General features: G+C 45.7%; 3 protein-coding genes across 8 annotated transcripts; 1 reads left to right on the top strand and 2 right to left on the bottom strand.

The window, feature by feature from the left end:
- Positions 1 to 6290: 6290 nt before the first annotated feature.
- LOC133351648 (inositol hexakisphosphate kinase 2-like) lies at positions 6291 to 30030 on the top strand. Of its 3 annotated transcripts, XM_061567008.1 has the most exons (7): positions 6306 to 6373; positions 6503 to 6549; positions 10116 to 10314; positions 20491 to 20581; positions 22241 to 22395; positions 23130 to 23305; positions 25211 to 30030. In XM_061567008.1, the coding sequence occupies exons 3-7, from the start codon at positions 10125 to 10127 to the stop codon at positions 25730 to 25732; spliced, it is 1134 nt and encodes a 377-aa protein (XP_061422992.1). In that variant the 5' UTR covers positions 6306 to 6373; positions 6503 to 6549; positions 10116 to 10124; the 3' UTR covers positions 25733 to 30030. The 3 variants fall into 3 exon arrangements, with proteins under 3 accessions (XP_061422993.1, XP_061422992.1, XP_061422994.1); XM_061567009.1 differs by lacking the exon at positions 6503 to 6549 and having other exon boundaries at positions 6291 to 6373; XM_061567010.1 differs by lacking the exons at positions 6306 to 6373; positions 6503 to 6549 and adding an exon at positions 9694 to 9733.
- Positions 30031 to 47901: 17871 nt separating this feature from the next.
- IP6K2 (inositol hexakisphosphate kinase 2) lies at positions 47902 to 60131 on the bottom strand. Of its 4 annotated transcripts, none has more exons than XM_061567299.1 (6): positions 60050 to 60131; positions 53854 to 54135; positions 51910 to 52174; positions 50869 to 51038; positions 50294 to 50469; positions 47902 to 49499 (listed from the first exon to the last, which is right to left on the bottom strand). In XM_061567299.1, the coding sequence occupies exons 2-6, from the start codon at positions 54056 to 54058 to the stop codon at positions 48984 to 48986; spliced, it is 1332 nt and encodes a 443-aa protein (XP_061423283.1). In that variant the 5' UTR covers positions 54059 to 54135; positions 60050 to 60131; the 3' UTR covers positions 47902 to 48983. The 4 variants fall into 4 exon arrangements, with proteins under 4 accessions (XP_061423283.1, XP_061423281.1, XP_061423282.1 ...); XM_061567297.1 differs by lacking the exon at positions 60050 to 60131 and adding an exon at positions 55463 to 55490; XM_061567298.1 differs by lacking the exon at positions 60050 to 60131 and adding an exon at positions 54888 to 54981.
- A 20891-nt stretch (positions 60132 to 81022) lies between these two features.
- LOC133351772 (V-type proton ATPase subunit S1-like) lies at positions 81023 to 97856 on the bottom strand. Its single transcript, XM_061567275.1, has 10 exons — positions 97364 to 97856; positions 92108 to 92231; positions 90419 to 90496; positions 89336 to 89538; positions 88830 to 88870; positions 88502 to 88587; positions 87180 to 87454; positions 85694 to 85744; positions 84475 to 84712; positions 81023 to 83391 (listed from the first exon to the last, which is right to left on the bottom strand). Exons 1-10 carry the CDS (start codon positions 97453 to 97455, stop codon positions 83182 to 83184), a joined length of 1398 nt encoding a protein of 465 aa, XP_061423259.1. The 5' UTR covers positions 97456 to 97856; the 3' UTR covers positions 81023 to 83181.
- Between the last annotated feature and the right edge of the window lie 3712 nt (positions 97857 to 101568).

Here is a 101568-nt window from a genome sequence, read left to right as displayed (position 1 = left end):
AGAGTATGGATCCCACGAAAGCTTCAAATCAAGACTGAAATGTCTAGTTAAGTAAAAATCAAATTGAATATCATGGGGGTGAGTGGATGCTCGGATTCAAACCCTGGACCTCAGCTGGCCAGACTCGGCGCTTTAAAAACGAGAGAGGGTACGAAACTCAAATTCCTCAGTTGGGATTCTCGATGGCACAATCATCGCCCCTACTGACAGAACCTGGCAAGAGACCTTGCTTTGGTAAAACAAACATTAATAAACAAATAGAGTGGCGTAATCTCACCGAGTCACCCATATGTATTAACTCCAAATTACTGGGGGATGTTAATAATCTACGATAGCTGAGTGAAGGCCTCCCTGTCGTTATGTCAGTCACAGTAGGTTGTTTGTTCATACCTTGGACTACACAATAATCGTGGGGTACGTTGTGGAGAATATCAGCAATAAAAAAACACAATAAAGTATCTGTTTTTATTGATACTTGATGCTGGTCAGCGCAGGTTAATTGGAGAAGTGGGGAGAGGTAGGACCGGTTCGGATATCAATCGTCTGTTGGCATTATTTGCCGAAGTCCAAAGTCTGGAGATAAAAAAAACCTCAGGTCGACAGGGCTTATAGTTCTTCACTGCACTCCTGCTCCACTCAGATTACTCACGCATGCATACAGTGGTACTGACTCCATTGTCTATAGAGCTACTTTTGCATGGCCTGGCCATTACTCACCCGTCGTGTGTGCTGATCTTATCTGGATTCAAATTAACGACGTCAATTTCGCCGAGATGACGGTGGTATGCTTTGCAAAACAACGCGAACTCTTTTTCCACCTGAAGTCCTCTCGTCTTCGGCTCGCAGACCTCTGCAATGTATGCCATGTGGTGACGGGAGGATGAGGTGGCAGAGCCAGAGGAGAGAGTGGGATAGCAGAGCACAGGAAAGGTATACATCGTTGTTTGGAGCCAACGACACGTGATATGTGCCTTCATAACGCAAGCTACAACACCAATACGTTAAATGGTATCAGAAGTGGCCAACCTCTCTGCTCCAGACGTTGCCTGTGTGGTAAGGACAATCCACTAATGCAAGGCCGTAGCCATGGAGTCAATATTGGGGGGGGACCAAATCTTCCAGGGGGTCTGGGGTCCCCCCCCCCCCAGAAAAAAAAAATCTATATTTGAAAACGAATTTCCTGCCAAACATATTTTAAAAAATCACTAACACATAGGATGGACTTTTTATTTATTTTTTACAATAATGTCTAATAGTGTATTGTATTACATTGCTCTGTTTTTTCTTTTCTTGTTTCATTGTATGTAATGGCAGAGATTAGGGATTAATAAAGTACAACCATAACGACAATGATATAAACATAAATCTACTTTATAGCAATATATTTGGGGGCGGGGGACATTTTGAGCATATTTGAATATTGGGGGGGATGTGTCCCCCTCAATATATATTATAATTACGACCTTGCACTAATGTCCACACATATCTAGGCCAAACCTAGAATGTTCGACAGCCTGATACCTCGCCGCCATTCTGCAGTCTGTCTTGCCTGGCCAATGTGGACCATCATAAATAAATATCTGATGCTATCTTTTACTGGGATCACAAACAATTGGCCGGTGGGTGGAAACTTAAGAAAAGCCTTGAAAAAAGTAACGTGGTTTGACCAGAATTTGAACACGTGGAGACAGCACGCACATCATGTGAGCTGAGCACTTTACCACGTGCAGAATGGCTGACTGGGAGAAACCCAAGGTAAACTGGCAGGCATCATCTGACCTACCCAAAGAATGGACGAGAGTCCAACACCAGCAACTGTGGCTTCACGTTCAAGGGGCCGCTCAGCAGCAAGTCCAGAGGTCAAGAGGGTACATTTTTATGAAGGGCATTGGCGATAGAGGCTGGGAGATTTACAATAATTGTTTTCGGGGAAACCCTGCGACCGAAACAATAAACCCTTCCGAAAACAAAACTGTGGCAGCATGTGTAAAAAAAAAGGACACCAATTACGTAGGGCCAAAGAAGAATGAAATCAAAGCCACGCTTAACTTCGATCGCAAAAAACAGCGAGACCAAGGCGAAAGGTTTGACAACTTTGTGACACCGCTGCAGCTGCTTTGTGAAAGACTGTGGGTTTGGCGATCTCCAAGACCGGACACGATAGATCTGCGGTCCTCTGCACGCACAAGTTAGAGAGACATGTCTCGAGGCAGATGACCTGCCCACGCGAGACAAGGCCATCAGCATTGGTCGCGCGTTTCCAAGTGTCTTGAGAGATCGTGGAAGATGATAACGGCAGAGGAGGGTGCGAGTGTCAACGCGCTATGGTGGGATGGTGGAGGTGAAGATGGCAAGCCGCATGTCAATACGTGGCACCAGTGGCGTAGCTACGATATTTTGCGCCCGGGGACGAACTATAAAATTGGCGCCCCCCCCGTTGAATCACATACCAAAATGTAATTACATGACATGTAGGCTGTGTGTGGCGGGATATATAAACTTTTAGGTTGAGGTGTAGATTTGTGCAGTAGTTTCAGGCTGCCACGCCCGCCACAATAAGTTATAATGTCACGTTGTAAGCCTCATTTTGGCGCCCCTTTACCTTGGCGCCCGGGGACACATGTACCCCCCTGCCCCCCCCCCCCCCTAGCTACGCCTCTGCCTGGTGGCACTCAAGTCGTTTTCGACATGGGAAAGCTCCCAAGAGCCTCGCTGGGAAGAAGGGCCGGGCTTCCACCATTGATGACGTGCAACAGATGTGGTTGCTCTTCGTCATGTGACAAGTGTCCAGCCAACGAGGGCAAAAGGCAACATCTAACAGTGCAGTGTGCTAAACACAGCGCCACCGCTCCCCCCACAAACCGAATTCGCATGAAGCGAGGGAAAGCTGTATAAAATCAGTTTAAAGTTGTGACTACTGTAATTTTATTTAACCTTGTTTATTATAATTGTCTTATTAAACAAAAAAAACAGGAGAGACATAATAATATATGCTATGTAAACGAGGGGGCAGAGCCAGAGGAGAGAGAGTTTGTTGTCCTATCCCTCGCACCTCCGATTAGCACGGTTGGCTGCGTACGGTGCGAAAGAAGTTCAACATACATACAGAGCGGGAGAGGTGTCAATGCAAGTGTAGTGTCGTCTGTGCGTGCGGGTGGCGTGTGCGTCGCACACACAGCCGGAAACGAGGTGGTCGCAGGGAGCACCGCTCTGCCTTCTTTATTCGTTGTTGCTGAGCTCACGCCACCACTTGAGCCCCCTCTTTCGCCCACACGAGACCCCGTTGCGGTACGACCCGTCCCAGACACGACCCTGTCCGCGTTGCACCGACGGCGTCGACCGGGACAGCCAACTACTGTCCGGTCGCGTGATGATCGGGCGAAGGCGGCGGCGATGACGGCGGCGACGACGACAGCGACGACGAGACGAGTCCACTCCCAGAACCGGCAGCCCAGAGCTCTCGCTATCCGCTGCTTTTATTCCCCTCGGCGTGGCTTGGCTCTGCCCTAGCCGCGCCTCCCTTCTCGAACCCTCTAGAGCCGCGGTCCCTAACTTTTTTGGCACCAGGGACTGGTTTCGTGGAAGACAATTTTTTCACGGACCGGGGGGAGGGGGGGGGTCATCATTGGGTCTTTCCCCCGTTTTAAAGAAGCTCTCCAGCGACGTTTATTTTTTACTCATTTTGGCCAGGGTTAGCTTGTGGGCTTACCAAAATAATGGGCGGGCCACGCGCGGACAGAAATCTGAAAAAAAAGCTAAATAATAAATGCACTGAAATCAATAATGCACTTGTAGATGTACGGTATTATGTAAATAAGAAAACAAATTTGTTTCTTCACTGTTTCTTTTATTTTGTCAGTTTTCTTTCATTTTAATGTAAAATCTTTAACTTTGAATATAAATTGTCTTTTTTACGATATCAATGGTACGTTGTGAAGCATTTATAGTAAGAAATGGTCAGTTACGAAGGCTGTCGAACGCATCCTCACAGAACTAATGTTATAAGTGATTCGATATACAACGTTTCAATGTTACGAACGAAGCTCCATGGAAGTCGTCTACTTCATATGTCGAGCTATGACCAGACAGGCGTCCCTCGCAGTTACGCGCAAGAAAGACAAAAACAATTGTAAAATGTTATTTTTTCAAAATAAAAAAATATTTTCAATTATAGATTTTATTACAAATAACAATGATCAATCTGATACCGTCACCACGCCATGGCAACGCCCAGTGTCTATGTGGTGCCACAGCGACGGGGCCGCTCTGCCGAGCCAGGGAGCCGCCCGGCTTCCCCCACCGCACTGCCCCCCATCACCCGCCCCACATAAGCACACACCCGCACGCATCCCCCCCCCCCTCCCCCATAGAGCTGGAAGGGAAGGTTACCTGATCGACCGGTTTTTATCCGAGAGACCCTTATCGGGATTAATTCTCACGGTTTCCGGCGATCAGGGAATTGGATGACCTCCCCCGTGCTACGTGGTACCGCGGCGCTGCTGCCGGCCTTAATATGGTGTGGTCGCGGCGTGGGGCATTCGGCCACCGCGGTTGAGGCGCATTTCCCCCCACACACACCCCCACGAGTCGACGGGGCAAGCAGGGGAGGCACGAGACAGCATGAATAGCGGGGTCACAGGGGCTGTTGCGCATAGTCATGGGGGGTTGGGATAATTGCGCTTGAGCGCGCAGGCCCCATTGTTAGGAAGGGTAAGGGAGTAATTAGGATGTACGCCGCCAACGTCGCTCACTGATTAGCATATCAACAGCGCCTGGGGACTGCCGTGCGCGGGCTTGGGGTGCACGAGCCCATTGTTCAGCGCAGCATCCCCTTTGGAGGTAGGGAGGATAAATAGAGGAGCGCAGAGGGGAAATCGCTCTCTTACTCCAGCGCCAGGCGACCAGACGCAGCTCGAGCCAGCGACCCGGACGTCCGTGCGACGCACCGAGGCACGCGGTTAACACCGGGATCAGCGGACCGCCGTGGACACTTAACAGTGAGTAAGAAGGTGAATTAGAATCATAGCCGATAAATAGGGAATAGGTGCCGGTTTAGTGGAATAGGCCAGCCTCGTCGACTCACTGATTGAACATTAGTTACCAGGTAATAAATCATTAATAGCGAAGCGTGGTCTCGCGTGATCTTGTCGTGCAGTGTGAGCGTGTGGGAACGCGTGTGGTACTGTGTGTGCGTAAGCTCGCGGCGTGCGTAATAGGCGTACCCCAGGTGCGCGATCATAACGTAAGCGGCCAGCAGACGGCGAGCGCTGCGCAGAGCGGCGCAAGAGGGGTATCGCGTGTGGAGCTGTATGCGTGTGTGCGCGCACGTTCACTACGTGTATGATACAGGTGCGCGATCGTAACGCGAGTGGTCAGTGTTGAGTGAGTGCCGTGCAGAGCTGTGTGTGTGGGTGTGCGCGTACGTAATTAACCATGCCTGCTACGCGGACCCGCGGTGGAGGGGAATCCTCGGGCGACGGCTCCCACACCATGGGTGAGGAACTCAGCAGCGGTTCGCTTAGCAGCAGGGGGGCGATTGATGATGCTAGCCCGGCCGTTAGCATTATCGAGGGAGGGATTTCGGGGGCTAGCGACCCCCACATCTACAGTCTGGGCTTAGCCATCTTAATAAGTGATCTTTAATAGCAGTAATCTTTTTAACATGAATTGTTATTATTTGTTATTAAATTCCTTTTTTATGTTAACATCATGTTTTACTTTCTAATTATTCGTGATTAAACTTTCTTAAGTAGTTTCTTGTAACGTTAACATTATGACGTATTACATTTGAATTATTGTTATTGAACTCCTTATTAAGTATTTTCTTGGAACGTAAACATTATTACGTAATATATTTGAATCATGTTTTTTTTGTTTCAATAATGATTTTTTGTTATCAAACTCCTTAATGGCATTTTTTTTATAACGTTAACATTATTATGCATTACATTTTATAGTGTTTGATGAATGCAGGGCTAAAATAATAACATTTAATTCTACTTTTCTTTGGTAATGCCCTCCCCCCCCCCCCCGCGCCGTTTATAGTCGGCTTCGCACAACGCTGTAAGAGGGTACGAATATAGCGCCGTTCGATGTACGTGCTGTTCTTTGGGAACGCAACTTCCATCTCGCGCGCTAAGCGAAGAACGCCCAGGTGTGCGTGCGTGTGTGTACCTGTCGATAAACGGCCGCTTCCAGCATGAAACTCGTTGGACCAGTTCACTGTGTGTGTGTGTTGTGTTGCCAACGTGAGCTTTGGACGTGGTGCGTAGGTGAAAGCAGAGGCGGAGTCTTGGCCAGGAAATGCGTGCGAATCGACAAACTGCTCCTGGCGCATTTTGTGCGTGTACGTGGTTGTGTCACCACCCTCCCGGTAAGTGTCTCAACACCTACAACTTATCTGCTGCTGCTGCTGTTGTAAATTTCAAGTAGTCATGGTGGGGAGGGGGAGGGGAAGGAAGTGGTTTTGTGTGGTTAAAAGCAAAGGTTGTTTTTTTTTCAGACGTCTTCCGCGAAGCAGCCGGAGCCGGAATCGCATTCGTCGTGTCGGTTAGTCGCTTCGCACTTAAATCGCAGCCGCTTTGGAGCAGATCGTACGTTGCGTCTTCATTTTTTATGTTTTCACTTTGTGGTTTATGATGAGGACGATGGTCATCGTGGTTGGGATGCAGTCGTTTGAATTCATGCGCGCGCGTTTTCATTTAAGTGCATTTAAAACAACGCGCTATTCTGTACATTATATGGCGCGTGGCAGCGTGCATATGTTGGGGGAGCTAAGTGGCAATGTTTGAGAACCGCTTTTTGCGTTTAGTTTGTTGTTGTCCTTCCCCCCGCACCTCCGATTAGCACGGTTGACTGCGTCCGGTGGGAAATAAGTTCAACATGCAGAGAACACGCAGGCCGCCCAGGACGAGATGGCTTTGTGAGTTAAGAGTTCGTAGGAGTATTTTTGCTGCTTTTCCTTCGCCTTTGGAAGGAGCGTCATCGACAGCGGTTTACGATATGGGATGTAGTGTGTGGATTGCGTGGCCGCATTCGCATTTGAGGTTTGTGTTTAATGTGTATCTCGACGAGTCTATATGGATCCCCGTGTTTATCTATAATTGGCCTCTGAATCTCTGTCTAGTTTAGTTCATGACTGTGTTGGTTTATCTTCTTGGTTCTTTCGGTAAAGTCACGTAGAATGGAAATAATAAAATAATACAAATAAAACATAATAAAATAATTCTCACGACGTTTCGGCCACAACGCAAGCAGCCGTCCTCAGGTGAAGAACAGGTCTGTCGAGAAGACAGAGTCTGAATGACAACCCCAGGCTTGGAGCGTCTTTTTTAAGCTGGGTTATTGGTTTAGTTGGAATTAATTGTACCATTGATGATGGTCAATTAACAACGCACGGAGGGTAAAGTGGTGCAGCACTGACAATGCTTGTTCGTACCACCGCTGGTGGAAAGCCCTCCCAACTCTTACGCAGGGTTCGGCAAAACCAAAATAACAAGGAGAGGCATTTATCTTTTGAATTCGGTAACAAACAAAAAATCCACCAAAATTTTCAAGAGCCGCAATGCACTGTGTGGTCAACACGAGACGGGGTGGGTCCTTCATAAAGAACGTGTCACGAAGCAGGCAATTGAAGAGCTGCAGGTTGTCGACCCATGAACTCGAGAGGATGCTCTGGAGAAGGCCCCCTCTTCAGGGTTCATTCTGGCCTCCTTTGATGAATGCGTCTTTGAAAGAGATGATAGACCTCACATTTTACCCCACAACCATACTCGATGTGCCGACTGCTCAACCGTTGTTGTACCCATTTATACCGCTGGGTGATCACGGTTTGACCTGGGGCATTCAATAATATTTACCCATTATTTCAACTGCAACGCCGGGGAATTGAACTGGATTATTTTTGTAAGTCCAGCTTGCGAACCATTGCACCAACGTCCACAATATCGAAGTGTGCTTTGAATCAAATGCCTTTTTTAAGTCTGGCGTCTTTTTATACTCTTTTGGAATATACATATCAATCATCAACCACGCTGCTGCAAAAACTGCAGAACTCGTTTGAAAAAGAGCCATGAGACTCACTCAGGCTTTCATGGCTTAACAGGCGTAATAATAACGAACTGTAATACATAACATTTTTGAGCTTGGTCATGTGAATCATAACATACTCTGTGAAAACCTAAACCGCATTCTGCACTCCCGAGTGGCTGCATAGCTGCAAATTCTTTTGTGCGGTAAAAGCGAACGAGTCTGAAGTTCTGGGTTGTGCCTGTCTGCACAGGCAGTCAGTCCTCTGTCATTTCACGGCATGCCAATGTTGACGGTGCTTTTATACCGTGGGAATGCGATAAATATTAACCACATTACTTTGGCCATTCTCTTTTACAACCTCGTGAATGTATGCAGCTTGTAAGCGTAAATTGTGTAACCGTCTGTGCGGTCGTGGGGCATTTTCGTGACTGAAAGAAACTTCGGCATACGTGTACATTGATGGTAACAGTCTTCATGACTGGATGTCTGAAGCCACCGGTTGAGCTTTATTGGACTGCATTGGCTTTCGCGACCAATATCCATAATAGAGGGGTTTTTTTTGTTAGACCGCGTAAATATATAAATGTGTTGTTGAAACCAGCCAGATTTGTGATCTGTCTGTCGCCTGATGAAGCTAGTTGTAATTACTGGCGAAACCTCATGGGACCTCCTTTGCCAGTGTCAAAATATAAGAATAGGTTTTCCACTTTTTTCTGGCAACAAAACAGGTGTTAAGATGTTAAAACACCAAACTGAAACCTTTTGCAAAGAATCACGTCTGCATTAACCACAGATACTTGTGGTGAAAATACAAACAAAAAACATGCTCTGACAGTATGTGCATCGTCTTTGAAACTGATTGGTCCACACCAGAGACAGCTTTCTTTAGAGCCTCGTCTTAAACAGTGTTACGCCAGAGGACGCCTTCTTTGTCACTTGCAAAGGAGGTCCCATGATGTAGCTGCTCACCCCGAGCTCTCATTGTTCTAACAGTGGCGTTGTCTTTGTGCTGTTCGCCTTTTGGCGTCCTCTGGTCCAACACCGTTTGAGACGAGGCTCTAAAGAAAGCTGTCTCTGGTGTGGACCAATCAGTTTCAAAGACAATGCATATACTGTCAGAGCATGTTTTTTTTGTATTTTCACCACAAGCATCGTGGTTAATGCAGACATGATTCCTTGCAAAAGGTTTCAGTTTGGTGTTTTAACATTTTAACACCTGTTTTGTTGCCAGAAAAAAAGGGAAACTATATTCGTATACTGACGAAACGTTGTACTCGGAAAGTAAATGTTGTGGCTTGGCTCTCCAACACACAGGTGTGTTGTACTTGTGACGAATTGGCACGTTCTGTTTACGTGACAATCCTTACTAGTCGGCTGTGTCGTGTGGTGGCGGGTTTTAACGACACATTTATATATTTACGCGATCTAACCCAAAATAACTTCTTAAGGACTACATTGATCAGTACATTGGTACCTATACATTATATCTTTGTAAACGTGAAAATCTTGTGGGGGTGGTGGAGGGGTGGGGGGTGGTGAAGGGTTAAATTATAAACTAAAAAATTGTCATAAAACTACCACGTGGCCCAACGAATCAAGGTTCAAAGAGTTGGCTTGGGTGTTGCGGCCAGAACGACTTCGTCCATGCTGACACAGTCATCTTGATCCCCACACCTCCGTCTAGCGCGGCAGGCTACCTACGGTGCGAAAGAAGTTCAACGTCCTCATTTTTAAATCCTTTATATTAAGTTCGCTTGCTCGCTTAGGACCGTGCAAATCTTTCGGTCGTTTTTTAACCCACTTCTCCGTGATCCAATCGAGCTGACATTTTCCACACAGACTCGTTGTGCGTGACAATTAATGTTCGCGAACATTTTTTTCCAAAATTTTACACTTTTTAGGACAAAAATATTACATGTAATTGCCAATTGCTTAATGGTGGCAGGCAATCATCTGACCCATAGGTGGCAGCCATCTCAAGCCAGAGGACGAGAGCACTCTCGCCGCCATGCATATAAAGGATTTATAGTGAAAAACTTTGTTGTTACGGGTTAATTTTTATCTTCTCGACCTTCTCAATGCAGGGCGGCCCGATGGACCTTTCTCCGGAAACCGTCGGGGCGTCGGGGCGCGTCCTGCAGCCGTTCGCACACCTCGTGGGGGGCCACGCGTGCGTCCTCCGCTTCAACGACGCCACCATCTGCAAGCCGCTGCTCCAGCGCGAGCACCAGGTGTACGAGAGCCTGCCGCCCGACATCGCACGCTTTGCGCCGCAGTACAAAGGTGAGGCGTTGGGGGGGGGGCTACTGTGGTCGGGCTTTGCCTGTACTCGTCGGATTCACCGCACGACAAAAAGGGGCTCGGAGGCTTGACGTTCGTCGCGGGCTGGCGATGGCACTTGATGCGATGCGGCTCGGACGTGGTGCAGCCTATCCTCGAAATAACGTGGGGCAGATGTGCCCTTGTTCGGAATAGAACTGTGATGTTTTTTTTTTTTTTGGGGAGACCCGTGAGAATTTGGTTAAAGTTGGAAAACCACGGTGCCGAAGCTCGGACCGTTGTTGTTCGCTACGTCTCCCTCCACCTCTCAGCTGTAACGTCATTTGCCAAGCAGTCCCAAATGTAGAATTGTGAAGTTAACCGCTGTAGCATTGGAATAAATGTTTTAAAATTGGCTTATCATTTTCGGTGGTTTCAGTGGCATCTTCTATCTTTTGCATTTTATATATTTCTAATCTAATAAATTCTGGTGACAGGAAATTTGCAATTATAAGGGTAGAGGGCGTTCTTTATGTTGTAAAATAACGTTCTCCAAGATGACTGACTGTTTTGATTGTTATTGCAATGTCAACAGGGTTTGTAGCTCAACTGCCACCAATGGAATGTCAGCATTGTACACCCCAACACCGCTGGCACTTAATAACGGAGCAAAACATAGAGGCGATATCCAGTTGGACGTCTTTAACCATTGAACTCTTTTTATCAGTCACTTCCAGTTGCGATGTGCACCTGGTAATCGACTGAAATAATATAGGCAAACAGCTTCTAGGCACAAATATATGAGACGCGTGGCCGAGAACCCCCGCCCCTCCTCCCCGTGCGCTTCGGGAGGACACACCTCGCACGGAGCTTCTCGATTGAAAACTCATTTCATTCGATCTGCTCTTTGGATTTTAGTTTACTGTCCTTCCCTCGCACCTGAAATTAGCACGGGTGGCTACGTAGGGTGTGAAAGAAGTTCTAACGCGGTGCTTTTATAGCCCCGAGAACAAATGACTCGGTCCGGTCCGGCCGTTCGCGTAACTGGTGCCAAGCCACCCCCAGCTCCACTTGCTGCTACCCTGTTGTTGATGTAAGCCACTGAAGGTGAGTCATGCCGAACTGACAAGGTTTATGGAACTTTTTAGAAAACCAATTTCTTATCTCCGAGCTGATATCGCTTGTCTCCCAGCAAGCCCCGATCTCTCGCACCAACATCCCCAGGCAGCACAAAGCCCGCAAATGCCACTCCGGTGCCATGGGTGGCACAAGGGGAGTCACCATCTGCGACGTATTATGTTGGGAAGCCACTGGAGCCATGCACTTTTAAATATAGATTTAAAATATAGATTTAAAAGTGGAAAGTTCAGTTTGTTTTTCATCCCCCACACCTCGAGCTAACACGGTTGGCTACGTACCGTGCAAAAAAAGTTCAACATACGTCCACACGCGTGTTTTGCTTTGCGGATTGTTAAGCATTCTGCAGCGGCCACATGTACCCATTCCACACAACACGCAATATCGATGCGTGTATTGTGAGCTTTGAGAACTGATGTTTATTGATGCAACATGACACCTCGACAGCTGTAAATACCTTTCACCTTACCGTGCTCGTCTTGATTGCTTGTAGTGTGATGTGGATGTTCTGCCCTCGAATGGGGCCCGGTAATTAGTGTGGGGTGTACTTGCTGATAACGTCCGATAGTCCAGTCGCATATCGTTTTACGAGCCTGCCTCTGCTGACAATATCCTGAAGGTTGAAACGAATTCGGAGCTTTTGTGTGCTTTGACAAAATGCTGCTTGAAAATGTTGGTCTCCAAAACCATTAAGTTGACAAACTAAAGACACATTTTTAAATGCAGGGACACATAATGGAGTGCTGAGTATATTTGCTAGCACCCTCTATAAGAGGTCATTTCCTTCTTGCATGCTCGCTCTGTAAAGCAGCATCACCATCTGTGGCCAGTGGATACACATGTTTCAATTAAGGTGTCGTCCGTTTTTTGAATGATTAATGAACGGCAGTTTACGCGACCGCATACGCTTGAAATACTGGGGAAAAAATGTATGTAGCTGTATTTTTTGTTTCACTAATGAGCTTCGGTGATAATTATCAAGCACACGCAAACAGAAAGAAGCATTTGAACAAAAGTAGCAACGTTGGCCCCACATTGCATGACCAAACTGTTTGTAATACAGACCATTTACAGAAGTGGCTGCACATGAAGAGAAATGTAAATATTCGAGACACTCGATTCAGAACACCCTACACCTCAAGACATGGAATCCTACCTGCTGGAAATAGTCCTCCCCATCTCCCTCCTTCACTGAAGTCAGAATTAGATGGACTCGTCACTCTTCAAGATCTCATGGAAGCTCTTAAAGAGCTTACACCTGATAAAGCCCCAGGACCTGATGGTAGGACTATGGAATTATTCAAGAAGATTGGGACCCACATCCTGTCCCACCTACTAAACACTCTGAATGAGGCAGAACTGCAGGGAAAGTTGCCAGACTCCATGAGGGAAGCCAGAATTAGTGATCCACGAGCCAGGAGGATGTAGCCAGCTATAGACAAATCTCCCTATTCAATGCTGATTATAAAATATATGCAAAGGTGCTTGGAAAAGGCCCTGCCGAGCATCATTGGGGAAGCCCAGACTGGCTTTATCAGGGGGAACGATTCCGCAGATAACATCCGGACCCTCGTCAATGCTGTTGATATCGCCACAAAATAAAGAAAACGAGATTACTCCATTGCCCTGGATGGCGAAAAAGCATTCGACAGCGTAGAATGGAAGTTCCTGTTGAGCACCATGGAAGAAATAGGAATACACCGGCCCTTTTCCTCAAGTGGTGCCAGCTATTGTACTCGGACCCCCTGCGCAATGGTCTCCACCAACGGAATCGTTTCATGAAGGTTGACGCTCGCGCGTGGAACTCAGCGGGTCTGCCCCTTATCCCCGCTCCTGTTTGCGATATCCATAGAGGCCTAGAGAGCAAAGGGCTGCGCTACGGGGATCGAGAGAATAAGAGAAATCTCTATGCAGACGATGTACTATTAATCATCACCGAGCCCGAAACCTCAATCCCGGCCCTCCTGAAGGAGCTTAAGGAATATGGAGAAGTGGCAGGATGTAAGCTAAATGTAAACAAACCAGAAATAATGCCCATCTCCCCAGACTTCCCGGCCCTCCCAATTGCATTGACCCCCTTCAAATGGTGCCCTCAGAGGATTAAATATCTCGGAGTCTTCAATCCGAGTCGGCTGAGTGAGCTTTTTTAAGGTGAACTTCCCCAATCCACTCCAAGAGATCTAAACTTCCCTGGAAGTGTGCAATATCCCATTGTCTCTTCCTGACAGGGTGCACTCGATTAAAATGTTGATCCTCCCAAAGATGTTGTACCACCTGAGAATGATTCCAACCCGGATCCCACAAACCTTTCCCCCCAGAAATTACACTCCAACATTTCCTCTTTCATCTGAAATTGCAAAGCCGCGAGAATAAGTTAGACCCCTACCCAGACGAGGAGTGAGAGAGGACTTGCTCTATCCGCCTTGGGAAAATACTACTACCTCACAGCTGGCAGGTATGCCACGAAGCATTGGATCTCGGAGGAGAGGGACGGAGTGTGGAAATCTTGGGAAGAGGCCTCAGTCTCGTCATGGAATCTGGAAGGTCTCGCTCACTCGCGCACCCGCAGGATAAGCCCTTGAGCATAAAGCCGCTAGAGATGGTCAATACTACGCTGTGGATGTGCATAAACAGAATCACCCAAATCCTGAGGGGACTCCAATCCTACTTGCCACTTTGGAATAATCCGGCACTGCAAGTTGAAAACAAGAGAATCAGATGGTCTGATTGGAAAGTGGCCCAGATTCATATAGTCGGGGACCTTATGGCAGATAATGGCCACATTGACACATTACAATCTATTAGATAAATACCTCCAGGTTCGGGAAGTGATCACCAGCGCCAGAGGAAGAGATCTAATACCACCCCCTCCTGGGGTAATAAAATGGCTTCAGTCAGTGTGGCATACCGGCTTCTGCTCTCAGGGACGAACAGTGGATGACCTCAGACCCTAGCGCTATGGGAGCAAATAGTAAATCGGCCAATCTCCAACAAGACATGAACCCAGATTTGGAATTCCACTTCCCAAGGGGTCAGATCCCTCCCCCTGAGAACTATCCAATTCAAATTTCTACACGGAGCCTAAGCGACCAATCAGAGGAGGGCCAAGTTTGGTGTAGCCTCATCTCCGGAAGGCCCGAGGTGCCCCTTGGGTGTAACACGCGATTACAAACATGCTTTCTGGTCATATCCGACTATTGATGAGTTATATGAAAATATAATGGGGGTATTCAATACGATGAACAATACATCTGTAAAAAATAAGTGTAGAAACTACGCTGTGGGGCCTAAGAGAAGTGGGACTGACTCAATAGCAGAACATTTTGTTAAGGACTCTCAATGTAGCAGCCAGAAAAACCATATTGAGTACGTGGCAGAATCAGGGACCCCCCTCCCATACTCAATGGTTGTATTCATTAGGGCCCAATCTCAGCATTGGAGCATCTGACCTATAAGCTCAGAGACAAGGAAGAAGAATACACCACGTGCATGGGTTCCATTGCTAAACATTAGAACACTCTTACATACCCGACCTGGCACCCCCCCCTCTCCCCCAAAGAAAATATCTCCCCCACCTGCTCTGATGAGTCCGGATTGCCTAATACCGTCGATACAAACTGGTAATGCCATCCAGAATGTCAGGATGTTGCAATGTGTGATGTGGGGGAGTGTGTGGAATAAACAAATATTTGTCTTTATATACTAAACAAATAATTGAGACATTCACCCCCACCCTCTGATAGTGTTTTGTATTTTAAAAAAAAATTTGCTTTTGCTGCGGTCTGACGAAGCATTTGAACTCATAACGACCTACTGTACTAAACTATGGTGGTGGTGGTCGTGATGCCGTCATGTGGCCTTGCAATCCCAAAAAAATCCGCGGGCGCCACTGTTAAAACAACCTTGCAAGTTTCTGAATGCCCCCTCCACATCACCATCCGCCTCTGAATCAGCGTGCGTTTAGAGTGTTTGGCTGCGCTGCATAGCTCAGTGGGCCTTACCTGGAAAAATACAAAATAGTGTTTTTAGTTTCAGTAGAAGTGTGTACGTCACAGTTAGCGGATAGGCGGGTAGGTCAACTGCGGTGGGATGAAGTGTGGAGTGCTCTCCCACCCCGGCCAGTGCAGAAGAGTAGGCCAAATATCCTTGTCGAGAGGGGCTGGCGAGAGCTCCCTGTGGTGGAGGGACCTCCCTCCCGCCGGCAGTGGTGTGAGCAAGACATTTCAGGGCTGCACCTTTACCTTTGTACTTTATCTTCACCGCTGTAGATCTCTGACGAATATACATTCGCAGACCATACGCCTCCTTCACACAGCTGTCCCTGCACCTCAAAAAAACAACTGTTTTGTACACTTCCCATCAGCCACCTGCCCTCTGGGAATGCACAAATTCAGCGGCATTCGGTCAACACAAACTCTGCACCAATATTGTCATACAGCGTCTCCACGGCAGAGGGATGGGATGTTGAACTTCTTTCGCACCGTACGTAGCCAACCGTGCTAATCGGATGGTCGGTGATGTGCGAAGCAAAACAGATATTTTTCGACTTAAAGCTTTCGTGACTGCAGGGATTCATCTTCTTGGTTCTTTCGGTAAAGTCACATAGAAGGGAAGTAATACAATAATAAAAATAACTTGAGCCTGGTGGTGTTCATTCAGACGCTCTCTTTCCGACAGCCCTGTTCTTCACCTGAGGACGGCTGCTTGCGTTGTGGCCGAAACGTCGTGAGAATTGTATTTTATTATGTTTTATTTTTGTTATTTTATTATTTCCCTTCTACGTGACTTTACCGAAAGAACCAAGAAAACAGATATTGTACAAATGTGTGAAGGACGTGTATCGTCAGCCAATTTTACTCTGTTACTTATATTTCCCACAGCGACGACGATTATTACAGCAATTTTGCGTTTTCACATCTGTGGACGCGGATTGTCCGTCGTGGGCCGCCCCCGAGGGTGTTCCAACAATGTAAACGGCGATCGGTGCGTCACCAAACACCTGGTCAAGTGAAAATATAATTCGCCGACACCTGTATTTAAAACAGCGGCCAAGGATCACAATCACCGCTCCGCATTTGTCTTGCAGGGTCAAGGCAGTGCGGTAAGGCAGTGCCGGATTAAGCTAGTGCGGGGTCTGTCGCACCTGCTATAAAGGGGCCCTAAATAAAAAAAACACGTAAATATGAAAACACACATTTTTTACTTGCACAGTAAAGCAATTGAATTTTTCATTTGCTCTACAGCCAGATAATACGACAAATTGCTAACCCTTAACACCCAGTCGTTCGTAAAAGTTTAAGGCGCTATAGTACTCTAGTAATAGAGCAAGTGCAGAATCACTGAACCGGAATTGATAGCTTGAAAGCATTTAGCGCGGGGCCCTTGAGAGTGCGGGCCCGTAGCTACTCCATATGCAGCTACTTGTGCTACTAGGAGAATCCGGCACTGCAGTAAGGGCGCAGACCAGCGGTCCCCAACCTTTTTGGCACCAGGGACCGGTTTCGTGGAAGACAATTTTTTCACGGACCGGGGGGGGGGGCGGGGGTTCATCATTGGGTCTTTCCCCCTTTTCAAAGAAGCTCTCCAGCGACGTTTGTATTTTACTAATTTTGGCTACTAGGGGTTAGAGCTTGTGGGCTTACCAACACTGTGACTGAGACAAGTGTGCAGTGCGGGAAAGAGGCGCGGACGGAAGTGGTAAATAATAAAACAATGGGGGCGGGACACGCGCGGACTCACCGCTCACCACTATGCGGTGTGTAGAGTGTGTACACACACGGACTCACCGCTCACCACTATGCGGTGTGTAGAGTGTGTACACACACGGACTCACCGCTCACCACTATGCGGTGTGTAGAGTGTGTACACACACGGACTCACCGCTCACCACTATGTGGTGTGTAGAGTGTGTACACACACGGACTCACCGCTCACCACTATGCGGTGTGTAGAGTGTGTACACACACGGACTCACCGCTCACCACTATGCGGTGTGTAGAGTGTGTACACACACGGACTCACCGCTCACCACTATGCGGTGTGTGGAGTGTGTACACACACGGACTCACCGCTCACCACTATGTGGTGTGTAGAGTGTGTACACACACGGACTCACCGCTCACCACTATGTGGTGTGTGGAGTGTGTACACACACGGACTCACCGCTCACCACTATGTGGTGTGTGGAGTGTGTACACACACGGACTCACCGCTCACCACTATGCGGTGTGTGGAGTGTGTACACACACGGACTCACCGCTCACCACTATGTGGTGTGTGGAGTGTGTACACACACGGACTCACCGCTCACCACTATGTGGTGTGTGGAGTGTGTACACACACGGACTCACCGCTCACCACTATGTGGTGTGTGGAGTGTGTACACACACGGACTCACCGCTCACCACTATGTGGTGTGTGGAGTGTGTACACACACGGACTCACCGCTCACCACTATGTGGTGTGTGGAGTGTGTACACACACGGACTCACCGCTCACCACTATGTGGTGTGTGGAGTGTGTACACACACGGACTCACCGCTCACCACTATGTGGTGTGTGGAGTGTGTACACACACGGACTCACCGCTCACCACTATGTGGTGTGTGGAGTGTGTACACACACGGACTCACCGCTCTCACCTCCTGCTGCTGTGCGGCCCGGTTCCTAACAGGCCACGGACCGGTACCGGTCCACGGCCCGGGGGTTGGGGACCCCTGGCGTAGGCAATATGCGCAGGCATGGCCGCCCAACACTCGGCAACCGATATATATTTAGTCCGTAATAATAGTGGTCATTGGGTTAGATCGCGTAAATATAAATCTAGAAATATAAATGCGTCGTAAAACCCGCCTCCACCCGACACCGCCAGGTTAGTTGAGGGTTCGTCACGTAAACAAAACGTGCCAATTCGTTACGAGTACAGCACTAACCGGTGTGTTGGAGAATAAACCCACAACATTGTTTAAACAAAAACACATCCCATCTTATTTGCAGGAATATTTAGTATATGTTTCATAATAGATTTAAACGATAATTAAATACCGTACAGAACTGTGAAATCTATTCTGTAATGTCATGGGATATGAGGAGTGGTGCGCCATATGAACCCAGCTTTCCCCGAGTTAGATTCCTGTAAATTGGTAACATTAGTGCCGATTGACATCTGAATCGGTACTGTGTCTCCCCTGGTCGCACCCCCTTTACCAAATCGCACGTACTTCATAACCAGCGTGGTGAAGTATGTTCAAACGACCTCCATATCTGACACGGCAGCCGTCTGGAACGCTCTTCCTCTCCGATGCTAGGAAGCCACTGGAGCTATGCACTGGTAAATCTATATTGAGAACTCGTTTGTTTAGACCTACTTTTTTGCATTTTATTTGTCCTTCCCCCACACCTCCGATTACCTCGGTTGGTTACGTACGGTGCGAAAGAGGTTGATCATAGATACAGCGTATAAATACCTCGGTGTGGCTGTTCAAGTCTTGGCTCATTATGATTCTCTTCTCTGTAGTCTGAGACTAACCGAAGATCAAATGTAGACTTATCCCTCCGGTTGGTTACGTACGTTGGGAAAGACGTTGATCATAGATACAGCGTATAAATACCTCGGTGTGGCGGTTCAAGTCTTGGCTCATTATGATAATCTTCTCTGTAGTCTGAGACTAACCGAAAGATCAAATGTAGACTTATCCCTCCGTCGATCGGTATTTGCCGCCTCCCCTCGACGCACATGCCCTACTTTCTATATACAGGCTTGTTTTTACTTGGCTGCATTAATATAAATAAAATGGCCAGATATGATGTAGATTTAACAATTGACTCGTTTGATAAGACTTCCATTTTTATCAGTGTGTCAGGAAGCAATTCTGAGCTTTTTTTTTATCGCGCAACTCTCACGGGTCCAGTCCATCACGAATGTGCACTATAAGGGGCCATGCATTGAGTACGTACACATGGAGGGGGGGTTAACCCAAATGCGTAACTTGCGTATGGGGGAGTCTACTGACAATGTATGTACGCATAGGAAACGGGGGGGGGGTGGTGAAGCCTCAATAATAATTTGTCTACATTGGCCTTCAAATGAGTTATTCATCCGTGATCGTTTCTGCGTGGATTAAATATCGGCCGTTCTATAGGATTTTGGGGGGGGGGGGTGTAAAAAGTCCGCGTGCCTACAGGGAGGGGGGAGGGGTCAAGTTTTGACAGACTTTTGCGTGCCTACTAAAGGGATGGCCCCTAACCGCACGTAGTATGCTCTTTGGAACGACACCACTTTGAGTCTCTCTCGCAAAACTGGCTCAGGCTCGGGGATGGATCTCGAACTTGAGCTGGTACCTCGTTCCACGTCTTCGGGTCCGTAGACCCCGATAGCGCGCTGGTGTAATGCATTACCTATTACTTTACTTACCCTAACAATGTGCTGATGCAATGATGTTATAAATTGCACTGCACTGTATACCTCTGTGGTTACATACCCCCCCACCACCCCCCACCAAGCCTTCACCTTCTCTCTTCTCTCACGCTCATGCCATGCAACAATCCCCGCTGTGCATCTGCACACGGGAGCTGATTTAAATTGCTCGTCAAAACATTACCGCATTTATTGTCATGGCCAGTGGCACTCGGATTCCTCCAGTCAAAGTAAAGACTCTGAATAAAGATTCTTATGTAGGAGGGGCACCACGGTGGTGAGATGTTAACTCCCTCGCCCGATATGCAGGAGGTTAATGGGTTCGATCCCATCCCTGATGCCAGTGTATTTGGAGTTTGCATGTTCTCCCCGTGGTCGCGTGGATTTTTCTCCGTGTCCTCCGGTTTATCCCTCCACATTTTAGAAACAACACGCATTTAGAGTATTTGACTGCTGTAAATTTCCACATGATGATAAGCCACTTCCTTGAGCTATCATTTGTGGCCAGGTCACTTCTGAAAAAGAGCTACATAGTTCAGCGGGCCTTAGCTGGTAAACTAAAAATAGTTTCTAGACAGTGGGTCTTGTAAATCCAACCAACCGTGGTCAATCCTGACTGTTGCACCTCCTGTCTGCCCTCAAACCAGGCACTGTGTCCTTGAACATCGAGGAAAGGAATGGCGAGAGGTACTTTGTCAACTACCCTCAAGTGGACAACACGGAGGACACCAGGAGATGGTGAGTGGATATTCCATTGATGCATTTTAACATATGAATGCATATACAGTACTGCGAAGGGCTGTCCTCAATATACACGTTGCCCTGGTTACACAAAATTGTCTCGTCTTCATGGCTATCACTCATTTTCCCTATCTCCATATTTCTCTGTCTATCTCAGTATCTAAATCTAGCCAGTCACCTCGATCGCCCATCCCAAAGGCTGCGACTGATGCAATTTGTGTGTGTGTGTGCTAATGACCAGCTCTGGTTTGGCAGCGGAGGTCTCACTCCAAACCAGTGGAGCAGCATTATAATTTCAACAGCTGTGTAACGCTGTGTGGAAGCTACCCTTGGCCTGTCGCTCGGAACAAAGCTCTAGGTCTTCTCGGCCACAGTTATGGCTTCCCTTCTCTATGCTTGCGAAACGTAGAGCCCTCTAATGGAACATCTGTGCTGGTTTAGAACATTCGGGCTAGCCTGCCTACGATCCATCCTGGGTCGAACCAGACTGGATTGTGTGAGGAGTTCACAGATCCTTGAAATATCAGGACACGAAGCTGTGTTGGCTGGGTCATGGAGCCCGCATGTCCAGTTGTTCAAGGAGATTTTGTTCGGCCAGATAGATGGGGCTAAACAGGCGCGGCACGGGCTAGAGAAGAGATGGACTGAAATATTTGGAGCTGATTGGACTGCCGATGACTGGTGCCAGCAGTGTCGATATTGATTTCTGTGGAGGTGGTTCGTGAAGGATGCTGCAGTGGTTAGCGCGCTGTGCTAGAGCCCAGCAACCCAGTGACTATCATTTGAACCGGTCCTGGGCCTCCTCCAGGTACACTCAGCCTCCTCCAGGTACACTCAGCCTCACATGAGGACCTGGTGTAGTGTGTAAACATCAGCACTATGGAGACAAAGTTCAGTCGGGCGTGGTCCTGACTACCCACCCCCTCGTATGCCGTGCCGGCCTTCATAGGTGCTCGCTTACAGCACTTTCCCCAAATGTCGGTTTAGGCTATACGGGGGATCTTTGTCTTTGTATGTACATAATAACGTACAGCGCTTCACTGCCAGATAAAGGGCCTCCCACACTCTATTGGATATGTGGGTTGTTTGACTATACTTCACCATGCTAGTCACTGCAGGTAAGTGAAGGGCTGGCCTATGATAGGTTCTGATATCGTTCACCAAAAATAATGTTCGCTGAGCTTGAGAATCAAACTTAGATTCAGAGAGCATTGTACTCGCCACTACACTCCCACTCCACCCTTATATTTAGTATTTAATTAAAATGGCATTTTATTATTTATAGCGATCACTTACAATGTTTTTGTACAAAATAATGCATAATATAAATACTGTTCTTGTTTGTGCTTATCAGGTTAATTGAAGTTACAGTCAGTTATATTTTTGGCAAACAAATATAGTGTTTAAAACTCCTAAAACATTGAACTGAGCAAGTGAGGCAGGCGGTTCATAACAGCTGTTTCAGTGGACCCACGGCATTGCTGAGGCCCCGAGTTAGAATCGGGGGGGGGGGGGGGTGCTGCGCTTCTCCCAACACGACAACATTCTCCGTTGTCGCTTGAAGCGAATTCCTTTTCTTCGCCCCGTGACTGACACGGACAGCGCCGTGAGATTACGATCGGAGGCGATCAGCGTCTCGTCGTCGTTTGCGAGCAGCGAGCAGCAGAATGGACGTGAGGGCGGCACGAATGGCGGAATGGATTTCGGCCCGGACGCTCCTCCCGCTGAAAATGGCAGTGACGTCCGCAACAAAGACTTCTGCGCGCGGATAGAACGCCTGCAGACAAAGTTCAAGGACCAGAACCAACACAGTATCCTCCGTGCCGCACTGCACTCTCTCACACCTGCGCCGGCAAGAGTACGTGCGGTAAAGCGGTTTTGTCAATCTACCACTGGATGATGGCCTTCCCACACCGTACTGTCCGTCGTGGGTTTTTTTGACGTTGCTTCATTATGCTGGTCTCAGTGTGGGTTGGCGAATACGGAAAGTAAAGATGTGGGGGGGGGGCATAGAAGTACAGTCTAACGATGGATTTGGCTGTGCTCTCCTCCGCTGCCCGAAATGAAGCCTCGAGCTGAAAGACATTTGTAAAGGCATATTTCGGCTAAATTTCACATCAACTTTGAAAGAAAACCCAACGAGATGCAGGTGCAGCCCTGGAATTGTTTGCTCATGAATCAGAATCTGTATTTAGACTGGAGGAGGAATCCGATAAGCCATGAAGCTCTTTTTCACAGACGTCCAGTAAATTGGGACTACGCGACATAACATTCGTCACCCTCCTGAAAAATCGTCACGGAGCCTCGGCGAGGTTTTCCTGAGTAGACGAGCGTAACAACAATAACAATAAAACACGCCGCTGATGACGACGACGATGATGATGACGATGATGATGATGACGACGATGACGCCGACGATGACGACGACGACAATGACGACGCCGATGACGACGATGATGACGACGACGACGACGACGATGACGACGATGACGACGACGATGATGATGACGATGATACAATTGATTCCTTGACGAGCACCCCGCAGGGTTCATCCTGCTGGAGAACCTGGTGTCCGCGTACGTGGCGCCGTGCATCCTGGACCTCAAGATGGGCGTCCGGCAGTACGGAGACGACGCGCCCAAGGACAAGAAGGCCCTGCACACGCGCACGTGCCAACAGAGCACGTCGTCCGTGCTGGGCGTGCGCGTCAGCGGCATGCAGGTACAAACAAAAAGAACACCGGCCAAGAGAAACAACGATGGTAACACTCGAGTGAGGGGCACGCAACCGTGTTCCATTGATTTACGTGCATAGACACAGAGTGGCTTGCTAGCTTCCTTTTGTATTTCCACAACCCCCCAAGTTTATCCCAATTGCGACATCAACATCATGTCGCGAGACGAGAAATGTTCTCGGATCTAACATCACGTCGCCATGGGGGTGCCACGGTGGCGAGATGTTAACTACCTCGCCCGGTATACAGAAGGTCGTGGGTTTGATCCCGACCCTTACGCCTGCTGTATATTTGGAGTTTGCGTGTCTCTCTCCCTGTGGTCGCGTGGATATTTCTCCGGGTCCTACGGTTTGTCCCTCCACATTTAGAAGCATGCCTTTTAGAGTATTTGGCTGATATAAATGTCCACGTGAGAAACCACTTCGTTGGGTTATCATTTGTGGTCAGGCCACTTCTGAAAAAGAGCTGTATAGCTCAAGGCGGCCTTACCTGGTGAAAGAATAAATAGTTGAGAGCGTAGTTTTATCACCCAGAACAACGCAAGCCTTTGTGTTCGAGAACGGCCCACAGAAGCAGAAATTCCAGAGCTACCTCTGAGGTGCCTTTGATGACCTCTGGACCACACGTCATGGGGAGGGGGAGCACTTCCCCAATGGCTCTGCCATGTGAGGGCGAAGTTCGTCGCTTGACCATCAAACTGATATTTTAATTCTCAAAAACTGTAATTTAGCCAAATTTTAAATGTGGAACCAAATTTCAACATAATGGGTTTTTTTGTACAGTTATTGTGACCGGGCTGAAACGATCAACTCGCTACACTCGAGAACCGGTTGAATCACATACAGATGACTGAACGTAGAATGGCTTTTTAAGCGTCGTCATCTTTATCCTCTGCCGCCCCTCACAATCCCGCGATGTAATATTCCACCTAGCACCTGCATGCATTATTTATTTGTGGAAAATTGACATGACGGTCACACGGTGACATCCTCAGCATGGCTTGTAACACTGTGACATCAGTTGCTTCGGTTGAAATGCCATTGGCACTTAATCGTCCGAGTTAAACATTCTACTGCATTTTTTTTATTCCCTCCCAACAATGGTCTCTTTTGGTTCATAGAACAAATTGTCTGTGACTTTAGGCTTGCTTCGCAGTCTTTTTCGATAAATTTCGATTTAAAGCTTTCGTGACTGCAGGGATTCATCTTCTTGGTTCTTCTTTCGGTAAAGTCACCTGAAGACGGCTGCTTGCGTTGTAGCCGAAACATCGTGAGATTTATTTGATTTTATTATGTTTTATTTTTATTATTTTATTACTTCCCTTCTACGTGACTTTACCGAAAGAACCAAGAAGATGTGTGGAGTTAACTTACATCAGTTGTTATAATGGCTCCGCTCCGCCAATGAGATTCAGTCAACTTGATTCAGGGTTTGCCTGCTTGTACAAATGCTGCTGGAAATCATTGCTGTCGTAGAGCTGTGTCCTTCACTTATTTTCAGAGGGGGGGGGGGGGTACTTTCGCTGCTAAGACATCCGTGTAAGGAGCTCCTGGCCACCACACATGAAACCATTGGGTTTGACAGCACGATGATGGTGTTTTCACATTGTGTATTGTCAGGGGCCGCACGTCGTCAGGGGCTGCACTAAAGGCCACCAGGGGCCGCCAGTGGCCCGCGGGCCTTGCAACGAAGAACGCTGTCATAGAAGGCCCATAGACTGACTCGTGTTGTCAGGCGGCTCCCGGCACACGAAGCCAAACGTCAGACGTCGCACTCAACAGCGCTCCGTACAACCCGAAACGCATCGAACAGCGAGTAATACTTTGTGCACCGAGAGCCCACCTTCCTGAAACAACAACCGAAATCCTCGCCTGGGTCCCTCCCTCCTACAGGTGTACCACGTGGACACACGGCAGTACGTGCACATGGACAAGTACGTCGGGCGCAAGCTGTCGGTGAACGGCTTCAAGGAGACGCTGACCCAGTTCTTCCACAACGGACAGCGCCTGAGGAAGGACCTTTTGGAGCCCGTCCTGCGCAAGCTCTCGGAGCTCAGGGTGGCGCTGGAGCGCCAGGACTCGTACCGCTTCTACTCCAGCTCCCTGCTCATCATCTACGAGGGCCAGGAGGAGTGCCGAGTGGGCAACGGGCACGGCGATGGAGCGACGGGCGCGTTGGCGGCGAAAGTGGACGTGCGCATGATCGACTTTGCTCACACGACGTGCCGGACGTTTCTAGACGACCCAGTGGCTTACGATGGGCCGGATGAGAACTGCATCATCGGGCTGTGCAGCTTGATCCGCTTCCTCTGTCAGGTGAAGCAAGAGGCCGAGAACGTGGCCGTCAACGGCCACGCGCACGAGACGAGCTCGGCGCAGCTGGATCCGGCATCGCTGTGTACTCCAAGCCGGTGACCCGGCGAGGGTAGGGGAAACCGGTGCACGGCCAGTGCTGTCCGAATGAGTTCTCTTCACCGAGGAAAAAAAATAATACGGTGTTCTCAAGGATTAAAAGACACTCCTGAAAGCGAGACTTGGGCCCAGTGTCAGTAGAAGTACGCAAATCTGGTCACCCACACCCCCCCCCCCAACACATTAGTTTGTTGTCCTTCCGCCGCACCTCCGATTAGCGCGGTTGGCTACGTACGGTGCGAAAGAAGTTAAACAAACATCCACTGGATTTTGAGACTCGTCCCCAAACTTCAGATTTAAATTACAGGGGGGGGGCACAGTGTGACTTATGATCCATAGAATACGGCGATTGTAGCAAGTGTACAACTCATGTAATTTTAATATTTGCACGCCTCATAGAATAGCATTTTAACTCGAGGGCTGAAACGTTTAAGCTACCAAAAAAAGCAAGTCGGGGAAGTAAGCCATGGTTACGGTGTACATCGTTGTGGTTGTGCTGCATAGGGGGAGCGGTGGTGCAGCGGTTACGCCGCGCTACGAACCCGGCGACCCGAATTCGATTCCCGCTCACGGCCAACACCGGTGACGATTAACTGAACCGGTCCTGGGCCTCCCCTAGGTCGACTCGGCCTCAAGTGAGTACCTGATGTGATGTGTAAAAACATCGCCACTGGGGGGGGTGGGGGGGGGAGGAGACAAAGGCGGTCGGGCGTGGTGCTGGCCACCCACTCCCTACGTGTGCCGTGCCGTCCTTCGTATGTGCTCGCTTAACAGCACTGGACCCAACGGTCTGTTAGGGCTATACGGGGGGGGCGGCGGTCTTTGTCTTTAGCAGCGTAGTGCTCTGGTGTGGTGTGCGCTCGCGTTGTGGCGCGTGTTGTTCGTCGGGAACTGAACGCCCCGGAAACGCCTCCCGGCCGCGTGCAGCCACAATATGTTGGACATGGCGCCACCATTGCTCTCAAATTTTTCGCATCTTTTTGGACCTTGAACGATGCTTTTGCAACGAAAGGGCAATTGCACAAATCCTAACACACGTTAATGTATCCTGCAAATTGTACGGCTTTCTGTTCCAAGTGAGGGCGCTTAATGTTCTGCTCAAGTAGTCATAAGTTCTGCTCATCACCGAGGCTTACACCTGTGCGTGGCGTTTTTTGTAAATGTAAGTCGCGAAACATGTCCAGTGTCAACGTTAGTTAACATCACTGCTATTTATTACAGATTTAAATGTTTCACTCTGCAAAGCTTCATTGAGCCTCAGAATGAGTGTTTATTTCAGGATGACCTTGTTTGGAAGGTTTGGGCCAATTTAACTGCGAGTGTTGTTAAGCATGGGAGGGAACCCAATGTCTCAGGAAACCCTATAATTAGTTTTGTTTAAATACATTAATCTACGTTAATGTTACAAAACTGTGCTCGACAACCAAGCATCGTAATAGAAATGAACATGTGGACTAACGCCGAAATCGGGTCAAATATTTCCATAATTTCAACTTTTAACACTTGTATTTTCTTGTACTTCGAATAATACGAATCCTGTGAAGCTCTCGGTTCACGTAAACCTGAGCTGGATACAAACCTTGTGATTGAGAAACCTTCAACATCCCCCCCCTCCCACCATGTTTAACTTTGAATGCCCCTGAAACTGCAGGTGTGCAATATTTGATCTGGAATGGTCCATTTATTGCCAGGGGAGAGGGGGGGATGAGAAGGGAAATGGACTTCCGTGTACAGAGTGAACTAGTGAAATGTGCTACTTTAAGATATGAAAAAAACAAAGCAATGTCGACATCGGATGTAACTTTTAAGACTACCTGGTACTAACAGATATTTCTTTCAAACTGCTTTTCGTGTTTAGTTTGTTGTCTTTCCCCCGCACCTCCGATTAACACGGGTTGGCCACGTACGGTGTGAAAGAAGTTCTACATACATACGAATATAATTGGTAGAAAATTACCGAGTAGGTTTTTTGTCGTTGTGTTGTAAAAATGTCAAACGTATTTTTCGAGTCGTGCAGCCTGTTTGGCACAATGGCCGACGTTTCGCTCCACGTGTTCGGAGCTTCTTCAAACACCCGAAGCTCTCGGCACTTGGAGAGCATTGTCGCACATCGTGCTAAACGACGGATCCGAGGGCTGTCGAATTGCATACACAAGTTACATACGTTTCACATGAAAGTAAAAAGAGCGATCATAATATTTTTACCGATTTTTTTTTCCTATGCAAACCTCTCCGTTTACATGCACTGTCAACGTGTGAATTGCCATTTTTGATTAATGCGACTTGTTCGTTACTTTACTCGTTGAACCAATAATTGTTTTTTTGGGAGTGGACCTCGTGACACCGCACACAAACTCCTCAGTCACAACGGGAACACGTGCAGCGGTTATGACGTCATCCGACGGCATTTACAAAATGGCGGTATTTTCCTTTTGATTGCTAATCTCCCGGTGACGGCAGAAGACAATTGGCGCCCCAAGCGAGGCATTTAAGCCACCGATCCTCTACCCCCGTGCTCGTGTCCCGCCCTACCCTGGCCTGGCTATGACACGGCACCGACTGGTCATCCACCCTGGGCTATGATTCGAGGTTTTTGGAATGGCCGACCAGAGTGTGAAGATACGCATGAATGAACGTAAAGAGAGTGTAGATGGCTCACCGATGTGAAGACATGCCAAGACGGTCTTGGTTGTAGTCTGTGGAATGAATGTGCCTTCACAACGAACCGCTGCCGATCTTTAAATGAACAGGCAGCTCGTGTGCAATTTGTACAGTGGCCTATTCATCTGGCACGTCCACAGAAATGAAAGGATTGTTGACAGAGTTTCACACACAAAGCAGGTGGCTTCTACTCTTGATGCATCGCTTGAACGATTCACTTCATTGAATATCGTCTTACATTCAGGATGCACATGTTAAAGAGTGTGATCATTTGTTTTTTTTTGTTACGCTGCATGCAAATATTCACGGTATGCTGTTACAAATGAAGGTGCAGCGAGGGAAGAGGTCTGCACAAACAAGACGGTCAAACACGCGAAACAAATACCATCTGAGATGTTACAAACGATGTAAAATTAGAACCGATTCTTGAATGGAAAGACGACCCTGAATGACGACTATCCCATTCGCTGTCGGGGTGAATGATTCTATGCTTACTCTTTAACTCTTCTTGGTTCTTTCGGTAAAGTCACGTCGAATGTAAATAATAAAATAATAAAAATAAAACATAATAAAATATATATTATATTATTTTATATTATATTATTTTATTATGTTTTATGTTTATTATTTTATTATTTCCATTCTATGTGACTTTACCGAAAGAACCAAGAAGATGAATCCCTGCAGTCACGAAAGCTTTAAATCGAAATTTTACTCTTTAACTGTTTAGAGATGGTAAAGATAAGTAGACTAATCTTCAAAAAAAATATAAGAGTGGAATATTTTTAGCAAGTAATTGTTTTTATTTCATCTCGCGTCGTCTATTCCACGTGGTTAAAGGTTAATTAAGTTATCCATTTAATGCACCGTGTTGAATGTTAATGTTTGGTTGACATTTGTTAAATTCGTCCTCGGCTTAAGTACTCGCCTTGATTTCATTTTAAACGGTGACGGATACACTCCTATGTTCTCATTTCAGTGTTTTATAAAGTTAAATACCGACATGCGCTGCATTGCAGTTACATTGTCAGGGTGGTGGCCACCCATTATTGCCATGGGCTGTGTTTTACATACACATCGACTCGGCAACCTGTATGAAGTTGCCAAGACTATTGAATGAAAGTGGTTTAAAATGTGCAAATGTACAGTAATAAACATCTGTAATTATATTCTTGGTTCTTTCGGTAAAGTCACGTAGAAGGGAAATAATAAAATAATATATATTAAACAATAAAAATTCTCACGACATTTCGACTGCAACACAAGCAATCATCATTAGGTGTGAAATCCACAGCAAGAAAATTTGAAAAAAAAGTGGCGGTTTGTCCTAACGTCAGCACCACAGACAGCGATTTGGCAGTTGCTGTGGATTTCACACCTGATGATGATTGCTTGTGTTGCAGTCGAAACGTCGTGAGAAATTATTATTGTTTTATATTTGTATTTTATTATTTCCCTTCTACGTGACTTTACCGAAAGAACCAAGAATATAAATCCCTGCAGCCATGAAAGCTATAAATCAAAAATCTGTAATTCTGTTTAATGCGTAACGCTTGGTTTTAGACAAGTTAATGATTCATGCCAATTGGTCACGTTTGTATTTGCAATTATCATCCAAATAAATCAACATTTTCATTGAACATTGCCTTTTATGAACAATTTGGCCCATATTGGCCCTGAATGTGTTTTTCTGTCCTAAACAAGTTGAACAATCACCCTGCTCGAATGGCCATCGGAGGGTGCTCATCTCAGTTTATGATGACATTACTCTGGCGGGGAGGGGGAAGGGGGGGTTGGTCAGGGGCGTAATTCAACTCACTAGTACTGTATAAGATAAGCAATCCACATGCTCCCCAACTGTTGGGTCAAATAAACAAAAACGTGTGGTACTGCATTGGCAGTGGTGTACAAACAACACAAATTGCACAAGCGTTAACAGAACTGCCCTGAGAAGCAAACTCTATAACGGACGTTTTGGACAACGAGTGACTTCTCTCTGCCATAATCAACGTGTGGAGTTTTCATTACAAATAGACTTGGTGCCGTCAAACATGTATCTCTTCCAGTTCAGGTAGATAAACACATTCCTGCGGAGGGAGCTGGTAGGAACGTTGGGTTGCTCGGTCAATGGCCAGGGTCAACGGCGGCGTGGTGTCTTCCGCAAATATGCCCGACTGTGAGGGCGGGCACAAGCCGGCGTGAGTAGGTTAAACGTTGAGTTTTATAAGGGCACCACGGGGTGACCAGCCCCTCCCCAGTTTTGTTGCCAGATAAAAGGGTAAAAAAACAATTACTGTATCATGGTTGTTTTTATTTTGCAACGGCGAGCTTGGGTATGCAGGCTGCAGAGTTCACATTTGCAGTGACCTTCATATTTGTGTGTCTCTCCAGGAGTGCCGTGAGTTGTCGCCTCATTGCAAATCACTGGCAACGTCTCGTCCAGGAAGGAAGGGAAGTAGGTGGAATGGGGGGGGTATCCGCATAGGGGCTCAATGCGGTCAAATACATGACGATGAAATGTAATACGAGCAGGTAAATAAACAACGACGACTTCAATAGTACCATAGTAGTCGTCGTCGTGGCAACGCCGCTGCTGTAACACGATAGCCACTGCGGGCGAACCGAGCAGGTGGCTTTGATGTTTTAAAATATATATATAGATTTAGGGGCCGTCCATAAATGACGTCACGCACCTAGGGGGGAGTCAGATATTTGTGACGATGTGTGACGAGGGGTGGTTTGGTGTGACGTGACATGAAAATGCGCAACTTTAAATACGTATAGACAACACGTTCTACTTATTTAAATAGACTTTTTAATAAATGTTTTCTCCTACAACATCAGAGTGCAGCGCCACATTAAATACGCACTACAATGACAATAGTTTAAAGCGATTTGAAGCATGTTGAATTTTTTTGGGGGGGCAGAGCTTTGTGACGTCATATTTGAGGGGGGGGTCTGACTTTTTGTGACGCCGTGTGACGAAGGGGGGGGGGTGTCAAAAATCGTCCAAAATCGCGTGACGTCATTTATGGACGGCCCCTTACGCCGACTTACCGTCCGGACTTTGCGTTCTCAATTCACGGCAAAAAAAATCACCGTCGGGTACTTCCTTGGCAAAAGTTGCGCACAGTCGCAAAACAAAAAACAAAACATTTAAATAAATCTCGTTCGCAGATTCGGTTCGTCGTTCTTGAGCGCTGGGCACGAGAACTCGATTGACGGTGGCGGCGTTGCAGCGGCCGTGCAAGGGACCGTCCATAAATGACGTCACGCGATTTTGGACGATTTTTGACCCCCCACCCCTCCCTCGTCACACGGCGTCACAAAAAGTCTGACCCCCCCCTTTCAAATATGACGTCACAAAGCTCTGCCCCCCCCCCGTCCCCCAAAACCATATTTTCATTTTGAAAATAAAACATGCTTCAAATCGCATTAAACTATTGTCATTGTAGTGCGTATTTAATGTGGCGCTGCACTCTGATGTTGTAGGAGTGTTGTTATAACAATTAGTGTAGTTATAATAATTATATATTTATTTTTTCTTCTCCTTGGTTCTTTCGGTAAAGTCACGTAGAAGGGAAATAATAAAATAATACAAATAAAACATAATACAATAATTCTCACGACGTTTCGGCCACAACGCAAGCAGACGTCCTCAGGTGAAGAACAGGTCTGTCGGAAAGACAGAACAGGTCTGTCGGAAAGACAGCGTCTGAATGAAACACCACCAGGCTTGGAGCTTTATTATGTTTAATTTTAATTATTTTATTATTTCCCTTCTACGTGACTTTACCGAAAGAACCAAGAAGATGAATCCCTGCAGTCACGAAAGCTTTAAATCGAAAATTATATATTTATTGAAAGTTGCGCATTTTGATGTGACGTCACATTTCTCACCCCCCCCCCCTCCTCGTCACACATCGTCACAAATGTCCTACCCCCCCCACCCCCCTAGGTGCGTGACGTCATTTATGAACGGCCCCTAAGGGCAACTCAAACGCTGTGCTCTTATTTGTGAGCGGCCACCTGCAGAAGACTGCCGCGGGAGGGATGTGTGTGGTGTGAAAGCTGCGACGACGGAAGATGCGGGACACTTGCTCGGCTGCATTCCAGCCCCAACCTCTCACTTGCAGCGCCCTCGGCGGTGACTTCGTTTCATCCACGAACGGCTCCGCGAGCGACATCTTCGTCAAACGCACCCAAGGATTAGGGACCAATTTAGTGTTCCGTTCAGTTGCTGGTGTGTGCGGCGGTGGCGCTAGGCAATGCACCAAATATTCGCTCGATTTCACGTCTCAACATGAATGAGAAGAGACAATTAAGAGAAAGAAGCTACCATCATTGGAACCTCAGACTGACACCTTTTTTTTACAAGGAGTCATGTTTGCATTGACCACAATACTTGCGGTCGGAATGCAAAGAACACAACTCTGATAATGTATGCACTGTCCTTGAAATTGATTGGTCCACACTCGAGACAGCTTTTCTTAGAGCCTAGTCTCACATGGTGTTGGACCAGATGACGTCAAAAGGCACACAACTCAAAGACAATACATTATCAGAGTTGTGTTTTTTGTTTGCATTCCGACCGCAGGTATTGTGGTCAATGCAAACATGACTCCTTGTAAAAAAAACAGGTGTCAGTTTTGTTGGCAGATAAAAGGGAAAAAAAGCAATTATCATATTTTGCTACTGGCAAAGGAGGTTCTAATGAAATAAAAACCTGCCCCATTGTTTCAACTGCCGCGCCTGGAGGTCAAATCGAACCGGCGACCTCTGGATTGCATGTTCAGTGTGCGAACCATTGCACCACAGCAGCATCCCAACTACTACAGTTTATTGATTACAAACAATATATTTATATATATATAGAATAATGAGCCTCATCACATCAAGACCACCACCACAGCATGAGAACCTGTGTCTACATGGCGTAAGTGCTGCGAGAGAAAGTTCAATGACAGCACGAGCTACCTGCAATGCAACAGCCGGAAACCCCGGTGTTGGTGGCGGTGACGTCATGTTAACGACCTCGCCATGTATGCAGCAAGGGTTCGTCCGTCTAAATGACGTCACGCACCTGGGGGGTGGGGGGTCAGACATTTGTGACGATGTGTGACGAGAGGAAGGGGGGTGAGAAATGTGACGTCACATCAAAATGCACAACTTTAAATAAATACAGACAACACATTCTACTTAATTAAATATACTTTTTAATACATGTTTTCTCCTACAACATCAGAGTGCAGCGCCAAATAAAATTCGCAATACAATGACAATAGTTGAAAGCGATTTGAAGCATGTTTTATTTTCAAAATGTAAATACGGTTTAGGAGGGAGGGGGGGCAGAGCTTTGTGACGTCATATTTGAGGGGGGGGGGGTCTGACTTTCTGTGACGCCGTGTGACGAGGGGGGGGGGGGTCAAAAATCGACCAAAATTGCGTGATGTCATTTATGGACGGCCCCCAAGTCGTTAATTCGAGCCCGAACCTGTCGTCTGGATATGTAGAATTTGCGTGTCTCTCTCCCCGTGGTCGCGTGGATTTCTCTCCGGGTCCTCCGGTTTTTCCCTCCACATTTTAGCAACACGCGCTCCGAGTAGCTGGCTGCTGTACATTCCCACACGACGAAGAGCCGCTTCGTTGAGCTCTCATTTGTGGCTAGTCAGCTTCCGAAAAAAAAGATCGAAATAGCTCAAGTGGGCCTTACATGGAAAATCGAAATAAATAACAAAACCGAGCGGCATTTATTTTAAACACATTCCTGCGGAGGGAGCTGGTAGGAACGTTGGGTTGCTCGGTCAATGGCCAGGGTCAACGGCGGCGTGGTGTATTCCGCAAATATGCCCGACTGTGAGGGCGGGCACAAGCCGGCGTGAGTAGGTTAAACGTTGAGTTTTATAAGGACACCACGGGGTGACCAGCCCCTCCCCACCCAGCCCCTCCCCACCCCTCCCACCCCCCACCCAGCCCCTCCCTCCCCACCCAGCCCCTCCCTGCACGACGGACGGACACAATAATCCCCTGTGGGCTGGTGTAACCAGGAGGTTCCTACCAGTACAAGGCCACAACACACTCAGCCGACGAGACACACGAAGTCAGTGCCGGTGCGTCCCATGCGAAACGCACGCGGCTCAAGGGCTCAAAGGCGCACAGAGGGGGTTGACAGACGGCCGCGAAAGGTGACAGCTTGCCGAGAAAGTCGACCGCAGTGTGGACATTCGTTGAGTTTTCATTTGTTCAGCTGATGCCGTGGGTGTCTGTGGGCGCCGCGCGTCCACGGTGACATTGTGGCGCCCACGTGGGCGTCATAGAAGGGTCTCAACTTCTCGTTTGTGCATCGCCATCTAGTGGGCGTGCTGGACGATGTCTATTTTACTGGAAGGAACCGCTAGGTTACACCAGCCCACAGGGGATTATTGTGTCCGTCCGTCGTGCAAGGAGGGGCTGGGTGGGGAGGGAGAGGCTGGGTGGGGAGGGGGGGGTGGGGAGGGGCTGGGTGGGGATTTTGGGGCTGGGTGGGGAGGGCGGGGAGGGGCTGGGTGGGGAGGGTGGGGCTGGGTGGGGGGTGGGAGGGGTGGGGCTGGGTAGGGAGGGGCTGGTCACCCCGTGGTGCCCTTATAAAACCCAACGTTTAACCTACTCACGCCGGCTTGTGCCCGCCCTCACAGTCGGCCATATTTGCGGAATACACCACGCCGCCGTTGACCCTGGCCATTGACCGAGCAACCCAACGTTCCTACCAGCTCCCTCCGCAGGAATGTGTTTTTTCGCAGAGAATGGCCATAGCAGCTATTTGTACGCTGCTGCACAGTCAATTGGAGGACATTATTGGTGATATTTCTCGCGCGACTGGATAGGAATGGCTCAGGGGTCGGAGGGCTGAAGCGTCAGCACTGAGTACATGGGTTCGAATCCAGTTCTCCGCCTGTTATTGACCACCCCACGATCGTTTTACTCACCGCGTGCCAAATCGTCTTTAATGGCGTCGGTCAAACATCTTGACACAGGACCCTCATGCGAAGTAGTCTTGGAACTCGGTGAGGTGGATTTGCAATGGAGCATGTGAACACTTTGGATAGGTTTCTTTTCTAACCAAGTCGTATGTTTTCACGAGAAAAACATCGTATATACGTTGCGAATTGTACTGAATACGAAAAAAAACAGCTGTCCTTATAAATGTTAATTCTGTATTGAAATGTAGGATTGTGAAAGTATAAAAAAAACTTTCTATCCATTGATCCATGGGTTTTTATTTGTACTTCTAGACAAGTTTCTAGACTGCAAATAATGACCTCATTCCGTGATGTGATTATAAAACAAATAAATACGAATAACACCCAAAATTAATACGCTATAACACCAATGCATAAGAATGGCAACAATTCCAACTAGATTCTAGATTTTAAGTTTTCGTGACTGCAAGGATCCATACTCTTTGGTTCTTTCGGTAAAGTCACGTAGGTGAAAATTAAAAATACATCAATCACGACGTTTCGATTGCAACACAAGCAATCGAAACGTCGTAATTTATTTCTATTTTTTTTTCACCTACGTGATTTTACCGAAAGAACCAAAGAGTCTGGACTCAAACCTGAGCATAGGATTCAATCGAAATCTGGTGTTGTACCGCCATCTGCTGACCACTTTACAGATGACAACATCTCAGATCGTTGTGAGTCAGTGCTCAACATTCCACGTTACTGGTCAAAGCCAGTAAACCGACAGGACATAGAAAACATTTTAGTCTGTTATATTATTTGGTTCTTTCGGTAAAGTCACTTAGATGTAAAATTATAAAAAAAAATTAAAATAAAATTAAACACTTATTTTTCATTGTATTATTTTGATTTGATTATTTTATATCTACATGACTTTACCGAAAGAACCAAAGAATATGAATTCCTGCACTCACGAAAGTTTTAAGTCAAAAATTATTTCAGTATATTATTACAGTTTGTGATTTTTTTTAAAGCATATTCTGTAATTATATTACGTTGATAGTTTTAACATTAATTAATCAGTCCTTTATGAATCCACTGCTGAATGAAAGCCTCCCACATACCATGTCAGGTTTGGACCAGGCCTGGTTCAGATATCACTGATACAGTATTTGCCATGGCTGAGAATCGAATTTCGGTCCTCATGTTCATAGCGCAGTTGTGCTAACCACTGCACCACCGCTCCGCCCAAATATTGTTGTAACGTCCATTATTCATCGAGGAAAGTCCCACTGAGTCTCACGTTTTTTCCAGGAGGGTCCTGCACTGTGGTATTTGGGAGAAAGCTAGATGAGAGCACCTGGAGAAATAAAAGCAAAGATGCCCCGTATAGCCTTAACAGACTGTTGGGGCAAGTGCTGTTAGCGAGCACCTATTAAGGCCGGCACGGCACACGAGGTGGTTGGGTGGTCAGCAACACGCCCGACCGCCTTTGTCTCCCCAGTGGCGATGTTTACACACCGCACAAGGTACTCATTTGAGGCTGAGTCGGCCTAGGGAAGGCCCAGGACCAGTTCAGATAATCGTAACTGGTTTTGGCCGTGAGCTGGAATCAAACTCGGTTCGCCAGGTTGAAAGTGCAGCACGTTAACCGCTACACTACCGCTCTCCACCTGTAGAAACACACACACAACCCATAGGATAACACTCAAAAATACTGCACAAATAGATTAACTCCATTGCTGTGTTGCTATCCCCTGGCCACCTCGCATCCCAAACCTACAATGCGTGCTTTATTATCAAATGTCTAAATGATGATACAAACCCATCATAATAGAAATAACCCGCTGTTATGCAACGCAAGTTAAAATTAGATCGCGTCTAAATGGAACCTCATTTCAGGACTTAACATAGGACGTCGTACAAACGCAGCGAGCATGTTTATTTTATACAGAGCCATCAGCCAAAGTGATTGCTTACTCAAGTGACCATTGAGACGGTGCTCATCTCCTGTTCACTGAGCCAGTGGTGGAAATTCGGGGTCGTCGAGTCTACACAAAGGACAATCACAAACATTTACCAGCCCCAGACGGACGATGGGCTGAGTCAACCACCAATCAGGATTTGAATTCGCAAACCTTCCCATTTCTCGCTGCTCGCTCGGCCACTGAGCCACCTGGCTGGTTCAGTGAGCCAGTGGCCGAGGGGGCATTGGATTTAAGGAAGGGTTATGTTAGTGCCCTGGCAGTAGGGCACGCAAGAGTGTTGCCCCGCGCTCTCTGCAGGAGTGAATGCCGCCGAGAGCTGGGACCTACACCACGATGAACTCACTATGAGACATCTCCTTTACCAGTGGCAAAATATAGTAATAGGTTTTTACCCTTTCAACTGGTACAAAAACTGACACCTTTATACAAGGCATCATTTTTGCAATAACCACAACACACGCAGTCAAAATGCAAACAAAAAGAAACAACTCTGATAATGATAATGATATGCACTGTCCTTGAAGTTGATTGGTCCACACCCGAGACAGCTTTTCCTAGAGCCTAGTCTCCATTGGTGTTGACTGCTTGTGTTGTGGTTATTGCAAACATGATGCCTTGTATAAAGGTGTCAGTTTTTGTACCAGTTGAAAGGGTAGAATCCTGATAATTGTTTTTTTTACCCTTCCATCTGACAACAAAACTGACACATTTTTACAAGGAGTCATGTTTGCATAGACCACAATACCTGCAGCCATAATGCAAACAAAAAACATAACTCTGATAATATATGCACTGTTTTTTTTGCATTATAGAAGGGTAAAAAAACTATTATCAAATTTTTTTCTGGCAAATGAGGTTCCAAGGGTAAACACCTATTACTACGATGAACTCAGTCACCTACATTAATGGGTAACCTTGCGTGTTTGGTGTCTCCTTGACCTCCTGGTCACGCACATCCCTGACCCACTTGGCCACGCACTCTGTGGAATCTAACTGCCAAGTCTGGTTACTCACTGAGACGGGACGAAATCAGAGGAAGCCGACATTTTCATAACGTGCTTCACCAGATTCAATGTCCAACACTCCTTCATCGTATTTCGCGGTTGTGCTGTTTCGCTCCAGTGTTTTTTAAAGTTGTAATCTTTTAATAGTTTATGACAATGTATCTCATTATTGGCCCTACACCCAACACGTGTCTTTAGCTCACAGTTACAAGGAAATGGGTTTATATTTTAGTAAAGGTGCTGACGTTTCTTCAGTTTGTGTTACTTTACCTGGCCACGTCTAAGTTTTTTGCAAAAAGTGACCGTTTATTATGAAAACAATTATCTATTTTTATATATACATATTAAGTATCTACTGGTACCTTTTTACCAATATCAAAGTATGAAAAATAAGAATAGGTTTTATTCTTTCGAGAAGAAGGCTGTCTCTGGTATATTATCAGAACATGTTTGTTTGCATGTTCACCACAAGTACTTGATTCCTTTAACAAAATGTATCTATTCGGTGTTAGAAAATCTTACTACCTGTTGTATTGCCAGAAAGGGTAAAACCAACTCTTGTTTTTCATATACAACATCTAAAAGCAGGGACTGCGAGATAGTCAGAAGATGGCAACGACATCAAATGATGATTGAATCTGAATGGACAGAGTGTTGTCAACTTCCCTCTTGTATGCGTGGTTTTTTTCTCTGCCTTCTCCAGTTTTCCACCATACGAAGCCAAACACCCATTAAATGGATTTGGCCAATTATTCCAATCCGGGATGCCTCCTAAAAAGGTAAAGAGATTCAGTGAGGCCTTTTGGGTGATATAAAGGATGTTATTGTGATCATCATTAAACCGTATTAAGCGTCCTAGTATTAATAGTAACATCATGTGAATGGCAGTGTGCGATGCATTTGGTTGGCCAGAAATGAATAAAGGTGCGTTATCTGAAATCAAAAGCAACGGACTGTATTTTAAAATAAAGTGTTCGAGAAATGACAAAGTAAATAAATACAGGACTGCGTGAGCCAGTAGAAACGTGGTTCCGTGGGTTTCCTTTTGCGAGTTGTGATTATAATTATCGCCAACGACGCGAACTCTCTCGGTGTTCTATTTTATGGTGAATAAGCAGCCAGCAAATACGGAATGATTTACCCAGACAGGTTAATCATCTCACTCGTTCATTACTTCCAACATCTTCAGCACAATTTCGAGTTCATGGCTGATCGATTACCGCGACGCACTGGTCCGCTCACACGAGGCATGTTTAAACGTTCCTAAAAGACACAAGTTAAACAATTGCTTCTCCTCTATGTTGATGCAATGCCCCCCATGCAAAAACATGACAAAAAAAAGACAACTTAATTTTTTATTTATTTCTCATCACCAGCAGCCATGATCTATCCGCTGCTTAATACTGGTAGGAACCTCCTAGTTACACCAGCCCACAGGGGATTATTGTGTCCGTCGTGCAGGGAGGGGCTGGGTGGGGAGGGAGGGGCTGGGTGGGGAGGGGAGGGTGGGGAGGGGCTGGGTGGGGAGGGGCTGGGTGGGGAGGGGTGGGACTGGGTGGGGAGTGGCTGGTCACCCCGTGGTGCCCTTATACAAATCAACGTTTAACCTACTCACGCCGGCTTGTGCCCGCCCTCACAGTCGGGAATATTTGCGGAATACACCACGCCGCCGTTGACCCTGGCCATTGACCAAGCAACCCAATGTTCCTACCAGCTCCCTCCGCAGGAATGTGTTAAAGGCCCTCCGCCATTGCCATCGCCATCCCATCACACGCTCTGTGATGCGAACATCCGTATCAATCCCGCACGCGATTTGATTTCATCGCTCCATCTTCGATGCGGTCCTCTCAGTAAAGTTTTATCCATTGGCCTGGCCGTTGTTTGACCAGGCTCAATCCGTCAGCCAAGAATTCCCTTCAACCAACGTACCCTGCCCAAGCCCACTCGCTTCCCTGAACAATAAATACGGTTATCTCTGAATTGCGTGGTTCCACATGTCCCTCTGTATGTCTCTTTGTTTATCCGAGCACACGTCCACTCATCATTTTTCATTGTTCATGTATCACGCCAAGCAAATATACGGTGACCTGACGGCAATTGTAAATAAATTTAGTCCGACGATTTTACAATTTAGGCTCCGAGGTAACTTAACATTCCTTTCCATAACGACGGCAAAATCGATACTAAATCAAAATGCACGTGGATCCACACTGTGAAATATTAATAATCGCCCAACTTAGACACGATTATATTTAGGTGCAGTGCATTCTGGGATACAAATCAATCTGAACATCAACTTCAGGGGGGCTGAGGAGGACTGACCCCCCCCCAACTTAAGGCTCAGCCCCCCCCCCCCCCAACTAACATGCTATAACGACCTCTTAAAAAGTTGATTCAATATTTAAGGCCAGTGGCAGTTGTTAACATTGACTCTGTCGTGCCCCTTCTGAGTGTGTACACACAAGGCCACGCCGCAGGTGAAGCACTCGGTGAGATCAGCTTGTGTGCATATCTCACGTGGTCGTGAGAGACAGCCACAGCTTAGCAAAGTCATTCATCGATCGTGGCCGATGCTAATGATGATGAGGACGATGGGAAATTTGGAATAATGCCCAGGGGCACGAGCCGAAGCAAACTAAACTCAAGTCGACTTCGAAGCGCCTTACCGATTTACTTTCCACATGTTTTTTTGCGAGTCTACATTTGCAGTTTTTTGTTTGTTTGCAAGTCCACGGTTTCCTACAGCTGGCACAATTCCAGCGTAACGCTGCGGGAGCCAAAATAAACAATTCCTCAAATGTAAACACTGACTAGGACATTATGTTCCGTGACCGCTGGCTGTACGGGGGCTGCGGTTTGTTGTTAATACATGGGGAACGCCTTACGAAGCCTCATTTTTTCCATGCACCGCCGCCCCCCCGACCCCACCACCACCACTGCATATCCCCGCAAAGAATGCATCTATTTTTGGAGACTATCGCACAGAGGCAATGTTTTCTATAGCAGGGCGAGATCAGGCGGGCCCGGCTTCCTCCAGAAATATCCGGCCATTTTCGCAGAGCGAAATGTGGGGTTATTGCCCATTCTTTTTCTGTCGACGAGGGCAGTCTCAGGCGGTGGCTAGGAGATGTTAACTGTCGCGCCTTGTATGCAGGAGGTCGTGGGTTAGATCCCGAGCCCCGACGCATATATATTTGGAGTTTGCATTGTCTCTCTTTCTCTCTCTCCCAGTAGTAACGTGGGTTTTGCTCCGGGTCCTCCGGTTTTTTCCCCTCCACATTTAGAAGCATGCTGTTTAGAGTATTTGGCCGCTATACATTTCCACATGAACAGCCACGTCTTTGAGCTATAATTATAAATAACTATTTAGCTCAGTGGGCCTTAGCTGGAAAATTTAAATAAATACACATTTGGCGGTGGCATGCCAACGTCAGACCCACAATCCTTAACCCACACAACCCCCATGGAAGGTGGTGTTGCTATTGCGTTAATCAGGGTCCCAGAGAGAGAGAGGAGTTGAGATGGAGTGCTCTTGCCAATGACATCTGATAACCAAGCAGCAGCAATTTTTGTTACCAGGCCTGACTGCTGATGCGATCCAGAAGGTTGAATCCGGTCCAGAATTTGCTTCGATTAATTTAGAAAGTGCCATTTGATCATGTTCGTCCGGAAGCCAGCAAGCGTCATGGACTAAAATAGTTTGTTTATTTTTTGTGGAGGCACAAAGCGGAGATCTGCTTATATGTACATTGACTTTATTTTACAAGAGGCTATAATCTGCATGCTGGAATTGTGTAGGAATAGTGGGTATGTTTGTCTGGAGAACTACTCTCAGACTGATTTCGATTTAAAGCTTTCGTGACTGCAGGGATTCATCTTCTTGGTTCTTTCGGTAAAATCGTGAGAATTATTTTATTATGTTTTATTTTTATTATTTTACTTTTTGACTTTACCGAAAGAACCAAGAAGATACTCTCAGATTGCTGCACCAATTTCAAAGACTGAGGAATAATTTAAAAACATGAGCTTGTGGTCCAATATTTCTGAAAAACCTCTACTTTTTTTTACCGGATAATTCTCATTTTAGGCTCCAGTGCTGCTTATCAAGCCAAGCGTCAACATGGTACAACCGGTCACAAGAACCGATAGGCGTGTGCCATACCATTGATGTGTGGGGGGGGGGGGTATGTGAGGTGGTATGGCGATCTCGTGGGTGCGGATAGAATGGGAGGGGGGGGGCTGTGAGAGGGGGGGAGGGATGGTGGGGGGGGAGGTGCTGAAAAACACATTGAGCCCTCGGGGTACTTTATTACCATTGACTCCCAAGCAGCCTCTGCCCTGGTGGTAATATTACAACGTCCCGGACAAAATGTGATCTTGGTGTTTCGGGGAGGAAAACAAATGCCAGAGGGGGCATTCTTATGAGGCGGGACCGCTTGCAAGGTCGGTGAACGAAGTTGCAGCTTTCGCTGCAGGGCTATTGGTGCGTCCATTTTGATACACGGAATTGGGTTGCATATGCTTGGAATAGTGCAAGTAAGAGATGATGATGATGCACGTGCATGGTACTGTATACGCATGTTGCATTTCGGTAAACTGAGCAAACCCAATTATCAAAATTAGTCAGCTACCAAAAGTTACAGACTCTTGAATACAAATCTTGATTCCCGAATCGTGACAATTCAAGCGTTTCAATGGAGTAAGAGCAAAGCCACACGATTAGGTGGATCGACAAATACCTGTTTATGAATGTATTATTAATTAAATAATTCGCCTGCATAGTTGTTTGAGACAGAACATCGCGTTAGCAAGGGTGTCAAGTGACACATACAGTACATAGCATGACCAAGACAAACATCCCCCGTGTAGCCTTAACAGACTGTGGGGGCAAGTGTTGTTAGCGAGCACCTATGAAGGCCGGCACGGCACACGAAGGGGTGGGTGGCCAGCACCACGCTCGGCCACCTTTGTTCCCAAATAGCGATGTTTACACACCGCTTCGGATACTCATTCGAGGCTGAGCCGACCTAGGGGACGCACATGACCGGTTCAGATAATCGACACAAGTGTGTGGCCGTGAGCGCAGAATCGAACTCGGGTCGCCGAGTTTGTGGCGCAGCGTAGCGCTGAGTACACAGCAACCACGGAATGACTGACGCACATACACACATTCTAAAATCTACGATAATTTATACGGTACAATTTTACAATGTTGAGTTGCACGGGGAGGCTGCACCAAACGTCGCACTGCAAGTCACGCCGCACAACGGAAGCCTGGTCAGGTGACATCCCAGTAGGCACGGAGAGTCCGACAAATCACGTGGACCTTACTGGAATGGTTAATCTCACGTCTTGGGTTCTCAATTTGAGGCCTGGAATTTTTTTTCCCTGACCGAGGAATGTGTTGACGTGAATTCCAACGCGACGTTGTCGCGTCAAACAGGTGTTGCTGCATCTTGTTGCGACAATTTGTTCTTCAACTTTGCCGCCGAGCGAGCTGAAAGGAGCAAAGTTTGGCTTGTTAAAACGCCTCTTACGCTGCAAGTTACGCGCAACAGTTTCATTTGTTTGGCTGCGTTGGATCCGTGGCTGGGGGCAGGATCTTCACAATACAATATCTGGCCGAATCATTACGTAGGGCCTAACCACCCCCCCCCCCCCCCAAAAAAAATATACATATTAAATGTGGTTGAATCCACAATGGTTCATATATATATATATGAAATGTTCCCTGGCTGTAACAGTTGTGAATTCTTGCGGAAGCGTTTAAAGATTTTGATAAGTTGAGACCGGCCGTGCATCTCGGTGTGTGCCTGAGTGATTGTTCCATTTTTCAAGCAGCTCTCTCTATGTATACAAATAAGACTGCGTCTCTTCGGGGTTTTACTTGCTTGAGGGGCCCACAAACCAAGGCCCTAGCCATGGAGTCAACATTGGGGGGGACCAAATCTTCCAGGGTGTCTGGGGGTCCCAACCCAGAAAAATATCTAAATTTGAAAACTAATTTCCTGCCTAAAATATATTTTTAAAAAATTAACACATGGGATGGACTTTTTTTTTTTTACAATGTCTAATAGTGTATTGTATTACATTGCTCTGTTTTTTCTTTTCACCATTTCTTGTTTCATTGTATGTAATGGCAGAGATTAGGGATTAATAAAGTACAACCATAACCACAATCATATAAACATAAATTTATGCATTCATTTATATGAAGACAAGTCCAGATATTGTGGCCAAGGTTTAACAAATTGTTGTTTTAATCTACATAGCATAGCAATTTTTTTTATATATAGCAATATATGGGGGGGGGGGGGGGACATTTTGAATATATATTATAATTATGGCCTTGCCACAAACCGTGACGATTTTGTGGACCCATAGACCGTCGAGCTAAGTAGGGTTAACGGATGTTCTCACGAGCATTACGCCAAACCCCCCACCTCCCCCACCTCTGTGTGATATTTCGGTGCAAAAAGTCGAACAGATTGTAGGAACATCATCACGGTCACCTTTCCAGAGGTAAAAATAGATCGATTGATTTAGAACAGGCTTCTAGAATTACGACGCGCCTTGTCCACGCGCGGCGTCAGTCGATGCGATCTGGAAAATTCAAGGCACGGTTCCACATCTGGGTCGCTCCCGTAAAGAACCGTCAACATTTTCCGGAGTGGAACAACACCCGCAGTATACACACTCAATGGTGGGCACCGCCTTTACTGCTGTGACGTTTTGCAGATATTTTGTGGCCATTCAATTATTTATTATTAAGTTTATAATTGCATTGACGATGTTTAACACGTAGGCTTTCATCCATAATAGAGATGTTTTGGGTTAGATCGCGTAAATATATAAATGTGTCGTCAAAACCCGCCACCACCCGTCACAGCCAACTAGTAAGGGTTGTCACGTAAACAAAACATGGACAATTCGTCACTAGTACAGCAACACCGGTGTGTGTTGGAGAGCCAAGCCACAACATTTACAATCTGAGTACGACGTTTCACCAGTAATTACAACTAGCTTCATCAGGCGACAGCCAGATTTGTAGAGAAACAGTGGTTGTATTGCAGTAAATCTGAAACTTGCAAGCAAAAAGCAGACCACGACGTGATAGTCATTGCATCAATGCGTGTGCAATTTGTAAGGCCGCGGTGACACAGACTTATTTCATTTAAAGGTTATAATCCCTTGTTCATCGTGACGTCCTTTTTACTTTGATGTTTCAACAGCGTTACGGAGACCGCGTGACGTGAGGGTTCTGCCTTTGTAGTGAGGGCTGTGAGTTGACGCCGAGGAAGGGGGGAGGAGGCGCCTCGCCCCCCCCATGTGGAGTAACGTCACCCGCTAATTATTGTGCATGGGGGGGGGGGTGTCCATTTGGAAGACGTCACCTCTTCATGATTATTAATGAGGGGGGCTGGTCGACGTGGGGTGACGTCACGCGCGGGACACATAGACATTCTTGGCTCATTGTAGTCGTAAATGCAAGCGAGATGTTGAAGATATGCATAAAAATCATAACAACCCATCCAATCGCTTTGGTGTGAGTTATTCACATGCCTCGTCAGACCCGAGTTGGTGAAACCTGACCGTTATGAGCCACCAATCGAGGCATCCCACAGAAAGGGCCTTAAAGCAGGTTACATTTAAAGTGGTTAATAGCACTGTCAGAACTGCATCTGCGTCTCAATTCCCAGATCCAGTGTCATCGGTCACTCTGCGCGTGGCAGCGAAGACACGGCACATGTTTTGTGCCAGTGATACCCTAGGAATGTGTTTACCAGGGCCGCCACGCTGCGCCCGACATTCATTCGATGTTGCAAATTGTTGTAGGCACCCGGTAAGGACCAGGCAGACGGATAGGCCCTCTCTGAAATGAATTTAGTTCCCCACAGCCACCTCTGGAAAATAGTTCTCAGCATGCGTTACCGAGTGACTGGATGTTTACCCGCGACCTCATGCAGCCTTTGGACTCGTGTATGACTCAGTAAGATTCGATCAATTAAAAACTTAACATTCGAAATACCTTTTTTTTTAAACATCATTCACTTCTCTATTTACGCCTATAATAGGAGTGGTTAAAATCATCGCTGGAACATTTAACTTTCACGCAATGTGAGAACGGGCAGCAATGGAACGGAAGACTTCCGACACCAGATGAAGCGATGAAATCAACTCCTGTGCAGGTGCTAGGAGATTGTTGCAGCACAGGTCGTGAGAGATGCCAACAGCTCGAGGTCTTCATCGAGCAGTGGATTAATCATGGCTCATGATGATGTTAGAAGTGGTCAGGAGTGCAATGGGTAATACTAATCGGAATGGATCCGGTCTCTTCCTTTAAAAATAACCTAAACATACCCGTCTCTTTCAAGCTTCTATGATACACCATCATTTTTAATGCGTTGAGATATTATGAACACAAATCATACTGCATGCATGATGGTGGTGTGCATGATCAGTAATTGATGTCGTGGTCTTTTGGTTATTATTTCAACAAGTCAAGCATGTGTTACTCGTTCAATATATATAAGACGTGCTGTATACACTATATCATATATATTGGCATATATATCTCGGAAGATAGAAAATTCATCTCGGGGTCGATGATACTCATTTCCACAGCTGGTCTTAGTTCTGCCCACGTGACCGAGCCACGGAGAGATTCTGAACACCACCACCACCACGAAGCAGTTTGCACGCGACGGCTTTCACCAGGAGAAATGTATTGGCCCTTTCTTCTCTCCTTTTATTTTCTCCAGGTTGTGATGTTGCTACGAGCAGCAACATCCTTAATACGATCTTCCCTTGGTAAACATTGAAAACAATAGCTGGCCAGGAGCTACGTTTTTTAATTGTCCCGAACAAGAAATCAACCACTTGACAATGGGTGTCTCCCCAATCCAGGTAGGAATGGTACAACATTCTCCTGAGCCCCAACACCATTGCAGGCTTCCCATAAACCTGTGCGACACACAGCCATGACTCAATGACACTTCCCAGAAAACCCTGCGACAAGTGTGGCCATCCTCCCAGAAGCCCTTGCACTATATAGATGTCAAAGGCGACGAGGGCATGCCCCCATATCAAAGTAACCTTGGCACTTCATGGTTCTTGAACATCCATCTACTGTGAAGGGGAAATGGCACGTTGCTGCATCTTTGTGGAAAACAAATGAGGAATTGTAAAAGATCATTACTGTCCTGATGTCGTGTTCAAGGTCTTGGTTGCAAGGATTATTAATGGGCCTCGCCTGGTTACGTAAAAGGCAATTTCATATCATTGAGGCCCTTTGTACAATATACAGTAGTACAACAGATGCATAAATGCCCACAAGCAAAATTGCATTTGTATCGACTTGAAAATACCAAAAAAAAATCAAGTTTGCCTTTGTGACCTAGCTTTTTATCGGCCACGGCTCTGCTCCATGGAGATGAATAATTTTTATATTGCCTTAATCTCATTTCGTTCAATGACGAATTTTCCGCACATTTTTTCAAACCAATTCTAATAAAACCACAGAAAACGGATTACCACATGCGACGGGTTGCTGAAAAGACACGCGCAACAAAACGTACTGCGGTTTTCTTTATTATATAGAGAACTTCAATATATACGATCACGATCACTCCAAATTTTCACGGAAGGTCAGACACCTGTGTCTTAGCCCCCCCCCCCCCCATTCCTCAATAAACATCACCCTTTTACACGATATAAATAAATATGCAAATGGAATATATATCGGCTTATATTCCACGTTTACAACGGGTGTGCGAGAAAACAGGGAAGTGCAAACATTTGCGATGCAACGACAAAAAAAAATGCTGGAGACTGCCCGCTCCATCGAAAACATCATTGTAAACACAACATCGCTTCGTTTGAATAACATTTAACTTTTGGTCCCTCTTTTTAGTGTCCTCACTTCCAAGACCGGAAAAGTCTCCTTAATTTAAGTAACACTCTATATAAGACGAACATGCCTCTCAGGCTGAGAGATATATATAGGAAGAATAAACTGCAATATACATTCTCAGAATGCCATTGTAATCTCGCAGAGTTCAACCTCTCAGGATAAAAATGTAACCCTTTAAAGCTCAAGTTTTCATTGTGAAATGCGAAAAAATAATCCAATTCGTGACCGTTTCATCAACTTGTTCATCAGAAATGAACCAGCAGGAACAGTATGCATCTTGCAGCCCGCAGTCAACCTTCATGTCAAGTGTTTCTTCTGATAACACGTATAAAATGCATTCATCCGAGTCCATGCCTTTCTGAAACAATTCTGAAATTAAGAACCAACAATGTCAACAGTTTATAAGAGCCATTTACTAAGTGTTCTCAAACGTCATCTGCACATCTTCTTCGCACGCGATCCCAAAGTTGTTGTTTTTTTGCTTTAACTCCTTTACGTTGTCCAAATAAATATACCGCTGGTGACAGCTCTGAAAATTGTACGAGTCTATCCGGAAAGCAAAGGGTCCGACATCCAACAAGGTTTTAAAGAACAACTCCCCGCTACTTTGCTGGTGGAGCGACTCAACACCAGAGTCAACGGCGCCGTCTGCGCCAACGCTTTTTTTTCTTCCTCTCCTGTGCGTCAGGATCAACGACAATTCACGCTTCAAAAACCACGCACGGTGGCGAAAGAGCGCCTTCTTCAATCGCCACTCTCCTCCTCGTGCACAGAGCTGCTGGGGCCCACGTTCTCGTGCTCGTGCTTGATTTGTTTGAGGATGTGGATGAGGTTGCGCAGCCCGAAGATGTAATCGGAGTCCGGCCCCTCGTAGGCCACGGAGTCGTCCGTGAACTGCTGGCACGTCGTGTGCGCGAAGTCGATCATGCGCACGTCCACCTTCACCGCCTCGTTCACGCCGGCGCCGTCGCAACCGGGTTCCTCCCCTGCGCTATCGTTGGCCTCAGAGTTCGACGTCCAGCACTCCTGGCCCTCGTAGATGATGAGCAGGGAGCTGGAGTAGAAGCGGTACGAGTCCTGGCGCTCCAGCGCCACCCTGAGCTCCGAGAGCTTGCGCAGGACGGGCTCCAAAAGGTCCTTCCTCAGGCGCTGTCCGTTGTGGAAGAACTGGGTCAGCGTCTCCTTGAAGCCGTTCACCGACAGCTTGCGCCCGATGTACTTGTTCATGAACATGTGTTGAGCAGCGTCTACCCTGTACACCTGTTGTGCAAAGGAAACGCATTTATCCACGGATGTGTCAGATCCAGCCAAAACAACCGTACGTGCTTATCTACGATTATGGTGAAAACTACAGAACTACCATTGTGAAGTAATAAATCTGACAATATATCAGAAAAGAACAGCGATTGCTACTGTTATCACGGGTACAGACTGTATTCAAACAATGACCTTTGCACGGGTTCGTTCCAGTAAACGTTCACCAATAAAAGACCTCTCAGCTACGCTTTACGCCCACACCAATAAACCACAAACGCACCCGTAACCAAAGTTCAGTTAATCCGTGAAAGATCACATGACTGGCTCACAAAACCGCAGTTTTGAGAATGAGGCTCGTGAGAACCTACGGAGACGTCATCACCCCACCCTTGTAAAATCGTCCCTTGCAAGATTTTACGTGCCTACGTGCCATTTTGAGTGGCTAGCCAACCTGACACATTTATGACCCAAGTCCAATTGAACAAATACAACTTTTTCAGAGAATGCTTTTAGAGGCAAGTACAATTTCAAGGGGAAACAGATGTGTAGTGGTTAGCATACTGTGCCGCTAGGAACCCAGTCACAGCTCGCATCCGCTGCAAGCGATATCTGACCCAGGCTGTGTTACCCCTACCGTGCCCTTTCACCAACCTGCAACGATCACCATGGTGAAATATGTTCAAACAAACCTCCACAACCAACAGGGCACTGGGAGCTTTTCATCCAGCAATATTTATTGATAGAAAGCTGAACAGGACTGTGAACGATTCTGAGAGTGCGAGCGGTTTGCAACGGACCTGCATGCCACACACGCGCACGCCCAGGACGGCCGATGTGCTCTGCTGACACTTGTGCGTCTGCCGCGCCTGCTTCTCCTCGGATGCGTCATCACCGTGCTGCCGCGTGCCCATCTTGAGGTCCAGGATGCACGGCCACTTGTACGCAGACACCAGGTTCTCCAGCAGAAGGAATCCTTCGAGTGCTGGTTAAGGTCAAATGCTTAATTTAAAAAAAACTATTGTTTTAATGAAAATCAACCAGGGTTGAATGCCTTTACACATGAGCTCATCCACCGCACCACCGAGCTGGACTTTGAGAAGCAGCAGGGTACTGGGGACCTATGGGGAGCCACGGTTGTGAGATGTTAACTATCTTGCCTGGTATATAGGTCGTGGGTTTGATCCCGACGCCTGTATATTTAGACTTTGCATGTTCTCCCCGTGCGAGAAGTCACGTGACCTCCACATTTAGACTCAACATGCGTTTAGAGTATTTGGCTGCAAGGCCGCTTTTGAAAAAAAGCGCCAAATAATAGCTCAGTGGGGGCCTTAGCTGGTAAAATAACAACATAGTTTAGTGTTATGAAGGATACTGTATTGGTTCTTGTGCTTTGAATTGTCCTTCATGCGCTGCAGCTGCTGCTGGTGGCACTCCATGCTCCAGGGGTTCCCGCGCGTCTCCGCTGGCAGGTTCTCCGAGCTGGAGTCCCGCTTGTAGTACGCCACCTCCGACTTCACACCAACCTCACAAGACTTCTCCTGCCTGCGTGCCCACAGCAACATCAAAAAACAGGTAAATTTTTTAATAGGCCACATTCTGCATGAAATTTTGGTTTGCAAGTTTAAAAACATTATTTACAGCCCTTTTGTCAATCGCCTGTTGGATCAAGCCCCCCACTCGCATGTCAATCGTAAGGGGTTGTTTGACCATTCTTCACCAGGCTAGCCAGTGTGGGTTAGTAAAACGGAGCCCAATGATCAGTTCAAATACCATTTGCCATTGGTGTCAGCTAAGGCCTGAAATTTTATTCGGATCATACGTTTCCGTTGCAGTGAGTTGGCCCACCGTACCACTGCTACACCTTTTTTGAAAGTGTATCTGGAACCAAGGTATTCTCTAAAATTAAAATCATGGTAAACGGCTACTTTTGCAATTGCTGGTGTGGCAATTTAAATTTCATGGGTATTGCAATAAAACTACACATTAGCCCAAACCACACAACGCCCATATCAAACAATACTCTATCCTTAAGTTTCAACTAACCCACGCAAAACACACCGTGTCTGTTCAATGGCTGGCTTGGAACACGATGTTTGAAACCCTGAGAGAAAGGGAGCTGTACCCATGAATTTGTAAAAAAAAAAAAAATCACCGCTTGCAGATGCAAACGTAGGATTACGGCCAGATTTAATTAAAAATTAACTAAACGGATATTAAAATAATTCCAGAAAATCCTCTTTCATGTAATTACCTTGGCAATTACACAAAACATTCCTTGTGACTACAATAATTAAACTGCAGTGTAACACATTAGTCCCAAAGTTCTTGTTCAGGTTGCCCCCACCACTAACGCGTGCACCAGCGGCTACCACAACTTGAGCGAAGATCAATAGGATTTCGTCGCCACACGTACCTCCTTTTCTCCACCGAGGAGGACTTCTGCTTGCCGGCGTCGGTGTGCGGCTGCTGTTCGGAGTTGCCAGACGGCGAGGGCACGGCGCCGCCACCATTGCAATTGTTGTTGTCCCAGCGCGGCTGCTTGCGCTTGGGCTGCCCGCACTCGAGCGAGTACTTGCGCTCGTAGCGACCGCCCGCGGCCTCCTCTCCCTCAGTCTGCGGGTAGGCGATGAGGCTCGTCTTTCCTTCCTCGTCCTCCTCGAAACTGACCGAGACGATGCCTGTTCACGAGCGCCCGGGTTATGGGGGGGGGCGGGGGGAATTGAAGAGGGCACAAATTTAGCGACACATTGCCGTGGAGCGAGAAAAATGCCGGAAGCTCGAATGAGATCTCGGCAAACAAAACAAAAATTTGTTTTCTTACCGTTTAACGTCACATCTTGGAGAACAAATGTAAAGGGCGGGTTTTTTTGATCCGCCCTCACATCCCGATGAAGCTATAACCTAATTTGAAGAGTGACACATGGGAACACAGGCAGCAAATCTGCACATTGCAAAAAAATATAGGCAATATTTTCATGTAATGTGTTCCGTTAGTCTAACGAACTGATGTGCCATTCAAAGAACGACAAAGACGTTTGATCAACATATTGCTTTATTGACCACATTTGAAAAAAAAAAAATTCCGTTTTCAAGTGCAAAGTGCTAGCCACAACCAAAAGAATCCGTTGATGCAAATGAGAAAATTGCACAGCAGAGCATACACAGGCATCGTTTGCAAAAAACAAATCGCAAGTTACAGTATGTTACAACATAGCAACAAGTCGTAAAATACTGTAGAGTTCAAACCCAGATAAAGTGCATTTTTACAGCAATTTGTCAATTACAAACGTGAACACAAAACAAATAAAACTGCCAGTGGCATGTGCATGTGCAAACAATCAAGTAACTGGACATTAAGATAGCAATCAGCCTCATATCCCAGTCACTTTGAGATATTTTCTTTGGTCCAAACACAAAAAGAGTTTTTTCACGGCATTTATTCACAAAACCACCGAGAAATATTCCAAGCAAACATCGTCACCATCATATTTACAATCCATATAACATCACAAGTATTTTTGGGGCGGGGGGGGGGAATTAAAAAAAAAAAATCGCAAAAATAATCAGCGTCGACCGCAAACGAAAATCAAAATCAACGCGAAAGTCCTTCGTTCTCGTACCATCGATTCGGCGCTCTATCTGTACCACCCCGATGGTCGCTTGCGATCGCGACGGAATATTACTGGAGCAGCAGCAGCATCAGCATCAGCCATGGCAAGACTCCAGCTAAAGTGGCAGGGCACCGTGCTGCCGCGGGCGACGCGAGCGTGAGCAGACGCGTGGCCATGCCATGTCACCACCACCCCCAGGCGCTGTTGTGTCGTCTAACGAGCGAGAAAAGCCACTCGGGGTGGGGGGGGCCGGCCACCTATAAGCCTTACAAAGCGTTGGGGGGGGGGGGTCACCTAAGCCTGGGAAAGACACATCGCGCGCGGGAGACTCAAGCATATTACGGGGATCTTGCGAGCAGGGCGAGTGTGGTGGGTGAGTAGAGAGACACACAGAGGGCTTTCGGGAAGGGGCCCGGTGCTCGAGTGACGAATGTTAAGAGACATTTAAAACAAACAAAAAATACTCAACCAAGGAACGCCTCTCGCCAGTATAACTTAAGCAAAACCGGTTCGGCAAAGGTGGTCTTGGTATTTTCTTAGCGCACATGACCAGCAGGTACGAGGTCACTGGGAAAACCCATGACGTCAAAACAACAGCATCAGCATCATCATCGCCACGACTAAGACGACATCAAGAAATCCGTACGGAGCGGCGGCGAGGATAGGGAGAGGAGGGTATGACAAGCAAGTTGTTGCGGACGACGAAAACTGCGTTAATAGTCAGGATGGGAAATCGACAACCTCACCTTTGTACTGTGGCACGAAGCCCGCGATGTCGAGCGGCAGGCTCTCGTAGACCTGATGCTCGCGTTTGATGAGCGGCTTGCAGATGGTGGCGTCGTTGAAGCGGAGGACGCACGTGTGGCCCCCCACTTGGTGCACGAACGGCTCCAGCAGGACCCCCCCCTTGTTGATGTTGTAATTGTCCATTTCGGATAGGATCGGGCTCATTCTGGCCTCCCGAAAAGCGCGGGTCGTTATCCTGAGAAGGGCTTCGGCTCTGTCGGTCACTTGGGGTTTGGAGAGGCCTGACCAGAAACAAACAGCGTGATGTTAATTGTTAAATTGGGCGCGTGGCATTGTTTACAAAAAAATAATTGATGATTGTGCGAGTAAAAAAATGAGATTATATCGTATTCTTGGTTCTTTCGGTAAAGTCACGTAGAAGGGAAATACTAAAATAATATAAAACAATTAAAATTCTCACGTTTCGACTGCAACACAAGCAAACGTCATCAGGTGTGAAATTGTGTTGCAGTCGAAACGTCGTGAGAATTTTTGTTTAATATTTTTATTATATTATTATTTCCCTTCTACGTGACTTTACCGAAAAAACCAAGAATATAAATCCCTGCAGTCACGAAAGCTTTAAATCAAAATGTAACATTATATCGGTGATAGAAACCAAATGTCCAGCACGAAGGCAAATTTACGTCGGAAACATGTTTTTATACCACGCGATTCCTTAATGGTTAAAGTGTGCTCATAATCGATTCGCGTAACACAATTACTGCGTTACGTACGCCTCGTAACAGGAAATCCAGACACGACACGACAGCAACAACAACAAAAAAACCTTGCAGCGATCACAAAAAATTCAAGGCACGTCCCCTCCATCGTCTAGAACGTTCATCAAACGCTGTCTACGTGCGCACCACAGCGATCCACATCGTGCTCGCACACAAAACGTGTACCTCTAACAAAACACAACAGCAAAGCAATGGCATGAGATGGGGACGGACGGCCTAGTGAGAACCCCCGAACAACAACAACAACGTACGGCGGGAGGAGGAAATCTTCTCTCCTCGCCCGCTCGCTTCAGTGGCGTTATGTAAGCGCTGGGCAACAGCGCAGTCAAATAAAGCGGAGCTCTGCCTTCGCCCCCTGTCAATCATCCGCGTGACGTCACAGACGACGCCCCGCCCCCGCCCGTCGACCAATGGAAACGCCCAACACGGCCTCGCGCCACTCCCTCCTCGCCTTCCTATTGGGCGGCGTTCGAAGTGGGCGGCACCGCGTTCGAACGAGAGCCCTGGCAACAGCGGGAGCAGCCAATAGGAATGTGGCACAGATGTGGGGGGTGAGGGGGGTGGTACCAAGACACCCCCGCCCCCCTCTGCACCGTTTTACACGACTTGTTGTTGATTTCGGCACGCTTAGTTTGTTCTCACAAAAACACCAAAAACCCCATACGTGCCATTACATAAACCCACATTTAAAACATTTTTACGCATTTTTTATTCGAGCACCAGGATTTGGCGAGAGAGGAAAAAAAATACACCATAACGCCTTGTTGTTTTTGGCAACGTAATTAAATGATAGATTAAAACCGAATCAAGCAAAAAAAAACCAAACCTTCCAAGTCCATCCACTACGACAGAGAGAACATCGACAATTCACGAAGCCACTGAACTTGCACATTCCCTACTTGAGCAGGCCTCGTCGAGAGAGAAAAAGAATGCGGCAAAGGCCACGTGACACCTTTACCCCAAGCATCCCACCCCTACAAACCCCCTATTGGATGACCTCACTTGTGTTTTTTAGCCCTTAAAGGAGAACTGAAAAACAACCCCGAGTTACCAAAAAAAAACACAAGGAGATCCCTCTCCACAAAAAAAAACCCGACGCTAAGCGTGAAACATCGATTTCATGTCATGCTGGTAAATACATGTTTTTGGCAATATTTGTGTTGTTATTATGTTATTGCCAAGCTCATGGGCCCATTGCAAAGGGTGTAATAATGTGCACATAAAAAAGCCCCTCGAAATAAAAGTGTTGAAATAATGACTCATTTTTATCACGCGTTACCATTACAGATTGCCTTACATAACTGGGATGTTGTAAATACGTGTAAATCTACAATGTACATAAAACGTCAAGACAATGCTTGTTTTTAGTCACCTACGTAAATGTTTCATCAAATGTATTTGCATAAACACACTTGCAAATGTATTATGCTTGCCAAAATTAAGATTGTTTTTACAGGGTAATTCCCTTTGACATTCAAAGCCATTCCTATCACCCCTTGTTTGAAGCCGTTGCTAAGGATTATACTGCAAACATGCCATTAAAAGTAAATTTTTTTACCCGAAAAAAGGGGATTAGTGGATTGGGGTTTAACATGAACGGAAACCTAATGACAAAACCCCATTAGTATTAGTCTTCCCTTTGTTAACGACCACAACATTTTAATCGAAAAATAGAATTAGATTCGTTTGCAAACAAAAACAGGCTTCAGCGGGCTATGTTTTTGCAATAGCGAAGCTATTATTGACATGGGTGCATAACTAAATGCCATAACAAAGCGATTGCAGTTCGCAAAGATAATATCCTTGTGGAAAACCTATTGAAGCTATTTAAATTTTCAAAAAATTAGGCGATTGCGCGATTAACTTTTAAATACCATAGTGTAGCAACTATTTAATATAAAGACTGTGGAATTTAAATAATTGTAAAATGCAACATATACATGGATAAACATGGGATTAGACAAGTGTATCATAAATATACACAAAAAGAAAGCCTCAACAGAACGGTATTTTCTGCACAAAATCTGACAATGGCCCTCTACTTACTACGCAGAGATATTTAGTGGCGTATAGGTACAGTGCAGCATTTAGTAGTCTAATAAACATGTGTGTTGTCCGTGGTAGGAGATGGTGATATAAATGCTGAAATCCCTTGGGGGAAAATATGGAGTACATTCTGTCCTCAACAATCCATTGTATCCCTTGGCAACACTAATGAGGGTTTTGCAGTCACAGAAGGGGTTCAACAAAATGCCGTGCATCCTACAGCTGCTACCCACAAAACAGCAACCACGTGCTGGCATAGCGATAACCCCTGTAACGGGAAATTCGAAAATAAAACGTACAGAATTGTACGATGCATTGCTGCAAAATTACCCAAAAAAATGCAACGCCTAGTTTGGTAATTCAGCGAAAATAAAATGCTTTGTTATAACTCACCATTGAATTTTGCACAATGCTGGTTTAATTTGTAACAATTGTCTTAGAAAACAATGCAAAATAATTAGGATGTTATATGCATACAAATGCACTGTTTACTTTTGTTCCTTATTACGGAATTTGGCAACACTACATGAGATAATAAATCGTACCAAATGCCACGTAAATCTACAAGGCCAATACACAAAGGAAAATGTGGTAAATATAGTATTGGGTAAATACAGTCTAGAATAACAGAGGTAGTGGTGCCATCTCAAAACTGAACCTTTCAAATAACAAATTCGTACTCTTTGGAATAAAAAAAAATATCAGCAAACATTGCACCGTGATAATTATCTCACAAACGTGTTTTAATCTGCCAATCCCATACACCAAAAACCGTACAAAAAACATGCGTGTACATGGCCCGGCTATGTCTATATGACGATACGTATTAATTACCGTGCATTTCGACGTCTGGGCCACCCGGTGATTAGGGCCGGTTCCCAACTCGATGGTTTCATGCACGCAGCCGTACCCACTAATTTCCCGGTGGGGGATTTACCGAGGTGTGGTTGCCTGCTATGAAGTAACACGATTTTTACTTCCTATTTCGCAAGTTCGATGCCATTATGCGCTCGTTATGAGATCCAGTGTCCAAAAAAAACTTGATGATAACTTCCAGCGAACATAAGAACGCACACATTCTCGTGAATTTGTTGACAAACTGTTCAGGATTTCTAGATTTGAAGCTTTCGTGACTGCAAGGATTCATACTGTTAGTTCTTTCGGTAAAGTCACGTAGGTAAAAAAATGAAATTAAAATTAATAAAAAAAACTGTTCAGGGTTTTCTTCGCGAACCAACGCTGATCAGCGTGGCCAAGTAAAATTAAACGTCTCCCACAACCACAGGGCATGGGGAGGCCATCATCCAGCAGTGGACTGATAGAGGGATTTAAACAATTCTTACGTTTTTATTACCTACATATTTTAACGTATTTCACAAAGTGCTGTAACATGTCTATGTAGGATATTCATTTCAGTAAACACACGCATTTTGTTACAGGGAGTTGCTTTTAAACAAAAACTTGCCATTACATGAAATAAATATTCCTCTTCACCAGGAAAACATCATCCCCCTCGATATGTTAACGGTGGGAATGAATGGTGTGTCTGTTGGTGTAGAATTCCCATATCAATTACGATACAACTCAGCTGTCAACACAGCAGGGTCCCAACAGTGACAGGCAATGCACAGAACTCACCAAGGGTGGAATACCCAATCAATCATCACTATCAGCACAGTAATAGAAAGCATCATCACCACCATCATCGAGGGATGGAACAATAACCACCATATGGTGAGGCTGCACCACTGTATTGGGAGGTCAATAACAGATGCGTTAGGCACGAACTGTACGTGTCATAACAATAATAATATTACGACATTGTGTCAATCACTGTCACCGATAGATGCTCTCCCCCATGATGTGCGCGGGTCGTGGTGGTTGTTACGCTATACTTCACGACCTGACATACTTCCACCACTGAATCAGGAGTGCCGATGGAGGGTATGCAAAGCCCAAGGCTATTTTTGAGATTATGGGAAACTTAACATTGACTTTTGGCTCCGAGGTTCACCATATGGCAATTTGCCTGCAGGGTCGATAAAATTAGTACCAGGGTAGGCAAAAGCACGTTCATTCGTGGTTGGTTAAAGAGCAGTTTTAACACTGCAAACGAAATGTGGAACTGCGACTACGATCCCTGGCGATGTTTATTTTAATACAATCATAGACCACATTTTCATTCAATCACTTCCCGGTGTTTGAGTTGATGATGGCGCCTTGGATGGCATATCTATGGCAGAAATGTGTCACAGATGAATACAAATATATAAAACATTGCATTTACTGAAGTTCCTGTACAGTTAAGCAGCTTAATTGGGGGTTAGAGTTTGAGTTGAGGCTTGGTTTGAGGATGTACGTTTACGGATATTATTGAAGATTTGAGGTTCATGTCTTGGGATTTAAGGATTCAGGTTTAGGCGTTAGGGTTTTAAGAGGTTGGGGTCATGGTTTCGGGTTGGGGTTAAGGACGAACAGTACCCAAAGCCCACTTATCTTGCCCCGAGTACGGGGCAGTAGTGTCAGCTCTAGACTTACCACCGCCGGTTCCGATAGGCGAGTGAGGGGTGGTGGTAAGCGTGGTACAAGAATGTGTCATCTTGACCTTGATCAAATGGACTTGTGGAATTCGGTTCTGACAATCAGCTGTGATCACCATCACCACGATCCCACAATGACACTGGATGACGTCACAATAAGGGCTGCCCCACCATGTCCACGACTTTGTTGCAGTGTGGTCCAGATGTCTTGTGACCCCATTTAATTATCTAAAACGTAATATATTTGTTTGTATACCCCAATGGATGTGTAATGTAAGCAATATAAAAATGACGTAATTAAATATCAACACGACTATAAATATTAACAATGTCCCTCGTTAAGGGTCCGGCAAATGTTTTAAGGAGTTGGAAGTCACAAGACATTGACACCGTCACACACACGGCGAGTAACTTCACACGGCCTCGGCGAGATACGGCGGTACCGTTGTCGTCGTTATTGTTGTTATCGCCACACACTTACGACGCATCTCGACGCGCCAGCGACTTAATTGTCCCTTAAAATAACCACATACAACAATTCAAGCAAGGCCGCGGCCGCAGCCTGCCGATTTTCCTAAAACCCGCCGCCGCCCACCCCGCACAATGGGTGGGCGGGCGGAAGCAGCCAACGACGGGAGGGGGGCCGCAACCAAAGCGGAAGCGAGACGGGGAATTTAATTTAGTTTCTTTTTTATTCTAATCAACGCGTGCATCTGTTCGGCGATTGTACGACGAGTTGAAGCGATTTAAAAAAAAGAAGGCAAGAGAGGCGAAAGATCGCACGGGGGGCGTGCGTTTTGACCTTGGCGGTGCGGTTAGTTACTTACAAGGCCTGAGCGGCAGCCGGCGGCAGGAGGATGATGTGGAGATGCGCCCGATAACGCCACCACCACCACCACCCCAAGTGACATGACGTCACTATTAAAACAATATATGAAGATGACGTCATCTCCCCCCCCCCCCCTTGTCGAGGGGTGTGTTTTTTTTCTCTCACGCGCTGTGTTTATTGGTGAAGTGACGTCATCGCGTTTGCTGGAACTCGCGCGATGACGTCACGTTGTTGTTTTGTTGTTTTTGTTCATAATGAAGTTTCGTGTTGTTTTATACTGGATATAGAATGCGATTAATTGCGGGGTTTTTTTGTAATATTTATACTTTAACTAAGCGTATAAGTTCGACGCAACTCAACGTTGGTCGTCACTGACGTTGATGAATAAAAGCACAAATCATTGTCATAGCCGTCAACCCATTTCGGTTTACCCCGTAGTTCTTGGGCAGGGGAATTGGATTTTACAGGTCCGCATGTAGTCCAGACGTTTTAATACGGGCAGACATTAATGTGTCGTCTATTTGCTTGTGTTTCTCCCTTGTGATGGGACTTTGACCAATAAGGTCTGAATTGGTCTGTAATAAGACAGAGCACTGATAAGGGGTTGACAGGTATGCAATTGTGTTTGTTTCCCCAATGATAGAATATGAGGTTAACACGCAGATGGGCTTTCGTTACCAATATCTATAATATAAGTTTTTGGGTTAGATCACGTAAATTATCAAATGTATCGTTAGTCACGAATTGGCCACGTTATGTTTACGTGACAAACCTTACTTATTGGCTGTGTCGGGTGGTGGCGGGTTTAACGACACATTTATATTTGGACCAGTATTAATAATTCATAATAAGCCAAATACCTCTATGATGGATAGAACAATGAATTGGAAAGGAAAAAAACACTTGAGAAAATACATTTTAAACCGATTTTGGAAAAAAACGATGTTCATTTGTTTGTGATTCCAGTATCCCGATGGTTTTGAGTCGGGACGTCTGTGAAAAGAGCTTCATAGCTTATCGGATTTCTCCAGGGTAAATAAAGATTCTGATTTATTAAAAATATATTCTTATATGAGATTCAAGCGCCCAGTTTGAGTAATTTCTCTCCCCAAGCGTGCACATGAACAACATGGCTTATATTCTTGGTTCTTTTGGTAAAGTCACGGAGAAGGGAAATAATAAAATAATATAAATATAAAACAATAAAAATTCTCACGACGTTTCGACTGCAAAACAGGAGGTGTTAAGATGTTCAAACACCAAATAGATCACTTTTCCCAGGCATCACGTTTGCATAAACCAGACGTACTTGTGGCAAAACATCGGAGCATATTTATTTGCATGTTTTGCTAGAAAGGGTCAATCGTATTGTTTTTTCATAACAGTGCTTGTATGACAAGCTACACTGGCTATTGATAGACTGATGCCTGTCATAGGAATCTGAACTTTCCACATTAAATAGCCTCGAACCAAAAACTATGATACAACAGTTGACATTGTTCATCCATATACAACATCATTGAAATGGCAATTACGGCATATGACATTTTCAGCAAAGGTGTGGACGAGTGAGATCAGTTGTCGCATGGCTGGTTATTTGAGTTATATATTCTTAGCTGTAACATTAATCACACATTCCAGCAATGGCAAATTGTCGGTATATGACGCGCAGATGTCAGAGAGTGCGGGAACTCGGTCATTGATGAGTAAATCGTTGAGCCCTCAGTCGCATTGACATTCCAGAAACTGCGTCAGAGAAAATAACCTTTGCATCGGCCACTGTGACGATTGCCACTAACATACGCATCTACAGAATAACGTACATTCTACAGTTGTTAATGACACCTGTAAAGTGTAAGTAATGTGTATCAAGTTTTAACTTGCGGTACAGTATGTCCATTCGCTAGTGCGATTGTGGCATGCAACCAAAACTATGGATCACATGGTAAACCGCTGTAGCCTTCAACAGAGGAGGAATAGCGAAACTACACGAGCTTTTTTCTGAAGCCCTCTCTTAATGACTATCAGCTTTTAAACATAATGCGCCCATAGGCAAGGAGTATAACATTAAAGAATTTGTGGGGTTTTTTCAAGTAGTTTTTTTTTATATGATGTGGATTTGAACCAGATTAGGTAATTGTGTGAGGAGTTCACAGATCTGTGAAAGATGTGGAAGCAGTCCCATCACTTAGATAATTATGATTATTACTGGCTGGGTCAGACATGGCCATGTCCTCTTTTCAACAAATTCAGCATGACTATAAAGCTAGGCAAATTATATGTAGCTATATTTCGTGCTCAAACTCATATATTAAACCGAAATTTGCATATTTACCATATTGTTATAGCATGTACTCGAGTCTCACATGTACACAAGGTAATCTGGAAGTGTAGACAAAATGTTATTCACTCAGCTCAAAATTCGATCAAATGAGTGGCATTTAATAATTCACAGCCTTTCTCAATCCATCCGTCTTCCATACCGTGTTGAGCGTGATGGATTGTTGGACCATACTTCGCTATGCTGGTCATTGATTGAGGGTTGGTGAAGGTGGAGGAGGGGGAGCCCAGGACCTGTTCAAATATCACTCGCCATTGATGATAGCCGTATCTGGGGGTCAAATTCGGGTTGCCGGATTCATAGCGCAGTGCACCAATCACTACACCATCAATCGCACCTACCACCCACCTTCCCGGGTGCAATTTAATCATTTGGAAAATTGACACGAGTGAGTGAAAAATGAAATGGAATTTATTTTTTATCGCACAATCTTTGTTGCTGAAAATATGCATTTTGGAAGAAGTTAATGAAAAGAAGCATAATTATTTTTACTGGGACAAGTGAAGTCATTTATTACACATTTGTCACTGAAACACAAGTCATGAATCAAATGTCAAAAGGCGAATGCTATTTTGTGCTGAGTAAGCTGTGGCGATGTCCTTTTGTGGTACTGTCACTCGGTTCCCAGGTCACCCTTTTAAGAGGTTTTTATTATCCCGTCTCCTTCGGAGCACATAACACAGTATTCTACATTTAAAAAAAACACCCACCGATGTTACCTAATAATGTATGAGTACACAGTCTTAAAACCCTGACCACTAAATCTACGGCTTGACAATTACAGTAATCACCGCATTAATTCTGCATGTGAGATCACGACTTTATTCTGAGAGTTAGTGTGAGCCTGTGACATAAGCCAAAAGGTATTTAGACACACAGAGAGGGACACACAACATAGACACACATTGCTTCTGTATTCTTGCAACACTTATTGTCACACGTACATAAGCTGTTCACGGAGATCATAGCCAAATGAATAATGGTCAATTTAGAGGCCAACCAACCATATATGCCATTGACCCCATACACGCTATGAAGCAGATTCTAGAAAAGATAAATTACGATAAAACCCCATTATATACCTCGCTTTTGGAGATTATCAAACGGCTGAACAGTGGTGCTGTAGATAACTATGAACGGACTTATCGTCACGTACAACAAGTTCGTTGAACAAAGGCAAATATTTGTAGGGAGGAATATTAGTGGAAAAACACGACTAAGTATATTCAGCAATTATTGAACCAGGATCGAATGAAGAAATCAAGCAGCGAGCTGGGGCAGTATGGAGTGCTTTGTGGAAAATTCATTTTGATAATCAAATACAACATTCTCGCGTGTATGTGTGAAGACGATAGTTGGTAAACATGTCGTAGTACCTGATATACGGATCGGAAAGCTAAAAAGTATAGAGAAATGCATACCAGAAGTTCAGAATCAGAAATGAGAATATGTATTTATGCTGGAGGAATCCTATAGGTAAACTATGAAGCTCTTTTTCACAGGAGCCCAGTATAGGCAGGTCGGAATGTCACAAGAACAAATAATACAAAGACACGACACGAGTGCAAAGTATAGGAGAGGTCAGCAAATCACAAAAAAATACGAATTAAACGATATTATCTTCTTGGTTCTTTCGGTAAAGTCACGTAGAAGGGAAATAATAAAATAATAAAAATAAAACATAATAAAATAATTCTCACGACGTTTCGGCCACAACGCAAGCAGCCGTCCTCAAGTGAAGACTAGGTATGTCGCGGAGACAGCGTCTAAATGAATGTTTCATTCATGTTTCATTTTATTTTATTATTTCCATTCTACGTGACTTTACTGAAAGAACCAAGAAGATGAATCCCTGCAGTCACGAAAGCTTTAAATCGAAATTTAAACGATACTATTTTTACTCAGCGGGTAAAGCCCACTGAAATATGAGCTTAATTTTCAGAAGTGACCTGGCCACAAATGACAACTCAACGATGTAAAGTATCTGGAAATTTACAGCAGCCAAATAAACTAAATAATTTAAAGGCGTGTTTCTAGGGAGAGACACAATGATGAACACGTGACTCAACTTTTTCATAAAGCTAATTATTAGGTGTTGGCATGAAAGATCTCGAGAAAGGATGACAGCCCATGGATGAGACTGGTGATGGGAATGCCACCAAAGGGAGGGGACATTCCCGACAGTACGACCACTGCAATTATGGACGGAATGGAACAGCTCGTACTCCAGAGCGAAATGGATTGTGGGATTTTAGGACTGGCAACAACATGAGAAGACCTCCATCCAGAAGTGGATAGATCAAGGCTGATGATGATGATACATTTGGATACTTGCATCATCACCATGGCGAAAATGTCAAGTTGCCTTGTTAAAATTCAAGCAAATAAAATGCCGACAGATAAAACGTCGTGGGCTACATCTCGCACAAGGCAATGCTTATTTGCGTCTTGGGTTCAATCTTCAGCAACCGTGCATTGTTTAGAAGACTACTTCACGTCTACGAAAATGCGCACTTTCATCACCACGTGTGTTTGCAATGTTTCAAATCAACCGTCTTCTAAATCAGCTCCACCAGTCGAACTTGTGGCCTTCGACGCTTTACGGGTGTTTATTAGCCCACACCACCGTCGCCAGCTGAATAATCAACCATATTAGTGTTGATTATAACTCGCATACCTGCACTGTACACAGAGAGCGTCGTTGTTTCGAAGTCGAACACAGGGTTGTTTTCAAGGGCACCCCCAAAAGGTTCAATTTCACTTCGGAGCAACGTTTCTCCCATTCCAGCAGCGACGACGACTTTTAAACGCACACAATGCCCACTGTTGTGCAACGCGTGCGTGTGTTTGACGTAGAGAGCAGTGAATGAAATGGGCAAGGAGGCTTGGCTGTAAAAAAAAGAGGACCCTGTGTGCTTGGGGCTTGTTTATTTGCGATTTTTCTGCCACGGCACACCTGCCGTCGACGGGAGAGAGAAAAACAAACAACCGACCTTGCCCAAAGTCATCGGCTGCAGACCTAATCACACAATTCACGCAGCTAAGAGCCAACCACTGTCGCTTCGACCTTGGACTATTAGACGGGGGTCGGCATCCACAATCATATATTTTTTATTCGAGCTTGGTAACAACAGCAACAACAACGACAAAACCCAGATCAATATTTCAAGAGCCACAATGCAATGTGGATGACGACGCGAAGCAAGTCTTTGGTTCTTTCGGTAAAGTCACGTAGAAAGAAAATAATTTTAATAATAGAATATACAACGTTTCGATTGCAACACAAGCAATCACCATCAGGTAGAAATAAATTTGAGAGAGAGAGAGACAAAACACAGACACGGAGACACAACATAGACACACAGAGAGAGACACACAACATAGACACACACAGAGAGACACACAGAGAGAGACAACACAGAGACACACAGAGAGACACAACATAGACACACAGAGAGAAAGACACACAGAGAGAGACCACACAGTCACACAGAGAGAGTCACAGAGAAACACACACAACACAGAGACACACAGAGAGAGACACACAACATAGACACACAGAGAACGCTCCAAAACGGCAGGACGAAGAGCTCCACCCTGAACAAGATAGCGTTACACTTCACGCATGAGTGCTCGCAAGCCAGCGGAAAGCCAGCTAAGACAGGTAGCTGATCAAATACGTGCTTATGTTGAACTTCCTTTGCACCGTGCGTAGCCAGCCGTGCTGATCGCAGGTGCGTGCGAATGGCAACAGACTAACCACAAACAAGCAGTTCTAAAGAAATTAGTTTGTCATCCTAGATGATTTCAAAGTGCACAGCTCCAGTGGTTCCCTAATATCGACAGGAAGGAGCGTTCCAGACGGCCGCAAACGCGCGTACAGCGTTTGATATGGCAAGCACGATGTTTACGACAAATTTTTAAAACTATTTAAACTATGAGACCTCCTTTACCAGTGGCAAAATATAGTAGTAGGTTTTTACCCTTTAAACTGGTACAAAACTGACACCTTTATACAAGGCATCATGTTTGCAATAACCGCAACACAAGCAGTCAAAATGCAAACAAAAAGAAACAACTCTGATAAAAAAGAAACAACTCTGATAATTATCAGAGTTGTTTCTTTTTGTTTGCATTTTGACTGCTTGTGTTGCGGTTATTGCAAACATGATGCCTTATATTAAGGTGTCAGTTTTGTACCAGTTTAAAGGGTAAAAACCTACTACTACTATTTAAACTGTTAGAGTTTTGAAGACATGTAGAATTCAAATGTGGGCAGGTCACTGTGTTCGTTAACCTTTATCTGTACCGGGGTCTGGCCAGAGAAAAAAAAGAGTACGTGGTGTATTAGCTCTACACAGATTAGAGTATCATCACCTGCAGCCAGAACTCTCCGGTTTAAAGGTGCATTTAGAGGGCAGGCGTGTGCGAAGCTTAGTCATCAGAAACTACGAAGACGAAGACGTAAACAAGACTTGCATATAAAACAATGACTTGTTGATTTATTTTTTTGGAAACTGGATGCATTCCAATCGAGTCTGGATCCAGCCGCACACGTCCCGTCTAAATGAATGTTCTGTTCGTTGTGGCAGGGTTACGGAAAACGTGAATGTGACTTCTGTTTGTGATTAAGTGCTGCATAGGTTTTCGGGTTGCAGCGTGTGTTGTTGGGAATGACGTCTGACGCTTTGAATTGTTTTATGCGTGGTTCATGTAAATATTTTATTTGAATTAATGCACCGCAAATGTTGCATTGTTTAAGGGGTGGAACAATGCATCAAATTATGAATTTACGTAAATTCCTTACAGTACAGCTGTTTAATTACATATGTAAGAGCTGATGCTTTTTAAATTCTAATCGGCCACCATATGCACATTGAAATAATAACGTAATTTTAATGTTTTATGGGTGGCTAGGTTGTTTTGTATGACAGTACAGCAAGACCTCAAGTGCTATTCTCTTACATGTCTGGTTTCTCGTCAGGCCACTCTCGTTTCTTCCCGAAAACACAAAAGCACTGGCAAAATGGTTCGAAAAGGATTCCAGATGGAGCCTGGGTGAGGCTTTCCTGGAAGAAACAGAGAAACTGCAGAGTATTGTTTCCGAATTAGAGAGAGCACAATTTCAATTATGCAATCTAAACACGAGCCTCAATACATCAGAACATTTCGCATATCCATTACAAAAAAAAATCCTTTAATGTTTAATGATCAGCCGGTTCCTGTACGCCACACGACTGCAATTAGAAGCAGAAACCCCGTGTTCTTTCCACAGTCTCTACGCCGCCTTTTATGTTCTTTTTTTTCTCCGCAGGCACCGTGCCACTTTGTGCACCGATGCCGAGACAACCGTGTAGGCACGCGAACCCTCGTTTTTGTTTTTTGCCCATCAATTCCCACCGGAAGTCTTGAGATGAAATGTACAAGAGTTAGGCGATTGGTGGCCGCTCGTCACGAGCAAAAATAATCAGAAGGTTATGGTCCCCAGAGCAGCCCCCAAAGGGTCCTCGGATTCGTACGACAATAAGGGTGCACCAGACCATCTGCTCAAAGTCAAATCCTTCGAGATAAAATACAAAAGAAGCCATCATTATAAGAACACCATTACAATGATTGGTGCCACTCCTTGAGCATATTGGCACAAGACAGAGGAAAGTGTAAACAAATGACGCAATTTGCAGTAAACCCCTACGGGCCTTCTGCCCATGGATGACGATGATTAATATAATTTAAGTTATAACTGGTCGACGAACGTCATTATTCCGCACTCCTGATGTCACGTGACTTTACCGAAAGAACCAAAGAGTATGGATTCCTGCGGTCACGAAAGCTTCAAATCAAGATGCAACTGATATCGATTTAAAGCTTTCGTGACTGCAGGGATTCATCTTCTTAGTTCTTTCGGTAAAATCACGTAGAATGGAAATAATAAAATAATAAAAAGAAAACATAATAAAATAATTCTCACGACGTTTCGGACACAACGCAAGCAGCCGTCCTCAGGTGACCTATTCTTCACCTGAGGACGGCTGCTTGCGTTGTGTCCAAAACGTCGTGAGAATTATTTTATTATGTTTTATTTTTATTATTTTATTATTTTCATTCTACGTGACTTTACCGAAAGAACCAAGAAGACAACTGATATCGTTAAGTCGCGTGGCTTTGTCCAGCATAGGTCTGAAGTAACGAGAAACAAAACGACATTATTTCTGCCAGGACCTCAAATGGACTGGCAGCACCACTGACAGGAACACGTAGCAACCCGTAGACGTGACATTTGAATATCGAACTGTATTTCGGTGACTCACCAAACCGTGCCAAAGGTTGCTCTCCCCAGTTTTTATAGCCCCAATGTTCCGCGCAAGATGCGACGAAACCAACTTGCGCAATGATCCAACACGCTTGCCGTGTTTGTGCGAATTCAATTGCGTTAACTTATTGTGTCACTGATAGTAAAAAATAAGTATAACCCGTAAAAACAAAGTTTTTCACTATAAATCCTTTATATGCGTGGCAGCGAACTTAATATAAAGGATTTAAAATATATTCGCCTGTGGAGGACGCGGGGATCGATCCCGCGACCTTTGGCATGGGAAGCGAGGGCGCTACCAACTGCGTTACTCCGCCACGGCCTGTGGAGGGGTTACGCTCTGGGCTCTTACACTGTGACGTTCAGCCAAAGCGATGAATGAGTAATATTTGAATATATGTAAAATAAATTTTTTTTGCCTAAGAAGTGTAAAATTTTGGGAATTTTTTTTCACGAGCAATAATTGTCTGGCACAACGAGTCTGTGTGGAAAATGTCAGCTCGATTGGATCACGGGAAGTGGGTTAAAAAACGACCGAAAGATTTGCACGGTCCTAAGCAAGCAAGCACGCAAGCAAGCAAGCATGCGAACTTAATATAAAGGATTTAAAAACACGAACATTTCATGTTCTCGGTCCGTTTGATCCACGTAGACTGAAACATGACGATGTAAAGGAAAAGCAGGTGTCACCTTATGCGGTGTTATTTGCGATTACTGTGAAAAAAATATTGTACAATCGTTGTACACTGAGTACAAATGGCCAAGCTGTTCTGAGAACACGTTGCCCGCGGGAGCTGTAGAATTTGTGGATGAGTGGAGTACATTTGCAGATAACCCCGTGGATAATTATCCTGCCTTAATGTGTTTCTAAAGTTCAAGGCGCTGCTGTTGTGGTGGATTCCTTTTCAAATTGTTTCAATGTTTCGTTTTTCTGTACCATCCTCATACCCCTTCTCCCCATGGGGTCACACCCGATAAACAGCTTCTTAGCTCAATGGGCTCTACTCCTTGTGAACAACAATAAGTAAAATAAATTAACACTAAACGTTCGTTCCCCTCATCGATAGCAGTTTTACTCTTGTCAAATGACACGTTTATTTCCATAAAAAACGTGAGATTTTCAACACAGCAGCTCCTAGCAACAAGTATATGGTGCTTGTTTTAACATCGGTGTAGCCTTAAGAATAATCTGAACATTAACTGCATGGGTTATGCTTTATTATCCCTTCCGATAAACGCTTTAGAAAAACATTGCACAACCATCTCACGTGAAGATTCATCACCGACAGAGAGAGCTTGGATCATCAAAGAGATCGGTTCCTCCTACAACTTTGTTATTTAGAGCAATTTCTTCAATTAATTTGACACAATCTGACTTGATGTATTTTTATTGGCACAAAGTAACTGTAAATTAACTCGAGATTACTTTTATTCACATGTCATGGGAAATTATTCCGTGGGCTTTTATCATCACGTGCTTGACATTACACTCAACAAATATAATAATACAATGCCCCAACAACATGAAAATACTTTACAAATGTTACAAAACATACACGAGTGATTGTCATCATTCTAATAATACCTTTAACACGTTCAATATTTAAACCCAATTTCTTAAAACAAGAACGTTACACATTACATTGTTTCGGGAGTGACCACATCTTGTCTCATTTTGGATTAAAAACCAACAAGTCTGCTGGTACACTGTGGGGGGTGGGTGGGGAGGGGCTGGGTGGGGAGGGTGGGGCTGGGTGGGGAGGGTGGGGCTGGGTGGGGGGTGGGAGGGGTGGGGCTGGGTAGGGAGGGGCTGGTCACCCCGTGGTGCCCTTATAAAACCCAACGTTTAACCTACTCACGCCGGCTTTTTCCACTTCCGAGACTCAACATTTCGGTTTGATCGACGCGAGAAGAATGTCCTTGTCAGGGCATTAAAAGGTGTGGATGCAGAGGAGGCGTCTGTATTGACGGGACTTTAGAAGTGGTTCTCTGATGTCATATTTTGGTGTTTATTCTGTGGCACATGAAAATAAGATTCCCCAATTAAAATGTATTCACCGCAGCACATGGATACAATTGAAACTGGGAGAAACCCCCCCCCAAAAATATTTTATAATATTATTAAAAACTGTACTTCTTGTATTTTACGCTGATGGTTTTGCTCATTTTCAAACAGAGGTCAGCGGTGGCAGAGCTCTCACGGCAGCCTGCACTGCCTTTTTTTGGTGCGGGGAAGGCCGTTCACTCTGCTGTGATGGTACGCCAATACTGTGACTCCCCAACGCGTCCCTCTGAAGCCCGCAGCGATTGTAAACCCTTTATAGCCCGGTGACTTGCCATAGCACCGTTATCTACAGCACATGTGCAGCCTCCTCGTCCCCCGTCGTCCTCTGAGCCAGAAGTCTCACGGGTGCATGGCGTCAGTCTCTCCGAGTTTATTTCTCCGCGTTCCCCTATGGCATGCCTCGTCTCTCGTCAAATCCACTGTCCTCAGTTCTCTTCCCAATGCATCCTCCCATCTCACCCTCAGTCTCTCTCTCTCTCTACTGGTGCCCTACACCGGTGGTGTATCCATAGCCATTCTGATGACGTCTTCTTTGTCTTTGTGTATGTTGAACTTATACTGGTAGGAACCTCCTGGTTACACCAGCCCACAGGGGATTATTGTGTCCGTCCGTCGTGCATCCAAAAATGGGAGGGGTGGGGCTGGGTGGAGAGGGGAGGGTGGGGAGGGGCTGGGTGGGGAGGGGAGGGTGGGGAGGGGCTGGGTGGGGAGGGTGGGGCTGGGTGGGGGGTGGGAGGGGTGGAGCTGGGTGGGGAGGGGCTGGTCACCCCGTGGTGCCCTTATAAAACTCAACGTTTAACCTACTCACGCCGGCTTGTGCCCACCCTCACAGTCGGGCATATTTGCGGAATACACCGCGCCGCCGTTGACCCTGGCCATTGACCGAGCAACCCAACGTTCCTACCAGCTCCCTCCTCAGGAATGTGTTTACACCATGCGTAACCGTGCTAATTGAAGGTGCAAGCCCATACCATTCACGTCTCGCCTTCCTGACTTTACTGAGGAGGCTGGTAATTCCCGTGAAAGGATCTAACTTGTCCAATGTGCCTCCTATTCATGAGAAAGATTCCCAACATCCTTCTCAGCATTCTGGATCTTTCTCAAGATAACGGCGGGAAAGGCGCCGCCCCGCAATTTCTCGCCCGTGCCCGCTGCTGTCGGAAGGGCCTCCACTGGAGGGAGCTCTCAGTGAGCCCCTTTACGGAGCATTTTGGCCTACTCTTCCATGCTGGCCAAATGTCTTGGAAGAGGCGGGAGTGCCCACGATTTGCCTCGCCACACGTGACCTGCTGGTTGACGGACCATGGTGTGCGCAAGTTTATTCTGCTGGGTCGACAAAAACGAGGGTGGGGGGGGGTTAAGAAACGTGCGCATTATTTCAACTTTCACCAATGACCTCTGGATTGCAGGTGTGCTGACCTTTACATGCGGGCAGCATCATTTAACCTAACATTATATCACTAATTGTAACAATAGGGGTGCCACGGTGGCGAAATGTTAACTACCTCGCCTGGTATACAGCAGGTGGTGGGTTCGATCTCGACCCTGACGACTGTTGTATATTTGGAGTTTGCGTGTCTCTCTCCCTCGTGGTCGCATGGATTTGTCTCTGGGTCCTCTGGTTTTTCCTTCCACATTTATAATCAACATCGCGCGTTTAGAGTATTTGTCTGCTACTAATTTTTTTTTATAGCAGACAAAAACATTTCCACCTGTGATGTCACTTCATTGTGATATTATTTGTGGGCAAAGTCGCTTCTGAAAAAGAGCTGTATAGCTCAGTGGGCCTTACATGGTAAAATGTAAAGTTTAGTTTAGTTTTAGTTTAGTTAATACCTTTTAAAGAAAAATGTAAGGCATTCGAAAATATCATTTGTGAAACGAGGACAATGACACGGAGAGGGTTTATCGCATTGGGCAGTGTGAAGGAAGGCAAGGAAGATATTTTCCGAGACCAAGGTTCTCTGCAAACCTCCTGGCTACCATCAAAGGTTTGTACACGAAGCCATACAAATATACAAACACAGACATAATTTCAACCGTGATGACGGTTACAAACTGAGTCATCATTGGAAAGATGTGATTAACCATGCAAAAAAGATTTAACTACACTTATTTGCCAATCTTATTTGACAGACAACCATTACTGTTTTACCATGTTTAGTGGTGGTCTCCCTCTCACAGGTTGAGTCACAAACCGAACCTCTCCATAACAAAGGCTCAGCCTTTGTTATGGAGTCTATTCTTAGTCTTAAGCCTCACCTTACCATATTCATAAAAAGTATGCGGCCCTTGCCCCACCACCTTCTCCAACCATTATATAAACGGAGTGGTAGCTCCTGCAATCTCTCATTTACTTGATACAGCTGTCGTGGCTGTGACGGTACCACCTGAAGACGGAAGCTTGTGTTGCCTCCGAAACGTCGTGATTTTTATTTTATTTTACTTTTTAATGTTTTTACCTACGTGACTTTACCGAAAAAGCCTAAGAATATAAGGTGGAGTCCGTTCAGTAAAGTTCAATTGTGGCGTCACACATTGATCACAATCTATGGGTCCAAAGTTTAGAGACGGACTGATGATTGACACGGTAATGCCTGTGCCATGCTACAGTCTGCTCAGTCAAGGTTGGAGAGCGGTAAACCATCACCGCTGTAATGTCAGCTGTCGTTCAAAGTCCACGGCACTATCACTGTAGTGATTACCCGTTGGCAAGAAACCACGAGTACATTGCAGTGCGTTACTATAGGTATGCCTCGATGTACGAAAGGGATGCGTTCTTAAAAAAAACACGTAGAAACGAAACGTCGTTAATCGAAATGGCTTTAAATTTAATGCCAATAATTAGGGGATGTGTGTTTCGGACGGTCATTCCAACTGTACTCCGAATCTAAAACATATACACCTCCATCACTTTTCACATTGCAAAAAAAATAACCGAGAAAATAAATATTACAGCGGTTGAATACTCATTCGTGTAGAACAAGAAATAATGAACATCTTCAGGTAACGAACCCAATGGTCTGCTGCTGCTGTTGCTGCATGTTGGAACGACTGGCAAAGTGATTTGTAGGCGCTGTTGTTGCACTCCAGGGATACCGTGACGCTGTCCCGGGTAGATTATTGGTCTTTCTCAATACATTTGGCTAACATGGAGGAGTAGGTGTGTTGCAAGAATGTCTAAATCTACTCTATTCTGCCCCCCTCCGTCTCTTTATTTTATTATTTTGATCCCAATCCTTAATCAATAGCCGTCCTACGTCTATATACTCTGGTAGATTATCATATTGCGTCCATCCACTCATTATTTTAAATGTTAGATTTATACGTAACACATAGCGCAATTAGCACAAACACCTCAAAGCGTTTCGCCTAAAGCTTAAGTTACGCAGAACGCCTGTTGTAAAAACCAGGTCGGTTGTAAGACGAGATTTAAAGAGCGCAACTAAATAAAACAAAATCCCTAATGGACAGAGGAAGGGAAGTCGACAATCGCGGAGCCTGGCTGGGGGAGAGAGATATGATTCGTGCCACGGTGGCAAAAAATGCACTACCTCGCCTGGTATGAAGGAGGTCGTGGGTTCGACTCCGACACTGACGCCTGCTGTTGCATATTTGGAGTTTGTGTGTGTCTCTTTCTCCCCGTGGTCGCGTGGACCTTCAGTTTTCCCCTCCACATTTACAATCAACATCACGCGTTTAGAGTATTTGGCTTAATAGACGTGTCCACGTGATGATGATGAGCCACTTCGTTGAGCTATCATTTGTGATAGCCAGGGGTCGCTTCTGAAAAGAGCTATATAGCCCAGTGGACCCTACCTGGTAAAATACCAAAACGTTCATAGTTTGTTCATAGTTCATAGCAAGGGAGATTAAATTGGACAGGGAGCCCCCCCCCCCCCATTTCATTTCTTTCCCCAAGGCCCATGCCGGTCCTTTGACGCGACAATCCAATCTGGCTCCCTCCCTACGCACGAGAGCTGCTGATGTTGTTGTTGTTGCTGCTGCTCCATCTCCACGGTGTACGTCCTCTCGACCGTGTAACCTCCTTCGGCTGTCGCTCTCTGTCGCGACTTTTCGAACCAGCGGCCGCCTTCCCGAAACAGAAACGCGTTGTGTTCGAGCGGTCTTACTTGTTGTTTTAACCCGCCGTCCATGTGATGATGTCTCTAGCTTGATGGGTGCGCTTCTCTAATGCGCGTGCTTCTCTCCCATGTCGCTCAGTGCAAGTGTAGGTATCTATTCAACCATATCTGGGTGTAAATTCTGCACATCTAACAGCGCAGTGGTAGATATCTGTATACCATCTGCACAACGCTCAATCCATGGCTTTCTCTGTTAAACAGTGCCTCGTGTTGGTATTTTTTTTTTTACGTCTGGAATTGAATTTGCGCTCAATTGTCATGGACAAGCCGGAGGTGGTGGGCACAGCCGTTTCACAATGTGCAATGCACGCAATTGCAGTGAGCTGATTGTCGACCTACGTCGGCCCAAAATATCCCACACGTCACTGAGGGCTTAAGGCGCCAGAGAGCAGGCGGTGAGACGGGAAGGATGACGGGGGTGGAACGGGCAATGAATGTGAACAAGACGGAATGGATTCCAGCAGCAGCGTAGAGCCTAAACAGACTGTTGGGGCAAGTGCTGTTAGCGAGTACCTATGAAGGCCGGCATGGCACACGAGGGGGTGGGTGGCCAACACCACGCCCAGCCGCCTTTGTCTCCCCAGTGGCGATGTTTACACAGCCAGGCACAAACATAGATAAAGATACCCCGTATAGCCTTAACATACTGTTGGGGCAAGTGCTGTTAGCGAGTACCTATGAAGGCCAGCATGGCACACGAGGGGGTGGGTGGCCAACACCGCGCCCAGCCGCCTTTGTCTCACACACCGCACCAGGTACTCATTTGAGGCTGAGTCGACTTAGGGGAGGCCCATGACCGGTTCAGATAATCGTCACCGGTGTTGGCCGTGAGCGGGGATCGAACTCGGGTCACCAGGTTCGTAGCGCAGTGTAGCGCTAACCGCTACACCACCGCTCCCCGACCCCACACACACACACAGACACGTGTACAAAAATAAGCAAAGCAAGCGGAAGAGATGGTGAGATGACATCGTAGAATTTGGAGACCAATTCTTTGGCCAGGAACCCAAGGAAAGAAACAGCATGGGGAAGACGTTTACCCAGCAGTTGGAATTTTCTGTCTCACAACGACAATGCACCGTTCATTTGTCAATCCAATGCTAAAAAGGGATGTGACCATACTTCCCAACACCAAATAATCATCATTTCACCACGCTGGTTCAGTGCGGCTTGAAAGTGGGGAGGGGGAGGACGTACCGATGGATTTTACAGCGCTGCCGTCCGCTGCACCAACATCGCCACCCACGCCCGCAGCTGCTGCTGCTGTTGTTGTTGTTGCTGCTGCTGTTGTTGTTGTTGTGCGTGATCACGGTCAACCATTAAAGCACTGGCTCGGCTCAAGCCTGCTTTGGCTTGACTCCGATTACACTGGTCTACAATCTTCTTGGTTCTTTCGGTAAAGTCACATAGAAGGGAAATAATAACATAATAAAAATAAAACGTAATAGAATAATTATCACGACGTTTCGGCCACAACGCAAGCAGCCGTTCACCTGAGGACGGCTGCTTGCGTTGTGGCCAAAACGTCGTGAGAAATATTTTATTATTTCCCTTCTACTTGACTTTACCGAAAGAACCAAGAAGATTAATCCCTGCAGTCACGACAGCTTTAAATCGAAACTAGTCTACAATGTTTTAGGCGTCGTCTGCTTCAGAGATGTGCTGTTTATTATGGATTTTGATGCTCTGAATTAAAATGTGACAGCCTCCGCACGTGATTATCTGCAGGGGCTGTGGGGTCTGCGAAAACTCAGATCACCCACCGCCCTATTTATCCAAATCATGTTCCCCCCCCCCCCATCCTGCATTGCCGAATAACTTCCTATTACCCACAATATTTTTCCCCGATAGTCGGTGGGTGAATTCAGAACCGGCCCTAGACCTTTGGGGGCCCTAAGCAAAATTTGTTTGGAGGCCCCTTTGATGTATGATTTTTTTCACCCACTAGCTAGCAGTGACTCTAGGGGGCCCTCTGCTGGCCACGGGGCCCTTTGCAATTGCAAGGGTCGCTTAGTGGCTGGGCCGGCTCTGGGTGAATTCTTAATATTTTCGACGATTATCCGCCTGATTATTTTCACGGATGAGTGGAGCCAATTTGTTCATAACATCGCGTATAATAGGATCAGCCACGTTCATTCTAACCCCATTGTACCCCCCCCCCTCCACCGCATCACTGCGAATAAGAGGAGTTCCACTATAGAGGCCCGGTGTGCTTAACTTGTCGTCACGAGTGTTCACATTCCCAGCCGCCTCACTCGTGGTCATCCCATCGGCTCTCAATTGACCTCTGTCCGTGTGTGTGTGTTTTGTCACGTAGGGGAGCGGTAGTGCAGCAGTTAGCACTACGCTGCGCTACAAACCCGGCGACCCAAGTTCGATCCCCGCTCACGGCCAACACCAGTGACGATTATCTGAACCCGGTGCTGGGCCTCCTCCCCTAGGTCAACTCAGCCTCAAACGAGTACCGAGTGCGGTGTGTAAACATCGCCACTCGGGAGACAAAGGCGGCCGGGTGTGGTGTTGGCCACCCCACCCCCTCGTGCGCCGTTGCGGCCTTAATAGGTGCTCGCTAACAGCACTTGCCCCAACAGCCTGTTATGCCTATTGGGGCCGTCCATAAATGACGTCACGCGATTTTGGACGATGTTTTACCCCCCTCCCCCGTCACACGGCGTCACAAAACGTCAGACCCCCCACCCTCAAATATGACGTCACAAAGCTCTGCCCCCCCCCCCAAACCATATTTCCATTTTGAAAATAAAACATGCTTCAAATCGCTTTAAACTATTGTCATTGTAGTGCGTATTTAATGTGGCGCTGCACTCTGATGTTGTAGGAGAAAATTTTTATTAAAAAGTCTATTTAATTAAGTAGAACGTGTTGTTAATATGTATTTAAAGTTGCGCATTTGATGTGACACATTTCTCAACCCCCCCCCCCCTCGTCACACATCGTCACAAATGTCTGACCCCCATCTCCCCCCCCCCCCCCAGGTGCGTGACGTCATTTATGGACGGCCCCATACGGGGGGATCTTTGTCTTTGTTTGTCACGTGCGCACCTGCCCAGGTGTGGCAGGGCAGCCCGACGGCTCAAGCTCACCCCCTTCTGACTGTGGCGGTACTGCACCATTTCACATTGATCGCTTAGCACCAGGCATGTAATGGTAACAATACATTGATTCATCTTTCTATATGTTTAAGAGAAAAAAATTTGTATTACTCTACGGATAAATGTATGAAAGCGTGCGCGTCAATCTAACGGAGCGAACACAACGACACAAACGAGACGTACAAATGGGAAGAAATTATTCGGCCAAGATGAGACGCTAAATAGTTGGTTGTTGAACTGAAATTGCAACTTGAATTGTGGCAATTCGTGGAATCTTTGGCCAGGGGGCTGAATTGTTGGTATTTTTTGACAGGCATGGCATTTTGACTGAGTTAAGCACGACAAATTTAGCCTCAGCAAGAGATCACAAACAGCGAAAACTTTTTTAAAATTAAATTTCCATTTACGTTATGGCAGAATGGTTAGAAGTGCAATATGGACCCGGCTTCCAAAGTTTGATTCCCCGGTCACGGCTAACATCAGTGGCGAGGGATACCCGAAGCAGTCCTGGACCTGCCGTCACCATTCTGCTCGGACGAACTTGCAGTATTATAAAACACCCCTTTCGCTTCGTGGGGAGGCCTTGATCCAGCAGTGGATTGACAAGACGTCTGTACATTGTTGTTATGTTAAAAACACATCTGCGGTACTGAAATACAATGGGATTGCTCGTGCAACGTCATGGGAGTCTTTTTTTAATAATTATTTTCACATACGCAGATGAGCAGCAATAGATGTGTCTTGTTAGCATGGTATAAGTTAATACTTGTTAAAGTGCACATACTACCGAGTGACAAAGGGGCAGCCCTGCAATTGCTTGCTCATGCCACTGCTAGTGCAATAACTTCCACTAAACACAGCCGCTGAAGATGGCATTTGGCCGACGCTTCCATGTTGACCAGACAACTTGGGAGGCGGGTGGGGGGACCCGCGCTTTACCCCCACCACACGTGACCGACTGATCAGCCCCTTGACACTGTTGGGTGGACAGAGGCGAGCGGGGGGAGGGGATTTAAGAATCTTGCACCGTGGTTTCAACCGCCATGTCAGGTGATCAAAGTGAATCTGTGACTGGAGTGCAAGTCGAGCGTTGCTCTCCGTTACACCGTGGAAACATCCTCCAAGTTCCAAAATCCCTCCCCCCAAATAAAATACTACGACAAGATGTGTATTATGTAGAATTTTTTTGTAGCCAACCGTGCTAATCGGATATATTCAGTAGTATTCGATCTCCAATCAATTACCATAAATAAACGATCACATTTTGATCAGGCTTGATATGTTATATTTTCTCCGGTTTTGATTACGTATTTACAACATTCGTGTAGTTAGTGCATACAAGCAGGGCAAAATGTATCCAACCACAACAGTGGTTACATTTTGATAATATTCCTTCACCAGTTAACTCATATTTGTAACCCACCACCACGCCTCCCAATTTTTTTTACTTCTAATTAAAATAATATGTTAATGATTGGGCAAGTAATAAAACTAGTCCACCAAGTACATGCTTGTACAATTGTATACACTTAATGAATAATAATAATAAATTTTCCATCTGAGAAAAATATACATTCAAATTACTCCAAATTAGTTGATTGAGATTTGTTGAAAATACTTATTTTAACTCGCAACCATCACTGGCATGGCATGTGGAGAAAATGTATCACTGTAAAACACCCCCGCTGATCGAAATGTATTCTAACCCTGCGATGAGAGATGTGATGCTAAACTGCAGTGAATTTAAAAGCCAGTTACACCATCTATTATATGTACAATTAATTCGGTACAGACAAAATGACAACACATTCCTACCGTGATCCCGGGAATCAGCGTCGTTGGGTACATGTGTGTGGAATTTCAACTCACGAAAACCCGAAAGTCAAATCCACACGTGGAAACAGACGGATTCAACGGAGATGTTCTGGTTCATGTGTGGCAGGTTGTTTGAGTTCAAGTGACGGCTGAAATTTTTAGGCAAGGTCCATTCCTGGCACCGCCACTGAAATTGCCATTTCATTTGCAGCTGTAACGCATTGATTTCTGTTTCTATTTAAGATCAAATTCACCACATCCTCGGTAACTTAAGGCACGCTAAGGTCCACTCCCACATGGCTCCGAAGCCATTCGTACATTGATCCATAATAGAGGTTTTTTTGGGGTTCGATCGCGTAAATATAGAAATGTGTTGTTAAACCCGCCACCACCCGACACAGCCAATTAGTAAGATGTGTCACGTAAACAGAACATGCCAATACATTACAAATACAGCACACCGGCGTGTTGGAGAGCCAAGCCACAACATTTACAATCGGAGTACGACGTTTCGCCAGTAATTACAACCAGCTTCATCAGGCGACAGCCAGATTTGTGGAGAAATCCTCCTGTTTCGTTCCTTAGATAGAGGGGGAGATGTGATGACATCACTTTGGAGCCATGCTTGAGTGATGTGGGGGGGGGGGGGGGGTAACGACGCATTTATATATTTACACGATCTAACCCAAAAAACCTGTATTATGGATGATATTGGTCGCGAAAACCTACGTGTTAAACTCATACATTTATGTTTCAGCGCCAATTGATTTCCGAAGCAGTTGTTAATAACGTTTGTGAAATTCTCGTGGTGATTGCGAGTGCGAATTTGATGCACACCACGTCAAGAAATAATTTGCCCTCGCAAGGAACATAAGAAATATCAGCAAATTGTTTTGCCCCGTACATCTGCATGCTCCAACCAATGGTATAGTTACACCCTCTCAAAGATGGAACACAACACAGTTATTGCCGCACACTCACGCACGCCTTGACCTATGTTCAATTACAATCAAACGATCTTCAGCACAACATTTGGTGTCATCTTTCCAACGTGGCTGTGTACATGGGAAGGCTTCCAAGTACGAAAGGCCTAATCCTCGTACGACCATAACTGCTGTATTCTCCAGAGTATAATGATGCACAATTTCCCCCCCTGTATGTTAAAGCAACAGTTGGTGGTATGTGTCTTGCAAATCCGGGACATGTTTTTATTACATTGTTGAGAATCATCTTAGAGAAGATCATTCTTCCAGAAGACGATTATCCAAAGCGAAACATAACAGTTCAATAGAGCGAAGATTATCACCAGCCATTCTGAATGATATTCTAGAAGACACGGCTCCCCATTTTAAAGGATCACATTCGCAATGGTCTTGCGGAAGACGTGCCGCATTCATCCCGATAATTAAAAGCACTTCACTGTGTTGTCAAATTGTCACCGAGAGTTGTGGCGTATCCTGCTTATACGGGATGTGTTCCCGAGTTCAAAATTGGCAGCATTGTCAAAGTGAGAACATGTCTGTTACCACTCTCCAGGTCAGGTCACCCCATCAAAATAAAACAAAATGCATTTTGGGAAGAGGGATTTTTGTTTCAGTTTTTTTTTGCAGATTTTTGACGCATCGTTTTGGTTCTCAAGTGATAAGCAGAATGTATGTATGTTGAACTTCTTTCACACCATGCGTAGACAACCATGCCAAACGGCAAAAGCATTTGTAAACACATTAATGGCATGATAATCAAATAATACGATGGTAACGTTCAAACTGAAATTTCACAGTTAGTAATTTCACATGTAATATTTAACAGAGGAACAGCTGCTAAATTGGTATGCCTCTACCAGTAAATATATAATTAACCATTCCAATTCAAGAGCAGTTCTTGCACAACGCATACGTGTGAGAGACTCGTTTATGGTGCGTTTAATAATCGCAATAATAAATGTCCTGAAACCGGTAAGATCCATGGAGAGTCTCAAGACTCATCTTCTTGGTTCTTTCGGTAAAGTTACGTAGAAGGGAAATAATAAAATAATAAAAGTAAAACATATTTCTCTTATTTTATTATTAAATAAAACATCTTTTTTATTTTTATTATTTCCCTTTTACGTGACTTTACCGAAAGAACCAAGAAGATGAATCCCTGCAGTCACGAAAGCTTTAAATCGAAATTTAGTCTCAAGACTCGTTTTTTTCAGAATGGCTCCGTATTGGGTCGTTTGACCCATTCAATTTCCTTGCAGATCTGCCACCCTACACCCACGCTTGGCTGCCTCCCACGACAAAAACAGCATTACCACCACACTGCAGGCCAACAACACTTCCATAGCTATATTCTTGGTTCTTTCGGTAAAGTCACGTAGAAGGAAAATAATAAAAATATCAAACAATAAAAATTCTCACGACTTTTCGACTGCAACACAAGCAATCATCATCAGGTGTGAAATCCACAGCAAGAAAATGTTATTGTTTTATATTTTTATTATTTTATTATTTCCCTTCTACATGACTTTACCGAAATAACCAAGAATATGAATCCCTGCAGTCACTAAAGCTTTAAATCAAAACTTCCATAGCTGTCAACCCATACGGTTTACCCCGTATTCTTGTACAGGGAAATTGAGTTTTCAGGTCCATACGGCGTACAACCGTTAACACGGGCAAAAATAGTTTTCGTCTATTTGTTTGTGTTTCTCCCTTGAGATGGGATTTTGTAGGATGAACGTTGAGATTTATAAGGGCACGGGGTGACCAATACGGTCTGAATTGGTCTGTAATAAGGTAGGGCACTGATAAGGGATTGACCGGTATGCTCTTCTCTCACAGATTAGTTCCCCGCGCTGCTCGACTTTGAGCTTCCCTCTCATTGTCTCCTTTGAAAAGTTCTTACAACCTTGAGATCAATTTAAAGAAACATTAACTTTTATCAATTTAACCTTCAGCAGTGCTGTTTGCTGCTGGTCGTCTAGCATTTTGGCATGGGCGGAGTTTGTGGGGGGGGGGGGGGCACAGGGTGGTGGGGGGCGGCAGGGCAATGCCCTGCCCAAAACTGGACACCTTCATGAATTTATTTTCAGTAGTTTACAATTAAGATTTAAAATAAATTAATTGTATGCACCCGTGATCCCTAACGTGAGGGACAAAGCGAACCCCTGCGCCCCCCCCCCCACCAGATATAGCAATCAAACTCCACCTGTGCATTTTGGGCATGTGCCCAGCAAACCACGATGACGAAAAAATAAGAGGGAGATAATGGCTCCTGGACCATGCTGCCGGTGTTGCCTAGCAACCCGTGGCGGCCATTACATCAATCGGTGTTGCCTAGCAACCGCGGTAGCCATTACATCAATCGCTCTGGGAAATGGCGAGCGTGGGCCCCTTGGGGTCGTCAAAGCGGTCGAGCGTGGTGATGGCGAGGATCTTCTGCACGCCGTAGGTGAGGATGAGGACGAGTACTGTGGTGGACACGAGGAACATCCAGATGGCCGGCGTGAAGAAGCTCGCGCAGTCGCTGGCGTAAGAGAAGCTCGAGTTGCCCACGTTGAAGCCTTGGATCTGGGCGAGGGGAGCGAGGTGGGGGGGGCACACGCAGGGTTTCATAATTAAGGGGATCACATCAACTGCGTAGTCCATTAGCGTAACGAGCGTGGGGGGCATGGGGTGCCTTGCCCCACAAAGCTACGAGTTGGGGCCCCCTTTGACAAGCACCATGAGATATTTTTGATTTTAAGCTTCCGTGACTGCAGGGATTCATCTTCTTGGTTCTTTCGGTAAAGTGACGTAGAAGGGAAATAATAAAATAATAAAAATACAACATAGTAAATACAATTCTCACGACGTTTCGGCCACAACGCAAGCAGCCGTCCTCAGGTGAAGAACAGGTCTGTCGGAAAGACAGCGTCATATGAGATATGTTTTCAACAACAGTGTAATAGAACAAAACCTTATTTGAAATGGAGCGCCCCTACAGTGTGATCGTAACGATGTGATGAGGCAAGAGGAACCGCGATATATATATCGTAGGTGCGACCGTGCGAGACAAATCAAATATTGGGGCCCAACCTGACTAGTTACCGCATCCTCTGAGCTGATAATGTCGTTACTACGCCACTGGCGTGTAGACGGAAGCAATGGAGAGGGGTTCACGATGATCAATACTCGCGTTGAATTGTTCTGACCACACACTTCAGGCAGGAGGGGTTGGACTTTGTGAGATGGACGTGGCAAGAACCACAGGCAGGGACACAGAGATACAGAGACAGAGAGATACAGAGACAGAGAGACAAAGCCGGGGAGACAACACGAGACCAACACAGGGAGATATCGTGCACCCCTCTTCACCAGCCCGCACCAACCAGCGTGCTGAAGCATCGTCAAGCAAAGGCCCATGACCACACAGCATTGGGAGGCCTTCATCCAATAGCGGATTGACAAAGGGCCGTACATTCGTCGTTACTAATTTATTAATTGCGCAGATTATAATTATAAGTTCTGCAGCGATTGGGCGCGGCGATGCTTACCTTATCTTGCTGAGAGATATATAAATACAAAGCTACCCTTACCGCGCTACCGGGTCAGGGAGGACCGGTGGCAGCCGGCACTAAACGTCGATGACACCGCCGCTTCGCCGGCCCTCACCTGGAAATCCTGGAACGTGACGGTCCACTCGGAGGCCTGTGGGTTCGCGGCGTACAGGTAGCCTCCGTAGTAGGAAGACGAGCTGAGGAACTGGCAGTGGTAGGAGAAAGCCTCGAGCGACGAGATGTACGTGGTGTTGAAGGTGGCCGTTGTGTTTTCCGCGTACTCCAGCTCGAAGGATTTTACGGAAAACCAGTTCTTCTTTGTCACTTGGTAGTACTGGTTTGTCATGACGAACCTGCAAAAGCAATTGTGTGTTTTTTTTTTAAATCCTTTATATTAAGTTCACTTGCTTGCTTGCTTGCGCGCTTACGACCGTGCAAATTTTTCGGTCGTTTTTTAACCCACTTCCCGTGATCCAATCGAGCTGACATTTTGCACACAGACTCGTTGTGCGTGACAATTTATTTTCGTGAAATTTTTTTTCCTAAATTTTACACTTTTTAGGGAAAAATTAATTATATTTAATTACCAATTGCTTAATGGTAGCAGGCAATCATCTGACCCATAGGTGGCAGCCATCTCAAGCCAGAGGACGAGAGGACTCTAGCCGCCACGCATATAAAGGATTTATAGTGAAAAACTTTGTTTTTACGGGTTAATTTTTTTAAGTATAATAACGTGTATTATGATATTGTATCCCCGCACCTCCGCTTAGCAGGTTGGCTACGTTTGGTGCGAAAGAGGTTCACCGTACGTTGCTATTCGACTCCTGCGTTTGTGAAATATTTTCAGGAGAAAAATGCCAATTTCGAGGTCTGCTAGCCACGACGAGACTGGCATCAGGAGAGAGATCGTGTTCGGCAGTATTTTTTACAGAATTTTTGACGAATGTGAAATTTTATAATTGTATCCATTCTCTATCCACTGTTGGTTGATGGCTTTTATTGCTTCTTGTAGTTTTGTGCATCTTCAACACAATTGTATGTCTCCACATGCAAAAGCAGCATCGCTCCTAATAACCTTTATATAAAACATACGTAAGAACCGACAGCATAAGGACATATTGCATGTAATTGTTTTGCTATAATTTTTGTTCACTTTTGAAATGTTTCATACGTTTGCAATTTTCCTTTCTAAAACGTATAAAAAAAATCACGAAACATTTTTTCACCAAATAAATTATAAAGTTATTGTAGGATTTTTATGACTACAACAAATGTTTTCACCCTGCTGTAAGCAAATGTTTACATGCTTTAAAGAAACCTTAGGCACTTACCGCAACGTCAAGTAAGGAAATGTTGATACGTTGTTATACCTTAAGGAGAGACTGCAACAAAATTCATAAAATATGGTCAAGCACAATGGATGTACGTATGCTCACTTATACGACATTCACTTTCAGCCCTCTGAAGATCTACAAATGCCATGGGAGTTGCATGACCATACTTCACCACACTCATCATTGACGGTTGGTGAAGGGGAGTGCTCAGGACGGATTCAGACGTCACCCGCCGCTGATGTCAGCTGTGACCGGGTACAGGAGTTGGAGACACTGGGGTGGACCAGTGGCGCAGTGGATAGGGCAATGCACTACGAACCCGGTGGCCTGAGTTTGAGTCTTGGCCAAAGCGAACATCATCGCGAGCGAGGCACGAAGCATTCCTGGACATCACTCCACCAAACCAACACCAACCAGCTTGGTGAAGTATGGTCATACAACCCTTATGGGGCCGTCCATAAATGACGTCACGCGATTTTGGACGATTTTTGACACCCCCCCCTCGTCACACGGCGTCACAAAATGTCAGACCCCCCCCCTCAAATATGACGTCACAAAGCTCTGCCCCCCCCTCCCCCCAAAAAATAAAACATGCTTCAAATCACTTTAAACTATTGTCAACATTTATCAAAAAGTCTATTTAATTAAGTAGAACGTGTTGTCTATATTTATTTAAAGTTGCGCATTTTGATGTGACGTCACATTTCTCAACCCCCCCCCCCCCTCGTCACACATCGTCTAAAATGTCAGACCCCCCCTAGGTGCGTGACGTCATTTATGGACGGCCCCTATGACCAACATGACATGGGGAAGCCTCTCATCCAGCAGTGGATTGGCATAGGACTGTAAATTATGATTGCTTAATAAATTAATTATAAACGTATAAAAACGTTGGGTTGCTCGGTCAATGGCCAGGGTCAACGACGGCGTGGTGTATTCCGCAAATATGCCCGACTGTGAGGGCGGGCACAAGCCGGCGTGAGTAGGTTAAACGTTGAGTTTTATAAGGACACCACGGGGTGACCAGCTCCTCCCCACCAAGCCCCACCCCTCCCACCCCCCACCCTCCCCACCCAGCCCCTCCCCACTCCCCCCACCCAGCCCCTCCCCACCCTTCCTACCCAGCCCCGCTCCACCCTCCCCTCCCCACCCAGCCCCTCCCCACCCAGCCCCTCCCCACCCAGCCCCTCCCCACCCAGCCCCTCCCCACCCAGCCCCTCCCTCCCCACCAGCCCCTCCCTGCACGACGGACACAATAATCCCCTGTGGGCTGGTGTAACCAGGAGGTTCCTACCAGTACAAACTCGTAAACAAATATAATTCAGTTTTACTGTTTGCAATACAAATTCATGGACATTCGCAGAATTGTGCGTGCTACGCTCACAGGAGCACAGATCGATCAGGATGGCCATTTCATGACGAAGGGTCACCCCCTCAAAAAAAAAAACTTTCACGAAAAAAGTCTCAAACACAACAAACGCACGTGGCATTGTCGCTGCTGCAGCTGGAGCCACTGAGGTCAACGACGCTGTTGTTGAAAGTCAAGTCGGCCAGCTCAATGTGAACCGCTTTGCCACCAGCCATTTCAGTATACACCAGGGTGATGTTGGACGCCCAGAAGAGAATGCAGCTCCCGTTGTTGTCACTGAACGCCAGGGGCTTGTAGTTGCTCTGCGTGACCGTTGAATCGACCGCCAGGAGCTTGCGTCCTCTCGACACGTCGGAGGGGTTGCCCAGAGACGCTGAGCTGCCAGCCACCTGTAGCAGCAGCGGACCAGCCAAGGCAGAGACACGTGAGCTGGCATTGTGTCTAATGGTCACTTCTTTGTATGTTTGATTTTAAATAAAACAAATCCGACCATCACACGTGGCCCCCCCTCCCCGCCACCGCCCCGGGTAATTAGCCGCTCGCAATTTCGATGCATGTTCACAAATGTGACCTTTACGCGTACAATATTTAACATCGCGTACATCCGCGAACTTCTACGGCACATGACCCCTCCGTGTTTAAAACAGTTTGCGCTGTGTTGACGGCCAGCAAACCGATTTGTGCCAGATGGGTGTGACTCTGTTTCTTTCGATGTTCACTGTAACACGTGGGAGGCTTTCGCGATCGATATCATCCACAATCGACGTTTTGTTGGGTTAGATCGTGTAAAAATATATAATGGTGTCGTTAATTAACTGTGAATAATCAAACCAATAATAGATATCCAGTGTGATTTATATTAATATAACCCCCCCCCCCCCCCTCTGGTCCTCGCACCTGATTGGTTCACAAGTGACGACATCACGTGCTTCCCTCTGTTTAAGACTGACACAGGACAAGAATGTCTCCACAACTCTGGCTGTGGCCTGATGAGGCTGGTTGTAATTACCGGCTAAACGTCTTACTCGAATCTTTAAATGTTGTGGGCTTAACTCTCCTACACACCGGTGTGTGCTGAACTAGACACGAATTGGCATGTTTTGTTTACGTAACAAACCTTATTAATTGGCTGTGTCGGGTGGTGGCGGGTTTAACGACACATTTACTTCAATGCAATCAAACCCAAAAAACCTCTATTATGGAGAGGTTCACTTATCTGATCTTTTTATTGATCCGCCCACACCTCATTTATCAGATAATTAACATTGTACTGTGTGTATGTAGAACTTCTTTCGCACCGTACGTAGCCAACGGAGGTGCTAGGTGGTGGGTGAAGGACAACAAACTAAACAGAAAAAGTAGCACTAAAGAAATGTGCATGAGTGTTATGCTGCAACGAGCAGAGGAGGGTACAATAAATGAATGCGGTGCTTTACCCTGGAAGGCCTCAGCGCAGTGTAAATAGCTGTGAAATTGATTCCACTAAACGTGAGGGTAGCCAGCGTATTTCCAATGATCTCGTCTGAAGAGAAAACAGTAAAATAACCATCGTACAGCACGTGGCAATAACAAAAACATGTATCCAGTAAACGCACGTTATCACTGGAATATAAACTACTTGCAGATGATTATGAGTATGTTGGTTTGTATAGGTGTAAGTTCATATAGTTAGGTAAAAGAATCATATCACAGTAGTTTATCAAAAGCTTCTAGTGCATTGTTAAGTCTGTTAACATATGCATCTGTAAAATAAAAACCGCGTACCATTTTCAGCGAAAGCCGCTCGTCTCAACGATGCAGAATCACTGCGGGATGAGAAAAACAAAGTTATTTTTATTCCTGCAAGCCGCATTATCACAAAACTGACACACAACGTTGGCCGCTATAAACATAAATAAACATGATTAACTTTTCATTTTAACACGTAGGCTTTCGCGCCCAATCTTATTCATAATAAAGGCTTTTGGGTTAGAGCGCGTAAGTAAAAATGTGTCGTAACCCTCCACCACCCGACAGCCAATTCTGTAAGAGATTTGTCAGTAAACAAAACGCCAATTAGTTTACTACTTCGTACTCAAATTGTAAATGTTGTGGATTTACTCTCCAACACACCGGTGGGCTGAAGTAGTAACCAATTGTCGTTTTTTTTTCGTAACAAATACCTTACTAATTGGCTGTGTCGGGTGATTAACTTTAATTTTTCGAATCTCTGAGATCATTCGGGAGGGTCGTTTTTTTTTTGCGATGTTCGACATCGCAAATGTACGTACCCGGCGGTGGCTGGCAGGCGGTAGACAACCAGGTTGGGCTGGTGTGGGTCAAGGTTGCGGGGCACTTGAGAGGACCCCAGACCCTCGTCAAACTCGCGCCTCTCTGGACCCAGCCGCTCTCGAGCAAACTCGACCACGGCAGCCGCCGCCTTCCAGTCCACGGCCGGCAGGAACAGCTTGGAGGCAGCCCGGCCGAAGAGGGCCTGGGTGGGAACAACAACAACAAACAAAAAACACGTGGCAGCACGGGGAAGTTTCAGGGGCACTGGGAAGGTAAGCGGGCTTGCGTTTCATTCACGAGCGAAAAGATGAATAGTCATATATTTTAATTAGCGCTGGTTGTGCCGTACTGCTCTCTCCGATGTGTTTTCGGGCTGTACCGCGTGTTGTCTGCCACGATGTCCGACGTTTCACTGGACGTGCTCAAAGCTTCTTTCAGGGATGCGGTGCAACTCTAAAACAGTTTTTAAATCGGTTTCTAAAATCGGTTTTCGGGACACCGTCTCGCCACTGTGACCTGGTACATGGGCAGGCGGCCGTCTGAGCACGGGCTCCTTCTCATACTACTTTTTGGGTTCTGGAGTTAAACGCAGAATAACGGAGACAATCTTTGAATATCGTACGTACATTTTAAAAAATATATTGTAAATCAGCCATCCATCAGTAGGTGTCGCTAGCTAACAATCGGTCTTGGGCATTATCCTCCAGGTACGGTGGCGCCTCTTGTAAAAACAAAAATGCAGATAGGAATGATTTTTTTGGCATTTACTGTATTTGGTGCATTCGAGTTGTGAGTTTTGACAATTTTTTTAAGTATTATACCAAATTCATCTGTGTGAAGCTCGGAGATTTTAAAAACCCATCAATTCTGCAAGCAGAGATGATTGTTATATTTAGCTATCCTTTCATCGTCATCATTATTATTACTGAAATGCTATCGGTGTATTACACAATGGTGTGTTACCAAAATCACAATTGTGATTGGAATTACAACGCAGTATTGTCAGACGACCAACACTGAAGCCAGTGCCAAATATATTACCTACGTGTTAACAAACACAGCATGCGAAATGATTAACTAACCTTGACATTTTTAAAGACACCCGTGTGTTTATCGTCATCGTGTACCGCTCCGTACTTTGTGAAGTCGTCAACGCTGAGCTGAAACACACACAAAGACAACAAGCGACACACGTGATCATGCAGTGTTAGCGAGAGATAGGATACGCTGTGAAGGAACGTCAACGTTCATCGACTACTCTCACACAATTGCCACCAACAAATGTTCACACCAACATAACGTGAGAACACTCCAACATTAATGACGATCGTGTGCATTTGGCCACACCGCTGTCAAATCAAAATACACCCCCAAAAAACCCACATTTATCTTGCTTTCGAATACTATTTTCCCTTTGCAAATATTTTGAATACCCCCCCTCCCCCCAAAAAATAGTGTATAGGTACGTGACGTATATCAATGGGGTGGCTATTTTTTATTCAAAACCTGCCTCGCGTCATGATGTAATACCACCTTCAAGATATTTTTAGTAAAAACGATGTCTTTTTAGCAAGGTGCATCTGCCCCAACACACAAGAGCTTTGAGTCTACGTATGTTTAGGACCGTCTTCAGCTGAGGTGGGCCGGTGGGTCGGGTGGGGCCGGTGGGTCGTGCACCACCAAATGTCCTTTTAACACAACTCCAAGTTCACTCTGCTAAGTGGTGGATCGCTAATACGGTGCCCCCCCCCCCCCACACCACAGCTCTACTGAGCCCGGCCCCCCACCATGTAGCTGGAGCCAGGCCTGCCGATTTATTGTTGTAACGTTCTAACCCCGTGCCCCTACTGGACATTCGTGAAAAAGAGCTTGATACCTCATCGGATTCCTCCAGTGCAAATAGATATTCTGATTGTGATTATGTATACGCACAACAATACTTTTTACAAATATTATTCTGTGGACAAGGCACAGGGCCTCTACCTTGTCAGCCGTAAGAGCTCCATCCCCCCTACACGTTGATGTTTATTGCACGCGAGTTGACGGCCCACTGGGACGATTGTTGAGACATTTGACAGCCGCGTATCGGCGGTGTCCCCACGGGCATTGCGGTTAAGGAACAGGTGACGACGGTAATGATTTCGATTTAAAGCTTTCGTGACTGCAGGGATTCATCTTCTTGGTTCTTTCGGTAAAGTCACCCTAGGACGGCTGCTTGCGTTGTGGCCGAAATGTCGTGAGAATTATTTTATGTTTAATTTTTATTACTTTATTATTTCCCTTCTACGTGACTTTACCGAAAGAACCAAGAAGACGGTAATGATGACCACAACTCAACGTTGGAAGCGTTCGCGCAGCGGTATGGAATCATGCAGCAACAACAAAAACACACGCACAACTTTGTGGAGAACCCGACATGGCAACGTGGAATTCTCCTCAAACAGTTCTGTACAAGGGAGATGAGTTTCGATTTAAAGCTTTCGTGACTGCAGGAATTCATCTTCGTGGTTCTTTCGGTAAAGTCACGTAGAAGGGAAGTAATAAAATAATAAAAATAAATATAAAACATAATAAAATAATATAAAATAATAATAATATAAAAAAATATATAATATTATGTTTCATTTTTATTATTTTATTACTTCCCTTCTACGTGACTTTACCGAAAGAACCAAGAAGAAGGGAGATGAGCTTTACCGCATGGTGTGATTGAGTGGGGGGGGGGGTGAGGGGGGAAACCACTGCGGTGAACTTTCCAAACGGCCGGTCACCTTGTCCTGCATGAAGATGACGAGGGAGGAGCCGGGCTGGACGGCGCGTGACAGGTGCACGTACAACTCGGACGTCTCCACCACGTGGCCCGCACTGGGTGGATGGTGCCCTCCCCAGTCCAGCCTGCAACACGACGGTGGTGTTCATTCTAGATTTGAAGCTTTCGTGACTGCAAGGATTCATACTCTTAGTTCTTTCGGTAAAGTCACGTAGGTAAAAAATTAAATTAAAATTTATAAAAATAAAACAATAAAATCACGACGTTTCGGAGGCAACACAAGCTTCCGTCTTCAGGTGAAACCGTCACAGCAAAATATCTTAACCACTATATAAGGTACAGATATTTTGCTGTGACGGTTTCACCTGAAGACGGAAGCTTGTGTTGCCTCCGACACGTCGTGATTTTATTGTTTTATTTTTATTAATTTTAATTTCGTTTTTTACCTACGTGACTTTACCGAAAGAACTAAGAGTACGACGGTGGTGATGGTGGTGGAGCAGAAGAAGACACCAATGGCTAAGCAGCAATGGAGGAGGAGGAGAACAAGGTGGTCGTACATGAGTGGTAAAAGATTTACCTAATGACAGGGTGAGAGTCAGGGATGGATGTCGTGGTGGGTGTCCAGATACCCCCACCCCCAAAAACGTTTAGAGGTAACCCGCAACATTTTTTGACAGAAATTCGTGGACTTTTTGAGTCTGCCTTTGTGTCTCTCAACAAGGTGAACAAACGTGCTGATTATGCTGATGACTGAAGCCTTAAATACACTGGACCGCACCAACAGTAGACTCAATGTGCCAATAGTTGCATATATTTAATACACAGTAGAGTAATTATTGTGATGTAGAGCTCGGCTTATCTGTGAAGCAGTAGGGGGGGAAGGGTTTCGAATCTCCACAGATCCCTTCAGTAATCTGATGAATAACCATCGCTAGTCGGACAACTACAACTTCCACAGCGTTGCTGCGTCCCTGATGGAATCCCACCGAGACCAACCACTCGGTTTCAAACTCGAGTGCACTTGAGGTCGGCCTGATTTATCACGGCGCAGGTTGAGTTTGTAAAAATAAGAAAAACAATAGTGGCACTGTCTTTCCATCATCACGAGTCGGGCATGTCATCGATATTTCCACTTGGTCGAAATTCAGATTTTGAATTCTGATTTCCTTTCACAGGCAACACACTGATAAAACAAATATATAAAAAACGTTCGGCCATACATCCCTCCCGAAAAATAATCGTGAGACTTGGTGAATTATTATGTTATATAAATAAGTTACAATTACTTTTGTCTACAGGTGCAAAATCCCGCGTGTCCGATTGTGTAAACACCTCGAGTGGACGTTTCGTTCACGGCACTGTAAAGTCGTGTGCCGTGACTGGTGGCACAGTGGTTCTGCACTATGAATTCGCCCAACTCAGTTCGATTCCTAGCCACGGCTAACATCAGTCATCATCATCATCATCACGATCATCATCACGATCATCATCACGATCATCATCACGATCATCATCATCACGATCCATGGGCAGATAGCCCGCAGGCGTCCACTGCACATTTCGCCGTTTCCACTTCCCTTTCTGTTTTGTGCCACAGAGTAGTGAGTGCCACGTCTTTCTAACATCAGTGGCGAGTGATGATAACTGAACCAGTGCTAGGCGCCTCCGCTCCTCTTTATAAATCCACGTTGACCGGCGTGGCGAAGTTCACCTTAAAAGGCCCCGAAAAGCAACATGGCTTTGGGAAGCAGTCATCCATCAGTGGATTGATTTATATATTTTAAAAAAAGGATCTGAACCTTTCTTCAACGTTGTCCAGTAGTTGTTTAAAGCGGAATACATTTAAGGGTGGACAAACACAAACACACACACGTGTAATGTTTAATGCTAATAGGGTACAGCATATCTTTACAGTATTCATTGGTGCGTGGGGGTCGACGGGGTCACGATTTGTCCTTACCAAGACGAACGCTTAAGCATTGGCGTCTGTTGCTCGATAAGCAGTGGGACTTGGCTTATCTCCCGACTCGATCGGCACTTCCACACGCCACAAGCGGCACGGGCTGCCCTCCTCCAGAGCTCACGGCAGAACCAGACAGACTGGCTGGACCACCCCCCCACCTCCCCAACCCCTTTTGCAAACAATCCGCATACTCAAGGTCGCGACGCCTGCCGCTAGCAAGAGTATAGACGGGCATGCCAATGTGTCGTCGTACTACTTACTCTACTACGCATACGTGTGCGATGCTGCCCGTTGTTTAACGGGTTCGCCGTCTCGGTTCGATCTCCGGGCGCGGCAGTTGAATCAGTGGTGCGTTGTTTCTTAAAATATCCCCCCCGCCAGAAAAACTATGTTCCACGCAGCATTATGATGTGGGCACACCGTAGCGAGTCGAACGGAATGTCACAACGTTGTTGTTGTTGGTGTAAAAGGTGGACATTCCCAAAAGGGTGAATTGGCATGGTCTGTTTTGGGTGTCGGGAATTGATTGATAAGGAGATGTGGGGGGGGGGGGGTTGTGTTTTCTTCCCTGGTGGCGTTTGACCCGCTCAAACATACGCTGCTGGGAAATATCTGCTTGGCTCTCGGAAAGGTGGATGAAATGTCGTTGTTGTTGTTGTTGCAGAGAATTAACAAACCCCTTTTCCTGTTCGTTAAAATAATGGACTTGTTGACGTACGCGTGGTCCATCGGTCGGAGGATCTACAATTCGAATGCTTTAACGAGGTCGACCAAAAGGCCGGACGAGATATCTCTCACGTGTCGCTAGCGCCTGAAGTGGCATTAACTTTCATGGTTTCAATGTCTATATATGGCCAGTAACCACTAATTGTGTCGTAAACATTTGGGTTGTATAATCCACTCTCATTCGCCATTTAACAACGCATACCTGTCAACCCCTTATCAGTGCCTACCTTGTTACAGAACAATTCAGACCTTATTGGTCACCCCGTGCCCTTTATAAATCTCAACGTTCATCCTACAAAGTCCCATCACAAAGGAGAAACACAAACAAATAGACAAACGTTGTTTAGCCCGTATTGAAACGGCTGCGCGCCGTATGGACCTGAAAACTCAATTTCTCTTTACAGGAATACGGGATAAACCGCATGGGTTGACAGCTATTTTACGACTAAAGTTGAAATCTACATTGAAAACCAATTTCTTGAGAACAGTTTTTATGCGCGTGTTGACTTTGTTGTCCTTCCCCACACCTCCGATTAGAACGGTTGGTTAAGTACAGTGCGAAAGAAGTTCAACATACATACATACAAGTTCTTGGTTCTTTCGGTAAAGTCACGTAGAAGGGAAATAATAAAATAATAAAAATATTAAATAATACAATTCTCACGACGTTTCGACTGCAACACAAGCAATCATCATCAGGTGTGAAATCCACGGCAAGATAATTTTCTTGCTGTGTATTTCACACCTGATGATGAACGTCGTGATAATTTAATTGTTTTGTATTTTTATTATTTTATTATTTCCCTTCTACGTGACTTTACCGAGAGAACCAAGAATATGAATCCCTGCAGTCACGAAAGCTTTAAATCAAAACTTACATACAAGTTATGCCATATTGTGTTGTATACAAATTGTCTGCTCTCGTACCATGGATCAGGGTGAGAGCGCACGGATATCCAGGCGAGGGACGCACGGAAAGTATCCAGGTGAGAGACTCACTGGGGTAACCAGGTGAGTGGCCATTAGGATTGGTCGCTCACTTCGCATGCGAGAACTGAGGTGTAAGGAGTCGATAAAGCAACACAAGTTATTTAGTTATTTGGTGATACAGTACTGCGTAGGCAATTGATGCACTGTCAAAAAAAATAGCAAAGCAATTCACACGTTCGTCAATAACAGTACGGTATGTGAACAGCACGCTGATCAATCTGAAGCTCAGTGATGCAGACACAACGCCAGTCAAGGAGGTCTGGCTCGGACCAATGCATCGTGACACCTGGAGGGACATTTGAAAATGGACTTTGATGGCTTTCGTGACGAGTACTACGAAAAAGAAAAATCGTACAAAGGATTGATGTTTATTATATATTAATATTTTTTTAAAATGGTATGTCATCCTGAAACGATATATCACGTATTTGTATCTCCATTCGTTCTCTTTTAAGGCAGTGGTTTGACGGATATGGTGAGTGTTGTGTTGCACACAGACACGATCAGAGTTTACATTTTCAAAAAAAAAGTATTTGTGTTTTGTATGCCCCGAAGATTGTGCGCGTTTGACATTTTAAAACACAGTTGGATATTTTTGTTTTATTACGTCCCGCAAATAAAATGCTTTTAAAATTAAATTGTTCTTCAAGAGGGGAGCAGGTTACATTGGCCTATCATACAGCAGCAATTTATCAATATGCACTGATTCTCGTGAAAAAAGTCACATTGGTGACCTCACAACTGCTGAAGGAGTCAATTCACTGTTGCAGGCGATGGATGAGGGATGGCACAAGCGGTTCGCGCACTGCACGATGCAACCTACAGCATGGGTTTGATTCCTGTCCACGGCTAACATCAGTGAGCTCGTGATACATCACTAGCTAAATCACCAACTCGCACTGGCCAGCACGGTGTAGTATGGACACACACACACACACCCGTGCGATTTGAAGTTTTCGTGACTGCAGGAATCCATACTCTTTGGTTCTGTCGGTAAAGTCACGTAGGTATAAAAGAAAATAAATTAAATCACGACGTTTCGGGCGCAACACAAGCTGAAGATTTCATTTCAGCAAGTGTGTCTTGCTGTGGTTGTCCCACCTGATGACGGACGCTTGTGTTGCCCCCGAAACGTCGTGATTTAATTTATTTTATTTTATACCTACGTGACTTTACCGAAAGAAGCAAAGAGTATGTAAATTTTGTTTTTATCCGAGTTTGAGCACGAAATATAACTAAATATAATTTGCCTAGCTTCATAGTTATGCTGAATTTGTTGAAAAAAGGACATGGCCATGTCTGACCCAGCCAGCAGTGTGTTGACAAAGAGCAGAAATCCTGCCCGCGTGTCTCGCCACGATTATAAAGCACTCTCCGTCGAGTCAACATCTTGTCTAAAATGAATCGTGTTAAAATAATAGCCTCCGAGGTCAGACAACGCCACCTTCGGTCAAGCCTCCTTGAGTGTCGAGATAAAAAAAAAATGCTCAGGTTTTTTGTTGTTGTTGCACACCGCTGCATGTCAGGGTTTTGTTCACGGGGTGGTGAGGGGGGGGGGAAGACGAGGCCACTCACCGCTCGTGAGACCAGACGAGTAGGGGAACTTGATCCACGGACATCACTCCACGCAGACACAGCAGCAGCAGGCCAAGCGAGGAGCATGCCATTGCTCTATCACTCACTCTGTCACGGGCTCTGTCTGAGCTTAGCCTATCCTGTCTCTCTGTTAGCGTGGCTCTCTGTCTTTGCTGTCCTGTTTTCCCCGGTCAGCTGCGTATTTCTTGCCTTTCTGTCAAACTTGGCACGTCTGTCTGTTAGCTTGGTGTCTGTCTCGCTTATTTGGCGTTCGTGTCCTGTTGGCCTTGTTCTGATCTCTCTGCCTTGTCTGTCGTGTCTGCCCGGTCTGTCTATCTCGCTCAATTTATCCTACGTCTCTCTCTAAGTCACTCCACCCTGTCCACGTGTGTCTTCTCTCACTCGATCACCTTGCAAACTCCCCTCCTCCCTCCTCTACCTGTCCGCCAAGCGATATCACCGTTCTCTGCTCTCTCCCCCAGCTTATTCTCTCTCTCACCCCACACACCTCAATCAGCCCTGCCAGTAGCGAGCAAGGCTTATAAAGCAGCAGCGTCGGTAGGCTACGCAACTGCCCCATTCGCCACAGGCGCACGTGGGTACGCACGAGATGATTGCGGTCGTTACCGCTCCAGCCCAGATTAGGGCTGGAGGCAGCAGGAGCAGCAAGCCACCCGTTGTTGTGCGACACACACGGCTCGCGCGTGGTGGCTCTGATCTACATGAGCCAACAATGCTCGTGTTACTTTGCACACACACACACAGAGAGAACATTTTAATGGATTTTGGTGAATGTTTTTTTGACTGTGGATACTTTGCTCCGCAGCTTCGCCCGCTGACATTCTTTCTCTCGTTCGTTTCGAAGGGGATATGAAGGCAGATTCTTAGGTTTTTTCCGGTAAAGTCACGTAGGTAAAAAATTAAAAGTAATAAAAGTAAAATAAAATACTTGATACAGCAAGCGTACTGTGACGGTTCCACCTGAAGACGGAAGCTTGTGTTGCCTCCGAAACGTCGTGATTTTTTAAATTTTACTTTTATTAACTTTAATTTTAATTTTTTACCTACGTGACTTTACCGAAAAAAACCTAAGAATATGAATCCTTGCAGTCACGAAAGTTTTAAATCTAGATATGAAGGCAGGTTTCTGACTTCATTCATTCCAGAGCAGCGGTCATGTGCATCTCGGCATGGCCAAGGAGATGCGCTTGAGTGGATAGTTTGGTTACGGAATAGAAAACAAGTCCGCGAAGTGCGAGCGAGAAAATGTTCAGAATCTATTCTTTTAAGCGGCATTACAGGTAATGGTGTAAAGATCATCTTGTACAATGTATAACTGTGTGTAACATCCAGCCAGGTAAGAGAGTGAGTAGCTTGCTATCGGAACGCTGCAAATTCAAATCCTGGTTGAGGGTTGACTCAGCCCATCATCCCTATAGGGATGATAAAATTGGTACCGCTTTGTGACAAAGTCAACAGTGGTTGTGCCTTGCAGAGATTTGCCCCTGTCCTAGGAAGGTGGTTTTCCACCACTGGCTCACGGCTGTGAACAGACGATGAGCGCCATCTGAATGGTCAATTGCAAAGTAAATTACTTTGATTTTATTTACTTTGTGTCGACTTATCAGCTGTTGTTCCATTTCCTTTGCCAACGGTGCGTCTTTCTGTTCCATATAGCACAGTGGAAAATGTGCACCGGTTGTAAACGTAGCACAGTTGGCTACGAACGGTGGGAAATAAGTGCAACATACATATGTTGCATGACATTACCAAATTAAACATTTCAAAAGCACTTCAACCTGTTCTCAGAAGTCTTGTTTAAATCTTAAATCTGGGTTTACCTTTAATAATAACTCACCTGAACATACACCTCCCATCCCCCCCTCACCTACAATTGGCTACGTACATCGGAAGCGGTGCGCCTCAAAAATCTATTTATTTTTTTGTTCAAGAAAACTTGTTGGCCGTGACTTTTGTGGTTTTGCCGATGTTTATCTTGAGCGCACACTTGGCAGCCATCTCCCGTATCTCAGAAGCACATTTGCATGGACGAATACAATGACACAAAAGCAGCAACGTAAGCGAATAAGTGTGGAGAAAGGAGGGCTATGCTTTGAATGACACCAATAGAAAGACGAACAATGGTATCGGAGAGCATGAGCAAGTTGGAGGACATCATATTGACCGTGAAGACGAGCAAGTCCTGGGCTCAATTACAGACAAACAACCACTCGATTGCCAAAGGGTGATATGTAAATATGTGTTGATTATAATTATCGTTGTTGTCTTAATTGTTTTGCTCAATATGCCCTTTATAGTTATGATATAAGTCTCAGAGTCAGAACAAGGCGATTCAGTTGCATTTAAATGCTGTTAAAATCCCAATTGTATTGTATATCCTTTGGTCAGGAATTTACTATTGATAAATTAGTGTATGGACACACACAGAGGGCATACTTTCCTTTGGTTCAGACAGGTGAGGGCAAAACAGTTCAGATAAAATATAAACTGGTTTATCAAGTCATGGTTCCTTCTTATCGCTTACGTCCCAGGGTTGATTTGAGGACTTAGAGACGAACTAGATCAGTTAGACAAGACACTCTACAAATCACACTTATCATTGACGGCAACAACGTCCACATCGGATTGGGAACATGTAGACAATATGACTGCCTCTTCAGTTGCCACTATGTCGATCAAATGTAAGGACAACTTGATGTCCAAATGTAACCTCCTCTCCAACAAAAGACCGGACCCGCACACCAAAAAGCTAGACGTTAACAAAGTCGTAATTAATCGCACTAACAGTTCTATTTCCGATGGTCTGAAATCCGTTTTAGCTAAAGAGCTAAACTTTGCAGTCACACCTAGACACATACCAGTTAATGGTATCATTGCCCAAGTAGACGTGCCTCTCAAGGGCCTGGGTCACATCGCTGCAGACGGAGCAAGATCTGAAATCGCTGCAACCCTCAAAAACGCTAAGATGCCAGCTAGCAACCTCAGCAAAGATGAGCGTTTTTAATTATATACATTTAAAAATAGGGATGACATTGTCATCCTCTCAGCCGACAAGGGCAATGCCAATGCCATCATAGATAAAATAGAATATAACAACAAAATTCAAGAATTACTTAACGATGGCAGTGATACAAAAATAAAAAGAGATCCCACCAACAGCCTCGTCATACAAACCAACAAAATCATTTCAGATTCAACTGCATTAATTGATCAAACCAAACAGTTCTCGTTGAAACCTTCTGCTGCCAGTTCACCAAGATTATATGGCTTACCAAAGATACATAAAGAAGATACACCCCTTCGTCCCATCGTCTCCACTATCAACTCCCCCACCTACAAACTGGCTCGTTTTTTTGTCTGAAATCCTGCTGCCTTTCACTGGAAAAAACACCTCTGCGGTACTAAACTCTACTCACCTGGTATCGACAATCAAGGGTATTTCCCTGTCCCCAGACGACCTGCTTGTCAGTTTTGATGTAGTTTCCTTATTCACCAAAGTCCCTGTACCTGACCCCATTTCCATCATTGAAAACTTCGTTCGTCAAGGACTGAACACTGAGGTACCCCCCTTGGTGAGACACTGCTTAACCAATACATACTTCCCCTGAAATGGAACTTTCTACAAACAAACTGAGGGCACCCCAATGGGCTCCCCCCTATCTCTGGTTGTAGCCAACGTTTTCATGGAGAAATTTGAGACTGACGCCATCCAGACTGCCACTCTACGCCCGACCTTATGGAAGAGGTACGTGGATGACACTTTTGTCATCTGGCCACATGACCGGCCTGCTCTAGACCAATTCCTCGACCACATCAATTCCATACACCCAGCCATCAGATTTACAATAGAAGTCGAAAAAGATGGCAAGCTACCTTTTTTGGATGTCCTATTACAAAGAGACCTGATGGTTCAATGAGACACTCTGTCTACAGGAAAGCTACCCATATGAATGCTTGCCTAAAACCGGATTCCCACCACCATCCATCCCAGAAGAATTCCCTCATCAAGACTTTGCACCATAGAGCCCAATGCATCTCTGACCAGGAACACATTGCCAGTAATTTAGATGTCATCGCGTTTTGACATTTATGCGTAGGTCAAATGTCCGTGCCATTTGAACAATGTTTTGGAAAACTCCCCAAAAACATGTGTAGTGACAGGGTGCCATCTGTTGACCATGAGG

This window comes from Lethenteron reissneri, chromosome 38, assembly GCF_015708825.2.
Source record: "Lethenteron reissneri isolate LAM-NWPU_2019-01 chromosome 38, ASM1570882v1, whole genome shotgun sequence".
NCBI classification, from domain to species: Eukaryota; Metazoa; Chordata; class Hyperoartia; order Petromyzontiformes; family Petromyzontidae; genus Lethenteron; species Lethenteron reissneri.
Note: the sequence above shows the minus strand (reverse complement) of the source record. Positions and strands in the feature narration are given on the sequence as shown.

Bases quoted from the DNA above. Each gene is read 5' to 3' on its own strand.
- LOC133351648 (XM_061567009.1), top strand. From the start codon at position 10,125: ATGGACCTTTCTCCGGAAACCGTCGGGGCGTCGGGGCGCGTCCTGCAG. The intron at 22,396-23,129 runs GTATCCTCCGTG...AGCACCCCGCAG, and splicing joins CAAGGACCAGAACCAACACA to GGTTCATCCTGCTGGAGAAC. The intron at 23,306-25,210 runs GTACAAACAAAA...TCCCTCCTACAG, and splicing joins TGCGCGTCAGCGGCATGCAG to GTGTACCACGTGGACACACG.
- LOC133351772 (XM_061567275.1), bottom strand. From the start codon at position 97,455: ATGGCATGCTCCTCGCTTGGCCTGCTGCTGCTGTGTCTGCGTGGAGTG. The intron at 88,588-88,829 runs GTACGCGGTTTT...TTTTCTCTTCAG, and splicing joins AGCGGCTTTCGCTGAAAATG to ACGAGATCATTGGAAATACG. The intron at 87,455-88,501 runs GTAAAGCACCGC...CTGCTGCTACAG, and splicing joins CTGCGCTGAGGCCTTCCAGG to GTGGCTGGCAGCTCAGCGTC.
- IP6K2 (XM_061567296.1), bottom strand. From the start codon at position 54,724: ATGGAGGGGACGTGCCTTGAATTTTTTGTGATCGCTGCAAGGTTTTTT. The intron at 52,175-53,853 runs GTGAGGTTGTCG...GCTCGTGAACAG, and splicing joins CTTCGTGCCACAGTACAAAG to GCATCGTCTCGGTCAGTTTC. The intron at 50,470-50,868 runs GTATCCTTCATA...CAGCACTCGAAG, and splicing joins AAAGCACAAGAACCAATACA to GATTCCTTCTGCTGGAGAAC.